Raw genomic sequence first — 131,710 nt, 5'->3', positions numbered from 1 at the left:
TTTTAAAATTTCAAAATTCTCAATAAAATCCACCATCTCGAACAGTTTCAAAATTCCCAATTCAAATCCCACCATCTTTCAGTGTTTCTAAGTTCCCAAACAAAATCCATCATCTTCCACTCCCAGCCCCAGATATTCTTTGCTTCCACCGTCCAGGCCTTTTCCTTGACAATCCCAAAGGTTAGTAATTGTGAGCCTTTGCTTTGTTTTTATTTTTTTATTTAATGTGAACCAATGGCTTATTAAATCTTGCATTGTCTTATTCAGAAGTTACAGCTGGAGATTAATTGTATAAGCATGTCAACTAGTACTAATGAAGTTCAACTGATCCGGATGTACTCATGTGGACAATATATGCATTTAAAAACGTCAAGAACAGAGAAGAACCCAAATCATCAATTTTGGAAATGCTTAGATGGAAAACAAGTCGTATAGAATTGTGAATGTGTTGAATTGTCATTTGTTTTTACTTATAAATTAATTAAATTTTCATTTGGTTTTCATTTTATAAATTCAATTAACACGGGAAAAATGATGTGGTAAATTCATTTAGACAAAAGAAGGAGAGCTTAAGGTTGACAAAATGGATATACTTATCGGTGAAATTCATTGTTTGTCCTAGTAAGTGGAGAAATCTAATAATATTCTTGAAGCAATTCAGAAAAATACTAAAAGGAGCCACCAATATGACCTTAAGACTGTTATAGTTGTGGTAATTTTATTATTTCATTTATTTAAAATGTTTGGCTATTGACCAAGTGACAATATATGTGTGTGTTGGTAAACTAATTATGTACTAAATTCTGCTATGTCCTTGTTAAGAAGCAAATGTATCACAAAAAAATTTGACTTATGTTGTTGAACTATGCAATATGACTTCATTAATTAAATGGCATTTTTCTATTTATTGTCGATTCTAAATGAATCATATAAAATGGTACTAATGGATACACTTGGTAAAGTTCAGTGCAACTACAAAGCAATTGTTCAACTTCTATGGGGTCCACCAGGACAAAGGGATTGTCTAGCACAATGGAGGGGGCAAGTTACTCATTCAAGATGGCTTAACATTTTGCTACTCATTCAAATATACTAATTTTAGCAAGTCGAAGTAAAACATCAAAATGTTTTTTCCTCTTTTTTTTCCATTGAAAGACTAAAGCCAATGTCTGAGGTAGATTGACTGTTTAGTTAATGTTGCACGCTATATTGGTAAATTTTACATTTAAAACGTGCAATACAATGGCTTAACATCTTGTCATGCATTCAACTTTACTCGTTTAGCACAATAAATCTTGTCTAAGTTAAATGTAAATATGTTGTGTCTAACCATCAATGGTGGTAAATTTTTTGAATGAGTTTAGACAAAATAATGATAAAGGTTTTGAAACAAAAGTTATAAGATAATTTAAAAAAAAAATCAAAATTCACAAACTTGAACCAAAGCCATACATGTAAAAGCGTCTGCGTATTACATTTTTTATTTAAATTTTGTCTTATTGTTATTCTTCACTATTGTAATTTCCATTGATACTTGTAAATTTTCTAATGATTTTACACAAAATAATCACAAATAATGTTAAACAAAATATACAAAATCAATAAAAAAAATAAAATAATGAACAAAATTAAAACGTCAAAAAGTACACCAACGCCGACGCTGTTTATAAATAATAGCGTCGGCTATTTTCGACTATGTTATTTTAAGTGTTTTTTTTCTTGTTATCCTTCATTATTGAAATTTTCATTGATACTTATCAATGTTTTACAAAAATCATTAACAAACCATAAAATTTACAAAAGTTCTTAAGATTAAATCAATCAGCAAAGCCGTGTTTTTGACATGTAAAGCTTACCCCTTGTTTTTATTACTTGTTTATGAATTTTATCTTTCACCACTCTAATTTCCATTGATCTTGTAAATTGTTTGAATGATTTTAGACAAAATAATGACAGAGGATTCTAAACAAAATCAAAAAAATCATTAGAAAGAAAATAAGTTACAAAGAAAATGAAGAAATTAAAAAATGGACCATCGCCGACGCTACGGAAACAAACAAGCGTTGGCTTTAGAACAAAAAGTTTCTTGTTATATGTCAATGTTGTAATTTCGATGATCTTGTTAAATTGCAACATGATTTTAGACAAAAAAAAAAAAAAAAAAAGACATATAATTGTAAACAAAATATAGAAAATTGTTAAAAAAATATAATCAAACAAATAAAAAAATCGAAATGTACACCAACGCCGATCCTATTTAGATATGGTAGCATCGGTGTTTGTATCTGTTTTTTTTTTTTTTTTTAAGTACCTTTTTTCTTGTTATCCTTCACTACTATTGAAATTTCCATTTATGCTTGTAAATTTTTTAAATGATTTTAGACAAGATATTGACTAAGGTTTTATTGCAAAAATCGTTAACAAAACTTCAAATTTACAAAAATTTCTAAGATTAAATCAATCAAAAAATCCGAATCTAGATCAAACTTTGCACTGATTATGGACAAAATAATTACTGAGGAATTTAGACAAACTTTTCAAAATCCTGCAAAAAATAAAGCAAGAATATAAAGAGATGTTATGATAATTTAGTGGACCAATGACAACAATACATTGAAGCTTCATCGTCGTCTTTTGTATAAATGCCGACGCTAGATCAATGACCACTCATCGGCTTAAGGCCACAACATTAGGATAATTTATTGACTGTATTGCCTTTGTAATTTTGTTTGCTTCTTGTAAGTTATTACACCGATTTTGGACAAAATAATTACTAAGGAATCTAAACAAACTTTGCAAAATCCTAGGCCAATGACCACTCATCGGCTTATAGCCACAACATTAGGATAATTTCTTGATTGTATTGCCTTTGTAATTTCGTTTGCTTCTTGTAAGTTTTTGCACTGATTTTGGACAAAATAATTACTGAGAAATTTAAACAAACTTTGCAAAATCCTATAAAAAATAAAGCAAGAACAAAAAGAAATGATACCTTTATCAGGGGACGAACACCGACGCTATGATTTCTACATCGTCGTCTTATGAGTAAATGCCGACGCGAGTTCAACGACCACTCGTCAGCTTACGGCCACAACATTAGGATAATTTATTTGACTTTATTGCCTTTGTAATTTCGTTTGCTTTAGTAAGTTTTTGCACCGATTTTGGACAAAATAGTAACTGAATAATTGAAACAAACTTTGCAAAATCATGTAAAAAATAAAGCTAGAACAAGAACATGTGTTATATTAACTAGGAGACCAACGCCGACGCTATGGTTTCTCTTCCTGGTCATCTTATATGTAAACGCCGATACTAGTTCAAAGACCAATTGTCAACCACAACATTAGGATAATTTATTGACTATATTGTCTTTGTGATTTCGTTTGCTCCATAACATTAGGATAATTTATTGACTGTATTACCTTTATGATTTCGTTTGCTTCTTGTAAGTGTTTGTACCGATTTTGGTCAAAATAATTACTGAGGAATTCAATCAAACTTTGCAAAATCATGTAAAAAATAAAGCTAGAACAAAAAGATATGTTATGTTTATTAGGGGACTAACACCAATGCTACGTTGACGACTACTCGTCATCTTGTGAAATGACGCCGACGCTATACCAATGACTACTCGTCGGCTTACGTCCATAAAAATAGAATAATTTATTGCCTGTATTACCTTTGTGATTTCGTTTGCTTCTTGTAAGTTTTTGTATCAATTTTGGTCAAAATAATTACTAAGAAATTCAAACAAACTTTGCAAAATCATGTTAAGAATAAAGCAGGAAGAAAAAGATATGTTATGTTTATTGGGGGACCAACGCCGACGCTACCTTTTCTCTACATCGTCATCGTATGTGTCAACGCCGACGCTAGTTCAATGACCAATCGTCGGCTTACAGGCACAAAATTAGGATAATTTATTGACTGTATTGCCTTTATGATTTCGTTTGCTTCTTGTAAGTTTTTCTACCAATTTTGGTCAAAATAATTATTGAGAAATTCAAACAAACTTTGCAAAATCATGTAAAGAATAAAGCTAGAAAAAAAAGATATGTTATGTTTATTAGGGGACCAACGCCGACGCTACGTTTTCTTTACATCGTCGTCTTATATGTCAACGCCAACGCTAGTTCAATGACCACTCATCGGCTTACGTCCACAACATTAGGATAATTTATTGACTGTATTGCCTTTGTAATTTCGTTTGGTTCTTGGAAGTTGTTTCACAGATTTTGGATAAAATAATTACTAAGAAATTCAAACAAACGTTGCAATATCATGTAAAGAGTAAAGCTAGAACAAAAAGATGATGTGTTACATTTATTTAGGGGACCAACATCGACACTACGTGTGCGTTTCATCATCGTCTTATTTTTCAACCCCGACGCTAGCTAAACGACCACTCCTCGGCTTACGACACAACATTAGGATAATTTATTGACTGTATTGCCTTTGTAATTTCGTTTGGTTCTTGTAAGTTATTTCACTGATTTTGGACAAAATAATTACAGAGGTATTTGAACAAACTTTACAAAATCATGTAAAAAATAAACCAAGAACAAAAGAAATGATATGTTTATTAGCGGACAAATGCCGACACTAGTTCAACGACCACTAGTTGTCTTACGGCCACAAATTCAGGATAATTTTATGGCTGTTTTGCCTTTGTAATTTGGTTTAATGCGTGTAAATTTCTCAACTGATTTTGGTTAAAATAAGTGCACATAAATTTAAACAAAACTTTCAATCTCATTTATAAAATGCGAAATTTGTAAAATAATTCAAAATGCTTTTATGTGGAACAAAGCCGACGTGAAGGTAAATCTTGCACGTCGGTGTATATACACGCGGACGCTACGTTAACAAGTCCACGTCGTTTTAATATGGAACAAATGTAAGCAAATCATCCAAAAAACAACAAACTTTGATAGAGATTAGAAAACTTACAAAATACTAAAATCGTTGCTGTTGACTTGTACCCGGGTCGGCTTAGTTCTCGTCATTTATATATATATTTTTTGTGTCATCCTGCACCATTGTAATTAACATTGATGTTGTAAAAGTTGTAAAATTTTCTAATGAATTATTGTAGACAAATTTATATCAAAGGAATTTAAACAAAAGTAAGAAAATCATTAAAAAGTACAAATTGTCCAAGAAAATTGACAAATTTTAAAAACAGTAAAGCCCATGCTGTTGACATGAACCGATGTCGGCGTAGGCTTTAGTTTTTTAATTTTTTTTTCCTGTTTATCCTTTACCGTTATAATTGCCATTGATGCTTGTAATTATTCAAATGAATTGTTTAAGACAAAATTATAACAAAGGAATTTAAATTTTAAATGACAAAAGCCAACGCTATTTACATGTACTAGCGTCGGTGTAGGCATCCTTTTTGTTCTTTTGTATCATTAACAAATTTTAAAAGAAAATTGAAAAACTTAAAAAATATCAAATCCAATGGTGTTCACATATGAATTTGTCGGCGTATGCCTCATTGATGCATGTAGTTAATCGGTTGTATAGGACAAACTTATAACAAAAGAATTTAAACAAAAGTAAGAAAATCATTAAGAAAACGAAAGTTTAAAAGAGAATAGAAAAACTTTAAAAATACCACAGTCGTCATCGTTGGCTTGTACCAGTGTCGGCTTAGATCTCGTTTTTTAAATTTTTTTCCTTTTTATGCTTCACTGTTGTCATTACCATTGATTCTTGTAATTATTCGAATGAATTGTTTAAGACAAAATTATAACAAAGGAATTTTAACAATAGTAAGAAAATAATTATAAAAAAAAATGATTTTGTAAACAAAAAATACGAAAACCCGTACAATACATAAATACAAGATATTGTTGACAAAAGCTACAAAATCATTATTGAATAAATTAATAATAAGTACCAAAGAATGAACAAAATTCACAAAAGCCAATGAGGCCACCAAGTAGAAATTGTCATGAGTTTGAAATAGCTTTTATCATAGCCGATGCCCATTCAACTCATAATTGGTTGACAACATCTTGTGGCCACTTCACTCCCTCATACTACACATGCGATTAGTTTATTACAAATTGGATACACATGTACAAAACAATTTAATAAAAAAAAATTAATTGCATTGAAGTACAAGAAAATTGGTGGTTCTCACATGTGTGTTTAAATTTTTGGGAGGTATTTGTTCCCTAATGATGTCCCGCATTATCATCATTATGTAGTAACCACATTCCGTACTACCAAGCTACTTATAAGTCTAAGTTTGCAACCATAAATGTTAACGTCATATTATGTAAGAAATACTACATGTGTTTGATAAGTATGTAAACTAACAACAATAATTCTCAATTTAAATCATCCTAATTTACTTGTGTATGGGTTTGCCAGTCAATTTTTTTTGTGGTTACGCTCCTGGTCTCTTTCTTCCATGCAATGAACGCACTATATCAACACATACATTGTAACATTATTATAATATTATGAAATTTTTGTAAATTTCATTACAAATAAATTATTAAAATTAAGTTTCTATTGAACTTACTTGTCGATCATCTTCCTAAAGTTCTTATGGAATTCATTGTTATGAATTGCCAAAGAATAAAAAAACCAAGCTGTTGCGTAGAATGGGTCAACAACCCCTAACATCCAATGATTGCTACAAACCAATAATAAATTATTAATTTATATGTGCATAACTATTAAATTACTTGGCTAACTAATTATTGCAACTTAACACCACATATCCTGAACAGTACGGAAAGAACCATAATTGGTTGCGAATTACAGATCTCCATCTACCCACAATATTTTTTGTTCTAGCATTTGGGTCTGCATAACCAACCGGTGCAGTCAGTGTGGGATGAACAAAGCAAAACTTTCATGCACCATGTGTGGTTTCCAATCCAGTATATAAGTATCTGCCAAAATCATTTGAAGTATGTACAAGTAAATATAAAATTTGATATTGATAATTATAATTGATTGAATTGAAATTTTATACACTCTAGGCCATGAATGTAGTTTTGTTACCTAATGTAGAACAATATACACTCTGTAGATATTTCCCGCATGTTACAAAAATCAAGGATGTCAACCTTCACTATGCACAACTGATCTACATCCCCCACACTTCCTTTCTCTATGTCGAACATCCAAATATGATTTATATCCATGGCCTCGATCCGGCTTAGCAACATCCAGATGGGTGGGGTTAAAACTAAAGGATCACCACATTGGTCATCCTCAATATAGGTTTCCTCCCCGGGAGGTACACATGTATCCTCCACCTGTAGTACATGTGTCTTCTCCACATGTGGTGGGTTATAACCATATGAAACTTCATCCACATGTGTCTCCTTCACATGTCTCTCCTCCACATGTGCCTCCTACGCGTGTTTCTCCTCTACAGGTGGTACATATGGTAGGTTGGACATTCCCTATAAATATCAACAGAACATTATTTAAGTACATCAGCACCACCCTACACAGATGAAAGTTATACATGCAAATATCACAAATAATCCCATGAAATTGTACCTCTATATTTGGGATAATGACAAGATTTGAAGGCCATGCAAGTAATGCACATGCCACTTCTCCGACTTGCATATATTTAGACGTCAGAATAGGCAAAAGGGCAAATAGCTGGAACACCTCATCTACAGTGACCTTCAAACGATGCAAACCTAGCATAACACAGTCACATCTATCCGTTCGGAGAGAAGGGATCACAGTGCCACCGTCACATCTGTCCATTGGGAGAGAAGGGACCACAATGCCACATGCTATAATATTATGGACACTGCCTTAGGCAAGTTGGCATTCAACACCCCACGTAACAAATAATGTTACAAATTAATTAGTACATATCTAATTGTACACTTCACATGGATGTGACAATAAAATACACAAGTTCAATAATTTTTAAGCAGTGAAAATAGACGTAGAAAAATTATATATGATTTTGATAAATTTAAAGTTGACTTATTTTTTAGTTACCCAAAAACCTCTAAAATTGTCTTTTGTGGTGGATGGACAGGAGGAGCATCAAGGCCATGATGTGATGGTGTCAGGCGATTGCCAACATCGTCGTCATATATCACATCCTCGTCGTGTGCCTCATTTGATTTGAGGGTAAAACCACATGCATCTACCAATTTATTGAGCTTGTCAACGTTGGGATTCCCTTTGACGGCCTCCCATAGACCGTGGATCATCAACCGTAGGTGCTTAATTTCGTCAGACTTAGCCACTTTTTTGGGAGGTGGCCTATGGATTTCGAAAAAAATTTTAACGATATAATGTTTGCCTCGACCCCTAAGCCGACATTCAGTCTCCTCGGTCCTCAATGCTTGCGTAAGTATATCATCCGGAGGGGAGGACTCAATTTCCCCCTTGTTGGCTTGGTTCCTTAAGCCATCCTACAAGAAAATAATATAATTTCACTGCATGTCAACAATAATAATATGTAGCATTTAGGCATAGGTAATTAATTTCAAACAGTTGTATCATGAATAAAATAACTTACAATCATTTCCACTACACATTCAACATCTTCATTTGCGAAATTTTCCATCCTTTCCCATTCATGATCGAGTCCATAGGTCCTCTCAGCCTATGTAATCTTGGGTGCATCTTTCCTTTTGCTACGAATATTGAAAATAAATATGAATTTCACGTGTGATGAAATTAAATAATACATGAACTTCAAAACTAACATTATTATATTTCATACCATAAGCACTTCCAATCTCGCATATTCCAATGCACCCATTCGATGTGGATACTTGTTTAATTGTCTTCGTTCGGAAATTTTTTTACCTATTTCCTACAAAAAATTGACACACATGCAATATGTTAAATATACCAGTAAAAATTGAAGTGCATTCGGATTTATAAGGATAACTAAACATTAATGGTGGACGAAGACAAAAATACCTGGTAGTCGTCGGTCACCCTCTGACTTACAAAATCATCCCAAACGTCCTAGGTTATAAAATCATATACTTGTGGTCGGTGCTTTGAAACTTCAGGCGTGCCTAAATACGGTCCGACATAGTTTACATACATATCACTCTTGAATCTCCTCCATTTCACAGCACAATCTATGAGAGTTTGATTCTTCAAACTCTTATCTTTATTGGAAAATTTTTGCAAATTACAAATTAACAAACACTTCCAGGTTTCATATACAGATTGAATGAGCAATATAAATTCATAACTAATTTACAAATAAACTTTACATGTATTACCTTTATCTCTTCCCATAGGCTGTTCTTGATGTCTTGAGGCACATCTTTCCACGGACGTATAGAAATTGGTATTGTACTTCTAACCAGCGACCCCTCCAAGTTGTTCATGTGCACAGCTGCATGGTTTATTGCAACTCCAAACTCATTATATTGAGGTGGCTCATCCATCGTAATATGTTCCATCCTTGTAGGTACTCTTCGTTTATGTGATTTGGATGTAGGATTGGGTCTGGCCATTTCAGTCGAGGCTACTCTATCATCATTAGTAGCAGCGAGGCCATTTTCAACACATGGATCCATATCTTAAGTACTGTAGACAATCGGAATGACGATTGTAGAGGCATCAACAAACGGCAACGAGAACGTCAGAAGTAAGCACGTTTCTATTGCGACGACGATAGTAATGGACACGGTACAGATCAGACCGTTGATAGGAAGACGCGTGTAAATCAATTTTAAAAAACAACTATTTAAGAAAGCATAAGGCAACGCCGATCCTCGCTTCTGCTTCCACAATATTACGTACCTTCAAAAAACCTAAATGATGAAGAATGGTCCAAACAAAAATAAATAAATAAATAAATATATCCAATATGAAGAGACGTGGGTTGGTTCTTGAAGCGTCTGATTTTTTGTAAATGCTGTTTAAAATATTTTTGAATAAATACAGGTAACAAGGAATATTAAAATTAAAAATAAAATGAGACATAAGCCGACGATAATACATGTAAATAGCATTGGCGTTGGTCAAATTTTTTGTTTTTCTGTATTTTGTCAATATTTTTAAAGTAATCTACAATATTTTGAAAATTTTATTTGACATCACGTGGGTTTTAAAATCATTAAGGATAAAAAGAAAATTTAAAATTTAAAAAACGTGCCTCTAAGCCAACGCTATAACATGCCAACGGCATTGGCTTTGATATATTTATTTAACATTTATTTAATCTATAATCTTTAGAAAAAGTTATTTAACATCATGTGGGTTTTAAAATGATTAGGATGAAAAGGAATATAAAATATTAAAATACATGGGCCTACGCCGACGTTATAACATGCCAACGGCGTTGGCTTTGTCTAGCTTGCTCTACTTTTGAATGGTTGAATATTTTCATAAATGTCGAATAAATCGCGGACACAGTCCGCAAAAAGATTTGCTCAGAACACGAATATCATGTCCCATCCAATTACACACATCTAAACTAGCCAATCTTGGAACAATGAAAATATCTATGTAATTAATTTTTGACAGAGAAACCTAAATTTTTAAGCAACACATCAATTTCGATCACCAACGTGTGGGACTTGCTATTAACAATCACATACGATCTTAACTACCGTCGACGCTATGGACATATACCCGCGTCGGCTTTGTACGTTTCTTATTTAATTGTTTTCCTTGTTATCCTTCGCCATTGGAAATTACAATCTTTTAATGTCGTTTACATCATTCCATGTAGATATAAAAACAGCCCCCAAATACAGAACATAGGATTTCATTCTTATCCCATATATGCTATTTACCAGATCATCATTCCTGGGACATATATGCACGTTTGTTTGAGGCATTATAATGTTACAGCTTATATTAAAGTTCATAGAAATTGTTCATAGTTATTTTCATAATAATCCCAACGCTGTTTCTTTTTTTTTTTTGGTGTTATTTTCAATTCGGAATTGGCACCATGAGTTGTCTAAGGAAGTCGAGAAGCCTCCTCGTCGAGGCATCGATTTTGAGAAGTACAAGCACATTCTGATTCTCAGAATAGATTTTAGAACCGAGGATTTCAACAGGTTCGAAGGGATTCTGGTGGGTAGAAACGAGGAGTGATAGCAATAAATAGAGACAATGAACAAGAGTTGTCTGTTATAGGAACAAAGGGATTTTTAGATAAGTTTTGTCTGCTCTCATTGGCACCTTGCAACTCCATGTGCATGTTGACCTTCTATGAAAATCCCTTGCTTACTAGAACAGACAAATCTTCCTTCATTGTCTTTATTTTTCGCTCTCACTCCTCGTTTCTACCCGTCAGAATCCCTTCGACTATGTCGAATTCCTCCAATCTAAAAGCTATTGCGAGAATCATGATGAGCATGTACTTCTCAAAATTGATGCCTCGACGAGGAGGCTTCTCAACTTCCTTAAACACCTCATGGTGCCAATTCCGTAATGAAAATAAGACAAAAGCATACGCTAGTAAATGCACGTAGAGTCGGCTTTGGTTCATGTTGTAATTCCCATTTGTTATCTTTGTAAATAGGGTTCTAATTTTGAAATGAAAATAAGACAAAAGCATACGCTAGTAAATGCACGTAGAGTCGGCTTAGGTGTATGTTGTAATTCCCATTTGTTATCTTTGTAAATAGGGTTCTAATTTTGTTAATGTTTTTGTACACGTTGTGTAAAATGAGCCTAATAAATAACTAAACAAAAGATTTCTTAAATAAATAAATACCGACTGATAAGCAGGAAAGAATATTTCTTAAAGAAAAAAAAATTACATAAATAAATAAAGAAAACAAAAATACCGATGCTACCTAATCCCTACAACGTTGGAAAATGATGGTATATTTCCTGTATGATTTATTTAACATTTGTTTAATCTATAATCTTTAGAAAAAGTTATTTTACATCATATGGGTTTTAAAATTATTAAGGATAAAAAAGAATATAAAATATTAAAATCCATGGGCATATGCCGACGCTATAACATGCCAACGGCGTTAGCTTTGTCTAGCTTGCTTTACTTTTGAATATTTGAATATTTTCCTAAATGTTAAATACTTCATGGACACAGTCAGCGAAAAAATTTGCTCAGAACATGAATATCATATCCCATCCAAGTACATGCTTCTAAACTTGCCAATCTTGGAACATTGAAAATATCTATGTAATTAATTTTTGACCAAGAAACCTAAATTTTTAAGCAACATATCAAGTTTGATCCCCATTGCGTGGGATTTGCTATTAATGATCACATACGATAGTAACTAAAACTGACTCTATGTACATATACTAGCATTGGCTTTGTATGTTATGTTTCTTATTTAATTGTTTTCCTTGTTATCCTTCGCCATTGGAAATTATAATCTTTTAATGTTGTTTAAATCATTCCATCCAGATGTAAAAACAGCCCCCAAAAACATAACATAGGGTTTCATTCTCATCCCATATACGCTATTTACCAGATCATCGTTCCTGGGACAGACATGCATGTTTGTTCATTGTTATTTTCATATGAATTGTTCGTTATTATTTTCATAATAATCCTAACCCTGTTTTGTTTTTTTTTTTTTTAAATGTTTTGTTATTTTCATTCAAGATTTGGCACCATGAGGTGTTTAAGAAAACTGAGAGTCCTCCTCGTCCAGGCATCGATTATGAGAAGTACAAGCTCATCCTGATTCTCGGAACAGATTTTAGAACCAAGGATTTCGATAAGGTTGAAGGGATTCTGGTGGGTAGAGATGAGGAGTGAGAACCAGAAATAGAGACAATGAACGAGAGTTGTCTGTTATAGGAAGAAAGGGATTCTCAGAGAAGTTTTGTTTGCTCTCGTTGGCGCCTTGCAACTTTATCTCCTATGTGACCTTCTCGTTGGCGCCTTCCTTTATTGTCTTTATTTTTTGTTCTCACTCCTTGTCTCTACCCACCAGAATCCCTTAGACCATGTCAAATTCCTCCGTTCTAAAAGCTATTTCGAGAATCATGATGACCTTGTTCTTCTCATAATCGATGCCTGGACGAGGAGGACCCTCAGTTTTCTTAAACACCTCATGGTGCTAAATCCGGAAGGAAAATAAGACAAAAGCAGACGTTAGTAAATGCACGTAGAGTAGGCTTAGGTGCATGTTGTAATTCCCATTTGTTATCTTCGTAAATAGGGTTCTAATTTTGTTAATGTTTTTGTATACGTTGTGTAAAACGAGCCTAATAAATAACTAAAAAAAATATTCTTAAAATAATTTGTAAATAAATACCGTCTGATAAGTAGGAAAGAATATTTCTTAACAAAAAAAAAAACTTACATAAATAAATAAACGTTGAAAAACAAATACTGACGCTACCTAATCCCTACAGCATCGTCTTTAAATTGGTAAATTTTAGAATAATTTGTAATTTTTACTGACTGTGTATATTTTGTATAAAATCCTAGATCATTATGTTGTTCAAATCATCAACATACTTTGCAAGCTAAATGCAACTTACAAGATATAATAAAAATAGGTGTAACCAACGCTATGTCACAACAATAGCGTCGGCGTTAGTTCATGTTTTAATTTATGGATTGTCTGTGTGAATGGAGTTTTATATTTTCAATGCTTTTGTATATGTTGTTTAAAATCCTTTGTAATGATGTTTTCCTGAAATATTAAAAATATTTATGAGATCAATGGAAATTATAATACGGAAGGTTATTGTTTGAATTTTTTTCGAATATTATTATTTCTATATGATTTATTTAACTTGTGTTTAAAATAATTTGTAATTATGTATTCTAAAATCATTAGAAATATGTACTTGACATAACGTTGGCTTTAAAATCATTAACTATAACAAGGAAAATAAAAAGTAATGAGGCATAAACCGACACTATAACATGTCAACCGCATTGGCTTTGCTTTTTTTTCTTTTTTCTATTCATATTTGCTAGGATTTTTTTGTTATTTTCTTTGTCAAGTGACATTTTCGAAAACTGTCTCAATTACTCTGCATAATTGTCAAACAAGTAGAGTTTCTCAAAAATTAACGGTTCAACAATTATGTTATAAATCGTGTGCGTATGGATGGGACAATTTCTTTTCACTTTTGGGGAGATCGATCGGCGAAGAATAGTAAGCGTCATTAATATTGATGGAGTGGACACGTTTTCCATCACAGGGTTTCTTTAATTATTTACATTTGAATATTTAAGTAGGCAATATTTTTCGCGCAAAAATATTTACACTTATTGTGTCAACTCCTCTACTTAATGGTAAATCTAATATTGGAATCAATCGACCAACGAATTGAAGTGTTGGTAGTGTGGCATCCAAATTTCTATAGTCTTAAATTAACATTGATGTTTATCTGATCAACTTTTAAATGTTTGACTAATTTCCAACATTTTGTCTCTCTTGTTAACCCACTCAGCGAAGAGATTCGCTATTGCCAATTTGGGAAAAGTGAATAAATCAATAAATATAAGTAATAAATGTTTGTCAAAAAACCCTAAATGTTTACGCAACATATCAAATTGTATATGACCAAATTGGGTTTTTGAGCAAATTGAGGACACTGGTCAACACTATTATTTTGTGCGTTTTTTGATCCACAATCTTCTCTTTTACTGTGTTTGCTACGTCACTATGTCAACTAATGATACAACCTATATTAAAGTTCATATGAATTGTTCATTGTTACATTTAGAATAATCCTACCGCTGTTTTGTTTTCTTTTTTTATTTTTATTATTTTGGGTTTGGTTATATTTTCATTTTGGAATTGCCACCGATGGGGTTCTTAAGAAAGTCGAGAATCCTCCTCGGCGAGGCATCGATTCTGCGGACAATCTCATCATGATTCTCCGAACAGCTTTGAGAATCGAGGATTTCGAAAGGGTCGAAAGGATTCTGGTGGGTAGAGGCGCGGAGATGAAACCAGAAATAGAGACAATGAATGAAGATTTTTCTGTTACAAAAAGAAAGGGATTTTTAGATAAGGTTCAATAGGAGATGGAGTTGAAAAGCGTGAATGAGAGAGTAGCAAAATTGCCCATATGAACATTACGCGAAGGTTTGTACAGGCATTGGAGCTTTTCAACTCCATCTCCTATTGAACCTAATCTAAAAGTCCATTTCTTTCTGTAACAGATAGATATTCCTTCATTGTCTCTATTTCTGGCTTCATCTCCGCGCCTCTACCCACCTGAATCACTTCGACCCTTTCGAAATCCTCGGTTGTGAAAGCTATTCCGAGAATCATGATGAGCTTGTCCTTCTCAGAATTGATGCCTCAGGAGGAGGATTCTTAACTTTCAAAATGAAAAAATAACAAAAGCCGACCCAACTACATGTCCACCACGTCGCCTTTGGTGCATGTTCTAATTACCATTGAATAAATAAATAAATATGGTTTTAAATTTGTTACAAATTGTGGATATGTTGTGTCAAATCCTTTGTAATTAAGCTTTCTAAACTATTTTAAAAATTTTACATGATCATTGGAACTGACAAATGCAATACAGTAACTATTTTGACTGATAATGTGTGCAAAACCTTACAACCATCAAATAAAATTACAAAGGAAATAAAGTCAATAAATAATCATAATTTTGTCGACGTAAGCCAACGAGTGGTCGTTAATATAGCGTCGGCGTTTCTACCTATGACGATGATGAAGCGTCAACATAGCGTCGACGTTTGTTCCCTAATAAACATAACATATCTTTCTATTCTAGCTTGATTCTTGACATGATTTTACAAAGTTTGTTTGAATTCCTTAGTAATTATTTTGATCAAAATCATTGTAAAAACGTACATGAATCAAATGAAATTACGAAGGCAATAAATTCAATATATTATATAAAGCCGATGCTTGGTCATTTATCTAGCATCGGCATTTATGAGTAAGACGACACTGAAACGAAAACATAACGTCGGTGTTAGTCCCCTAGTAAACGTAACACATCATCTTTTTGTTCTAGCTTAATTGTTTACATGATATTGCAAAGTTTGTTTGAATTCCTCAGTAATTATTTTGACCAAAATCGGTGTAAAAACTTGCAAGAATCATACAAAATTACAAAGGCAATACACTTAATAAATTATCCTAATTTTATGGACGTACGCCGACGAGTGGTCATTGATATAGCATCGGAGTTTATACGTACGATGACGATGAAGCTTTGACATAGCATCGGTGTTTGTTCCCTAATAAACATAACATATCTTTTTGTTCTCACTTGATTCTTTACATGATTTTGCACAGTTTGTTTGAATTCCTCAATAATTATTTTGACCAAAATCCGTGCAAAAATTTATAAGAATCAAACGAAATTATGAAGGCAATAAAAGTCAATAAATTATCGTAACGTTGTGGATGTAAGCCGACGCGTGGTCGTTGACATAGCGTCGATGCTTCTACCTACGACAATGATGAATAGTCAACATAGCATTAGCATGGGTATAAACCGATGTTATAGCATTATGTTCACGTCGATGTTGTTCCACATTATTTTATAACTTTCCCATTTTTCAAATGAGATTGAAGCTTTTGATTAAATTTATATGTACTTATTTTGACCAAAATCAGTCGTGAAATTTAAACGCATCAAATGAAATTACAAAGGCAAGACAGTAAAAAAATTATACTAAATTTGTGTCCCTAAGCCGATGAGTGGTATTTGAAGTAGCGTTGCATTGACAGATAAGATGACGATGAGTAGTCAACGTATCATCGGCGTTGGTCCCTCAACAAAAATAATATTTCTTTTTGTTCTTTCTTTATTTTTTACAGGATTTTACAAAGTTTGTTTAAATTCCTCGTAAATATTTTGTCTAAAATCGGCTCAAAAACTTACAAGTATCAAACAAAATTACAATGTTGAGTGGAAAGAAGAAATAAAAAAATATTTGCATGTAATTATATTGTCTAAAATATATTTGGGGTACAAAGCCGACGCATTTACAAGTCAATAGCGTTGACATAGTCCTCTTAAATATCGAAAAAATTGTTATAATACTTGGTATTTGAAGGCTAAGACAACGGCACCAAATTAAGGAAACAATTATTTCCGCGTCAGTTTTGCAGGCTGGTAGTCCACACGCAGGGGTCATCCCTTAAGCTGCTCATGTGGCCCTGCATAACAAAATGTTAAAGACTATAAGGACTACTTTCGAATAAGCATCAATGACAAGATATTTATCAGGTATACAGCAGTTATAACCTAGTTTTATACCTATAGAATTAAAACTGGTCAGCGTCAGATTCAAATTCCAATTCTTGTTGACATATATTCTCTTGTTGTTAGGACCTACATAGAAACCATAATAGTTTGTACGTGATGTGATTGTTCCAATTGCATAAAACCAATAAATAATACAGTTTTTTTGTCTTGCCGATTGTTAAGGACTGGACAGTTTCTTTTTTCGTGCGGTTGGTCAATTTTTCCACATCCATTGCAACGTCGACCTCTATACTTAGCAGCATTTCTTTTCTTCTCTTTCCTCCCTTTTAATCTTCTTCCACATCCCTTTGCTCTCATCTAAGATGGGTCTTTTAGAGTTGTGCATTAACATTACTACCTTTTTTCAAAAATGCCTCCACTCTTTGTGCTACCACCTACGGATTTAAACTGATCAACCAAACTTTGCAGAGCATCATTCACAATTACAGCTGCCTCTTCATTTGACATGATGTTATCAACGAATTCTGAGAAAAGTTTGAACAGTTTACTTCGCCACGTTAACATTGAACCACCTTTTCCAGTTATCTCTAAACCTTCCTTGTCGTATATTATTTGAAATGTTGCAGCTCTAGTCCACCTTTTCATTATATATTGTTTTAGCAGAGGAATATCACCAAAGAGTCACAAAAATGCCAAAATATGTCTACATGGAATCCCTTCACTCTCAAACTTTTTACAGCTACACGATGCATAGTCCAAAACTTTATCATAAGCAATTTCCCAAAACCTTGGAACACCTCCATTTGGACAACTATGGACTGTATACATTTTATGTGTATCATTTTCACTAACAATTTGTGGCATTGTTACTAAGCTATGCCACAACTCATCTTGAAACTTATAAAAAATCTTGCGTGTGTATATCTCAGCCATTTGCTTCTCCATTTCCAATGGCAATTTCAAAATAGGCTTCTCATTAATATCAACATGATCATCACTTAAGTCTTCGTAACATTGATGTGCAAGTGCCCTATTAAATCGAAGTATAAAATCCATCAATAAATTTTTTTTCGAAAAGTACCTCTTGAAAAATGCATAAGAGCTTTCTGCACGTTGGCTACTTGATATTCCAGCTGAAAATACATGATTAACATATGTCGGCACCCGTATTGAATGTAGTTCAAATATTGACTTTAACCATTCATTGTCATGTAGGTTCGCCTTTTCGATGATAGAAGCCCATTTTCTTTCAAACTCTTCCGGACGTTCTGATTCCCAAATGCAATGTTTGAAATCTTTGTAAAAATCCCTGTAAGTAATTGCATTTAAATATATAGAAAACTTCTCAAGTATGTGCCAACTACAATACCTATGGAATGTATTCGGTAAGCTCTAAGCTATAGCCTTTGTCGTTGCAGGATCTTGATTGGTGATAATCATCTTTGGGGTGTTTGCAGGCATGCTCTTCTTTAATAGCTCAAATAACCAAACAAAATATTCAGTTATTTCATCACTTAAGAATGCACATGCAAATATCACTATTTGACCATGATTGTTAACCCCAACCAAAGGTACAAATATCATACCATACCAATTAGTGTTGTAAGTTGTATTAAATACCACTACATCACCAAAACATCCATAAGCTCTTCTACAAACCAAATCAGACCAAAAACAACGCTTCAATTTACATTCATCATCTGCATCTATTTCAAACATAAATGATGGATCCATTTCTTACTCTGTTAAGAAATATTCCTTCAATAGTTCTGCATCTTGTCCCCGCATTTCGTTATGCAACTTAGCTTTGTAGTTATAAATATCCTTTTTCGTACACCCGGTATTCTCTCTACTCCCAGTTTCAAATTCAAAAATACTTATTTGTTGGTGAGTTGGCACGTTTGCTGCTGAAAACTGCTGTGTTAGTGATTTTTTGGCTTTAAAGACATTACGATGTGACCTCAATAAATGTACTTTTTTAAGGCTTCATAACGGATGACTGTGCTCTTCAACAAATACACTAATGACATATTTCTCCATTTTGGATATAACCACGGCTAATGTTGCCTGACAATTATCTCTTGTTATCCCCTGACACCCTTTTTTCTTACCGCCCTTTTTAGAAGATTTTCCTTCTTTATAACAAACGAATTCTTTCCTTATAACTTCATTGGTACCTTTACGTCTCTTACTGGAATTGCTATGAACACTAAATCCCGCCTCTTTTGAATACTTAATGTAAAACTCAAGTACCTCATCTATCGATATAAACTCTTATCCAACCGTTGGTTTTAAGTTTTTCGACACTTGGGGAATGTAAACATCATCAACATCATTAGAGCATGACAGCAGGGATATTTCTGCATCGCCAGCATGATGATTATTTGCTTCATACTATAAATCATTCAAGTTGCCATCTGACATAATAAAATCAACATATGATCATTATTAATTTCCATATAATACATTTCAATCCACTTCCAAATCACACTTACTAACTACTTATAATTTATATAACATGCTATTAATCATTAATGCCATAGGGAAAGGATGGAAGTATAGATTTTACAAAAATGAAGCTCACAGGGAAGGGATGGAAGCAATCATAATTAATAGATGAACATGTATAAAACAGGTGAAACCTTGGCTTCCCACAATCGGAGCTTTCTTTTCTCCTCTGTCCATGTTTCTTTCCCCGTTTTCTTAACCTAAATCGGAAACAAAAAGAAATTCATTAATACACATTGTCAAAATTTAAAAATTTTATCTTTAAATCTAACGAATTATACCTAATGATTATGATACAGGAAACGAAATACTAACCTTTAACCCCGAGTATGGTACCACCGACGGCCATGCGGCGTTCGGAATGCTGGCCGATTCGGAAGGATTTGGGATTTTTGAAATGGTCAAGTCGGCCTCCGGCTACACCGTTTTGGTGAAAAATTTATGATGATGGGTGGGAAATTTTAAACGGCCAAATCTGTGTGAAAATGTGGTGCGCGCGAGGCAGTAAATGAATAGAGGGAATATTAAAGGAATGTAAAATTTTCCGCAATTATTTCTCATGTCTGACAAAAAGTAATCTGAGCCGTTCGCGAGACTCATTGTAATCCGATGGCTGAGCAATTTCCCACATTTTTTTACCGCACTTTTTTCGTCCGGTCGGTCCTGACCATAAAAAGACTATATATATATATATATGCAATTCTAAAAGGGCATTGTCTTTTTCGATCATCTTTTTTGGTGGATAAGGTTATCCTATGCACATAAACGTGACCCACATCCACTTGCCTACATCTGTTTTGTATCATATATTGAGGAATTATTGTATAAAATCTAAATATGTCTAATCTTCACTGGCCTCAACCTCATGCAGGTAGAGAATGAAAGATTAGGTATTAGAATTCTTGATAATTTGTATGTTGTTGCATGTATATAAATATATATTATCTATTTTACAATCATGCTAAGACGGATACATTGCCCATATTATAATGGATATGGTTGTTGAATTACATACTTAATATTTTATTGGATAAATAAATTAATCGGAATTATATACTTTATTGTAGTGTTCATCATAACAAAATTATATATATCTTTCATTCATGTGATGAATGAATATATTATATATATATATATATATATTTCAAGGTTAATTAGAAAATCTTGTATATCCTATGCTTGTTCCCATGGAGAGCAGTTTTAGAGCTTCTAATATAACATGTTAGTTGCTTTCTGATGCCTGCTCAAATATATTCAGCTCTTTCTATTCAACCAAAAAAAAAAAAAAAAGACGAAAACGCTCCCATATGTAATTTATCGGCTCCCCTCTAGCGAGCAAGAGTTGAGTATATATTGTATTTTTTTTTTTTTTTTTTTTTTGGTGCTAAAATTGGGAATTCATTGAAACAAAAAAAATAGACTTAAACAAAATAGCCTAGACACAGGAAACTTCTTCAGGTACATTCTTTTGTGTCAAAATATCTAAAATGACTGGAGGTAACCACACTAGTTCTACAAAACCACAAAAAGATTATGTTGCCGCCCATTTACAAATTGCGTGGGCTAATCTCTTAGCGGACCTATTAGGCCAGACAATTTTTAAATTAACAAAATTAGATAAATTCTATAGAATATCATTTAAACATTTTTCAATAACACAATGAAGTGCATTTCTCTCCCTCTTGTTCACTGCGTTGACTACATTGAGGGCATCAGATTCAATGATGACATTAGCCCACTCCTATAAATTGGCCATCTCCAAAACCTTCCAAATTGCTTCTAATTCATCAACTTTAGGAATTGACGTTCTGGACTTGAAAACATTGATATAGACCACCCTCCCTCTATCATCTCTTGCTATTATTACCAGGTAGCTCCCACTGCTAGTCATTGCTGCATCCGAGTTTATCTTTATGTATCCTGCTGGAGTTTTCTCCCATGTTTGGTTATTCCCTCAGCTCGAATCCTCATGACCATCTAATGCCAATCTCTCTCGCTTCCAGGCTTTGGACAGTTCACATAATCTGTTCTTTATGGTTGTCATTGAAAGGTTCACGTCCCAACTGGTTCCTTCATGGATAGCATTGTTTCTAATCCACCACAAGTGTTCTATAATATGGGCACTCTAGACAAAGAACTCTTCCTGGTCTTCTGCATGAACAGGAAGTGATCCAAATGGGTTAGATCCAAACACCCCATCTGCTCCCATCTGACTCCCCACGGGCTTGCAAACCAAACTCTTTTAGCCATTTCGCAATGGAAGAACAGGTGGATTTCACTCTCAAAACTCTGACATCCATGAATACATTCTACATTATCCACCGCTACACCTCTAGTCAGTAGATTAGACTTCACCGGCAGCCCTGAATTTGCTAATTTCCACAAGAAGAGCTTCATTCTTTCATGAATTAGGCTTTTCCAGAGAACCTTCCGCCAACTTTCAAACATGTCCTCACTCTCCTCTACCAACTTCTAAGCTGATTTAACAGTAAACACTCTAGATTTTGTTTTTGTCCATATCACTCTATCACATAGGTCTTCCTTGGCCCAAAACTTATCTTTGATGGTCTTAACAGACTCTTGGTCGAACAAACTAACCAGCTTCTCACTGTCCCAGTCCCCATTTTCCAGTTTAAGGGAATTGACTGTGTCGAAGGTCTCATGGGACAAAACAAGAGGCTTTGGAAGAAAACCAGGTAAGTTGGGGATCCAAGGATCTTTCCAAAAGTTTACCGAATCCTCTTTCCCTACTTTAAAGCACACACCCTTCACAAGTAAGTTTCTACTCTTTAGGATCCCAGATTAAAGCCAACAATATCTTGATTTCTTCTTGCATTTGAGGAAAGATGAATGTGGAAAATACTTAGCTTTTAATGGCTTGACCCACATTTTACTATCTTCAGTGGTTAAACTCCACCCAATTTTAGCTACCAGGGCTTTATTGAAGCTCCACAGCTTCTTGATCCCAAGACCTCCTGTTGTTTTTGGCTGGCAAACTTTCTTCCAGGCTATTGGAATGAGCCCTCTCGAAACTTAAGTGTTGTTCTTCCAAAGAAAGTTTCTGGCTGATTTTTCCAATTTATCACACCACCATTTTGGCAGCAAGAAAGAGGAAGTAGAATAAACAGGAATCGAGTGTGCCACATGCTTGATGAGAGTCACACTTCTTGATTGCGAAAGGAATTTGGCTTTCCAACCACTGAATTTGGCCTCCACTTTCCTCCTCAGCTCTTTAAAAGTCCCCATTTTGTTCTTCCCCACAAAGAGAGGGAGCCCCAGACGCTTAGTCTTCTTGTTCAATTCCCTCATTCCTGGGCACTTTTTGATGCTAACTTTACTTTTAGCTAAGACATTCCATGAGAAAAAGCATCCTGACTTCTTTCGATTAAACGGCTGTCCTGTCCACTTACAGTAGAGCTGAATACACCTTTGGACATGTCTGACTTCTTCCAAATTGGCTCTATAGAAAATTAAAATGTTATCAGCAAACAGAAGGTGAGAAATCGAAGGAAATACATCGCCAAGCTTCACCCCATTAAATTTCTTATCTTCCTATGGGAGCGTTTTCATTATGTATATGTATATACGTGCGTACGATTCGGAGACCGATATTGTGGAAATGTCTTGTACGTAGCTGATAAGGCAATATTTTAATCAGTTTTAATTTATCACTTTCATTCGAAAATGATGGTGTAATTGAAGTGCAATATTCAAGATTAATTAATGATAGAACTAGTATTTCTTGAAGAATATTCGATGGATAAAATAATTATAAATAGTGGAAATAATTAATTTATAAATTGCAAGCTGATGGAAGACGTACGAATCTATATGGTAGCTAGGTCAATAAAACATTTCCAAACGTGTACAGCTGTGCAACCTAGGCACTCTAGGTGGTATGCTTTATTTGGATTCATCCCATTTCCGGCCCCTAAGCCTGGCTGATGAAGTTCTTTTTCTTCTTTTTTTTCGCTGATTGAACTCGAATACATGAACACGAGGTTGAGAAAGACAGTTCCTCTGGATACTTGTATCTTTATAACAAGCCAAAGAATTTCCACAAAATGAAACTCTTGGAAAATGAGTATATTTTTTTGTGGTAATATCTTGGAAAATGAGTACATAAAGACAAAACCAAGAGAAAAAAACAAAATTATGTAAATTGTAGCTCTCTATTCTTTTTCTTCCATATGTATGTTGCAAGTTGGCATCAATTCAAGCCATGCATATATTCCCCATCCCCAAGTAGCTGAGATCTGTCTCCATTTTCAACATGTCCACGTGTAGGAATAATTTGCTGATATATACATATATGATTCTCTTACTTTAAACAATTTATGGCTGATAAAGATTCTTGTGAGAGATGTAAAGAGATTTCGCAAGGCCCGATCAATCGACCTGATCTAAAGTTTTGCCTGCTGGAACTTAGAGCCATATATAGTAGCTAGCTAGGAGTAATGGAAATCTAAAGAAAGAGATAAAGAGTATTACCTTGGGGAAAAAAATGTCACACATACCACCTATAGGAATTAGGAAGATTTAATTAATAGCTGTGCAGCTACTATGAGCCAATCTCAATAAATAACTGTCTCTTCTACCTCCTTATATATTTTAAGGTGCAGATGACATCCTAACGCTAAGAGGCCCAAGCATTCTACAAGTCACAAAATTAATTCAGGCCGTACCTTTATCTATGCAACATACATGTGCCAAACTTTAATTTACCCTTTGTCACCTTCTATACTCGCATGCATATGTAATAATATATATCCATGCGCTTCATTATGAGAAAAGTACCATATATACATATATATTTCACATACAGCTAGCAAATTCTTCTATTTGGGACTTGGCAAAATCAATGAGAACCATTAATTTTGCTTTCTGTTGCCTAATCACATTTTCCACAATCATTAATTCTGCTATATATATCTATAGATTCAGACATATAGCCCAAATAAACACACATGTATATATATACACACATACATGTACACAAATTAAGCTTCCACAATATACATATATATATATATATATATATATGTGTGTACATATATATATATATATATATATATATACATATCCAACCCACTTTGAAGTGAACGGGTGGCTTCACTTAATGGTTAGGTTTTAACTTTTTCAGATGGAGTTATTAGTAACACACTTTTAGACCGTACAAGTAGTTCTTCAAAGGGAGTGAATGCGATGGGTCCCATACTGCTTTATCTTTCACTTTCCTCACATACATACATATATATATATATATATATATACACACATGAATTTCCATGTACTAAATAAAATTAATTATTTTATGAAATATTTCAGCTTCATTAGAAGAGATCCTTCATTACATATGCATACCAGTTACCGGCCACAACCTAGCTACCAAAGGATTACCAGTACTCGAAATTAACCTGTAATATATAGTACGGAACAGATAATTCACAATTAAACAGATATTGCTATTTTCATAAGATCGAACATTAACAATTTTATTACCATTATTACATAAAAAAAAAAAAAAAAAGCATGGTTAATTGCACATATAATACAATACAAATACAATATTATCGAAGAAAGAGCATAAGGAATAATTAATAGAGAAATTAAAAAAAAAAAAAAAAAAAAGGGCTTACTGGATTTACAATGCAATATAGGAAGGGGATGGACTATTGAGGGAAGTGATACAAAAGAGCAGCGGGAAAAGCACCAGAAATGGATTCCAACATCTGAGGCATAAAAGCATCTTCAAAGCTGCTGCAGCTGGGTTCGTAAAGGGCCGTTGAATTACCTGAACTTTCAGGCAGCTCGTTGCTGCTGCTGTCCGCTACCACTTCAATATCTCTCATCATCATCATCTTGGGAGAATCCTGCACCACATCCCCCACTTCCAGTACTTGATGATCATGCTCGTTCTCGTTGTCTTCGGCGGCTTCTGTTTCTTCTGCTGCTGCTGCAGTTGGTGGCAACTTCAACTTGGATGGGTCTGGAAATTCAGCATCTTGGCCGGTGAGTTCTTGAACCAAGGCCCTGAACTCAGCCGCACTCGTCTTCACCTTCATTGGGTTCGATATGTACACTACTCTCACCGGCTTACTCTTCTTACTTTTCCCATTTTTGCTAGATTTCCTTTGTTGCATACCACTGCTGCTCAGTAGGCTATTGGTTTCCATAATATTTCCGATTGATGGATAAGATCTAACAACAACAAACAACAACAACAACAACAACAACAACAACAAACATATAAATTACTTTTTACTTACTGTATGCACTTTTTTTAATATCAGCTCTCAGATGCAGATGTGAGCCTTTTTAGGGATTTTGAGGCTGCAAAAGGAGGTTTCCTAGAAATGAAGAAATGAAGAAATCTAATAAGAAAGAATGAGATAAAGATAGAAGAAAAGGGAAGGAAAGTTTTGAAGGTAAAAAACCAAACAAGCCCACAACCAAAATAAATAAATAAAAGCGAACGTTATGTTGAGAAAGATTAAGGGTAAATGGAAACTAACAACGAAAAATAATGTAGCACGAATTTCCCAATCTCCCAACCCCCACTCTCTCGCGCGTTTTGCTTTGATTTCTCGTACTAAGCATTAAATGATACATTCGTCTCTTCAACTCGCTGTGGGAGGAGCGTGGAACAAGCCCAACGCCTTGCAAATTGCTTTGCTATCAATATATCAATAATTCCACCACGTGGCCGTCGCCGAATGCCTGGTTAGATGTCCTGACGTCATGCATCCGTGATATTATGACGTCACCCATGGACAGAAACCAAAAAAAAAGTAAACCAACCGGCGCTTACTCGGCTCGGCTGAGTGGTCCTTTTACGCTTCTCTCAGCTGGGTAGTCATCCACTGCGCTTCTACTCCACCATACCATACACTTTTATCTCATATTAGGATGGACACGTGGCATCACTCTAGCCGATCAAGTAAAAAGTATCCAACACCTCCTTCCTACCCCCAGAGCAATTGTAACATAATTAGTTTTTCTTTTCCACATATAAATTGGGAATATTATATGAAGGCAGATCCATATTTAATTTCTTCTTATTGATAATGAGATATATCTCTACCTTGGATATTACTCAATCGTAAAAAAGGTATAATTGTTGAATAACATATATAGATTAGGATTACATTTTCAATACTTGGCCTACTCAACACACATTTTCAACAAATAACAATTTATTTGAAAAAAATATTAATCCATACTAAAAGTAAAAAATTTCTAGATCTTTCAATCAGTTTATCCATAATAATTTAAGCATTATGTACTTCTAATCACAACAACTATTAAGGAGATTTGTGTTAATTTTATACGCAAAACATATGGCTGCATAAGTAAAACCGGATTTTGACTCTTTGCTGATATTACAATGGCACGTGTTTTGACATTTTGTGGAAATTGACAAAAAGCTTAAATGTGTATATACGCAACTAATCGATATTACTTTATCCTTAGCAAACACAATAAATAAATAAATAAACATTATAACCTTATGGGGAAGGATGGAGTGTGACACTTCATATTTTCTTGTCGTGGAGTCTCACTTAATTTTAGACACGCATGAATTAAAATTTTCCAAAAATTAACTAATTAAAATTTTACGAACAATAAATGTTTTACATGTATATTATTTAATGAAGAGATTAATATGTCATTGCAAATGTCTTGAAAAAAAAAAAAAAAAAAAAAAAAAAAAGAAACGATACCATCACCAAAAGACTTTGTGGCTGTGACCTCCCTTAAAGGGTTGTCGTGCGATTAATTAGCTGGCAATCTATTTTGGAAATTTGTATATGTAAACATACTAAGCAAGATAACGACAAAATATGGCTAGATTTTTAGAAGGTATGGAATCAAAAGTTGACATGATTCAATAGACATGACAGGGGCTGTTTTCTTTTAAATTTCGTTTTTGTTGTGTGTGATCTAAAGCCTGTATATGTATAAATATATAATTATATATACATATATATATATATATATATATTTTTATGGATAACCTATAAAACCTTAGTTAACCAGAACCTTAGGTGTTAACGTGTAGTAATATGTATCACATATTAGAATTGGTTATCATGGGGCCTGCTCTATTAAAATATGTTAGATGGAGGTGCATCCCATTGTTTTTATATGTTCACTTTTTAGCCATTCGTCTATTTGTGATGTCTATTATAACAAAACAAGGTGTGTTTGTATTGTGAATATATATACTAATCATATATAGTTCATACGTCTCTCTCTTTTTGACGTACGTTTTTTTACTAGTGTTTATGGAATGCATTATACATGTATATTATCTTCAATCATCGTCAATATTTGTAATATTCTTATTGATTTTTTAGAATATGCTAGCTTGTATTCTCCTAGGAATAGATCTTCCTAAATTAATTTTATAACTTTCATGAATTTAGTTTTTTTTTTTTTTTTTTTTTTGTGGTTGGTAATATTAGTCAAATAAGACTAAGTTTGTGAAATCAAACTACGTGGCTAACCCTACATCTTTATTATAAAACTCTTTCTAAGTCAAACTGATATCTTTTTTTTTAGTAATTAATTTTCCTAGGAAAATATAATAAGATTGGAAATTTGTATTTCGTATACAAAATTCACTGTTAGGAATCTTTTTTCTCTGTATCTAACCAATTAACTTCCTAATTAGAATCCAACTTAGTATATATCTATTTGTCACTTCATTGTGATGATAATGGATCAGTCGTGATAAAATCATTTTGAAATGCGCCGCCTAACAATTAATTGAAACATTTTGGATTATTAATAATTAGAAGTATTTATTTATTATTTCGCACCATATATATTCTTATATATCTTTTACTTCGTTTTGCAATTTCTTGCAACCGTTCATTTTAACTGGCCGGGTTGTTATGTATCAGATACTTTGGAATATTTTTGTAAAGCTAAAGCTAGCTAGCTTTAAGTCTGGAATATTTATATTTATTGTCATTTTTACCTGCTCTCAGAACCCCGCCTAATTGACCATGAGAGAAGTCATATGTAGCCAGTCTTCCAAATTGATCTGGAGGTTGAGTGACATCAGAAAAGCCAAGATTTTGATAATTTTCTGATTTCAAAAATAGGTTTCTGCATCTCAATTCATGTCGCAGAATTTTACACATATATTTCTTGATACACTATATATACACTTATTTTTCAGATTTTAATTGGGTAGTCATTTGACAAATAAAACTAAGAATATATAAATGTGATAAAGGAGAAGAATATGTTATGCAGCGAGAATATAAGAGAGCATGAAGATATATATATATATAGGCATATGAATAAATTAACTGCACGTTTATATTATGTTACTTGCAAGTTGCATTTAATCCCAATTAAAACTACCATTCCTTGTATGTATATATATATATATATATATTTCTCTTTCAAATTTTAGTGGACACATATTTTTGTTGGAATAAAGTAATTTGTTTTTGGCAAGAAAGCAGGACGTAAAGCCGATCGAGTGGCTTAAAGCAATGAGAATAGTAGCAGTTCGAAGAAGCAGACACAGGCACGTACAGCTCAGCTCCCATTGGAAAAAGATCTCATCTCATCTGCCTCAAGTGGAAACAATTAACAGCAATTGAAAAGACAGGTTCATAAAAGGGTGAGCCTCCTAGGGCTTATTTAATGAAACGATGTGATACATTTTGATTCAGAATGATCAAGTTTTCATAAGCTCGGTCAATGAAAGAGTCAATTCAACATTGGTGCAACTTCTGATTGGATTAGTTTACCCAAAAAAAAAAAAAAAGGAATTCTGATTGGATTAGCTCTTGTATATAAAAGTTGTAGTCTTATCGTATATGTATGTATATCCACATCCACTATCCAGGAAACATCAATGTATAGTACTGCATTTAACCAATTATATATATATATATATATATATATATTTTTTTTGTAATAGCATTTAACCAATTCTAATGAATTAATTTGACGTTTTAACAGCATAAATTACTTGAAGAAGGGGAAATAATATTTCACAAACACATGATAATAATTTCATATCTGAACTTTTCTTGATTTTACTATTTAACTTTTTTAACTTTCCAATTTAAATAATTTAAATTTTTGATTTTTTAATTTATTATAATTTAAAATTTTCTAACTTTTGAATAATAAGGATTTAACAGCCGTCTAACCATTAAATTTTAAACTAAAATATGTTAATTTGTAAAATTTTAAAACTATTTTAAAAATCTGCCTTTGTAGTATCTTCTATTTGCAAATTTAACAATCTAACACCAATTTAATGACCTATACCAAATTTTTTATTTTAAAAAAAATAAAGTAGTTAGGTGTAAAATTTTTAAAATAATTTTAATTTTTGCACTTTATTATTTTTTAGTTTAAAAATTAATATGATTTAATATCAATAACATAAGATAACTATCAAACTTTATATTAAAAATTAAATAAGATTCAAATTGCAACAAATTAAAAATTCAAGAATTCTAATTTTAAAGTTGAAAAGCTAAATATTTAAATTATAAAATTTTGAAAATCAAAAGTATCAAATGTGTTAAGTAAATAATATATAGATTACTCTTTTGGGTTAGGTTAACCCCTAATGGGACCAATTGAGAGTTTACCCAATTGCACATCCATTTTCTTTCAAATGAAATTCTAATTTACTGAAAAGTAACATGAGAAAAAAAAACACACACCTGGTGGAACAACTGTACATATACAGAGAGAAGAATATCGGCAAGATATGTATGTATATATACATATATATATAGAAACATAACAAAAGCAAAAAACATGCGTGAAAAACTTGGAAAATTTGTTTATGTATGCATGTATATATATAAAATGTATACGTGGTGGGGGCATGTAGATGATGCAGTGGGGTTAAAAAATGAAGTTTGGAATGAGAAGAGTTGCCAAAAAAAGGCCAAACAAATTAAAAAGTGATGGATATGCAGTGGAGTGGAAGGTAGGGCTTATTAGCCACTTGACTCCTGTGCAGTAATGCACCACTAGGGGCATAAGGCAGCTATGGTATATAGCCAAAATAAAATGGTCCAGTCTCTCAAAAATTAAAACATACTATAATATTGATAATCAATACGAATCGCCTTTGACAGATAGCGACTTCTTCAATTTTAATGTCCTCTCTCTCTCTCTCTCTCTCTCTCTCTCTCTCCATCAGTCGGCAGTCGACACGCCTCTCCTTCTTTTTTCACCATTGTATTTTACTCCATCTTCTTCCAACTACGTAATTTCCTATTTCCATTTTCCACGTTCCATATTCCATATTTTCATTTCCCACTTTCCATTTCTTATACAACCAAAGCCAAATACTTTTATCACCTTGTTTAATTTTTTTTCTATTTAATTTTATTGGCTATGTTAGTTCCTAAATTTTGTTCAGAATAATACTTTAATCCTTAAACCTTTTAAAGCATTTTAGTTCCCAAGCTTCATTTTTTTTTTTTTTGTGCATTTTCATCCTTAAAACTATTTTTAGTTTAATTTTTGATATTTTTGGAATATGCAGTGTACCCATTGTAAGAATAAAACAATAAAATTACAATATCAAACAATTCTACAAAATTTCCTAAATATTGTATTAAATATACCGTACCTTTCAAAAGTGCTAAAAATTAGCCAAAATGTTAAAAAATTAGAAACTAATGTGCAACTATGATTTAATTCAAGAAGTAACAGAGTTAATAATCCTAAAATATATCATTAGTTGGTATAATATTGAAAAGAAAAATACGGGAGAATACTTTAAGAAAATAAGAGGTGCCGCCACTGACTACATTATGCCTGTAAAGTTTAACGTTCATATTAATAAGACAAATTAATGAAGTTTAAATTAATTCAATTCAGAGAAGTTGTTTTTAAAATAATAATATAAAAAGTGAGGGAAACCAATCACGTCACTCTAACTTTTAGTCATATGGCCATAAAATTTGTTTTCAAAGTTAATTAAACAACTTTTATCATAACACCTACATAAAATAATGGTAATAATAACAAAATAATAGCGTGTAGGGATCATTAATGAAACAAACGAAGCATTCATCGTGTGGACGAGTTGTGCTGTAACCAACTGGGATAATTATGTTTTTTAGATATATGTTTTTTTAATTTTCTGTGTTAAGGATTATTAGATGTTTTAAACAAAAAAAAAAAAAAAAGAGGAATTTTACTATATTTTACCAAACGAGATTTTAAAGTACATTTTTCAATAGTTTTACCATTAATCCCGATGAAAACTAAAAATAACAATATAATATGTGCGTAAAACTTATGATTCAAGTTGATAAAGCTTTTGTTAATTAATTATTAGCTAGCTAGCTAGGTCGGCATGCAAAACAAATCAGTAGCTCCTTCCAGATGAACAGTAGTTTTGTCAGGAACATTAGATTTGAGTTTCCTGACTTGTTTCCAAATATAATCTCTAATTGCTGTCGCCGATGATTAAAAAGTAAGCACGTGGTTTTCACATTTTAATAATTATATTACCATGTCGCTAGTGTTTTCTAATGAAGAAGCCAAATGATTTTTTTTTTTTTTTTTTTTTTTTTGTGGGTAAGTGAGATGCCAGATGATTAACGATCAAAAAAGACAAAAAGATATGAAAAAAAAAAAGAAAAAAAAAAAGGTGCCAAATGATTGAACTACCCTTAATATATAATCCATGGAGCATCCTACTTTAATAATTATACCGGCCGTCCTTTCTAGGCTCTCTTGGAGCTCAGTGGTCAGAGCACCACAGCTTATGCCATCCTATTCCAAGCCCAAGGCTATGGTAGTTGGGCTTTTTTCTTCTTTTTATTATTATTATTATTATTCTTATTATTTTTTCTTTTGTGAATGGCAGTTGGGCTCTATGACACTTTGATGTTGAATTCCTTTTTATTGGGCTCGTTTGAGTGGGCTAATAGAGCAAGCATTCGCCGCGAAAGATGTGGATGATTATGATTACATCATAATAAATTCAGACAAAAGCTGACTGATTAACGTCTCAATAATGGAGATTGGGGAGGTAGTTGGCTGCAGGAATATTTTTAATTTGTTAAATGGAAATAATTGTCAAAGCCTATATACAATACGGTAACATACATGGTTTTGTTATAAATCAAGTTATCATAATTAGTACTGCAGTTTGCAGACAGTGTTTGTTTCTATATATATATATATATTTTTTTTTTTCTTTTGGTTGTGTGAGTAGCTATACAAATTCACCCCAAACCCCACCCTGGCTATGACTTGAACCCATGGACTTGTTTTTGTTTGACCGTTCAAATACTTTAACAATTTAATGGAATCAAATTAATTATATAAAAATTTATTTATTTATTTATTTTTTTGGTCAGTTTACTAAATCTAAAATATAAACGAGGGTTAACAATACTTTTGTAATTGAGGATTAAGTTTATCTCTTTAATACCAGTTAAAGTAAATTAGATACAATTTTTGAAAGTGACTTTAACTCATGTCTATCTTGTTGTAGAAACAACCTTATTCAAAGTTTAAGGTATTATTAAGTTTGTTAGGTCAAATGTTTACTTTTTCTAATTTTTGGTTGAAAATTATTGAAATTCTCAAATTATTCAAGAAAATAACTTTTTGCAAATCCCTAATTCACCATGAACTTAAATGTATCTCTCCTTCTTTATCATCAAAACCGGCACCAACCGCAAAAAAAAAAAAAAAAAAACACCAAGTGAATTTATACAAGCCTATGAAATACAACTCTTGTTAAATAATGAAAAGTATTTTTTCTTATTCAGGGGCATTGAATATTAAAAGTCCTTTCCTTCTCACATTTTTCATGCAAAGCCCTTGATCTACTCACTCTTTATGTTGATTTCTTTCCGTATGGGTTTTTCTCTCAGATGAAAAGAATATTTGAAGCACAATGAAGAACACAATTTTCTGTTACTAATTTACCTAGAATGAAATGAAAAGCAAAATAAAGGTATTCAATTGAAACAATTAAAAATATAAGCACCATTTTGAAAGTGGGGGCAAACAAAAGCTTTCCAAGGTATAGTTAACCCTATAAATAACTAATTTCAATTTTATTTTATTTTTTTGGGAAAAAAATAACTACTTCTTTTGAACTTTCAACTTTATATAATTTTTAAATCTATCTGAACCATGGACTTGCTTTGTTACCAGTCAATATACTTGCTTCTGTATATATTTTGATGTCTTCATATAAATTATAGACATTATGGTTTTATATTTAACTTTTCTTATAAATTACATTTCTGTATAAAACTCATCACAAGGACGATCCAGCCAATCCCTAACCACTACCATTATATCAACTATAATAACTAAGATATTATTTGGATAAGGAAAAGCTTAGATATCATTGAGATGATTAAAGTAGTGATAATTATGCTTTTTACTAACCGAATATATATATATATATATATATATATATTTTCAATTATGCTCCGACTTATTATTACCACGTAACATGCCTTACTCTCCTTAACAACATGTGAATTTTCATAATTCTTAATAATTATCCATCCATTTTAAATTATTTGCACAAATGAAAATTATTTTTATAACCTAATAACATATCAAGTATAGAGTTGGAAAATTATTTCATATTACAACTGAAAAAGAAAAATCTCTGCCAGATACACAAAATAGAAGCACTTATGTCTTTCCGCTGAAAACAGATCAGACACTTTCCCTTAACAATTAAAATCAGATAATAAATACATGTCAGCCAAAAAGATAAAAATTATAAAAAGAAAAAAAAAAAACCAGTCTTGATAATGATTAAGCGCGGAATCATTCCCTTTTTTTTTTTTTTTTGTGTGTTTTTTGGGTGGGATTGTTTCTCTGTAAAAAACAAAAAAAAAAAATCATTAACTATCCAATCTTATTTATTTATTTATTTATTTATTTTCCTTTATTTTATTATTATATTTTTGAAATTTTGTAGATGATGATCATTACTCCCATGAAACTCATAAATTGTAACTTTTGAACAGGTGTCACATGTAGACAGATGGGCTTACACAGCATTTCTTGGAGTCCAAGATACCAAGTTTGACTTTTGCTGAGAAAAAAAAAGAAAAAAGAAGAGAGAGAGAGGAGTATAATGGTCATTTCATTTGGTCAAAGTGCCTTCTGATTACTTCCAAACAGGCGGCGCTTAAGTTTTATAGGCTGCCGTTTGGCTCCATATTCACGATAAGATATGCATCCGCCTCCCATTTATCCATGCTTTACGAAAACGGCCCTCCAATTCAACATAATTACAACACTGCCATCCTCCACTCATATTGTTTTGTGGACTCCGTGTGATTTACATAAGTTTGGGGCTTGCTAGGAACCGAAGACTATTGTTTTGCATTTACTTCTAGGTTCTAGGGCCGAATACTATTGTTTTGCATCCAGTTCTAGGTTCTAGGGACTGAATCTTTTACCGTACCTCTGCATCTGATGCATTTCCAGATAAAATTATATTGGGAAAAGCTTTTTAAATTACTAAAGCAGTCCTCCAACTTTTGTGAATCTCACATTTTCCTCCTAATATTCCATATACTCTCACCAACCTACCTAACCCTAAAGAATAGTTGACTTTGAATGCCCTTAATTAGTATTGCTATATAATTATGTTTGTGCCCCACCTCAATTATTTGACCTTTGCAAATTAATGATGAAAAATTATTATTCATCATTTCCAAATTTCATGTCAAGTAAAAAAAAACAAAAGAAATTCATGGGACAAATTATGTCTATACCCCATATGAAATTATCATCAAAACAATTGATGAGAAAAATTCCAATGCATGTTTATGAAATTTGGGTTTATGAAAGATGGAACCATGTTTGAATTCTAGGTTTTTCCATTCTATAGAATAGAATTTCAAAATAATAAATTCATGTTCACATTGAAAAGTAATAATAATAATAATAAAAAAAAGCTCACATTGAAAAGTTAATCATAGGTACTCTTGATGAAGTATTCTGTTGTACTAAAAAATTGTAACGTATTACCATTAGCAAATTCAAAACCATGCATAACTAATATATATATATATATATAATTGACTTTTATAATTTATAACATAATCTAAAAAATGATGATGCATCAGGCAGTTGATAAATTTAATGAAAGTCTAAATATTTGGTTTTAATTATTCTAGTTGATTTTTAATTCAAACAAGAGCACTTTTGGCAATCACCAACTATATGAACCTCTTTTTAACGTTTCTTTTATTACATGTATATAATTTTTAACGTTGAACTGAAAGGCTTTAATATATTATGGTGGTTGTACTTTTTTTCTTATGATTTGGTCAGTGATACTTAAATGGTAGCAAGGAATAACGTGCATATACTATTTTTCAAAAATAAAACGACAAATTCATATATTTTGAATCGCCTGTCAAGCCGTTTGACTTTAGAATTTGACAATAGTTTTCCGTTTATTTCCCCTGCCAAAAAACGATGGTTAAGAGTGTGTATGAAAAGAATAGATGAGAAGGGGGTTTAACAATATTATGGAACACTTGAGGGGAATTTACAATATACACAGAAAATGGTCATATTTGAAAAGTAGAAAAATATAACAAAAGAGAAAACAAATAAATAAATAAATGGTGGGCTTTGAAAATGGAAAAAGTTTCGGAAGAAAAGGACATATGGAGGAGATTGGAATGATCTGAACGTCACGCTTCTTCTACTCTTTTCTCTCACTAGCCCCTTAAAAGAAATTTGTAAACTAAAAAAATTGCTCAAAATTCAAGGTGGGCCTGTTGAAATTTGCAGCCTTAGAGGGTGGAAGAGAGAGAGAGAGAGAGAGAGATTAAATTCGTAGTAAAAAAATAATACATACTAGAGTATACGATCAAAAAGTCAAAAAGATTCAGTATTTATCTTCAAAAGTTTCACGGGTTAGGGTTTTATTGAGCTATTCTATCATTTACAACTTATGGGTTTTGCTCCGTTGGTGGAAAATTCAGTTTTTTGAGCTCTGATTCTTCATCTGCTTATGTTGGATTAGAGTTCGTTTTTGTGGTTTCGTAGTTGAAGAATTTGATTTTGTTTGGTCTTCGTCCCTGTGTCTATGCTTCTTGTGGGTGTACGGACGGGTTTGGTGTTCAAGTGATTTCTCAGATTTCTAAAGGTTCAATTTGGTATTTAACAGTGTTTTTTGATCTGGGTCTGACCCTTTTCATTGTATGTCTCTCTAAAGTTGTAATTTTTTTTTTTAAAAAATTTTCTGCCATTTGTACGGATAGGAGTTGACAAAGTGAAAAGGTTTTGGGTTTTTAAGCTTGAAAAAAGTTGCTCATAGTTTTATAAGTATCGGTTGGTTTCTTGAATTCTTAGAGGTTCTGTTTGGGTGGCTGTGGAATCTGGTGGTGGTGATGATGATGGTGATTCATGGGTAGTAGAACAGTTAAAATTGGTACAGAGGATGGTAAGAGAGTTGTGACCGAGATGCCGAGCTACGTTCCTCCAATATCCAATTCCAATCCAATGTAAATACCCTCTTACACTTCGTTCTAGTTGACGACATCTTATTCTAGTTTTATTACGCTATCATTTTTATTTTATTTTATCTTGTGCAGTTTTATTACAATATCAATTTTTTATCTTTCTCTTTGGATGGTATTTTCATATTTCCTTAATGGCTAGGAACATGGATTTAATGACTGATTTGCTCAGTTTCATCTATCATTATTGTTATCAATATTGTTGTAACGGATTTTGTTTTTCAGTGGCACAGAAGGAAGCACCATTCGTTCTTCTCGAATTTCAGACTTTGGAACTCTTGAGCAATCTCTTGCGTTTCGCATTGAGGATGCTGTTGACATTAGCAGAAGTATGCGAATAAAGTCTCTCTCTTTCTCAGAGTAGACTTGAATATTAGCATTTTTATCGCTTTTATTTTATTTATCACTTTCTGAATTTTCCTGTCCTGTTTCTCTACTTACCATACTGCGTAATGAACTTTTAATCTGAACGTGTTGTTTATATTGCTGCGTATTTTCTTTGATTTTTTTAGCACGTTGCAAGTTTGTACTATACTCTATAAATTACTTAGGGACAAAATGTTGTTTGATTGTTGCTTTGCCTTGGAAATATGAAGTAGTGCAGGCTCAGCTATTAATATGTAGGTTCCTGGTGCCTTGTCTATGATTATTATTTGTAATTACAATGGCACCATATACAGAGAAGCTATATACTTGCATACTTAAAAAGATTTTTAGTCAACTCCTTTCCTTCATTTTAATTTTCATATAGATTATTTTTTTCATTTCTCCATCTGAAGAACCATGGGTTATTTCTTCCATATATGATGATTTAAACCCTGTAAATTCTGTTTTGGGGCATAGTTGCAAAGAGCATAATATCATTTGATATAATATGTACTTGAGTTGGGGCATATTTTCTCTCATTTCTTGTATGGAAACAAGTACTTATTCATCTTTCTCCACTTGATAAATTTCAAATCATCTAGATCCTGTATATAATCAAATTAAGCCAGGTGGCCAGACGCTGGGCAATGAAGTCCAATTTGGCGCTTTAAGTAAGGTAGTTCTTTGCGTTCGCTTCTCCTGTTTTTAGTTTGGTAAAAATAAAGTTAGACTCAGCTTGTTTGTTCCCTGTCTTTCTCTTCTACTGCACACCCTTTGTGGAGTTCAGTCACTGGCATCATCAGATGTAAACCTGTCTGCTGCTATCATGGGGTCTCAGACATTGTCCCTTCCAAAAGAAACACAACCAAATCTGGCTGTATCCGTTGGTCATCGTGAGAATTGGGGTGAATCCAATATGGCGGATGCAAGCCCTAGGACTGACACTTCAACGGATGACACAGATGATAAAAATCAAAGGGTGATTATCTTTTACTTCCAATATACAGTATATGCTGCATCTAAAGTTTATCTCATGAAGACTCTCAAAAATGCTTTTATGATTTATTTTAATTCCTGGCATAAAAAAATGATATAATATTCTTCCATATTCTTTGTAATTACTTGGCTGCTGTTTGATGATGAAATCAATACATTATTTCCTTGTGCAGCTTGAAAGGAATCTATCGACTGCTATCGTACCTTCTGATTCCAGTGACAAGTCAAAAGAAAAATCTGGAGATCAAAAGGTTCCTTTGATTTTAGCTAGTTATTTGGATGTTCAGTAGCATAGCTCTAGATTTTATCTTCTTGATTTAAATTAAATATCTTGCAGACATTACGCAGGCTAGCCCAAAATCGTGAAGCTGCCAGAAAAAGCCGATTACGGAAAAAAGTATGTCATTTTGTGTTATGAATTTTCTCATATCCTTCTTTACAGTGTTATGCTGTAATACTACAGAAGCTGTATCTATGGTGGACAGATAGGTGATATGTTAGGTGCAACTTACTGTCTTTTTATGAGTCTTGTAAAGGGTGGTGGGGATATTTTATTCATGTATTTATTCTTGTTTTGACTGAATTTTTCTTTTTCTCCCTTTTTTCTTTCTTGTCAGGCATATGTACAGCAGCTTGAGAGTAGCCGGCTGAAACTAACCCAGCTTGAGCAAGAACTCCAGCGTGCTCGTCAACAGGTATGGTTTGTTGTTCACTATATATTCAGTTTTTAAAGTTGTTGTTCCTCTGTTTCGGTCTTTGTAGGTCTTTGTTTTTCTAAGTCTTTGTAACATTTGCTTCAGGGAATATTTATTTCAAGTTCAGGGGACCAATCACATTCAATGAGTGGAAATGGTAATTGAACTTTTTACTTTCTGATTGTTTACCATGCCACTGATACATTTAATGACTTCTTTTTTGTTGGTTGTGTGATGTTACATGGAAAGCTAACCATGTGTTGCAGATTTAACAATAAACTTATTTTACAATTGGAATAGATTAAGTATTTGGCACAAGCAACAATACTGAAGCCTGTTAAATGAATGAACTTGGGTATTAATGTGAACAACTGGAGCACAACGAGGTGCTGCTTATCATAATGTCGTATTAATTTCATAGTAAACTGATCAGTTTATATTTTTTCTGTGTAATAAATTGAGGCCATCATTTAGATACTGAAAAGTGACGTGGTGGATTATATAATTTCCTTTGTGTTTTGCTTCTTTGGTGCTAGAGCTTTTTAAGTTTTGTGCTCAACTTAGCAGACATTTAATGCTGAAGAAGTTTAACCAGTTTTTATTTATGTTGATGTTTAGGTGCCTTGGCATTTGATGTTGAATATGCACGCTGGCTTGAGGAGAATAATAGGCAAATAAATGAGTTGAGGGCTGCGGTTAATTCACATGCAGGAGACACTGAACTGCGCACCATAGTTGACAATGTCACTGCACACTTTGATGACATTTTTAGGTTAAAGGGCATTGCAGCAAAAGCTGATGTTTTCCACATTCTGTCAGGGATGTGGAAGACACCAGCAGAGCGGTGTTTCATGTGGATAGGTGGCTTTCGCTCGTCAGAGCTCCTCAAGGTAAGAAGTTACTTTTCTTGGTATTTTTGGTTCCATACGCAGGTATGAGAAAAATATGATAAGAAAGTGTAGTGTCTTTACTCATTTAAAAACTCGGGCTTATTTATGCCCAGTCGGGTGCATATCTGTCTACAAGTTGGATCTACTGATTTAAAGTTATTTGTCTAAAATAAGTTGAGTTTCTATGTTATAAATTCCACTGCTGGGACCAAATTGAACTGTCTATGTACCGTAGGATATTCTAACTGTAAAAGCATGCATTCTGGGAAATTCTATTTAGGCAGTGCCTGTGAAAAATAACCTGGTATTTAAGAGCCACTCTGTTTGCCCTATTTTGGCCTCTGTTTTGTTTTTGTTTTCGAACTAAATTTAAATTGGTGCAGCTTCTGGTGAATCAATTGGAGCCATTAACTGAGCAGCAATTGATGGGAATATACAACTTGCAACAATCATCCCAGCAGGCTGAAGATGCTCTGTCACAAGGAATGGAGGCGTTGCAGCAATCTCTGGCAGAAACCTTGGCCAATGGCTCACCTGGACCATCAGGATCATCTGGGAATGTAGCGAACTATATGGGCCAAATGGCCATGGCTATGGGAAAGCTAGGAACTCTTGAGGGATTCCTTCACCAAGTAATTGCCCTTGAGAGACTTTTTATTAATCTTCCTTTGTTGTTTTCACTATGTTTCCCATTCAATTGTGTAACTTCTTCTCAATCCTTTTGGTTATCATAGCTTATTTACTTATATTTCCATTTGTTAGGCTGATAATCTGCGCCAGCAAACATTGCAACAAATGCATCGTATATTGACAACCCGACAGTCAGCTCGTGCACTCCTTGCAATAAATGATTATTTCTCACGTCTTCGAGCCCTCAGTTCTCTTTGGCTTGCCCGCCCAAGGGAATGAGATTCCCTGGATTCCTTTCTGATGAGCATATTTTGAAGATGGGACTCTTTCTAAATTAAATCATCTTAAATCATCCTTGATTCGTGCTGGATCTATCATGGAATATAGTGATGGTGAACTTCTACTGTTCTTGTACTTTGATTTCTTTAATTACCCAGTTGATGTGCAGTAAGGTCGCGTTTGTTGTTAAAATTGTGGCGTCTGGAAATGTCCATCTGGGAGGTTGTATTTCTTATGGTTAAAACGGTAGTTCCAAATAATCTGATTATGTTAGTTAATAGAACCGAAGAGGAAAATAGGTAGTGTTGTATTGTAGGTTATAGCAATTTGTATACGAAAAAATCAGATTATATTAGAGTGAAATGCTTGAAATATTTTCTTAAGACGTGTACATATTTTTCCGTACTTTAATGCTATTGACCTGCAAGGTTCATAGGTTTGCCAAAGTGTGTGGTTTCTACTTTCTTGGGGTAATAGTGAATACATAACTAGTGATTGATTAGATATTCAAATATATCATAGACTTTACAGACTAAGAGTAACTTCAAAAAAACATTTGGTATATGTGCCCACATCTTATTTTATTGCTACTGATTTGATAGAAAGGATAAGAGACTTGGAACACAAAAAGGAAAAAAGAGAGCATAGCTTAGAAACAAAGGATTCGACGCTAATTTGTTAGGTCATAGGCACATGGTTGCAAGCGTGGCACAACGCCTGCCACCAGTGGGTCAGCTCTCTGGAGGACCAGGCCGAACTTCTCGTCCATATTAAGTTGAGTGCCACCTGGGAGGTGCCACTCAAATGCGTGCACGAGTGTGTCCAAGATGCACTCAACGAGTGCAATTCCCATTCGTATGCCAGCACACATTCTTCTTCCAGATCCAAATGGTATCAGTTCGAATTCATTCCCCCAAGGTTCTATTATTCTTGCTCCCTTATTATTATTATTCTCTTCTTCTATCAAAAACCTCACAGGTTTGAACTGCAGCGGATCATCCCACACATCAGGGTCGCGTCCGATGGCCCATACATTAACCAACAGCCTCGTGTTTTTGGGTATGTGGTATCCCTCCACCTCACAAGCCTCTTGTGAGACCCTTGGGAGGTTCAGCGGCAGTGGTGGGTGCATCCGAAATGTTTCCTTGCATACTGCCTGCAGGTATGGCAGCTTTGCTATGTCTGACTCTTCTACCAGCCGCTTCTTTCCGATCACTTGGTCCATTTCTGCATGCAGACGATCCAAAATTTGACGGTTGTTTAACAACTCGGATAGTGCCCACACGATTGTGATCGCTGATGTATCGGTGCTGGCAATAAACAAGTTCTATCCAAATTATTGATCGTACGGTCAAACTTATCAATTCAAGAAAAATTAACAATGATATATGTGCATATATATGAATGAAAAAAAAATATTTATTAAACTATAATCGATCATATATATATATATATATGTAGATTACCTACCAAGAGAAGCGCTTTAATGTTGGTGAAAGTGTGCTTTGAACCATCATCGCACTCCCGGTTCGCCATTACAACATCAATAAAGTCTGGATTTCGGGTTCGAAGATGGGCCGTTTGCTCATGCTCCTCCAACATTTTTGTTAACAAAGCATCAAACTTTTTGTGATGCCGCTTCATTTGACCTTCAGTGCCTTGTATGTCCAGCCATGCAATAGAGGGTATGAAATCCCCAATATTAAACAAACCCGCCAACCTCATTAGCTCAATTATCATATCCTTCATAGAGTTGCCCTCTGATCCTTGCTTTCCAAACACACGGCGGTTCAAACTCTTTTGAGTGATCATGTTTGCCATGGCACAAAATACCATTTCCATCACTGCTATGGGTTGACCTTGCTGGCCCATTTTGTGCATCTCTTGCACCATTTGCCGAACCTCCATGGCCCTTGTTGGACTCCAATCTTTGAAAGATGTTGCCCCCAGCATGTGCAGGTTACTCAACTTCTTCAGCAACTTCCACCGTGTCCCAGATTCCATGGCCGTCACAGAATCTTGCCCACCATAGGTGATGTATTTTGCATTGGCAGTCAATGGACGATTAGAGAAGTTTTCGTCCAAAGTTTTCAAAAAAGCTCGAGCTGAATTCGGCTTGGACACCACGACCATACCACAAGTACCCATCTTTAAAAACATGATAGGTCCATATTTTTCGGCCATTTGGGCCAGTGAAACATGGGGCATGCTCCCTACAAGCGGCAAGCAACCGATAACCGGCCACCCTTTTGGACCTGGAGGCAACTTCTGTTTCTGATTGGATGTCAAGAAAACCGACCGAAAGAGAATGTGAGTGATTATAAAGAAGATGGTCGCATAGACCAGAGCTTGAAGATGCAACATGTTTAGCAACATGTTTAACTTAGAACACTTGCTATGATCTATAAAATTGTGAAGGTGGTGTTTTTATATAATAATTAAGCTTCTTTAATTAAGACCATTTGATTAAGGATACCGGAATTGAAGGTCAGTGAAGGCCTTATTTAATAATGAATGCAAAAAAAAATTATATATCTATATATATGTAATAATGCATAATTAATAATCACAATTGGAGCCGAAGAAAAGGTAAGTGGTTTTGAAATATTCATGTGCCCGGCTGCAAACATCGCACGGAGAATTTTTTTGGTTTTTGGGTAAAATGTAGGGCATTCTGTATGTCAACCTGCATTATTGTCTGTCACTTGATCGTGTCGATCGTGCCTCTTACTTGATCTCTGCTTGCATCTGTTCGAGTAACACACACAGCCGGTGAGTTCTCTTTCGTTCTTCCATCCATTCTTTACCTTCTTCTACTTCGATTTGCAAAAATTATGGCCGATTCTTACACCTACCGTCACAAACCAGCATCATTGATGCTGATTCTTCCTCTTCTTCTTCTTCTTCTTCTTTTCCTTCATCTTCTGCTCTTCTTCTTCGTTTTTGAAAGTGATTTGTTATCTTTGCTTTGCGAAAACAGAGGCTTTGTTATATTTATTCATGTGATTTGTATCTGTAAAATTAGGGTTTTGATATGCAAAATTAGGGCTTCGATTTGTGGGGAAGAGGGCAAAATTTGGAAGGTCTATAGCACTTGATTAAGGACATTCACCTGAGATTACTGCGAATTTGGAAGGTAAACTCTTCATTGTTTTTTTCCGCTCGAATTTTTTTGAAGTTTTTGAGTAAGCCCTAACTTCTGTACAAAAACCTCTATGCTGGACTTGGATTTTTCTGCTTTCTGAATTGTTATGTTTTCTTGTTTACTCTTGGAGGTGTGCATTTTATTTTTATCGTCTCTTTTAGGTTCTTAGAAATTTGGAGACCTTGGTTTTGGATTGTATGGGAAGCAAATGAAAGTCAGTATCTTATATATTTTTTGGAAGCAAAACTCTGTGGATTTCCTTAACTAGTTTGGGAAATCAAGTGTTCGACTAGATGCCAATGAGACAGAGAGCAGAACATTGGATTAGAACATAAATCAAGATTATACAATTTTAAATTTATTTGCTGTTAACAGGTTAACCAATTTTAAAGATAATCCATCTTCTTTCAGTAAAGAAATATGTTAAATCATAAACAGAAAATAAAACAAAATTTTCCTCCATTTTAGATGTCCCGAGAATGTGCTTTTAAGGATCCTAGGAACCATTTTCCCATAAAGATATGAATACTGGTGTGTGTATGTTTTGGTTGTGTTTGGAAGGTTTAGTATGAATTTCTGTTTGCTATAAAAGAAAATAAATTCTATTTGAGGAAGTCGAAAATCTTTTTGGGGTTTTCTTTTTTAGGATTTGTAGGTGGTTGTTAGGAGTTTGGAGACATCGGTTTGGATTGTTCGGAAAGCAATTGGAAGTTGGTATCTTTTATGCTTTTTGGAAGGTCAAATTTGTGGATTTCCTTAACTAGTTTGGGAATTTGCTGTGTTTATTTCTTTAAATGGAGAAAATTGTTGTCATGCGTAAAGTGATCCAATCCATAGTTGCTCAAGTTTTTGTTGTATATCTATGACAAATGAAAATGGTACATTAGGCAGTTACTTCACTTGTATCCTTTTTTTATTGAATGGTGATTTGCAACAATAAGAACTTTGCTTTACAATTTTTCCATCATGGTACAACTACCTGCGTTTTCTTTAAACAATAAATACATCAGATCTGGTTGCTCAATTGCTGAAACCCAGGTCTGAGAATTCCTTTAAACCATTCAACCGAAGTTTTTGGAATCCTTGTTAGGTTATTCTTGAAGTCCACATAGTAGAGTCCAAACCAAACAGTGTAGCCTAAGTTCCTTTCCCAGTCATGCAGCAATGACCACACGAAATAACCAGAACATCACACTAGTCTTCCCTGTCGCATTCATTTACTAATTTGTTAGAAGCTATAATTTGGTTTTCATGGTAATGTTGTAAATTAATCTGCTAGAAATGAATTTTGTATGAATATTGGGATTGGGATTAAATTTTGAAAAGTGCAACAAACCACTCATCATTTTCTGTAATTATCACTGCATGGTTGTCATTTCTGTGTGATGCTTTGCTATTTAGGCTTGTAATCAAGGTAAATATACTTGGAGTGTATCTAGTAGTTTCTGTTTTTTATTATTATATTTCATAATAAATAAAAACTACAAGCCATCTGTTTTTTTTTTTTTAACCTTTTTGTTGCATTTTCCTTTCCTGCCGTGATGTGTCATCTGCTGATGGAGTTTATGTTCTGTTGTCATGTATGATGGAAAAGCCCTCTGGTTACTGTTCTGCTTGCAGTTTCTAGCAAGGCCTCTGCTTACTGTCCGTATCTCCCATTGTAGTTCTTGTTAAGAAATAATTTTATGGGTTGGTTTGGCTGTGCATTTTATCAGAAAATTGCGTGTTTTGTTCGGATGACTGATTGCCTGCTGTATGTGGGCGAGTTGTGAAACTAATTATCCATGTATTTGCTATACTAAGCAATAAATAAAAGTATTTGGATCCATTGGTAGTCAAGCAGTTGGGAGTTAACTTATTTTATTTTCTTTTTGGCATTATTAACCAACTGCTATAAGCAAATTTTGGGAAGCTAGTGTTCACAAGATTGTCATGTTACGTAGGTTACTCCTTTTTCAGAATCAATGTCTTCCAATATAATTATCATGGTAGTAGAATAAAAGTCATCAAACTTTTAAATAAGAATATTTCTATACATATCGAGTATGTGAATTTTTAAAAAGCATAATTGCAATATCTTTAACCAGTTGATACAGTTTTCAGTAAATAAGTATTGAGACCAAGTCTTTCAATGTTATCACAAAATAAATCATAATCAGACAACATGTAAACAAGTTTTTAATAAAATAATGTTGACTCTTTTTTTATTTGTAGTTAATTGTTATTTATGATTTACCATATTATAATTTTATTTTAATTGGTTTTGCAAACCATTTATTAACGTAATTTATGGGTGTAAAAAAACAAATACAATTGTCATAGAAATATCATTAATTATTTTTATTTTTAATTAATTGTTACTTATAAAATATTATGTTATAATTTAATTTTAAAATTATATATTAATATAATTTATGGGTGTAAAAAAATTTAAATTTTATATGTAAATATAAATATATAAATTTACAATTTTAATTAAATATAATATTTTTTATTCTAATTATAAATATAATTTTAAATATTTGATTTTAAAAAAATTAAAAAAAATTATAAAATAGTTTAATCTAGGTCGATCCTACATTAAACATGGAATAATTTGTTCACCGTTCAAGCCGAAATTATGTCAAATATAAAATTGCAGTATTTTATCTGTTTGATTCTGCTCGATCCGGACTTATCCTCTTTGATTGAAGCCAATCCAAAGCTATTCTGCTTATCAAACGCTACCAGGACGCAGGAAACCAGAGCCCCACATGGAAAGTAGAGGCAAGCGTTTATAAATCAACACTGAAGCCCCACAGGCGTCCCTTTGGGACATCCAATAAAATTGGAATGATAGAGAGAAGATTAGCATGGCCCTTCACAAGGATGGCACGCATAAATCGAAAAATGATCCAATTTTTTTTTTTTCTTCAATTGCGCCCCCACTCTATCCATGCGCTTTTACCGTTATGTCCTCAAAACTCTGTCCAGCACTCCAGTCCTATTGGCTGCCCTAGTCCTACCGTCCTTGTCTGTTATCTAGGCTTTTTTTTTTTTTTTTTTTTTTTTTTTTTTTTGGGTTTTCCCAGTGGCTTGGTATGCTAAATTGTTGAACGAAGAAGCGCGATCATTGGATAGACTCTCTGCTGTGAGCTTCCGGCAAGCGAGCCAGCCATAAACCCTCGAGGATAAAGAACTTACCATTGTTGAGTTCTTTCGCAACTTGGTCTTGGTGAACCCTCCAAGCCATCTCTTTGCCCACTTGGGCCGTACACGTCTCCATTATTGTTGAATGGTAAGCAATTTTGCCTGAAATCTTGATAAATGATTGTTTCCTCAATTGAATTTATTCGTATGCTTACTTGCTGGTTTGATTTTTTGGGTAAGAAGAGCTTATTATCAATCAATGGCTCGGTGCTCATTACTTGTAAGCTTTTTCGTCTTTATCCATGGTTGCATAATGCAAGCATATTTGAAATTTGAAATTTGGTTTAGGGAGTCTTGAGGACATGACTCTCAATAGAGCAAAGGGAATGATAATTGGAAATTAGTACTACTTGGAATGGCTCTGAGTTTGAAAGTGGAACCCTCTTTTTTTTTTTTCCTTAAATCTTTAATAATTTCTCAATTCTGTGGCTCTGATTGATTCCAGATCTGAAGTTTCTATAAATAAAGGAAGATGCCACATAGAACTCGACCAATGACTGCACTCTTGGTGTTCACTGGGCTTAATGTGATATTAGTTTCTACCATTACTCCAGTATATGATTTTGTGTGCTTCCATCCGTACTGGGAAAGAAGGGTAACTTAGTTTTTTTGAAATTATACTTCTCGATATTATAGGATTATGCATATCTTGATTTGACAAAACATTCTTTTTTTTTTTTTTTTTTTTTTTTTTTTTTTCATTTGTGACTTCGTGCCTACCAACATGCTGTTTGTTTATTTGTCTTTTGTACAGAGAGAACAGCGTCGGCAAGAACGTGAAGCTGCTTCAGCTAGGAATTCTGGATGGAGGTAGATTGATAGAATGGTCTACGAGTTCAAATCTAAGTATCTAATGAGGCTGCGGTATTTGTTTAACCCTTGGAAATCATAAAAAATGACAGACCAGAAGCTATTATTAGAAAGCCATTGCAACACCTACTTATTTTATATGCAATATGGATTTCTTTCTTTGGAATATATGTGATTAAATATTCTTTTTCGTTAAGTAACTTGAATTAATTTGCGAGTGTACAAGTATGGTTGAATTTGGATGAGGAAGTGCTTTATTCTCTCTGCTCTGGCCATCTGTCTTTTGTTACTTGAAGAATGGACTTGGTATAAATTTGTGCCTACATTTACATAAAGCATGGTACACGCACACAGCGAGGAGATCCAAGTAATAGACAATGTGAGCATTTTACCCCTTTTCCTTTCCGTGTCTGGTAGATTTTGATAGGCATACACATAAGGTCTTTGTGACATTTGAATGAATGGGCCAAATTGGTGGACTTTTTTCAGAGAAAGCTGGTTGTGGTAACTGGTGGGTTATTTGTCTTTCAAGAATGGCATATTTGGTGTTGTCCTTGTGGAAGGGATAACAATGCTTTAGGTTGTTGAACTTTCTACTGTTGGGTCCTATAAATAAGATCATTGCGTCTCCCTGTTCTGTGCTCTGCAAGCAAAGTAATTGAAAAAAGTCTCAATAATGATACTAATTGCTCAATAACACCGAATCACAGCATGTGCACCTGGTGAGGTGGTAGTGATTGATTGTATCCATGTTCTTAATCCCCTTGCATTATTTTATACTGAATGTATCTACATTCACCATAACCAACATTGATGGCAATGGATGGTCGATAAATATTTTTGTTTATTTTTGGCCTTACGAACACTCAAAAACAGTTTTCTCACTATATATTAAGCTGTCATTTTTAATGGGCCTTTGCCAAACTTGAGTACTTTGCTTTCAATCTATTGTTTTGCTTTACAGCATCAACTGCCTCTTTGTGTCCCTCTCGGTGGCAACTGGAGCAATATGAGAAAATTTTGGATATGGCTTTTAGAAAATGGTTTGTACTAAAATCCGTATTAGTTTGGTCGGCATCAAGATAAGTTAGTAATTGACTTGAAACCTCATCATGTACTTTCTGGTTTTGGTTTCAATGGCTTTTAAAGGCAACGTTACTAATGAACAACCCTTCAAGCCCCCTCCTATTATTTTGACAAAATCATTAAATATTTCTAAATAAAATTTGAAAATAACCATCTCAATAGGTTTTGATTCTGTGAATATCTCAATAGGCATTTATGCCACGTGTCCAAAATAGAGATATTTTGTCTTAATGAAAGGCAAATCATTAGGATGAGATGCCAATTATGGACGCATGTGTGGGATGGGTGCGTGTTTTGAGCTTTACCAAAGAATCCTATCTCTATTTAAAATACTAATAAAATCGCGTGGACCCTGGCAATTTTTTTCTTTTTTGATAAAGTATTTTAAGTCACAAATAATATATATACATATATATATATATATATTAAAGAACAAAATCAGCTTTTATTTTTAAAACCAAACTGTAAATTATTTTATATTTAATAATTTTTAATTTAATCAAAACATGATACATACAGAATTGGTGTCACTTATCCACAATTATTTACACCTGATAGAATTAAAATAGACAAAAAATGATAATAATAATTAAAAACCGGAGTTTAGTTGGAAGAAACACTACCTGAACCATGCATACATAAAATACTTTTTGTTGTTAGATAAAGGGTTCCTCATGTGCTCCCTAACTCTAAGCTTTCCCCGACTCGCATGTGCGTTTGTTACTCATCAGACCCTTGTTTCTTCTTTGCTTTCCCCTGCTTTCATTTGCTTTTTCTCTCCGCATCCTCTGTGGCTCTCCTACTTCGCCACTAACATCCTTAATTATTTAACAAGTTCCATAACCATCTATCTCATCACACACACGCGTAACAATCCTAGTCTGTTAGTATATATCTACCGTGCATTTTCGTCCATCAGACATTCACGAATGTGGTTTCCATTTCTCTGTCTGGTTTAGAAATTTTTGATAGATTTTGCAAAATCACATCCCTTCCTTCACTCTCAACAACAATGACTGCCATGATGTTGGACCCCCTTCTCTTATTATTTATTTATTTTTTTTTTCCACAAATAAATGTTTTAAAAATAAATTTTGTATAAATAACCACTGCAATGATAAAAATGTAGGTGTTGTTTGGTATACCACTTTAATTTTGACTGTTGGAATTTTTAGACCAAAAAACAAAAAACAGATGGAGAGAAAAGAGAGGATGAGAGCTTGTAAGTAACATGGGGTCCAGCAGAGAGGATCTAACCGTAACATGGGGTCCTTCTCTCTTCCGCATATAATGCGTTTGATTGGTTCCCATCCGTGATGCACTTTTGTGGTATATGTGAAAGTCCCACTTCTTATAAGTCTGTATTTTCTTTAATGAGTACTGATTTTTTTGTTTTCTTTTTTTGCCTTTTTAACTGTTATGATTCTACATTTTTTTTTTTTCTTAAATGATTCTACATGTTGTTATGTGATAGATATGGATACATGTGAGTTTGTATGTATGCAGCTAATAAAATTCAAACTAGAAAATTTATTAAATTTGATTAGCAATTCATCCAATAATAGTCAAGTGGTAAAATTCTTGCTTCTCTATCAGTTAAATTATAAATTTTATAAGAATTTTTCAATTGGGGTTGAGCTTTTTCAATTGAACTATTAATATAGTGATTATTATTATTTTTTTTATTTTTATTAATTATTATTAGTTGATTTTGAAAACCGATATGTCCAATACTCCCACAAGTCAATGAAGTGAGTATTATTTGAAATGCCTCTAAAGTAACACTAAAGGATGATTTAGATGAGAATATATTATTTAAATAATGAATCATGGGGTGAATCATTAATTTGACTAAACAATTCCGGATTAGTGTTAAAAGTCATACATGAATTGTTATCTTTTCCAACAAAAAGTGAAAAAGAAGAATAATTATCACACGCTCGAAACCAAAAATGCACAGGATTAGACAACAACCGCACACCATATCGAACATTTTTATTGTATCTTGTCTTCAAAAACTGCTTTAGAATTTCCTGTATCAACACCGCTCAACTTTTTCATGATTTTCTTCTTTAATTATATTATGTTACATTAGTTTCATAAGGAATGCAGTTAATGTTCTTATCTTTTAAATTAATATATCTTTATTTTTTTAATGGAAAAAATTTTAATACTAAGAGCAGCTAAAAATAAAATATAATATATATATAAATAAATAAATAAAGTTTAAGAGTTAAGAATAAGAAGTATAAATGCACCGTTTTTTTTTTTTTTTTTTTTTTGGTGTACAAGTATAAATGCACAGTTGATTCATAATAAAAATATTAAAAGGTTGGAGGGGGATTGGTGAAAAAAAAAAAAAAGAAAGTTAATTAATTTTAATTAATAGGAATAATTGCATGGCGATGCCGCCTCTATCTCTCTTACATTTAAACCCCCGCCTAAACCTCCAGCTTAATCCAACTCCATGTATAAATCTCCCAGTCTTAACCTCCTTATCTCTCTCTCTCTCTCTCTCTCTTCCCAAAATTAATACACACACACATTCTCTCTCTCTCTCTCTCTCTCTCTCACATTCTCACCCACAGACAGAGTTTCTCTCTCTAACTCACTTTTCTCTGTTCCTGGAATTTGGGGCTCTTTGGTTGTTGAAGCAGAGTTGGCACCTGGAGATCTTCTCCTTCAAATGGCGAACAGCTTCCACATTAGCAACGGAGAAGCCGAGCTTCCCAAGCCGCCATCGGCCTCGCTGCTCACCACGTCGGCTTCCTTCAAAGCCCGCAAGAAGCCCATGAGCGCCTCCGCCGGCTCCGGCGCCACTAGTACCTTATCCCGAGCTGGCTCCCAAGTCGATGACATCGTCACCCTCTTGCACGGTTCCGATCCAGTTCGCGTCGAGCTCAACCGCCTCGAGAACGAAGTTCGAGGTGAGTTCCCCATTGTTTGCTCTGTTCGTTTCTTTCACCAGCCATACTTGTTTCCTCGAAAATTTGGAAGATTTTCTGAATGGAAAATCATGTGCTGTATGGTACGGTTTTTATCTCTTTCCATATTTGCACTTTTTAGTTGAAATTTCTGATTTTTTTTCTTCTTGTTTAATTAAATTAACCATTTGTCTCATTTATGAATTATGCATAGTTTTTATCTTTGAGATTCATATTCCGAACAATTTTGGTTGCATTAATCTTATATGGTTTATAAAGTAATTCACTTGGGGAGTACGAATGGGATTATGGTTGGTTGATGGAATTGGGTAAGTATTATTCCATGCGTGCAGCTGAACTATAACGCAGAATAAAATCAATTGCTCATATGAAATCTTCCCCCTACCAAGAAGGAAAAAGACGAAGAAATTATAATAACAAAAATACATAAAAGAAAAAAAGATAAAAAAATTTTCTACCCTCCACCTGGTTAAGAACCACTACGAAGTTTAATTTGGGCTAGAAAATATTTTGTCAAAGGGTGGCAGGGCATAACACGTCCATGCTTGCTAAGAACATGTCTTTTTCAGTTTTCAGTTTAGAGCTGCAAGAAATCATTTTAATTTTTTAAAAAGTTTTGAAGGTTGTAAATATGAGCACAGTTTTCTCTTTACATTATAATGCTAAGTTTTTTTATTTGGACAAGCATTAAATTGCTTAACTTTTGAAAGTTTTCAATATTGTTAATTCTTTGGTGTTTAAGGTCTTAAAATTTTGGTTTTCTCACTATTTGTACTGTTATAGTTGTGTAATACATTGTCTTGGAATAATTCTCTGTTAACTAAAAGGAATACCCAGTATCTGTTTTTGAATCCTTTAGGTGGTTGAAGGAAAGAAAATGCTTGCAGTGTTATTGCTCATGTACAAATGATGTAATTCTGGGATTTGACTAGAGGCTTTCTGTTTTAAATAACAGATAAAGATAGGGAATTGGGTGATGCACTTGCAGAAATAAAGTCGTTGAGGAATTCAGAACGCCTGAAAGAGAAAGCAGTCGAAGAGGTACTTCATAGGTTTGCTTGTAATTCATTATATCAACATATTGTTGTTTTTCTATTCCTGATCTGCATGATAGTTAATTTTAAGTTCCTGAATTTGTTGAAAATAATGCCATATGTTTAACTATCAATTCTGGTTCTGTTGAATGTTTTATTGGACTGTTAACATCAGCTAGATTGTACAACCATGGATCTTTTACTGAAAAATTGATATTTGGACTCATTAATAAATTCAGTTGACGGATGAGCTAAACAAAGTGGATGGAAAACTTAAAGCAACTGAAGCCCTTCTAGAAAGCAAGGTACTATTTTTGTATGCGTTATTTCCCTGATTGTAATTATCATGTTCTATAACCATATATGTGAATTTATTCTACTTATAATAATTAATACATTGTAATTTGCAGAATCTTGAGATTAAAAAAATTATTGATGAGAAAAAAGCTGCTTTGGCTGCACAATTTGCTGCAGAAGCTACACTTAGAAGAGTTCATGCTGCACAGAAAGATGATGAAATGCCTCCCATTGAGGCCATTATCACTCCATTGGAAGCAGAGCTTAAGCTGGCAAGGCAGGAGGTATACTTTCCACTCATATTTGGTCTTTCCTGACATTGCCACTGACGTTTCAAGTAATGCGGTAACCGTTTCTCATCTGCACTATGTTTTGGTTTTCAGGTAGCAAAGTTGCAGGATGACAATAGAGCACTTGATCGGCTAACAAAATCCAAGGAGGCTGCTCTACTTGAGGCAGAGAGAACTGTTGAGATTGCTCTAGTGAAAGCATCCTTGGTTGACGATCTGCAAAATAAGAACCAAGAGCTAATGAAACAGATAGAAATATGCCAGGTTTTAATTTCATATAATTTCCCTTCAAAAACAACATGCATGAAGTATTGGGTATCTCACAGTTGATACAAGTCTCACGACTATCTGCTCTTTTTTCAGGAGGAGAACAAAATCCTTGACAGGATGCATCGACAGAAAGTTGCTGAGGTTGAAAAGCTAACTCAAACTGTTCGTGAGCTTGAAGAGGCTGTTTTGGCTGGTGGGGCTGCTGCCAATGCTGTGCGTGATTTCCAGAGAAAAGTGCAAGAGATGAATGTAATGACTGTAATTTGAAGCTCCTTTAATCAAAATCATTTTGTCTAACTGTGTCATGCAGCTTGCTCTAACCTCAAAAGCTTATGCAGGAGGAGAAAAAAACTTTGGAACGAGAGGTGGCTCGTGCAAAGGTTTCAGCAAATCGTGTTGCCACTGTAGTTGCGAATGAGTGGAAAGATGGCAATGACAAAGTGATGCCTGTAAAGCAATGGCTTGAAGAGAGAAAATTTTTTCAGGCATGTTATCAGTAATTACTGTATTGTTGTGAGAAGATGCTTGTATTTGCTTCAATAGAATGGAAAAATAAAAATAAGAAAAGAACTGTTTAAATTTTCTTATATACTAATTATGTTTCCATAATTTCCCTTTTGCAGGGAGAAATGCAACAGCTTCGAGATAAACTGGCAGTAGCGGAGCGCACTGCCAAGGCAGAAGCCCAATTAAAGGTAACATAGCAATTCTTTATTACTTGTTACTGTTACCTATTTACTACACTCCTTGTAATTGATTATCAATTGATCAGGAAAAATACCAAATGCGATTCAAAGTTTTGGAAGATAGGCTTAAAGCATCTAATGGTAGTTCTCGAACAGCCTCAGAATCTAGAAGCCTAAGCAACGGGCGTTCAAGGCGCCAGTCTCTTGGTGGAGTTGACTCTAGATTGCCCTCCAATGGCCATTCATCCAGGAAAATTGCAAGTCCGCAATTTGGTGCCCAGCGTTCCAGCAGTGCTGTTGCGCTATTAAAGAATTCCAAGATCTCATCTAGATCATTTGATGGTGGTAGTAGAACTCTGGATAGAGATAAACCAACACCAGATGCATTAGGGAAAGACAGTGCACCTAACATTGATAGGGATGACTCCCGAATGGCTGAGAGAATTGCTAAGAATGAGGAGAGTACAGTTGGAACTTCAATAGAGAATTCCAGAACAGAACATGAAGATTATGTTTCAGGAATGCTGTATGACATGTTACAGAAGGAAGTTGTATCTTTGAGGAAAGCTTGCCATGAGAAAGATCAGACCCTTAAGGACAAAGATGATGCAATTGAGGTTGGATAGCATGTTTCTATTTCATATTGTAGCCTTGTCCTACCTCTTATATGGTGCTAATATAATCTGTTGTTTCTAATGTGGAAACAAGTAGATGTTGGCGAAGAAGGTTGACACATTGAACAAAGCAATGGAAGTTGAGGCCAAAAAGATGCGAAGAGAAGTCGCCACCATGGAAAAGGAAGTTGCTGCTATGCGTGTTGGCAAGGACCATGAACAGAGAATGAGGCGCCTTAGTGTTTCTAGAACAGCTGTAAATAGTTCTCATTCACTTTCTGCGAGGTAAAAAATTGTGCATAATTGAACTTTTTAACGATCTATATATAATGCACTACTATTACAGTCTGCATTTTATGATGAGGATTAAAGAGTCTTGTGTTTCCCACTGAAGGCAAAAATTCTTTGAAATAATTCATTTCAATAAGAAATGCATGGTGCGGTATGCACCATCTTGAGTCAATATTTAGTTGTGAGCTATTTCCGCTGAAGAACCATTTGTTTATGACTAATAATTTCTCTCTCTTATTTCTATTTTTACTTTTTCCAGGAATGCAAGAAAGTCATAGGTCATTTTTGTCTGGCTGTGACACAAGGACAAGACAAGGGCAGCATTTTTCACTCTTGGGCTCTACGATCAACATGGCCGGCTAAAGGTCAAGGCCACTAAGGCCTGTGCCTAATGCCCCACAAAAAGAATGAGCAAATGTAAAAATATCATGTTAAATATATGATACTTATATATATATATATATATATATATATATGTATGTATTTGTCTCTATATAACATTTTATCTGTTGTATAAAATATATTCTTTTTCTTGAAAATATAAAAGTTTTGGGGTGCATCCAGTGACATTTCATGAAAAAACACTTTGTATTTTACAAATTAAACATTTATTGTTTATAAGATTAATTTTGTTAAAAATAATAAAAAATTAATTAAAAATGGCTGTTGATTTTAAAAATGAGTTATGATGTTTGAAGTGCATGCCACACAAAATTTTATAAAAAAGAAAGACATCAAAATCCCAAAATTTTAAAGATTTGTTTCCAAGAGTTTAAGTACAACTTTATATATGATATATAATTTTTATTTTTAATTGGAAAAAAACAATAAATCTCGCATAAAAACCAACATGATTTGTGACAATAAGTACTAGTCTATCAGAGTTGAATGAAAAATATTCATGCATTTGCATCATCGTTAAGACAAGTGTGATCATTTTATCAAATTTGGTTGTTGGGTGAAAAATATTCGCACAAACTATGATATGGATAATTCAGCTAGAATATTGTCTAACAACACCAACTATAAATTACATTTCATTTAAAGAACAACATTTTCTGTAAGAATAAATCCTTATTTTAAATTTTTAAAAGGAGTGGAGGGAAGGAGCAAAGGAACATTTGGCCGTCCCTCTACTAGGGTTTAAGAAAAAAGGGACAAAAAATAAAATAAAAAAAGACAAAAAAAAAAAAGGTAAAAAAAGAAAAAGAGAAAAAGAAAGATTAGTAAAAAATTCAATTGCAAATTTAAAGACCAGAAAATATAGGAAGAAAATCAGAGAGAAGTAAAAAGAGAAATGGCGCTTCTTTCTCTTCTCAGAACTCCTCGTGCCACCCTTCCTTATCTTCGTTTCATGGCATTTCGCTCTCAATATTGCTCTCCCCTCTACTCGCACTTCCATTTTTCTTCTTCTTCGTCTTCTTTTGCTTGTCCTTCCCTCTACATCAAACCACCCAGGTACACATCTCCCTACCTTTAATCAGTTTCTGCTTATTCTGCGTTTGCTTCTCTAGAAAACCCAGAGAGAGAAAATGAAGAATCAAAAGATGACTACAACTCTGATAATCAGGTTTTTTCTGGTGATACAGAACCACAGGTTTTCGGTTGAGGAAGGATTCCAGTTGCTTTTTGCTTCGAAATGTGGTTGCTCCTCCGAGGGCTTTCATGTCATCCAGCACTGAAACTGCCACCTCCAAAGCTTATGGGTCGGACCAAATTCAGGTAAATGTTGTTGGGTTGGAGAGAAAACGGGAGAAAAATGGTGTTGGAAATTTATAATTGCGGTTGCTCACAAATCAATACTAATAGAAAATTGGGATATTTTGGGCTTATGAAGTAAGTTGCCATTCTGTTAAAGGTGCTGCCTTTCTATCATATTTAGGTACTGGAAGGACTGGACCCTGTTAGAAAAAGGCCAGGAATGTATATTGGGAGCACAGGAGCTCGTGGTTTGCATCACTTGGTATCAATTTTGCTCTTTTAATTTTGCAGACTGCTTCAGTTATATGCTTTTGCTGGGTTCATATCTAACAAAAGTAAACTAAATTTCTGAGGTTGCTGTTCGTGCTTCTTTAGGTCTACGAAATATTGGATAATGCTGTTGATGAGGCTCAAGCTGGTTTTGCTTCAAAGATTGAGGTTGTGTTACTAGCAGACGATTCTGTGAGCATCACTGACAATGGCCGTGGGGTATGGTTTATCTTCTATCCTAAAGAGGCTGCTGACAGCAATATATTTCTTTGTTATATGTTTGCTGAGAGAAAGGAGAACATCAACATCCTTGGATCTTACAGACCAAGTTCAAGAAGGAATTTTTAATTTTAAAACTTTAATTTGGTTATGCCTTTATGTCACATGGTGCATATTTCTAAGCTCTCTGATATTACTGAATACATGTTGTGCAGTAGTTGATATTTCCAGAGTTGTTAAACAATGTTCCTATCAAGTTTTGGATATGATACATGTAGTTCAATAGTTCAAGAAAATTATTTTTAATTATATTCTGTTTAAGAGTGGAGCTGTTTATGCTAGATTTTGATGTCTTTTGCTAAGATTTTTCTCTGTTATTGCCACTTGCAGATTCCTATTGATATGCACCCCGTGACCAAGAAATCTGCACTGGAGACTGTATTGACGGTAGTATTAAGGCAATTTTTAAAATTTTTTTTTCCATTTTGCATATTTTTTATTACTTTGCAGATCGTGAATGCAATTAACTTGAGCAGGTTTTACATGCTGGTGGAAAGTTTGGTGGTTCCAGCAGTGGCTACAGTGTGTCTGGTGGATTACATGGTGTAGGATTATCTGTCGTTAATGCCTTGTCTGAGGTGTGCAGTGGTCTCTGTCTCTGTCTCTGTCTCTGTCTCTGAAACATATATAAAAAGCATTAGTGAAATGAATGGCTCATGGTGCTTGAGTGGTGAAGAATAATTAGGTGGTAGTGATGGTTTCATGAACCTTCTAATATAAATATAATTAATTGTCATGGAATTCTTTGAACTGAAAGGGACTCCAGGGTGATCTCATATTAGCAGCTTCATGTAGTTTTTTACCTTTTCTTATTTTTTTATTTATTTTTTATTTTTTTATAATTAGCAGCCTGAATTTTCTCTTAATGATGAGGCAGATGTATGAATATTTTCCATTCTGATTGGGTTTTTGTAATTTATTATGTGTTGTTTTATTTATGTTTAGCAGTCTTCAGCTCAGCTGATAGGTGTCATACATGCTTTGTAGGCTTTAGAAGTTACAGTTTGGCGTGATGGACTGGAATACCAGCAAAAATATTCTCGTGGGAAGCCTGTGACAACATTAACATCTCATGCACTTCCAGTTGAATTGAAAGATCAGCAAGGAACACGAATTAGATTTTGGCCTGACAAAGAAGGTTTTCATTTACCCTTCAGGCTCATAATGCCTTATGATCAATTTGTTGTTTAATCTCATTTGTTTGATTAGTATATTTGGAAATCTACAAATACTTTTCTTGCCTTTCAACTTTTTGTGCAGTATTTACAACTGCTATTCAGTTTGACTACAACACAATAGCTGGACGAATAAGGGAGTTAGCATTTCTAAACCCAATGGTACGTCTCTTTGTATTCATACCAATTATTTATCTATTGTTTTTCTTTCCTTATATCTATATCTCCCTTAATATATGATATTGTTTCTCTTTCATAGTTCAAGTGAACTGTTCATCTAATATATGATATTGTTTCTCTTTCATACTCCAAGTGAACTGTTCATCATTTTTATTTTTAGTATGCTGGTTGAATACTGAGGATCTTACACCATACTATTTCCTGTGACTTGACCTTTGAACTTGTTTCTATGTACTTTATAGCTTACTGTTTCCTATTGCTTGATTTTTGCAGCTTACCATCACTCTTAGGAAAGAAGATAGTGATCCAGAAAAGATTCAGTTTAATGAATACTTTTATGCTGGGGGGTTGATTGAATATGTGAAATGGCTAAATACTGATAAGGTATACTGGACATTTTTACCTTGCATCAAGGTCTATGATTGATACAACGTTCTAATAAAAACTAATGTCATTTTTTGTCTGTCATTTTATTTGTATACATGTGATATAGTGTGGCGATTAATATTTCACGATTTGGCATTTCCATTATTGTATAAAGATTATTGACTAACAGTTCTCTGTTCCAGAAACCACTCCATGATGTTGTGGGTTTCAGAAAAGAAATAGATGGAATCACTATCGATGTGGCTCTCCAATGGTAATCCAGTTAGTCTGTTAGTGATATGCATTTTGAAACATATTTCTCAAAAGAAAATTTGTTTTTTTCTGCATCATCTGATTTAACTGGTGTTATTCATCCTTTGCTGTGAATGTACAGAGTTTACTTGATATGATGCTATGCATATGGTTGGTAACAATTCCTTGTTTTACTTGTGTAACATGATTTGGTTCTTTTAATCGCTACTAGGTGTTCAGATGCATATTCTGATACAATGTTGGGATATGCTAATAGTATACGCACTATTGATGGTGGCACACATATAGAAGGAATTAAGGCTTCACTAACAAGAACTCTCAATAACCTTGGAAAAAAATCAAAGATTATCAAGGTGCGTCTGTGTAGGTTACTCTGTTCTTTCTGTTACTGATTGAATCTAGTAACTAATAAGTAATTCATAAAATTCCAAAGTTACTTATTTGGTTTTGGTAAAATTAGTAATCAAAGTATTTTATTGGCTTTCCTTTATAAAAGTGGACCGTATCTTTTAATAACAACAGAACGTGGATGAAAGTAAATCTAAAATTCACTAATATAAAGCATCTTTATTTTTTTCAGGAAAAGGATATCACTTTAAGTGGTGAACATGTAAGAGAGGGATTAACGTGTGTCATTTCTGTCAAGGTTCCAAATCCAGAGTTTGAAGGCCAGACAAAGGTCTGCTAGTTTATCACTATTTTAGTCTGTGATGTGGATTTACCTATGTTGTTACTGTAGACAAATGAAGTGATGTTGTACTGCTAAATGCTCATCCTTACTTAACTAGTGGTTGTTTTTGTTGCTAAAGACAAGGTTGGGAAATCCAGAGGTGAGGAAGGTGGTTGATCAATCTGTTCAAGAATATCTTACAGAATACTGGGAGTTGCATCCAGATGTACTTGATTCAATCCTTTCTAAGGCACTAAATGCTCTCAAGGTAACCGCCTTTTAGTTCATATTGTTCTGTACAACTCTTTTCGTGCTTGATCAAATTGTTGTACTTTGAAAATTCTATAAGTCCATTGCCAGCATATGTTTAACCCAAGACCTGTTTCTCATGTATGATATTTCCCTCTGTAGGCAGCTTTAGCAGCAAAAAGAGCAAGAGAACTAGTGAGACAAAAGAGTGTTTTGCGTTCGTCATCTCTTCCGGGAAAACTAGCTGATTGCACATCAACAAATCCTGAAGAATCTGGTAAGCTTAACATTCTTAGCATGTATATTACAAGGCATTTGGACCAATTTGGCACTACAATTTCAAGAATTTTACAAATTCTTCTTCATTAATCTGTGCCTGTAGAAATCTTTATAGTTGAAGGAGATTCAGCTGGTGGAAGCGCAAAGCAAGGTCGTGATAGGCGCTTCCAGGTAAAACTTTGACTTCTGATTCTGGTGATTGTTGTTTGGCAATGTTAGTATTTCCCATGAATGTGGGTTTTGCCTTGCATTTTGTTTTTGCAATAGCTCTTAAAGATTTGGGGGTTTTGTAATTAAAGTATACAAGATGGTTGTAAGTTATTAATTACTAAATTTATTTTTCTTTATTCAGGCTATTCTTCCTCTCAGGGGTAAAATTCTGAACGTTGAAAGGAAGGATGAAGCAGCGATGTACAAAAATGAAGAGATTCAAAATTTAATTCTTGGTCTTGGACTTGGAGTAAAGGTTGAACCAATTTTTATTTATTTTTACTACTAAAATCTGTCCTTGAAGAATTTTCTAACTGCTTAGTTATGGTAATTTGTTTTATCACCTTGGTTCAGGGGGAAGATTTTAAAAAGGAGGCTTTGCGTTATCATAAGATCATAATCTTGACAGATGCTGATGTAGATGGGGCTCACATCAGAACACTGCTATTGACATTTTTCTTCAGATATCAAGTAGGGAATGATTTTATGAACTTTTGTTATTTTGAATTAGAAAAGAAAAAAGAAAGGAAAATAAAAGAAAGAGTGTGTAATACCAGTATTTGTCATGTACAATTTATTATCCGTTTGATGCAGCAGTTCTTGCTTGCAGAAAGCATTATTTGATGAAGGCTGCATATATGTTGGCGTCCCACCTCTTTACAAGGTTTGCCTATAATTATAATAGACCAGAAAGCATCATTTGTGAATAATTAAAGCTAAGTCCATTACTTTTTCCTCATATGATCAGGTTGAGAGGGGGAAGCAAGTATACTATTGCTATGATGATCCTGAACTTAGGGAACTTCAGAGTTCCTTTCCTGCAAATGCATCATACAACATTCAGAGGTTCAAAGGTTAGACATGTGTGTCTAAGTCAAGGATGAATTTTACTGTGGGGCAAATATGTTATTTCCTTGCAGGTCCTAGTGCTCACCTTACATTCAACAGTCTGTTTCCACATTAGAAATTCTTCTTTTTTTTTTTTTTTTTTTTTTTTTTTTTTTTGTGGTAAACGGATTTTTCCATTATAACTAGGTTTTAATACAACAGTCTAATGTATTGTTGGGCTGCTGATATTTGCTACGTGAGTGATAAAACATTTAATTTCAGCTCTCCTTCTCTGACCGCCAAAAGGGATAAAAAAAAAAAAAGAAAAAAAAAAGGCTAACATAAAGAGGAGGGCACAATTTAAAGTTTGTTATCTGTGATTACAATGCAGGTTTGGGTGAAATGATGCCTGCACAATTATGGGAGACAACTATGGATCCAGAGCGAAGGCTGCTCAAGCAATTGGTAGTAGAAGATGCAGCAGAAGCAAATATTGTTTTTTCCTCTCTTATGGGTGCACGGGTAAGTGGATAAATCATAATATATGGCTTAGTCGTTGTGTGAATTGCTATAAAAAAAGAAGCAAAGTAGCTGTTTATAGCTTCTTCTTAAGCTAGGTCTCGGTTAATAAACCTTATAGAAACATATTGTTCTGACGAGGATTGTGCAGGATAGTTTTTATCTTTACCTTGGGTTATCATGTGATTATGAAAACCAAGAGAGTTTGGTATTTTATTGTGTCATTATACATGTACGTACATCTCTTTTTTTTTTAACAACATAATGATTCTGCTATTCTAAGAATAGGATATATATACAAAATGACTCTTCTGGCTTTGTATTTTAGGTTGATGTCCGGAAAGAACTCATACAGAATTCTGCGAGCAAGATAAACCTGGATCAGTTGGATATCTAGAGGAGATATATTATATGTTAACCGTGGGAGGAAAGTTTTGGTACTGTATACAGCCATACACATACGTTTGCAGGACCTCTTGCTTGCATATTTCAGTGGTAAAGCAGAGGCTTTTCCTGGGGGAAGGATATTAAGATTAAGAGCAAGCTGTTCATATGTATTGAAGCTGTTAGATTTTTTAACTTGAATTTTTTCATTTTTGCTCTAGATTTAGAGAATATGAGGTCAATCTCAATGTACGTTTCATCTGTGTTAGTTATTTTTTTATGGTATAGCCCAATTTTTATTTTACTTTTTTCAAATTTATGAAAATCTGTAGTTGTAAAATGAACATAAAGATTAACAGATTTTTATATCTATTCAAAAAACGTTTAGGATCAATCATCTTCCAAATATATTTTTAACACTAAATTGTTAGTACTTTCGTTTTTTGTTCTAGTAATTAGAGATATAGATATTTATAAAAAACTTGGTAAAATCTCGTGATAAATATAGAAAGCATTGGAAACTTAATATTGTCCGAGGTCTTTATCAAATAAGTTGCGTGGTCCTAATACGAAAAAAAAAAAAATCTTTGTATTGAACACGTGGATGACGTTAGACATGGACACTTGGTCTAGCCAAAATATAGATATATATATATATATATATGTTTTTGAAGGAGAAGAGAGAGAATATTCTGTGACTATCCGAATCCGTTTGGTACAAATTCCGAGAAAGAGAGACAAGTGTGTACGGTTTTGGCGCATTGCTCTCTGTTGTAGTCTGTCTGGGGAGGAAGAAAACGGTTGACTTTACCGATTGCCAACCTCCCTCCAGTTCCACCCAAAAGTATCCCCTCATCTCTCTGTTCCTCAGCCTCAGCAAAACTTGTTCGACGACAGTTTCTTCGGCTCTCGTTGCTGTAATTCAAGCAATGCCCATTTCCTATCTCATTTCCATGCATGCAATTTTATGCATACTCAATCCTCTTTCTCTCTCTCTCTCTCTCTCTCTCTCTCTCTCTCTCTCTCTCTCTCTCTCGTCCTGTAAGCTTATTTCTCATTTCCTCTTTTATTATGTGTTTTTTTATTTAAGTATCTGCATTCTCTCAGGTAAAATGCTCTTTGATGGGGTGCTGTTTTCTTCTTTTATTCATTTTATACGTTTTGGAACTCGCAATGTTTTTTAAACTTGATTTGAAGTGTGGTTAGATATATTTTAGTTTCATTTTTATTTTTATTATCATTAGATCTATTCTGTACAATGATCCATCAAAGCATATCTCTCGAGTATTATGACAAGGAAACATGCTATATATATGGCAACATGAAATTATATGTAATTAGAATGCAGAATGACTAGCCGTAAGATTTTGAAAGAAAAATGAATTTTTTCAACAGGAAGAAGAAATCAAGTTGATTTTTCAACCGTCCTCTTGGAGTTGCTGCTTTTTCTTAAAGAATGTTTAGATCTCTCAAGTTTTCTAGAAAGGTTTCTCCAACAGTGGAGCCAGCTTTAACAAATACAGCAGGATAACCAATCGGAGCTTCTACTCTAGCTCCATAACCCTGTTTCCTAAATTGTTCTCCGGTCCATATATGCTGCCACGCACACTTATCCCCAACTGGGAAATAGGCCTTAACATCATTCTTGCCTTTGTCGAGGACTGGCACTACTAATATCTCTGTACCAATCAAGAATTGTTGGTAACTCAAGCTATGCACATGTTCATCATCCGGGTAGTGCAGAAAGAGGTGGCGGCAAACGGGTAAGCCCCTTTGAGAAGCTTCCTGTATGGCAAAGAGGAGGCTGTTAGATTTTCCTTTGAAGATGTACTATATGGCAGTCATACATGAATTTGCGGCATTACCTTTACAAGTTGGATTCTGTAGAATTTCCATGCTTTGTAGACTTTAGCAAAGCGTGCAAAATGTGACAAAGTTCGGTCATTTGAGTAGAATTGGCTGTTGCAGGTTGGTTTGTTTCCCTGCTTGCAAAAGAAAATTTGGTTTAAACCGATGAGATCTTACGTTTTAATCTTTAGGTAAGAAATATTGTTGCCCCTTGTTATGGCTATCTAGCATTTGTGTCGAACCTATGAGAGATGATTAACTTCAAGCCAAATATGAAACAAAAGAAAAAGGTAATTAAATAATGATGTATGGTAAATTACTTGAGTTTGGAGGTGAATGTTTTAATTCTTTATGTCAAAGAGGATAATAATGAAACTGACAAGAAAGATTCATGTTGATATATTTCAGGTGCTGGATTATAACTTACTTCGTGTGTCCGGAAAACAGTGGTGAAAGCGTTTAGCTCCATCCATCGCAAGAGCAGCTCTTCACTTCTTTGATATTTGATGAAAGGCAAGTTTACTGTACAATATCCTCCAGTATCACTATGGTTAAAAGCATAACCAGAAAGTCCACTGCTGAGTAGACCAATAACAGCACTCTTTATACCATCATTGGCCTGCCAGCTTACCATCTGGTCTCCTTCCCAGAATAGCATCCCCCATTTGGGACTATCTCTGAAACCGGCCCTCATGAAAAAGACCAGGGCCTCTTCTGGGTCTTCTTTATTCTTACCCACGCGCTTACTTTTCCATTCCTCTACAAACTCTCTGTTTATTTGTGCCCAGAGTTCTGGATATCTGTTATGGGCTGAAATAGGATCTTCACCTGAAATGATGAGTTCATAAGTTATGATGCATCTCAGTCTATGTGTTATAATTTACCGTGACCTTATGATAACTCTTTCAAGAATTAAGTTGGTATTTAAACCTGAATAGAGGATGGCATCAACAGGCAAGCTTTCACCAAAATCAGCCATCCATCCTCTGACACCATCATCCACCATTTCTTGTAAAACCTGTTTGAACCAACTTGTAGCACCTGGATGTGTCAAATCCAGCATTCCCACATCAAAAGCTGTATTAGGAACCATATAGGGTCCTCCATACTTGTCTTTCACTAATATGCCCAAATTTTTTGCTTCCTCAAAGAGGTTTCTCCTCCTGTTTTGCTTCTCATCAGTCTGTGGAATCAAATATAAGCTCTCAAAACACAAAACAAAGTAGTCTTAAAACAAAGTAGTATTTTTCTATTCCAGTCATAGATCAGAATTTTGCTTTATTAAGAGATCATAAATGCTATGTTCTTGAAATAAAGGCGACTTTACCCTTCCTAGTTTATGCAGTGCACTCTTTTTGGTTGCCCGTTAGTTGTTGCAAGAATTGTATATAATGTAATTATAGAGGAAATGCGCAGGGAAGAAAAGAAGTTACCGGTGCTAAACAAGGATTGCAGTATGTCATCACTTTAATATGCTGAGAGCTAAGATCTTTGAGTAGTTGTTGCCATCCTGAATACGTGATTGTATCCACTTCCCAATTCCACCATAGTTGTGATCCAATCATTGTCTTCCTCTGCCCTACCCAATCCTATATGCATGTTACAAAAACCAAATTCCATACTTATAAAGTGTGTAAGTAGTACAAAGAATCGGAAGGACAAAAACTAGACTCTTAAGCTCCCATAAATTTGGAGGCAAAATTTTGTTGAAAAGTTGAAATAAGCATTTGTACATAGACATATAACCATATATATTTAAGGTAAGAGGATGAGGATTACCTGCAACCAGAATGCTGATATGGGGACATTATATGAACCGAGCTCATTCCAAATATGGCGTACAGTTTCTGTGCCACCCTGCATTCCAACAATGGCACCGGATATTATCCATTCAGGAAGCTGAGGAGGTCTTCCAATAGATTCGGTGAAGCATTCAATGATCTCAGAAGGTGAGTTGCCATGCAATATTCGTCCTTGAACTGAATTTCCATGTATCTGCAAGCTCCAGGATAAAGAAAATTTGAAACTGCAAGTTATATAAGATCTTTGAATGAGTACATAATGTACTAGAAGAAAAAAAGATGCCATGGATCTTTGCTTCTTTTCCAAACTCCTCAATGTAATTTATTTATTTTTCAAAAATGTAGTTTAATGATACATCTAATACCGTTAAATGTTCTAATATGACATCTTAAATATGATACACTTTCGCTTTCTTTCTTATTGTTCCAAAGCTTAAACTTGTATATAGTCCAAGTACTTACTTTCAGAAAAAATCTTGCTTCACTAATTATTGTTGCTTAAAATAAGATGCTGTTACCTGTATCTGAACTTTATCATCCCTGGTTAGATCAAATATGGAGTAATCATATCCTTCAAGGTAAAGAGACCTCATCTTCGACGTCATATAGAATGGGGAAGGAGCATAAGTTGTTGCCCAATCGCCACCAGCCCTGCAATAGGTAAGGAAAAAACCGAAAAAGAAAAAAGAAAAAAGCATCAAAACTAAAATAACCATTTCAGTGGCTAATTAAAATTCAAGAATTAGCCTTCAAACACCATGCCATACCTATAGCTTATCAAGTTAGCTGCAAAAGTAATCGGTTGATCTCCTCTCCCGATGCCTTGTTCTTGAACAAAAATTGGCACCCTTTTGCCTTTGAAATCCATATGAGAAAACTGCTCTCCAAACCCGTAAAATCTTTCATTTGCTTCACTTGAATAGGTAATGCACACCCTATTGAATTCTTTGGATTCTCGAGCCTTGAGTACCTCTGTTTCTTCCTCCGACGAAGAGGAAATGATGACGAGCCCTTTTCTCCTCGCAAAGAACCAACACCAACCAAGCTTCCGTTTGCGAAAACGGCGTATTCTTCGCCGGAAACCCCTGTAGCGTCCCGGAGTAATTGGAGGAGCTTTTGGGCGCAATTCGAAGTCAGGACGTCCAAGCTTTACTTGAAATCCAATCTGATCGCTGCTTTTCTGATCAAACAGAATCCAATACCTTGCTGAAGCAGAAGCAGAAAGTCCATTTGGCTCGAATGGTATTTCGTTTTCATGAAACCCAGATTTTTGGGACCTCTTCTTTTTCTTCTTGCTACTGAAAAAAATCCAACCTGTAATTAGCACAGTAGGAAATTGGGTACTTTTTAAATCGTCTCTATGATCCTTTCGGAAGTAATACCCAGATGGAGAATTATGATTTTCAGCCTCTAAAAACTCATCAAGTTGATTGATCACCTTTATATCCTGAATGGTCTGATGGTTACAGACCAAATGAACATCTCCATCTTTCACAACAAAAGATCCCCTGCTTTCTTCCACCTCTGTTTCGGCCAATGCTGCTGACACAAAGGCTTGCCCTGGGATGGTAGACCATATAGGTCTCGTGGGCTGAGAAAGATGATAAATTGAGATTGACCCACCAAAGTTGGAGCTCCAAGCGAGCTGAAAATCCTTCCCAATTGAATAGATTTGATGAGATGGCAGAGTTTGGGAATTGAAGAAGAGAGTTCCATGGATCAAAGGGAGGGATGCTGGGTTTGAAGGGAAAGGATTATTGAAGTGTTTATGGTGCTTCTTGGTGATCTTGAGGGTTGTCATTGAAGTAGAAATTGTATTTTTGAATCCAAAAATGAAGTCTTATATTTATGATACTATTTCACATCGAAAGGTGTTAAAGATTCAAATGACATCACGTTGGTATTGGAAAGACTTCTCTTTCAACGTTTTGAATAATAACCTGTCTTTGTGTAGTTTAGATTTGGACATTGGTGTGCCGAGAATTTCAGTGAGAGAGAGAGAGAGAGAGAGAGAGAGAGAGACTAATATGATGCGCCAAAATGGATACGACTTACTCTGGTTGATTAACGGTTATGGTGTCTAAAATGAATTTCTCAACTGTTTTTCACTTTGTTTTAGTTGGTGGTTATTTGAATTGACCAGTATGTCTGGGATTATAGTTATTTGAATTGACCAGTATGTCTGGGATTATACTTTCTAAAGGAAGAAACCCGTGTAACTAAATACCTTATTTGAACCTTAATTTTCAAGTAAGTGGGTGTGTTTAATAAAACAAAGTTCTCAATTTGTCATGAATTTTCAAAGCTTTACTTATATAATCTCAACTCGGTTTCATTCTGTAAATTGAAAGAAATGACTGAGAATTCATTAATTCGAGAGGAGGAATTAAAATTAATGAAGGGAAGGTGTTTAAAACAGTACAAATCATAGCAAACGCAAATACAACCTAGAGACAAAAGTATAGGTGCACCAACGTATGTTGGGCTTTTGAAAGTTAAAACGGAAATGGTCAAGTCCCAATTGAACACCTCTTTTATCTCTGAGTGGTTGAACAAGTCGTTTAACTCCTTTCAGACCTATAAATTCAACGGAATTCTGTGATGAGATTAGCAAAATTTCCTCCTCTTTTTTAAAACAGAAATTTGTTATTGCCTTTGCTGAGGAAAACAAAGCCTAATATTTAGAGAAACTAGGCACTACAATTTTCTTCCATTTTTTTGAGTTTATTTATTTGTCATCTTAACTTTGCTACTTAGCTAGCCTTTTCATTTAGCAGCAGCTATTAATTTACAGCAACAAATGAATGTAGACGATTTTCGTAACTAAATCATTAATCAATAGCTCCAAACAATCTTTGTTCTGATTAATACAAAAGAATAAAAACAAAAAGCAAAAAGTATGGTTGCATGGTTCTTACATATGATCCAGGTCCCTCACTTTTCTTTTACCCCCTCAAAAGTCTCAAGTATAAGTTACATAATTATGATTTAATTGACATTTAATCAGCATGAAATGCTAATAACTAAACAATATATAAGTCCGTCCCCAACTAAATAAGTAAACTCAACAGTATTGATTATGTGTTCGTTTGTTAATTAGTCATGGTAAATTAGTGCATAGCCTGCATATCTATTTGAGCTGATTTTGTCAGTAGCGTTTTCTGTTCACAATAATGTATCTAGTCCAATGTTAGTGTTGTGGGTTTTCTTTGGGATGCACCTGGTCATGAAAATGGACAACATGCTTTTACATTATGCAGGGAGTGAGCGAGTGCTTAGAATGACTCATTTTAAAATTCGTTTTTGTTTTTGCTTTTGCTATATTGATGGATTTCGTCTTTGTCTGTTGAATCACTTCCAGTCTTCCACTATTGAGATCATTTCATGTCGTGTGTAGCTAATGCACCTGCCCACCTTCTCTGATCACATTCAATTTTTTCTTACAAATAAATTGATGTGTTTATATATATATACATATATATAGTCTCATATACATACATGTTGTTTGGAAGTTTTCGTAGAAGAAAGAAGATGGCAAAAATCTGTACACAACAGAACACACATCGCATTTTCATTTCACAATCAGGTATTCAGGTTTTGATGGCAATTAATTGTTGAATGGTAGGTATTCTCCATTGCCTGGCTCATTGTTGGATTGGAAATAAACCTTATTACTTGCTTCTACGCATCATATACATATATATATATATATATATATTAATATACATAATCTGACTTGGATCATATATATATATATATATATATATTAATATATATAATCTGACTTGACTGCTTTCTTTATATTTGTTATATAAAGAAAAAAAAAAAGTGATTTAAAAATAAACTATGTGTTAGAAAAAAATATAAATCAAATAAAAATTCAGAATTAATAGTAATCATAATGGTATCAAAGTTAAAAATTCAAAATTATAAATTTGATATTTTAGGAATAGATAATCTACGACTAACTGTACGCAAAAGCTCTTCCATTGTTCCTTATACTACATGGTTCAAACAGTTTTTCTCTTTTAATTCTTATTAATTTTTGGTTTATCTGAGTAGCTAAGTCGAGTAGTCAATTCCTCTCTAGTCAAATAAAATTAATATAAATTTGTACGGACAACATATATGCATTTGAGCGAATCGATTTTTTTTTTTTTTTTTTTTTTTCATTTGGAATTTGTTGATATAAGAAAGCTCAATTAACGACGACAATATCCAGGCCAGATCACATGTCATCTGATAAAGCCCAATAACTTGGGAAGCTAATAATTAGATTTACGGTGGTTATTTTTCAAAAAAAATTCTAAAAATAAGTCCAGCCCACAAGCTAAGCCATTAGGCCCATGTTTTCTGGACATCTTACTGCCCTATGGAGCCCAAATAGTCACAGTTGATAAGACTTCAACACGACACCAGCTTGCTTGCACTGGCCGCTGAACTGAATGTCTCTCACAAAATTCTGATCTGCCCAAAAATTCCAGGGGACTGGTGGTTATACTACCTACGCGCTGTGTACACCGAGTGCTCGATGAAATTCCTGCTTCTTCAGTTGCAAGATATTAGATTTCTGGGGGTTCGATGGATTCCATAATCTTGAAAGTGGATTTAACTCCAACTCCAATATCATTCTTCTTGCAAAGGTATTTGTCACTGAATAGCAGTTGGTCGACTTTAGTGGCTCATTCTTATGGAAGGAGAAGACTTCCTAAAAACCTTCGTTACCCCCCACGCCGTACTAAGCTTCCTCCAGACCTCGGAGTCAACCTCTTTTTGAAGACCACCAAACCTGTAAATGATCCTACTATGAAAACCCAAGAAGAAGAGGAAGAGGAAGAGGAAGAGGAAGAAGGAGAAGAACAACAACATCAACCTGAAGACAACGACCATGATGATTTCGTTTGGGATTCGGATGAGATCGAAGCTATTACGTCGCTTTTCCAAGGAAGAATACCACAAAAGCCTGGAAAGTTGAACAGAGAGAGACCTCTTCCACTCCCACTTCCCTACAAGCTCAGACCTTTGGGACTTCCCACGTCCAAGAAACGTCCCAAAATACCTTCTTTACCATCAATGCATATGTATAAGAATCCTGCTGCTCTGATTGGTCTAGCCCGGAAAATCAAAAGCCTTCCTGCAGAGGAAGATGTTTCAGTAGTTCTCAACAAGTGGGCGAATTTCCTTCAAAAGGGGTCTCTGTCCATGACGATTCGGGAACTGGGTCATATGGGTCTTCCTGACAGAGCTCTTCAAACGTTTTGTTGGGTTCAGAGACAGCCTCATCTCTTCCCGGATGATCGAACTTTGGCTACTACCATTGAAGTGCTGGCAAGAAACCATGAGCTGAAAATGCCATTCGACTTGGAAAAGTTTGTTGCTTTGGCCAGCCGTAATGTTATTGAAGCAATGGTGAGAGGGTTCGCTAAAGGAGGGAGCTTGAATCTTGCTTGGAAGGTTGTATTGATTGCAAAAGATGGTAAAAGAATGTTGGATCCAAGCGTATATGCTAAATTGATATTGGAGCTTGCGAAGAACCCTGATAAGTATGTGCTTGCGGAGGTATTATTGAATGAGCTAGGAGAAAGGGAAGAGCTAAATTTGAGCCAGCAGGACTGTACGGCTATAATGAAAGTATGTACCAGGCTTGGGAAATTTGAAACTGTGGAGGGTCTTTATAACTGGTTTAAACAGTCTGGGCGAGATCCAAGTGTGGTTATGTACACAACTTTGATCCACAGCCGCTATTTGGTGAAGAAATACAGGGAGGCTTTGGCTGTTGTTTGGGAAATGGAGGCTTCAAATTGTCTCTTTGATCTTCCAGCTTACCGTATGGTGATAAAGCTTTTTGTTGCTTTGAATGATCTCTCAAGGGCTGTCAGATACTTTTCAAGGCTTAAGGAAGCAGGTTTCTCGCCTACTTATGATATATACCGGGACCTGATTAAGATTTACATGGTTTCTGGAAGGCTGGCGAAGTGTAAGGATGTTTACAAGGAGGCAGAGATGGCAGGATTCAAGCTAGATAAAGGGACAATGTCTCAACTGCAGCAACTAGAAAGAGAAAAAAAGTTACATTTATAGTTGTGGATAATTTTTTGTATAGATTATTTGTTCGCTAATCGATTATCTACATGTGATGCTATTTCGTATTGTTCATATATTCATGGGTGTCGGTGTGATACCGTCATGGATGTGTTCCTTTGTTAAATTATTAAGCACTTGATTCTGACCCAGAATTCAATTTTATCTTTATTTTTCATTTTAATTTACTTCTTTACTGAAAAACCTATTATAATTCTATCCTTATATAACCGAAAAGACCAAAACACAAAGGAGAACACCCATTCTTGATGAGTAGGGAGCGAGCGGAAATCTTCCCCAAGTCCCAACAAAGAGATTGCGAATTCTAGTTGGCAGTAAAAATACTCGAGGACGCTTTCACAGAAAAAATTTTAATGAGTCAAACATCAAGGATTATAAAAAAACGCAGGTCATACTGAATTCTTTCACCTTCTATATACTTAAAATACAAAATGACTTCATTCATGAAGGAGGATTGCAACCCAGCTTCAGGATGTCAAAAGAAACCGGTCAGATGATACTTCATGCATGGGAGGGCAACCAACTTGGTTTTAGAGTAAAATTGCGAACTACCCATGACTCAAGCTGAAATGGCCTCTCCAATGGTCACAACAAAAGGTATTTCTTCTCACTAAAATAGCAGTCCAACAAAGCAAGAGAAATATATATATATATATATATATTTAGGAAAGAAGGAGAAAAAAACAAAAAAACAAAAAAAAAAAACCTTAAATTAGCAGAGTTATAGAATCCTCTAGCTTAAAGAGAGGAAATTTTTTCAACATATAAGATTAGCAGTGTAGAAAAGCACAGCATAATAGATCTAGATGCCCAACCTATAAAGTAACTTGAAAAAAATGGAAAAATGATTTAAAAGTAGCCAACTAATCTCAAGAGTAATGAGAAACATTCCTCAATCAAGCAAATCTGATACTGCCGTCTTCTTAAATGCATCAACTTGTCGAAGCTGTTCCAACAAAGATTTATTTGGGAAGATATTATCCGCCTTCATTCTCTCCCTGATCCCATAAGCTGGTGCCTTAGCATTAACATAGGCCTGAACAAGAGTTTGGAACTGACGGAATCGAGCTGTATATCCAGCCAGTCTCATTCTATGAAATGTTTTTTCTGTGTTATGGATATCACCCCTCTTTGCATACTCATCCATAATAACCATATAAGAACTAAACATTGGTTTTATTTGGTTCTGTTGGTATGCCTTCTGCAAGATAGAGTCTGCCTTTTCAACCTCTCCTGCTTCCACATAGAGTTTCACAAGGGCATCCCACGTGAGTGGACCAATTTTGCAACCATTATCTGCCATACGCTTAATAAGATCCTTACCCTTGGCCAGCATCTTATGGTTTGCATACACTTTCAGAAGAACAGAATAGATTTTCGAAGGCAGCCGCTTCTTCCATTTGTTTAATGCCTTGTCAAAAACTTCCTCTGCTTCATCAATTTTATTTAACTTTCCATAAGCCTCAATTGCACCCATGCATTCCTGAAGCTTGGGTTTAGACTCACAAACCTTCCAGACTCTACCCACATCATCAACCTTTCCAAGCTCTGCATAAAGTGGAAGCAAACTACTGCAAGCCCAGCGATTCTCCTTCAAGTCTGCACCTTCCATCTCCTTCAGAACCGCTTCAGCTTTTTCTTTCAGTCCACCATAGGCATAGTACCTGGCCAAGATGGCATTTGTATGGGTGTCTGGTTCAACACCTTCAGCCTTCATTGCCTCCAAAATTTGATCCATCCCTGTAATGTCATTAGATTTTCCTTTTGTATCTATCAGCATTTTATATGTGAAGAGAGATGGCTTGACATTTTCTTTTTCCATCAACAATAGCACATCTGCTATTTTTTTCTTGTCAAGCCTCTTATAGAGAAGAAGCAACTGGTTGCAAGCAAATGCTGTGATTGGAAATTCAAGGTCCTTCATTTTGTTGAACACTTCCTCAGCTTTCTTCACATTGTTGGCTTTGACACAGTTAGCCAACAAGGTTCTATAAATTAACTCACTTCTGAAGAATTTTGGGATCTTATCAACATAGTGCTCTGCCTTTTGTAGGCCACGTACTTTAGCAATCAAGTCTAGGCGTGAAGCATAATCCCTTTCAACAAATTCAAGCCGCTTACTTGCCTCCAGCCACTCTAAGAGCTGCAAAACCAGCAAAGCATGATTGTAAAGTGCCATATTGCTTTTCTTAAGAGTCCTCAATGTGCACAAAATATTGAAATTTAAACTCACATAACTTTCTTTTGTCCTCATATAATTAAGAAAGATATCGATTTGTTGTTCACTTGTTTGTACTAAAGCATTAAAAAAAAAAAAAAAAACTTGTTTGTACTAAAGCATTAAAAAAACAAAAAGGAAAATAAATAAATAAATAAATGAAGCAGCCCATTATGTGAGATATGATCGTTTGAATAAAAGAGAATATCTTACAGCTGATATTATTAACATAACTACCCCATTGTGATTTCACTAAGGGGAAATAGAACATATACTCCAAACAAAAGAAGAACACCTCAAGCAGGATAGAATTAGCTCACCTGCAGTGCCCTCCCATACATCCGAAACTTGCGAAGGTTGAACATGGCCATGGAGATCTCTGCCCGGCTCAACTCGTTTCCTTCCTCAACCCACTTGTCAAGAGCACTCTGGACAGATAAACCTGGAGAAGCCATGATGGCCTTGAAAAGTGCTGAAGCAGTGTTTTTCTTTGGAGATCTTCTCTCACTTGTATCATTCTCAGCATATGATAACTCCAACTCATTTTGAGAAGGTTCAGCATCATCATCAGAGAAATCTGGCTCGGAAATCAATTCATCGTCATTCTCATCCTCTGAATTAGATTGGTGAACTGCATCAGCGCTAGCTGGTGTTTCAAGTTCAGAAAATCCATCTTCCAACTCCTCTTCCTCTCCACTGCTTTTTGTACCAGCTTCAGAAGAAAGGCCACGTCTACACACAAAAAGATTGCCAGAAGCACGCTCTGTTCGGTAAAATCTCTTGAAAGGCACACATCTATCAGATGTCAAATAAGGGGAATCAAAGATGGTAGCTTTGTCTTGTATGTACATAACTGATACATCTGAATCAGCAAAACAAGTGCGAGAAGCTCCTATGCTAAACCCTCGCTTTCTGTGATCACAAAGAAACATCCACATTGAAGATCAGTATATGGCAAATGAAACGAAGGAAGAACGTGATATTTCAATGATCTTGTTAACATACCATATCTAGGATTTTTTCTCCCCGCTAAAAGCATGTATCATTTATGAATAAATATGTTCCTTAAACACTAATTTCTGACCACTGTAACTCTCTGCTATCACTGTAATATTATTCCAGAGTTAAGACAGCTATGATTTTTCTTAAAAAAATTTAATTCATTCCTTAGCAGAAAAAAAAGGTGATGCTGAAATTGATGATCACTCAAAAAGTAAACTATCGAATAAGTAGAAGTAATCCCCAAAAATCTGGAAATACCCAATTTCAGATGAAGATCCCCAAACATCAGACATTTTCTTCTTGTTGTTATGTGTACGAGCAGAGAAACAACCTTCAATCAACTAAGCCAAAAATATATAGAGCAGCTATGATGAGGGATTTTTTTTTTTTTTTTTGTTTTTTTCCGCAGGTACAAGAAACACAAAAATGAAGCACAAAGTATCTATAAAACAGAAAGTCCATAACATTTTTCCAAAAACCCAAAGTCTAGAAAAAATGGAGAGCTAGCAAAAACGTCAAGGGAAAAAAAAAAAAAAAAAAAAAGTGTCCAAAACGATGAAATCCACCAAAACCAATCTCGCACAAAGTCCAAAATTTCGACTTTCAACATTCAACTTAGGCAAAGAAGAAAGTGGAACCCAACATTCAACTAGCTTTTGTCCCCATTTCCACACATTCTCAGTAATTTAAACAGAAAAAGCAAATTAAGCTCCACCAAGAGGAACAGAGAATAGAATATGGATTACCCCAGAGGAACAGAAGCACGACGAAGAGCCCACATGATTAAAAGAAGAAATGAACGACAACCACAAACCCCCCTAGTATCCGAAACGATGGAAGATTGCTGTGCGTGAGTCTATGATCGTCGTTTTGTCTTAGAGCAAAACCCTCCCTCCCTCTTAAACCCTAAAAGATGTAGAAAGACACTGTTTGTGTTTGGCCACGGGGGCGTCGGTCAAAAGACCTTTAAGCCCCCACATATTTACACAATTATTTATATTATATATATATATATATATATATATATAATTACATATAAAAGTTTTTCTACAAAATATGGTTTATTTATTTATTTAGTATGATAATAGAGAGCGGATATTAATTACTCAAATTACGAAAAAATTCAATAATTTCCCTTCTTCTTTTAGATCCTTATAAAACACACGTAGGCGCTTAACCCTTTCTCTCTCTCACAGAAGATTTCCTTGTGCGTTTCTACATCTCTCTGTGCCGCCACTCCAAACCTCCTCTAATACTCTATCGTTGATATTCGCCAACTCTACCCCTCTGTTAGGTTGGTAATCTCATCTGTATTTCTTTTCTTTGTTGTTGTTTTTGGTCCGATCTGAATTTTCTCTTTCACTCTTCTTTGTTCCCTCTTTAAATTTTTGCTGAATTTCTCTCTCATTTTATTTTTGTTCGTATTAGAAAAAGAAAAGGTAAAATTGGGATTCAAAAATTTGATTTTTTGTTGTGGTTCTTGAATGAATTTTGATTTCTGTTGGATGGGTTGCTTTTCATCCTCAAAATTACTTTGAATAATTCTTTGCAATACGAACTCTTTTTTTTTCTTTTTAAGGCCATGACCTTGTCTGTTTGTTTCCCAGCCCAGCATAGTAGTAGCAGCAGCAGCAGCAGCAATGGCGGGAGGGAAAGCGAAGAAAGAGAAGACGAAGGCTAAGGTAGCAGCTCATGCACCTTACCAAGGAGGCTTATCGTTCCACAAGTCGAAAGGACAGCACATTCTGAAGAATCCATTGCTGGTGGATTCCATCGTCCAGAAATCTGGGATAAAGAGCACTGACGTCGTCCTTGAGATCGGTCCCGGCACGGGAAATCTCACCAAAAAGCTTCTAGAAGCTGGAAAGATGGTCATCGCTGTGGAGGTCGATCCTCGTATGGTTCTTGAGTTGCAGAGACGTTTTCAAGGCACCCCTTTATCTAATCGTTTGAAGGTCTTTCAATTTTTATATTCCCTCCGTTTTCTAAATTTATGTTCCTTTAAATTCGATTCTGAATTGTGTTTGGTTGATTGCGCATTTTGCTATCACTATCAGAATTTTTATTGCCTTAGAAATTGTTTATAGCTTTCACCTACTATGACCTACTATGATCATTGGGAAGGAAAGAAGGAGCATTTTTAGTTGCTAGAACTAATTGTTTATAGCAATTAAGCAGTTAAAAAAAGCATTTTTAATTGTTTATAGCATTTTATATGAAGCAAACCACTTTTTGAGAGACATGAATTTAGTGAAAAGGTGGTATTTTTACATGTAATTATGCATATTCTCTCTATATAGGTTGGTCAGGACTGATGGTCTCTCTACTTGTCATTATGACATGTACAGGTTATACAAGGAGATGTTCTAAAAACTGACCTTCCCTATTTCGATATATGTGTGGCTAACATCCCCTATCAAATCTCGTCCCCCCTCACTTTCAAGTTGCTGAATCACCAGCCAGCATTTAGATGTGCCATCATAATGTTCCAGAGGGAATTTGCAATGAGACTGGTTGCTCAGCCTGGTGATAAACTCTACTGTCGTCTTACTGTGAACACCCAACTATTGGCCCGAGTCTCACACCTCCTCAAAGTTGGAAAGAACAATTTCCGACCTCCACCCAAGGTAGATTCATCTGTAGTACGAATTGAACCAAGGAAACCGCGCATAGAGGTGAAACAAAAGGAGTGGGATGGATTTCTGCGTATATGTTTCAACAGGAAGAACAAAATGCTTGGTTCAATTTTTAGGCAGAAGAGTGTTCTTGCTATGCTGGAGAAGAACTACAATACTGTGCAGGCACTAAATCTGGGACAACAAGGTGCGCCGGTGGACGAGGGTAATGGGATGGATATTATGGGACTTGGGGATTCTAATGATGATCTAATGGAGGATATTGATGATGATGGAGTAGATGATGAAATGGAAGTCGAGGATGGTGATGCAGTAGGGGAGGCTTCTGAATTCAAAAACAAGGTTTTGAATGTGTTGAAAGAGGGAGATTTTGAAGAGAAGAGATCCTCCAAGCTCACACTGCAAGAATTCTTATACCTACTTTCTTTGTTCAACAAGGCTGGCATACACTTTTCTTGATTTTTGGACACTTTTCAAGTTTCTCTGGAGTTTTGTTTCCCCACTTAAAACAAAAAGTTATACCCAATTTTGTTAGTTTTGATATTTGAAATTTCTGTAGCTTCTTTTTTTTTTTTTTTTTTTTTTGGCCCTTTTTTGACTTTATTTTTCTCATTGTAAGATTTATGTTTAAATATTAGTTGTAGTTAACATATTTGTTCTTCTCGTAAAGGCCATTCTACCATATCTTCAATCTTTACCTTATACTCTGCATTCTCTTTTAAAAATCTGTCTCTCAAGTATAGGAGATGAATGAGCCAAAAAGTGAAAATTCTTCGCACACAATTACCGTAAGTCGGTTAGAAAGAATCATAGTTTAAAATATTGAAATTTTATGTTAAATTTTTGTAAAATTTTTACTTTTTAAAAAACCTTCCAAATGGAAATGGTATATAAATTTTCTATTATATATCAAAATTTTTGATATTTTTCTATAATTTTTATAAAAAATTTCATCATAATTTTCATATAAAATTCTTCATAATTCAATTTTAAAATATACAATTTTCATAACAAATTTTAAATTTTTATGAAAATTTTATTTTCATAAAAATTTTGAAAATATTTTTTTTTAGGGTTAAATTTTGTTATCAAAATTTTTTACAAATTAATATTATTGATTTTTTTTTTTACATTTTAATTATCTTCCAATAACTAGGCAAATAAACATAAAAAAAATTTGTATTTAACAAATAATATATAAAATTACATTGGATATAAGTCTACATGTTATATTATTAGCGAAAATAAATATTATAAGTTATAAATTTAGCTATCTATTATTATTTTTTTATAATAATAAATTTAATATTTATATAAATATTATAAAGTAGATAAAAATTAAAATGTAGAAAAAAATTTAAATATACGTTGGAAATATATTTTCTACATACTAATATTCAAAATTTCGATATTAATAATATTTGATATGTACAAACTTAATTTTCAAATATTTATATCAATGGTATATTAATAATTATATCTAAAATTATAAAAAAAAAATAGTTTTTGATAATTATCTCTTATATTTTATATTTTAAAATAAAAAATATATAAACAATTTTTAATTATCCATGAATTTTTTATAATATTAAAATAGTATTTATAAAATATAATATAATGATAATAATTGTTGTATAAATTTTAATTAATAAATAATTTTATAAAATATATATATATATATATATATATATATTATTTTATTAATAATAATATATTTTTAATTATTAACCTCTATTATAAATTGATTGATTAAAAAAATATAATATTTATTTAATAAATAAAAAAATTATTTTTTTAATTTCTATTATTTTTATGATATTTCATAATTTTTAATATTTTTGATATTTTTATAGATATTTTTAAAGTTGAAACAACGTATCAACTTGCTACACTAGTTAAAAAAATTATTAACAGTAACAAACCAAAATGAGTTTGGTTTACCTTTTTCTAATACAAGCTTGAAGTCAAAATTTATTCTAAACCTTATTACAACGATGGTTTCTTTTTTTTTTTTTTTCTTAAGAAAAAATAATAATAATTATTATTATTTTATTAGTATTTTTATTATCTATAGTTTTTGTAAAATTTTATTAATCTTTTTTTTTTTGATAAAATAAATTTTATTCACGTTAAAGTTTTTTTTTTTTTTTTGGGAGCAATATTCACATTAAAGTTAAAGGCGCGCATTCTAACCACAGTTTTGGATAATTCTGGATTTTTATGGAATGAAATGCATCATTTTAGACAAGTTTTAAATTTTACATCATAAACTGGCTACTTTAAAAAATAAAAATAATAAATCGAAGAGAATGTTTTTGTGTGATAGATTTTTAGTTTTGGTTTGGAATTTGGGAAGCATTCGGATGTTTGACACGTAGAATGCGCATGGTAAAATATCAACGAGGAGTTTGAGGAACCGAACCGAAGCATAGCGGCAGAGGCAGGGCTCCCAATAGACAGCCAAAGAGGAATTTATGCGAACACCTTGTGTACCGGTGCTCACAACTGGTACGATTCCTACTCACTTCTCCACCTATTTTTTCTTCTTTTACTTCTGAATTCCTACGTTCCTTTCTTGTTCTTTTCTGTTTGTTTCCTAGGAAATTTTTGCAGGAAGCAGACAATAGGTTGACATATTACTGTATCAGGTGGAATTTTTTTTTTTTTTTTTAAATTTTTATTCCTATCTAAAACCCGAAGATCCAGTCTTTCTTAATCTTCTACTGTTAGTTTTACGTTTTCGTTTATTTTCTGTTAGTTATTGAGATTGCGTGGTGGTACAGGTGCGTTTTTGAAACCCTAGATTTGGTGTGTGCTTGTATGCATGTTGATAAAATATAGGAAGACGAAGGAAATGAGTTTTTTTTCTGTCCATTTTTTAGTTTTATTTTTCAACCTTGTTCTCGTTTCTGGTATGATTATTCTTGTAATATTGATTGGCTTTGTTGAGATTGATAATTCGAGAATAAGATGATTACTTGCCTTTAAGTTATGCTCTATGCTTCGTTTGAAATTTCTCGACGTTCAAAGGAATTATCTGTCTTACCAGGACTCCGATGGAAAAATTGACATCGGAATGCTTATTGGGAAATTTTTCAGTGTTTAAATGCTGGCAAAACTACATGTAAAAGCTAGTTTTCCTTTTTTGTCTCCCCCCCCCCTCTCTCTCTCTAAGAGTTATTAATATTGTTAAAATTTGATGTCTTTTGTGTTTGCCGCTGAGGAATACTGAGAAAGTAGAAGCTGTTATATGACTGAAGCAAACTAAATTAAGCCTTAATGATATATATATATATATATATATTTTGTTTTTTTTGGAGTCATTTATGAAGCAGTTGAAGTCAATTAGGTTTAATTGTTTGACAAATTATTCTATTTTGTGCAATTTGATTCTAAATACTAGAGATTGCATTTGTTTCCTCAATTATGTGAGTTTCAATTTATTATTTGCTTTTCCTAATTGAAAATTGAAATGGCTTTTGGGTTTAATTTTACTAATCTTCCATTGTGTTTCTCAGTCTGCCTATGTGAGTGTTTGGTTCTCTAAATTGCTGTAAATGATCTGATGGTATTGCTCTTTTCAGGCTTTTAGTCTGTATGGATTCAAATTTGCAATCTGCGCCCTCAGATAATGCTGATCTCAAGACAGCATTCCGTAAGCCTTCAACTGATGCAGCCAGCAGGAGGTATCGGCGCCATTCTCCAGCTAGTAGATCATCGTCATCTGATGGTTTGTCCTTTTATTAAATTTTTCTTTGAAGCAGTTAAATTGTCCTTTGGTAGCAGCTATCATGGAAAGGTTCAGAGTAAAATTTTTGTAATGTGCCTAAGATTTTAATATTGCAAATAATTATGCAATTTCAAGGATTAATATCTACATGTGTGTGGATTTGGATTACTGTTCTTTTGATCTTTGGTGAGAATATGGTGAGTTGTGACAATGAAAGAGATAATTTAGATGATGGTTTCAAATGGTTATTTTCCCTTACAAGATCTCATAGAGGTGATTTGATTAATTTTTTTTGTTATATATTCTGGTCTTAACGTAGCTTATTTATATCTGCAGGGAGTCCTAAGCGTGAACATAGCTCTAGCCCAAAATTTTCTAGGGAAGATCCTGGAAAAGTCTATGAACATCGACCAAGAAGGAAGGATGATGGGATGGACTCAGACAGGAGTCGCTGTGCCCGAAGTAGTGATTCCTATAGAAATTCTGATAGACCATTCCCCAGGAGTTCCCATGGTTATTCTAGGCATGATGACTACATTAGACATGACAAGCATGCAGATGAGGAAGAAAGAAATTATCAGAGGTTATCTTCACGTTCTGGCCGGGATTCTAGGAGTGGTGCTTATTCTGATCATAGTAGGTCAAGAGACCATCTGCGAAATGTGGACAAATATTCTCGAGATAAATATGATAGTTCAGGGCATAAAAGAGATAAGAATTCATCATCTGAAAGAGCTGGAACTGGCAGGAGACATGCATATTATGAAGAAACTGAAAGGGACGCTCATATGATAGGCATAGATGCTCAAGATGAGAAAAGGGAATATCGTAGGAGTACAGCAGATCACAGAAGTGACCGGATGCTCTCATATGAAGAATCAAAGTCAATGTCCAAAAAAGATGATGGTAAATATCGTGCAAAAGAAGGTTTAAAGAGTGAAATGAAGGAAATGGATGGTGAAAACCATTCCAAAGAAGAGAAAAAGAGATACGATGACCGGGAAACTAACAGGAGCAAGGACCGATATGGTAAGGAACCAGCAGAACATTCTGGAGAGAAATGTGATTTTGGGAGTGAAGATAAAGAATATCCTGCAAAAAGACACAAATTATTTAGCTCAAACAATGATGTTGATAGTGGGAAAAGTGGTACTATTTTCTTTGATTTGTTTTTGGTTATATATATATATATGAACTATTAGTTGTGTTGAATATTTTCTTAAAATTTGTTTTTCAATAGCTTGATAATTATATCATCTCATTAATTATTGTATTAGTTTCGAAGTTCACATCAACGCCTGATGGAAGAGAGACTTGTAGTTCTAAGCAAGCTCAGGATGGTAGAGTGACTGTAGCGCAGGCCCAGGCTAATAATTCAGAGTTTGCTAACGATCTAAATGCTGCGAAAGTTGCAGCAATGAAAGCCGCTGAATTAGGTGAGTTATAACTCTCCCAAAAATTTTGTCTCCATGGGATAATATTGATTCACCACTGCTAGAACCTATCTGACATTTTGTTGTTTGTGGTAATCATGAACCTTCTTCATTTGATATCTCATATAAAGCTGTTTTGCATGTTAAGTCAACAAGAACCTTGTCGGTGCGGGAACGATGACTACTGACCAAAAGAAAAAGTTGCTGTGGGGAAACAAAAAGAGCACAACGGCAGAGGAGGTACATCCTTCGATGTATTTGTTTTTCTTAAACATTGATCCTATAAAGTTAATAATTCCAGTATTCATTGATGTGGAATCAAATATGTAAAATTTAGTATTGCACGGGGGGCTATGAAATAGACCTATTGTAGATGTCAGCATAACACATGGAAAACTAAAAGGAAATACATAATTCTGCTCCGTAAGCAAAAGCCAAAAATAAGTTTATAGCAATATTTGGACGAATTAAATCTTACCATTATGATTATCGTAGATTGGAATTGCAATTATTGTCTTGTTGTAGGTATTAGGTTCTCTATTTTGATAAATGTCCATTATGATTTGACAGTCAGGTCACCATTGGGATGCTGCTCTATTTTCTGATCGAGAACGACAAGAAAAGTTCAATAAACTCATGGTAAATCTCCCTTACATCTATTTCTTGGAAGGTTATATTTTTGTCAGCATGGTTGACGTCAAATATAAGCCTTTTTATGCTTGTTCCTAAGTGACTGGTTTACTTCGTTATAGTTTCTTCACTTACTAACACAATTTTAGAGTCTGAGGTTGCCTTGGTGCCTATGGCCAATTGTAGGGTGTGAAGGGCGAGGTGAAAGCAGAGCACAAACCCGAAGAACAAGGTGGTGGCAACGTTCTCCGAGCCGAGAAGCAGAAAGAAGTACAGTTGGATTTGGAGAAGCAGTACACTGCTGGACTCCGGAGGAGAGATGGTCGTACTGTTGGACTAGGTCTTTAAGCGTCTGCTCTAGAACGCTAGGACAGGGCATGCCCAACTTTATTTATGGACTCCCAATGAAATATGGATACTTTTATGTTTCTTTAAATTTTTTGTGCTTAGCATATGATGATATTAAATATGAGAGTATTGTTAATACAATTTTTATTTTAACCTTTTAAGTTTTTATTTTATGTTAGTTATTATTATAATAATATAAAATGAATTTCCAAAAAAATTATGATTTAATAGGGAATCAAATTATTTCCAAACTATTATTAAATCGTAAAATTTTGTTTTAGTATAATGCTGTGTTTAACTTTCCGGGTTTTTGGAGGTGGGTTATAGTCAAGATTCAAAATTTCATTGATAACCGTTGAAAGTTTAAAATATACAAATTTTTATGCATATAAAAAAAATCAAAAATCAATAAAAATTTATAAAAAATGATGAAAATTATTTTAAAAAATAAAAAATATTATTGAAATTAATAATTTATTTAATAAATTAATTATAAAAATAGTAAATATGTGTTATATTTTTTTAATTAATTTAATTTATAATAAGTTGTAATAATTATAAATAAACTATTATATATTTTTTAATAAATTTAATTTATAAGAAGCTATAATGATTATAAATAAATTATTATTGATAAAAAATAAAATATATATATATATATATATATTTGATAAAATAAATTATTAATTAAGATAAAATAATTATTATAATTACATTATATTTCATAAATATTATTTTAATACTTATGAAATTCTTAACTAATTGAAAATTACTGGTCAATTTTTCGTTTTTTTTTTAAGATGTGAATTGTAAAAAATATTTATTAAAAAATGTATCTCTTTGATAATTTTTTATTATTAATATGTCAACCATAAAAATTTTATATTAAATAAAATTATCTTTAGTGTTTAATATAATATATTCTATTATCTTTTTATTTTTATTTATTTAATATTATTAATTTAAATGCTGTTAATACCAATTATATATAATATTGTATTTCAATATTATTATTTTATGTTATTATTTTTATATAATCAATTATTAATTTATAATTATGAGATTATAAGGAATCTATCTTATACAAAATGTATCGAAAATATATGTATATATATATATATTTATTCAATTTAATTCACTCTATTTTATTTATATCATTAAATATTTGAAAAATAATTAAAAAGAAAAGAAAAAATCACTAAAATTAATTTGTTAAAATAATTTATTAAACATCAATAATATTTATGGATTTTTTTATAATAAAAGTTTTAAAAAAATTCATAGATATTTCAAAATTTTCATAAAAATTTTCAATGGATATTATGAATTTTTTAATTAAATTGTTAAGAATTTGATATGGATATTTTAATGGAAATTTTCATAAAAATTTTATCAAAAGTTTCAATAGATATTATGAAAATTGTATCTATTTTTATTTGAAATCTAGATTTCTTTTTTATCCTTTAAAAAAAATAAAATTTTTAATAAAATTTCAACAAAAATTTTAATATTTAAAACCTTAGTTATAGTCTAGCTCTCATTTGAAAACAGGTCCGCCGAAAGAATTTAAAGGAAACAAAAAGAAAGGAATATTCTATCTAAATTTATTTTATGGTTGTATTAATTTTAATTTAATATTTTAAATTTTAAAAATTATAATTGGTATCTTTTATAAATAGTGTAAATTAAACTATTTCAAAGGATATAAATAAAATAATAAAGAGAAAAATAAAAACTGTTAAAAATTTTTTAAAAAAATAATATTTTTAAAGTTATAAAAATTAGATTGTATTTAAATTAAACAAGTAAATAAAATTAATTAAAAAAAAAGGTGGATGTTACCATTGAGTGCATGAAACAGTGGAAAAAAGCAAGAAGGGCGGTGTACGTGAAAATGGATTTGGATGCGGATGTGATGGAATCTGATGCTTGCTTTCGAGGCCAGAACTTGATTCTCCCAAACAAGAAAAGATACTTTGTACAAGTTCCTACGTCATTTATCTATTTGGATTTTGATATTAAATTCTATAACCTGAATGGGGTATGACTTGAACCCATGGCCTACCTTTCTAGTGCGAAAAAACCTTTTGCTTTCTGTTCCCAGACTTTTAAGAAACGAATTCCCCCCCCAAAAAAAAAAAAAAAAACAAAAAAAACAAAAGGTTTCAACAGTTCATCTCAAGCTATAGAAAATGGGAAATCTTCATTTTAATTTTGTGAGTTGTGGTAAACAAGGTTGGAGCTCAATCCTAGCTGAGGCCTGGGGTGAGAGAATGAAGGTATGTTGGATGATCTGTTTTGTTTTGCGATAGGGGGGCAAAAAAAGCAGCATGTGCAGTGGAATTACATAATTGGTGCAAACTTTGTACATTATTTGATAAGACAATCTTTTCACCTTTGGAATCTTTAACCAAATATAAACCATCATCATCATTGCCTGTGAATTCTGATGGTCCTTTTTTCCCATCTGCAATCAAACAATAATTAATGGCTTGTTTGATCTTTAACCATATATATATATATATATATGCTCTGTCACTTTCCCTTCCTACCAAATTTAACGCATGGTTTATATCCTCATTGTTTCCCATCTAAGAAATAATCCCATAACAGCAAGTAAAATCATCAAAATTAGTTAAAAATTTGTTTTTTGGCTGACCGTAATTTAGCACTCTTTTGTTTGTTTGTTTTGTTCTTTATTTAACTATGGAATTTAAGAAAGGAAAGGAAAAGGAATGGAGATACTGAGTTGATGGACCACCCACAGTCACCTCTGATAGAGTTGAGTTAGATCCAACCAAAACCACACTTAATGAGGATGCAGCTTTTGTTTTGTAAGAGCCAAAAAGACTCCACCTGATCTTAAAGCCTACCCAGTTGTTTCCTATGAGTCCCCTACCATCCTAACACAAATAATTGGGTCCACTCCTTTTGGACCATTTCCCTTTCTTATGATGCTCTGTCTTTCTTTCTCTTTGCTGGACCTCATCACTCACTATGCTACTGCTAACCTTCACATCATATTCATACCTCCATCTACCAAAAATCATATTTTCATACCTCCTCTACTCTTTCCCCTTTCCCTTCCCGTTGCCCCCAATAATGCAATAATATAATATATGTGCATATATATATATATATATATATGTATATATAAATGAAAAGAGAGAGAATTAATAGTGCTCCCATAATTGAGATTACCTGAGGTGGTTGCTCATGACCCAAAAAACTTTGTATCAAGTGAACAAAGATTTGGAGGATAATATCAGATACTCTATCTCTCTTTCATGAACTTCCCCTACACCAAGATTCTGTTACATATATAGCCTTATAGCAGAATCCATCACATTGGTCCAAATCAAACCAAGTGCATATATTAACAAAAGATCATTGCTAATCATTTTGAATATTTTGTCTCCACATCCATTTTGATCTTGGGTATCTCTTGATTCTTTTATAATGATATTTTTAAACTTTCTATAATAAAGCAAATTTGCCTACCCTATCCTAGGTCATAAAACATATCATTTTTTTCTTTTAATCTCTGGTGGTAAGATAAATTAACTCAATGATTATGTTGAAAAATGTATTAAGAATATGATGATGTAATAAAGTTTTAGGTAATAATATATATAACAATATTCGGGGTAAAGATATTCTTAATTTGTCAGTGCCCTGAACACAGGTTGAGGTTTTGATTTTGTGTGGATCCCCATCCCACTCCAATAACTAACCTATAAAAACCTTTATCAGCTCTTTCCAATTGAATTATATACGGTTGGTTCCATGGAGTTTCCTGCCAAGTAACCTTGATTAGTACAAAAAATATAGAGAGATTTATAATTTAAAACGTGAATGACGCAATATAAAAATTTAAAAAAAAAAAATTATTATAATTTGGGATGAATTATTGTGTGTCATAATATTATCTGGAAGAGGTGGAGCAGAGGCTCCTTTAATGTTCTGCTTACTCATCTTTTGGCAAAAAGCTACTTTTGTTGGTTGTGGCTTTTGTTGCTTTGGGCTCTTTTGTTGTTTTGGTTATGAATTTAGGTCGGGGACATGCTAAAACATACCATCAAAATATCTCTAAATCAAATTTTAACCTTTGAAGCTCTAGAGTAAGTTTCATTGCTAAGACTCACCTATCCACTATTTCCTTCAATTATCTGTTTGATGTATTTGAGCTACCTTTTTCAGAACAGTGCAATCACGTGGGCGAATGCAAATTATACAATCCAGAAGTTATAAGGAGAGAAAGAGCGTTAGAATATTTATATGCCAAAAAAGCTTTTGGATGTAAATCGGTTCCAATCCAATAGATTATATATAAGGAACTTAATTACTTTACATATAATATATATATATATATATATATATATATAAAATCTCTAGTAAGTTAAAAAAAAAAAAAAAAAAAAATTTCTTATCCAGAATTATTAGGACAATGCCTATCTATATGTGAATAGATATACGTTTAAAACTTTTAATGCAACAATTTGCATATAGATAAGAATTTTTTTTTGATGAAATATTCAGTACAAAATATCATATATAAGAGAATCCATATAATAATATAATAATATATATATATGCATGTATGTAGGTATGTAAGTAAGAGTTAGCCGTTTGTATTCATAAATAGGGTTTCTTAATTTTGTACATGCTGAGTTTCTTGTTCTCAAACATTTTATATATGATGATGCTCCTTTGTAGGAGTCAAATTAAAAGAAGTAACCAAATGAAAATGAATGTTAACTCGAACCAAATTGGCAGATGCTTCAGCATTATGATCTGCCTCGTAAAACTTTTTAGCCAGCTATAGGTTTCAGAGTAGCTATATATGCTATATGTTATAAATTCTGGCCAATCATAAGTCATTTATGTGTGCTGAGAAAAAAAAGATGAAAAGGAAAAAGAAAAAGGATATCATGAAATTCATGCAAAGATGAGATAAAAATCCATTAAGTAGTGTTGAGGAAGAGGGAGGGTGGAAAGGAAGTGAGAGAATTGCAAAGCATATCCGGAAATTGAACCATACATATCCATTTATCTAAATATTACATATATGCTCCCCACATGCACGTAAATGGTATCCTATAATATTAGAATATCATCATCAGAATCCTCTAAAGCTAATTGCTTAGTGCATGCCCATATGATCACAAACCAAAAGCTCATTTGCTTTATTTAATACTAACATCAATAATAATACATTCAGTAATCAACTATTTTATGGTCTTTAATAAATGTTGAGAACTAACTAAAGCACCATTAAGTTTAGTGTTTAATTTTGATAAGAGAACTGACCTGCGTTTTGGGCCCTCCAATCTCACTTTTCATCGAGTTTTCTAATTGATTTAATGTTTCTGGATTCCCATGAAGTTACAATGACATCGCACCAATCTTGAACCAAATGAATGGCGATTTCTCATCTATATATATATATATATATATATATGCCATGCTGATTGCTGAATCTTACGATTTGGAGAATCAAATAATCAAAAAAAGGGTTTCTACTTTGACTAAGATTCCACTACAAGGCGTCCCCCACCACTTATTCCTCAAAGTTCATATTATTACAACAATAAAACCCGCATTATAATATCCATATTCCTGATTTTGATGTTCTAACCCACAAAATTAAAGTTCTTGGTGAAAGAACAAAAGGACAAAATGTCCTCCTTTCATGGATTGCCTAGCTTCCCAACTCTACAGTAATGGAAAACCACCACGCAGCTGCAACTTAATTAAACAATCAATATATTTATATTAGTAGTAATAATATGTAACCTCTTTTAAATGTGTATACAAGTGTATGTATATACTGGTTTACCCAAAAAAAAAAAAAAGTGCATGTATATATACTTGGATATCAAAAGTGTACTTGTATACTGGTATTAATATGTTGGTTTCCACGTTTCCTCCACTATTACATGGTTATGCATTTTGGAGTACTGTTATTTATTTGTCACCCAATGAGATCATCTATTAGCATGCGAATTATTAATTGCGACAGTTAAACCAGTGAGTTTGTAATATTAGCTAAAAATATAATATGAAAAGTAAATTCTTTATCAATTTACATCTTGCATCACAGAGGGTAATTTGGCATTATATACTTTCCATTTCTTAAGAGGAGCGGCTTAATTAATATTTAATCAAAATTTTAGAAAGTTGGTTATTAATTAGCTCAACTACTAGAAAAAATATGTAAATGAGAAATTATGTGACACCAAAAACCTCCACCAAACCATTTACAGCCATTTACTTTTCAACAGAGAAGTAGGCGACCTATATATACATATATATATATATATATATTCAGAAATTAATGTAGATGACGTAACTATTTATATTAAAAGTCAAAGGGTCTTTCCAGCGTTTACATAATTAATCAAGATTTATATATACCATTTTTATGGAGTGGGCCAAACAAGTTTGAAACTGAATATAGTCTTAAAAAGCTTACCAATAAAAAAAAAAAATTGTATTTTTCTTGCAAAGGATATTCAAAGTTTCTCCAATTGGTAAATTCTCCTAGCTATTACATGATTTTTTTGAAAGATTATGACTGGCGATTCTAACAAAAGCAGGGTGGACACAAGGGCATTTATTGGGTTGCTCAAGTGCTGCAAAATTAAATTCCGCTGAAAAATGGACATTTTGTCCATCCTAGTTAAATCTTTTTTTTTTTTTTTTTTTTGGGTACCCCCCTAAAATTTTCAATGCAGCAAGTCAGAAGCTACAGTCAAGATCAAGCAGAGGCCGACAATCAAAATATACATAATTATTCTGTCTAATCTGGATTTTTTCTTAGTGCTTACAAGACATCATCAAAACTTATCCAAAAGCTCTTAGGACAAGACATCATTGGCAAGAAGGTAGCTACATGGTTGACCTGAGATGCATGCCACATAGTGTAGGCAGGCATAGGGAAAAATGGTGCTTTCGCTAATAATTGGAACCAATATGGTTTGCTTCAGTTCCTACCAAAATGAAGCATAATTTAACAGTGCAAATTGTGTCCTGTATATTATATGAATCCAGAATTATTCTCTTAACAGTTATAAATATATATATATATATATATATCCTTGACATGGAAAAGAGGAAAAAGTAAAAGGAAAAAAGCAAAGTTAAAACAGTTTTAAAATAATGATTAATCCAAAAAGAATCGTTAGGCTCATAGTGGCAGCACAATGTACAGATTAAAAAAAACAAAAGGCCGGGAAGGACATTGGAATCATCATCATAGGTAACAAGGCTAGGCCAAGTTCCATAGGTCATTTTCTATGGTGAGTGAGGACCAATTAAATTAGGAAAAAATTATATTTACAAAACTGACGTCAACAAGTCATGTAAAACGGTCACAATCTCTCTCTTTTAAATGAGGTATGATTTGTCTTGCAATTTCCATGGCTGTGGTATGGAAAAGGTGTTGGAGTTTGGTGGAAGTTAGGCAACGAAACTAATGACTGGTGGGTTTTTATTATGGCATTGTGACAAAATCACGTTGACACTCACCAAAAAGGTATCCTTCACTGCATTAAACACCGCCCCTAAGACCTGTCAGCAATCTCTTAAATATTGTCATTCTCTCTTCTCCTCTTCTTCTTCTTTATAGTTGGAATATATTAAAAAAAAAAAAAAAAAGAGAGAGAGAAAGAGAGAAAAAGGAACGGAAAGGAAAATTATAATGAAGTTCTGGGTGAACTCGGAAATACCCTGTTTGTTTCTTTAATCAGGTAACAAGCTTCTGGTAATAGTAATTATTGGTATGTGCTTCTTTTTTTTCTTTTTTTTTTATTGCTCCAGTTTTTTTTTAATTTATTTTTATAGCAACGTGGAATTGTGAAGTTAATTAACAAATCTTGTTTTCTAATCCACGTAATTTTGGTCCCCTTCTACCTACCATACATTTGTTTTACATGTATTTCATTTTCCATGGATATATTTTTGGGTTTTCATTTCAAACTACCGTTAGATTTTGACAAGTGGATTTCTTAATCTTCATTTATCCATCCAATAATTTGATGGGTTCTCATCATCTAAATCTAAATCTAAGATAAAAAATTTTGTCAGATTTTATTCTTTTTTTTTTTTTTTTTTAAGAACAAAAAAGAAAAGAAAGTTCCTTCATGTGAAATTCTTCTAAATCTTAAGACTGACAGCTGCCCTCCACTGTCCGTATCAGTTTTGGTTCTTTCAGTTTCGTGGGAATTCACTGTATCTGGATGCCATTTGCATATGCTGGTAGCTAGACTCCATGTTAATTTGTTCTACAAATTGAGTATGGTACATTAACTACCAGCAATCAAAACTAGTCGGCTGCTGTGTCGGATATCCCTAGGCCTTCAATTCATAAGATTGTGATAAAGGTCCACCTGGTTGCTCTGTCCATTTTTGCCAATCTAGCAGCCTCTTATCTGCCATTGGTGAATCTTTCTTTATTAAAAACTACAAGGAGAAAACAATTTTTAACACAACTTTCTTTTGCACCACACTTTTCATATAGATGGTTGCATTTTCCACTGCTTCATGTTTGCAGTTCTAATTAAGCTCCTTCTTTCATCATCTTTTCATTTTTGATGTACATGATCTCAAACTGAATATTAGCCCTTTGAAATAAACTTTCACTCAATCCAATGCTTTACTTCTTAATCTCCTGTGTCTCCTTCATTCTTCTTTCCAAGTCCTTCACTCACAAACCAATCAAGTCATCATGGGTGGGTAAGCTAAACTTGTTATCTACTTGGCTGTGGGGGGAAATTTCCAGTTTTCTTGTCTCCTGGTTCCGAAAAAGTAGAATTGTTCTGGCTTCTTTTCGAGTCCCTACATCCCCTCCTCTGAAGAACATGAGTGGTAGTTTGAAAGTGGAGAATGTAGAAGAGAAAGAGAGGATTTCCCTGCTGGATTTGCCTGATTTGACCTTGGAATGCATTTTTGAGCGGCTTTCGCCAGTCGGGTTATGCAGTATGGCTGGGGTTTGCACTTCTTTGAGGGAAAAATGCACAAGTGATCATCTATGGAAGAAACACATGAAGCAGAGGTGGGATGGGGTGCTTGGTGATGCTGCTTATAGAGAATGGCGGTCACATATAGCCTCAAGCAGGAGATTCAGCCTCTCTGACCAAAACAAGAAGAGAGGTCTTTGTGAGTCTCTTTGTAATCTCTGGCCTCTTTCCTGGATTAGAATTAGATCGCCCAAACTAGAAAACAGTAGCAAGGCAAGGAGTAGATTACCGGCTGATTCCATCATGGGTTTGTACCTTTCCCTTGAGAGTGGCAAGTTCTGGTTTCCAGCTCAGGTCTATAATCGAGAGGTAACTATCTAAACTCAACTCACCAGAAAGCAATAACCCTTTTAATTTCTTATATTGCATTAATTGTTTTTGCTAAATATGTGCGAATTCACTGTCACTATGCTACTCCTTCTGGTGTTTGGACAATTCAATGAAAGACATATGCTTTTTGGTTGCAGAATGGTCATGTTGGGTTTATGCTGTCATGCTACGATGCCCTACTTAGCTATGACTCTCAGACTGACACCTTTCAGGCAAGGTATAGAAAAGTGCCATTCCTCAAAATATAACTCCATGACATGAGCTTTTAAAAATCCAGGCTTTGTGCGTTTGTTGTTTAAGCAGAAGATTGTTTGCTCCAACTAATCGCTTTTGGCTCCTTTTATATGAGCCCTTAAAAAAAAAAAAAAAAAAAAAAAAAAACTACTACCTTTTTTCATAATCTTGAATTCTACCAGTTTCAATATTGAAATTCTATACAACTGTGGTCAGTCTTGCAGAATTCTAATTTGCTAACAAATTGTGAGTGTGAGGGGAGAATGAACCTAGATGCTTGATATTTTTGCAGATATTCTCCTCATGCCCGGAGGACAATAGAGGATAACATACAGTGGGATAGGCTTAGAGCACCACCGATTGATACTCCTCCAAATATGCTTCATGAATCTGATTGTTTACATGACTTGAAACCGGGTGATCATATTGAGATTCAGTGGAGAAGAAACAGGGAGTTCCCTTATGGTCTCTTTCTGAATCCCATCTTTCTATATGAATTATGAACAGAGAATATAAATAGCATTTCATCTTATTATTGTTCATGTTTTTCCCTTCAGAAGAATGAAATTTTTATATTCCATTTCTTAAAGATAAGCAACACATTAACCTGGAGTTAAAATGTATTGTAGGTTGGTGGTATGGTGTTGTTGGACACTTGGAATCATGTGATGGAATTGAAAATCGCTGCAGCTGTCATTATAGTGGTAAGAAAGTTATTTAACTCCCTCAAATTCTTGACTTTTTTTTTTTCTTTTTTTTGGTTCATTTTCTCTCTGCAACTAGTTTTGAGTTGCTACCTCTCTTCGCTCCTTATGAGTTGGGCTTTCTCAATGTTTATTCCCAATTCCATTGGACTAGTGAAGATATATAAATGAATTGAGACTGAAGCTTCCTTGCTTTTTCTGATTCTTGAGAAGTTAATTAGCAGTACTTTCTTTTTGATTGTATTTGAGTTCTTGCGGGGTATATTATAAAACTCACAGAGGATTGGGTTGGAGTGGTTGCAGAAATGGTGATATTGGAGTTCAACCAGTACACTCCAGGATCAAGATGGAGAAGAACAATGATAAATAGGAAAGAGCATAGAGAAGAAGGCAATGAGGCAGATGGATTTTATGGAGGCATTCGAAAACTTTACCATCAGGATGAGATTTCAATGTGGAAACGGCGTTGGCCTACCAGAGTCCTGGATTAAAACTTGCATAAAAAATTCCTCATGCTCTGGAAATTAATACCAAGCCCCATCTTTTTTGGTCCATCTCTGCTTGTCATGAACAACAGTTCATTCATATATAATGTACATACAGAGAGAAGAGAAAGAAGTAGGCATTATATATATATATATATATTTATATGCTTCATGTTTCTGTTAGTTTTGCAAGGACACAGGCCCCTTGAAGAGAGAGAGAGAGTGTGTGTGTGTGTGTGTGTGTGTGTGTGTATAACTTGGAATGTACAGTCGACGTAATTCTCTACTTTATTTGACACATAATTTTGTAGTTATTTTCTTCATATTTCTATAAGTAGCTATAGCTTTAGCTTCTTTTTTTTTTTTTTTTTTTTATTAATATTAAATGACCACCTATATATGTATATATTAGCTAATTATGTGGCCCCATTAATCAAACAATGCAAACGTCAGTCACACAACTTTTCTCAATAAACTCGAAATTCTGCCTAAATATTCTCTTGATGGACTTTCCAAATACTACAAAAATTATCATAATCCTCCACAATCACATGCCAGCAGTGTTTTCCATTTACAGAGTGGAGAATCATACATACCCTAAAACGATTTCAGCTTGAATCTTTACATGTCCACATACTATTCCCTTAACTGACTCATTTATATTTGACAAACCAGAGTTCCACCGTATAAGTGACATCATTTTAACTTACTTATTTCTCTTTATGTTTTTCATAGTCTTCTATAGTGGTAGAAATGGAAATAAATATAGTTATAATGCTACTTGTAACAGAAAAAGATAATGGATGGTTATTGGTAGAATTTTAAAAAGATTATGAGTAGTGATGGTAGTGACAATAATATTTAAATTGTTAAATGACATAATGATAGCAATAATGATAGCAATTTTGATAATTGATAAAAATAATAATACGATTGAAGTTTTGATTACAAAAAATATATAAGTTATTGCTACATAAAAAGATCTAGCCTGTGTTTGGTATTTGTTGGCATGTCAATTGGTAAGCTAATGTTAATAATCACTATAATAATAGTTTTGTTAAAAAAATTAATACTATAAGTTTTTGTTTTTTATTTTATTTATACTGCTTAAAATTCATCCCAAATAGAATATCTAGCTAAACTTTTTTTTTTTTTTAAAGAAAAGATATCTATAAAATACTTTGGAACTAATTATTTACCGACATTAGTTTAGTTTAATAATTGACATACCATGATGTAACAACTCCACAGCTTATTAAATCGCTAGAGTTAATAATGTTGTTGAAGAAAATTACAATATTTTTTATTTTTATTTTTATCTTTGTATAATTTTTAAATTCGTCCTTAATAAATTATAAAACTGAAAATTATCCACAAGTATCGTTATTAACATCGCATTAAGAAAATAGTATTAAAAAAAAAAAAAAAAAGGAGGTAAAAAGGAGATAATTTTATTTTATTATTTTTCCTTGGCTCGGTAGATGAAGAACTTATTAGTCTATCCGTTGATCAACTTTTATTTTTTCCGTCAACCATCCGTGTAGAAAAGGAAAACAAAAAAAATAAAACGTAAGGCGCAGACAGAGAGAGTCACAGACCCAGACGGAAACTCTTTTAACCCCCAGAGAAGTTGAGGAAATTACAGAGGCTTTGAAGGTCCTCCCTTCCTTCCTTCCTTCCTTCCTTCTTCCTCTTCCTTTCTTCACTCTGAAGATGAACGGCGGTCCATCTGGTTTCAGTACGTAAAAGTTTCTTTCCTGAATTACCCATCTACTTTTTCCTGTATTTCATTTCGTACCCTTTTTTTTTTTTTTTTTTTTTTTGTTTTTCCTAATCCCATGATCGTCCATGTTTCTTGTTTCTGGTTTCTGTTTCATAGACAATGCTCCTGTTACAAGAACCTTCCTTATTGCTTGCGCTCTGTTCACCGTCTTCTTCGGGATCCAAGGTCGTTCTTCTAAGCTCGGATTGTCGTATCTGGTACTCCTTCTCACTCTTTCTTTTTCGTTTGCAGAAAAAAATAAAAATAAAAATTACATATTTCACTGATTTCTTTCGGTTTTCATTAAGATCCCTGCATTTTTAGATGGAATTGCGAGCAGGTTAGGTTATTTGCCAATAGGAATTTCAAATGCAACTTTTTTTCTTTGGTCTTCTTAGTTTCTTAATTTGTTTTTTGTTGTTTATATTATTCAATGATAATTGTTTAGGCGTCTCACTTCTCTGATTGGATTCTTAAGGCGTCATTTGAATTAAAGTTTTAGTTTACTTCTAAATGTGGGATATCGTTCAAAATTTACTATCATCATTATAAAGCATTTTAACTGAACACTATTGTCATCTCCAAGTGTTATTGGATGTGGATTTTGTGCTCCTGTATTGGGTTGCAGCTTAAATTGGGGTTATAGTGTTAGGTTCGCTGTTTTGGCTCTTTAAATGTGCTTTTGTTAATTGGTGGCTTAAGTTGAGGTTGATTTAAGTGCTTTCTTGTTTAGATTACACCACTCTACGTGTCTTTTATTTAATCATTGTAGCTTGCATTCTAGGGCTTTTTTAGATTTCTATAACACCATATGAGCGTGTCTAAGCTTTCGTCATACTTTAAGCCATCCTTTCTCATAAACTCTAGGCTTCTTAATTCCTTGAAGTGAATATTCTTTCTTTAATGAATAGAGATCTATATTGGCAAGGTTGCCTCTCAGTTTGGTTTGGTTGAGGCCACAAGTTGCTGATTCTAGTTTAGTAGCCTAAATACAAACTTGACTAACATAACAATGGAAAAGTTCAGACTCGCTTTGTTTGGTTTTTATTTTGGAAGTAAACTTATGTTTAGGTGAGAAAATTTTCTTGTACCACTGTACTTAAACGAGTACAAGACAATCCACAATAATGCAACAGGAGCCCTTCAGTGCATTCTTAATTTCTTACACTTTTTTATTTTTCATTTCATTTATTTAACAGGATATTTTTGGGAAGCTTCGCATTTGGAAGTTGATCATGTCTGTTCTTGCCTTTTCGTCTACGCCAGAACTCATATTTGGATTGTATCTGCTATACTACTTCAGGGTCTTTGAGAGACAAATTGGTTCTAACAAGTACTCGGTCAGTAATCATGTAGCTTAAACTATTCATGAATTCTCCTTCGATATTTAAATATCTCTTCTGGATATCTTCCTAATGAATCCAAGGTGTAATTAATTATCTGGTAGTTGTTATGTCATTATTCTTTAAGATACTCTGAATGCTTTCTCATTGAAAAGAAGAGTAAGAGTTTTTTGAAGATGATGTTGATATCTACTGATAGTAAAGTAAATTAAGGAGAAAGAAGAGAAGGAATAAGAGAGTGGAAATGGAAAACCTTAGGCAGGAAAACCTCCTGTTAACTATGATACTCAATTTTAATTTACAAATTTCTCTAATATGAAACAATTTTATGGGATTTAATGCCTCTGACCTCCACTTGTACAAAATCTGGATGTTAATTAGCTTTATAAGAATTCAGTGCTTCCCGCTAGCTATAGTCTAATTTTCTTCTATGCCGGGGATATGCACACTTGACCATGAGTTTAACATAGTGAGGGTCGCATTATTGAATATTCTGCATTTGAATTGTTTTAAGTTCTCTGCTTGTATAAACAAGTTTTATTTTTACTACTTTTTTGTCTGCCTGGTGGACTTTACGAGGCATTCTTCTAATGATCTGTCAATCAAATCCTTGTTAAAGAAAATTTTTTTTTTCTTCTTTTTTTTCTTTTTTAATCCTTCACTTTCTTAATACGTCATTTTGTCAATACCTCCTTCCATTCAACAATATAATAGAGTCGATAAAGATATAACGAACTAACTTTTAATATAGCGTCTTTTGATAAATCATAAGTCTCACCTGGTTTTGCAGGTCTTTATTTTGTTTTCTTTGACAGTTGCATTACTCTTTGAGGTCTTCGCTCTTGCACTCCTTAAAGGTATTCAATACTGATTTTAGTTCAATGTCATACTCTTTTAATTTTGAATTAACTTTCACTAATATATATATATATATATATATATATGTTCACTTTTTTTTTTTTCTTTTCTTTTGTACACTTTCTTTCTTTTCTTTTTTCATTTTTTTTTTTTTTTAATATGTTGTTGTCCTACAAATTAAAATTTAAAAGTTAGCTTATTATATCTGCTTGCTGCACTTATGCGATATGGCAATATCAAAACATCCCATTCTACAAAATGAATCTAAAAACTTTAGCCAAGTTATTGTGGCCTCTTGATAATGGGATGTGGCATTGTGCTTGATTGATATACCATGATAAACTACCTGATGGTCTGAAAGCTAAAGTGATCCATGCTTCTTGTGCTATGTTATGGATTTGTTAATCAATTCTCATTGCTTTCCAATTGTAGAGCTTACTTATATGTGGAATATGGGGTAAAAGTTGTGCATGCTGGAACTTGATTTTGTATACAATAGCCTTTGATGTTTTGTTTTCTGCATTTGTTCTTCCAAAATAATTGTCAAAGAAGATAAGTCTGAAAATCACCTTTTCCTCCTTTTTTTTTTTTTTTTTCCTTCTCTCTCTCTCTCTCTTTGCAGATCCTGCTGCAAACCTTGTCACTTCTGGACCTTATGGTCTTATATTTGCATCATTTGTACCATTTTTCTTTGACATTCCAGTTTCAACACGTTTTCGTGTATTTGGTGTGCGCTTTTCTGACAAGTCCTTCATTTATCTAGCTGGTCTCCAGGTAAGATTGACTAGGATTTATTCATGCTAAACATATGCAATTTATTTATTTGTTTCATTTTATAGCTCTCCCCTTTACAAGCCAATAAAAGCTAATTTTATTTTTTCTCCTTTCAGCTTCTTTTATCATCCTGGAAAAGGTCTATCTTGCCAGGGCTTTGTGGCATCCTTGCTGGTTCCTTGTATCGCCTGAATCTCTTCCGTATTCGCAGGGCAAAGGTTGCATATTATCCAATGGCAATTGTCTAATTAAAATAAATTGTTTTTCGTTTTTTTTTTTTTTTCATTTTTGTTTTTCATTTTTTTCAGAATACGTATTTCAACCTGGTTTTCTCTTGTGATTAAAATAAGTTCAACATTTTACATAGCTCACTATAGATCCAGCTTCTTCCAAGTTATATTACGAAGTTATGCAACATTTTACATAGCTCACTATAGATCCAGCTTCTTCCAAGATATATTATTAAGTTATACCTGGGATTAAATAAATTAAGGATAGACTTAAACACTATAGTTAGATGAGTTGAGTGTAGAGTTAAAATTCTATTTTTTGTCTTTTTCATTTATTTTTAATTATTTTGTTTCAAATGTCTATCTTACAGTTCCCAGAGTTTGTTGCTTCATTCTTTTCACGGCTTTCTTGGCCATCAGTTGGAAATCCACCAGCAGCGCCAACTCGGAATGTTGTGGGTAATGCACCATCATATACAGGTCACCAAGTGGAGGCAAGTATTTTTAATCTGTCATGTACTTCGGGGGCCGTTTGGAATAATACAGGACTGTACTGCATTAAAGTAGTCCTAGTCTTGCATTTCATATGGGCCCTGCATGTGTAGCATTGCAACCCTTGGGTGTAGCAATTCTTAGATTCACATTTTACAAAGGCACTTCTATTATGTGAGATATGAAGGCCAGATTGTCAGGGTCTTAGGGCTGATAGTGTGATGTTAGTGTGAGGATCTGCACGGTTAGCAAGACTAGAAGCAGAATCTAGGAGATAGTAAAAATTGATCTACAAGCATGATTTTTTATCGAACTTTATTTGTGCATTTTATAGCATGGTTAAACAGACGTAAATATTTTTCATTTGACAATGAACATATTAAAGTTTTGTGTCGATATCAAATAGTTTTCCACATTGTTGATTGCCTTGACTAATTTCATACTTGTTGTATGGTCTCAGAGAAATTACCCTTCAATGCCAACTTCCACAGAGCCACCTGAAGACTCGATTGCCACCCTAGTTTCTATGGGTTTTGACCGGAATGCTGCTAGACAGGCACTTGTGCATGCAAGGAATGACGTCAATACGGCCACAAACATCCTTCTTGAATCGCAGTCCCACTGACTCCCTTGAAATTGTCCAGGAAAATGGAACCTATGGTTATTATAAATCTGGAGGCAGAAGTCTTCTATCCATTTCCTATCATGGTGGTCAAACAATTTTGCCAAAGTCGGATGATTGGATTGGTTTGCTTACAAAATCCATCAAGGCATCCGTAATATTGGTCTTTAGGGGTCAATTTGAATACAATTATTCACACACTAATGACTCTAGGAGCTTGTATAATTGTTTAGACCATATGGACAACATGCATATTCTCCTTGAAAGAGAACAGACATGTACAGTTCCAGTTTAACCCATGCATATGGAACACCCCTTCATATTCGGACATGTTATGGTCTGCGGCTGCTCTGAAAGAAGAGCATACCACTTGGAAGAATGCATAAAAAGAAACCTATCTTCGTTTCCTTGCCAAGCTGATAATCCGACGGGTAATCACAATAGGAGAAAGACTGGGCTTCTTAGCGACCAGCATGTAACCTCTCAAGGGAAAAATATATACATATATAAATATAATTTGTATAGCGTAGAGAACCACCAATTCTTGAGCATTTTGAGTCCATCATTATCGAAGCGGGAGACTGACAGAACAAGTATGGCTATGTGGGAGAACCACTCCCAAGTAATACTGTTTGTTTATTGTAGTATCTCATATATGTTCCATGCCAAAAATATTAAAATATAGATAGCCATAATAATGTTCAAACCATCAAATGAACCTGGTTGGACCAGACACACCCAAATCCCTTATACAACAATCTCCAGCTGCAGCTCCTCAAATCCATCATAGATTTAGTAAGAAAACATTTTGAAAATCTTTAACGTCTTGTCTTCCATTAGTGTTGGTTGACTTGGAATAGATATGCCTTGTTGAATGATACAGGAGTATAAATTATATCTAAAAGGAACTTGTGGCTTCTTGGCTGGAGAATTAGATAGCAGCACTATAATTGAGAAATCGGAATCTTAAACAGTGCCGATGTCTACTCGGCCTTTATGAAGTTGAAATGCTGGGGTGATCCAACTTCCGCAACTGCACTGGATGCCTGACCAATTGAAGTAACCCAAGCGAGCTTCACAATGAACACAGGATAACTTGCCCTCCAGTGCACCTTCTTCTACTGGGTGTTGACATAACTACCGATATCAGATTACTTCAAACATATCTATGCCAATAACAATCACATGAACCTTATATGCAAACAGCAAAAGTTACTGACTTTCAAAAAATAAACTAAATCCATATCAGATTCAGTACAAAGTAAGTGCAGACTAGAGTTTGGTTGGCTTGGATCAGTTCAGGCCAATGTAAAGTTGAGCTCTATTCCTGGCAGCTGAACTCCACTAATTTAAGGTCATTACAATCGACTGAAAAAAGAACCTCTACGAATTGTTTGGGTCGAACAGCAGAAAAAAGGGAGAGACAAAGGCTAATAATCCTTAAGGAGTTGGGCTTGAAGTAATATGGCATTGGTGATGCAATCACGGCTCATGCGATTGTATGCATCTGGTATCTACTAGACTACAACATTCAAGTTGAATCATAGCAGAAAGAGATAAAAGTAAGGAATGCGTTAGATTAGTTACCTCCCGTCATCCACCGTAGAGGCTCAACAAAAATGGAAGAACACTCAAACTCATCAGACTTGTTAAATGGGTTGCCACCTCTTCGCTTGTGCCACTCAAAAGATGTTTCACCCTCACCTGGACTGTGATCCACAACATTCTCCTGCAATGCAACTATTCGCCGGCATTTCTTGCAGCGGTACGCTATTGCACGATTACTTCCTACACTTGGTGCTTCTACCTCAGAAGAAAATTCTGTAGGCATCCCAGGATCCGCACCAAATTTAGAACTGTCTATTCTCTCCCCACGATTGTACAACTCTCCTACAAGTATGGCAAAAAATTTTCTTTTTAGTTTATAGATGTGAAACAAAAATTTAGGCAATTTAGGCTGGCTTCCGATTCAACTCATAATAATGGAAGGAAAGGAAAAAAATAATATTGTCCATAATCAATAGACCTTGAGACATATAAAATGAGACACAGGAGGCAGGGCGGGGCAGAGAGAGAGATATGTACCCAAAACTTTCAGGTGAAAGCGCTTATATATGGGGCTAGCATGATCAACCTTGAAGCCCATTTTCTCAAACATCTTTAACTGCAAGAAAAGAAATAAAATTTCAGGGATGGGTTAGATATATTGATATTGGCAGCAAGAACAGGTATCTTCTAAACAAAGTTGATAATGAAGTGCCTTGTTTCACCTGATCTAGAAAACCATCATTTGGGCAAACAAATTCACAGCTTTGCCGCAAAGACTCTATTGCATCTGCAAAGTATAAGCAAAAAGAGAAAAAGAAGAGGCAAAACTAAGATATATAAGCTTGACAAATTTGGGGAAGAAAATCCACTTAATATTGTAAATCTGACAAAAGCTTTACCAAAATTTGCAAAAATAAGAAGAAATAAAAGCTACAGGTATAACCAACGCGTTGACTCACAAATGCTTAAAAAAAAAAACAATGGATGTAATCGGACCTTCTTGAGAGAGATGCTCGGTTCTCATAAGATATGCTGTAATAATAGCTGCACTGCAGAAAATACATTCCAAGAGCTGACTATTAAGTAAATAGGAAAAAAAAACTACTACAACTTAGGCACGTCATTAACAATACCTGCCCTTGGTTAGTAGAAGTCAAGAAGATGTAATGAGAAAACGCTTATTCTATTTATGCAGTTAAAGATACAAGTTAGCTTTCTAAATCCTATAACAGATTGATATCAACAAGAAGTTCAAGAAGTAAATAATAATAATCTGAAGTAAAATTATAATAAAAATATATATAAAAAAATAGAGAATCAGTAAATAAACTGTACCTTCTTGACACACCGGCAAAGCAATGCACTAGAACAGACCCTTCTTTTCTACTTTTATCAATAAAATCCAAGCACACATCCAAATAATCCAACAAATTCTCACTCTCCATATCTCTCAGCGGCACTGCCATCCTCACAAGCTTCAAATCTTTACCTGCATATTCCAACGAGTACAAAAGCTTCCCGGTGAACAATGAAGTACTCGACCCATCTCCTAAATCGTCCTCAGAAGCCGATCCACCTTGGGACCCGCCGACATAAACCTTCTTTATTTCTTTTGTAGGGAAAGTGAGACCACTTCGCCATTCAGAGAAAAACGATATGGACACCGAACTAAGAACCGATAGAATATGCGTTATCTCACTGCTACCGTTTTGGAGAATCTCCGCCGCATCGCCGATGTTGCCAATGAATAGATTCTCTCGTACCAGATACGGCATCACTGAAACAAACCGATCGATAGCTAATTGCGCCAAGACCTAAATTTCAAAAATCACAAGGCTTTTTTAATTAGCTTAACCATCCAGCGACACTAACTCAGCTGGGAAATCCAAAATCAAAATTCGATTTTTTTTTTTTTGTGCGCAATCAATATGAGATCAAAATTACAAAGAACAAAATATAGGTGACTGATAGTTCTTCAGCTTGTAACTTCAAAAAAAAAAAAAAAAAAAAAATGTTCTGCTTGTTTGCTCAGAACTCGGAAGATGTTGTGACAGATAACAGAGTTTCTTGTAAGGATTATAGACACTTTATTGTTCCTCCAATTCTCCCCAATTTCTCAGCAACCAAACAGGGTTTATGAAGTTGAAGAAATCGTACTAAACTCTCACTCTCCGGCATATAATACGGCTTCTCACCCATCAATTTTATAGAGTGAAATAAAAATAAAAATATCACATAATATTGAAACATATAAAAATTGCATTATCACTAAAAAGTTAAAATATTTACCAAGAATTTAAGATACGAAAAAATACATATATATAATAATAATAATAATAATAACCAAAAAAAAAAACAAAATTGATGATTTGAGAACCTGAAAAAATCGGAATATTCCGGCGACGGAAGCCCCGGATCCGTCTCGGTCTTCCTTGAAATAAAAAAGCTTAGCAGCTTCTCCAGCATAAAATAAACAGTGTGCTTATCATACGCGTCCCTCCAGCTGCACGTTCGAGTAACCGCTATAAGCCTATGGGGATGTAGCCACGTGCGGGTCTCCTAAACTGAATCTTGGCTTTCCACGTGTCATGATGAGTCCATGATGAAATAGGGGCCCACCGAATTGCTTTCTGTTTAAGGAGGTGGGGGCCGCTAGTTGAGGTGGAAAAGATCAGGCGCCATCCGTTTGACCTCCAATTGGTGGTGCGGCATATTCCGATATTCGTATGAATTGTCATAATTAATTTAGATATTTCACAACAAAATTATTGTCTATAATTTTTACTTTTGGACTAACAAAGATGCTAATACTAACACGTTCCTTTATACGCTCTTCTATTCTATTTTATTTTATTACAAATCCCTCAAATATCAATTTTTTTTTTATGATATTTTAGATATTAATTTTTTAATAAAATAAATAGTTTCAGTGTTAAAGTATTTTTATTTGTGTCTATAAATCACGAATTCGAATGATAGGAGAGAATAATTTTGGATAATTTATAAATTAGATAGATTATTCAAAAAAAAATATATCAAATTTTTTTTTTTTTTTTTGAATTAGAATTAAGAAAAAAAAAATATATATATATATATATATATCACTTTTTTGCTCAGAGTATAACAGTAATTAGGTACATAGAGAACTAAATATATGGCCTCACAAGTTACAACTAATTTGCTTTGTTGCCATTTAAACTTTGAAGCACTTCCACGATAACTTCTTTTAACGTAGAATGTTTAGTGTCACAGAATGGATAGCATATGTTATTCCTGGTCTGAAGAGAAATAAAATTAAAATGAAGTGAATATTAACCAGTAGAAAAAGTATTAATTCAATACAAGTTTGTGCTTGTTATGGTGGAGTTGCACAGAAAACTTATGCAATCCAGGGTCATATTTCATAAACGGAATGTTGGAGACGTGTAGGTGGAGGGTGGGTGGGTGGGGTAAGAGCTTTTCCATTCCATGGCAATTAATTGAACAGGGAAAAGAAAGGGGGAGAGAGGGGGAGTAGGGAGGAAGAGGCTCTCAAAATGACAGTTGGATTTTGTTGTGCTGTTCAAAGATTATGAAATTGAAAATGATGGGTGATGTGGGTCGCCGTCAACGACAAAAAAACCTAAATTATCGTTATGTCCGATTGTGGAAGCCGTTACATGGCTGTCTTGTCCGCCTCTACCAAAAACAGTCCTACTGGATGACATATGACAGCCCAATAACAACACCCCCACGTACTGCCCCATCCTCTTCTCTCTATAGAAAAAAATTTCCCCATAAATTAAAATAAATATGCAATTTTCTTCATCCTCATGTAAGTGGGAATTGAATAAACTATTGCCAATGTTTCACATTTATAAAGAACATGCTGATATCAGAATGAATTGGAAATCAAGTTAAAAGTTTTTGCAAACGAATGTTAAGATCATGCATATGAATCGGATTCCCAGCAAACAAATAAAATAATGATTTGTTAAGATTGGACCCAGCCGAAAGAATTTTGAGTCCACTAACACGTACCAAAAAACAGGGAAGGAAGGACAAGCACCTGTTCAAAAGTATATAAAGATTGATAGATATAGTCAGTGTATATTTATAGCCTTTCTCAAAAATATTTGCTCAGTTTCGAAAAGAAATTGTTACACAATGCAATGGCTTCTAGCAACAAGCTATTACCAGCTACCATGTAATCAAGGCCCATATAAATCCACAAATTTAAAAGAATTTTACCGCCTTTCTATAATCAAGACTCCCAATACAGATTGATCAAGAAAATAATAGTAATAATAATAATAATAACAAATACGATAACGAACTCATCTATCTTTTAGATAAATATGACAAAGTGATCCGCTCTCAACCCCCTGTTATATAATCTACACCACAATGTACAGCATTCACAAAAAGTATTCAGCCTCTCTTTCCTCAAAATATCGACTACCCAAAACGCAAGCTTTCTTTCCTGCCGCGTAAGGATCTCAATCTCTTGCATTATGTGGGCTTCCAAAGGAACTGTACTGAATTCAGCGCAGTCGTAGAAAATTTGGAAAACTTTTTTATGTAAGTAATATCACCCTTCCTCTTCATCCAAGGTATAGACTGGTTGTTTCCATACCTTGGTGTTCTTTTTTGGATCATCTGTTAGACTCACATCTGTATCAGCTTCCTTGAATGTTTTAATGAATGTTTTGGCACCCATCATGATAAGCCTCTCGACCATGAACAGCTCGTAATTGTTCTCAATCACAGGATCCAGGATCCTACTATAGTTTGATGAATATGCCACTTTGTACCTGCAATTAAGATCCAAGTAAGCTTGCAAAATTACATTGAGTTGCATCACAAATAACCAACTGAAGAAATTCCATCCAACTCATTTAGAGATTCAAACAACTATTCATATGCAATAAAATTTATGAAGTTCTGGTCAATCTCCTGTATATCACTTCCTTTTCGTAGTTTTAGTGGCCATTATAATTCTTTCAAAAACACTATTAATTGATCTACAACTTTCCCAAACCAAAAACCATTTTGATAATGTAAGAGACAAGATGAGCTTTCAGCCCTTCACCTCCAAAGGAAGTTAAAGGGCCCCATTTGTTCCTAACAAATGTTTACCTGACAGAGAGGGGTGAAAAAAATCCTGGAGTCCTCTCGTTTGACGCAATAAAAATGGTTCGTCCAGGTGGGACCCATTTTTCAATCCTTCGAAGAATAAATTCTGCCCTTGTATCCCTGTCCAGATGAGGATGCAGGCTTCTTTCAACCCCAAATCTGTCTTTCCTAGTCTTTATCTTATCACCTCGACGAACATGGATTGCATCATAATCACCAAGAAGTGCCTTAATCTGCTGAGATCATTTTGATCAAAAGATTATATATGCATGCAGTGGAAACGAATAGCTAAAAAGAAAGTAACAAAGAAATGCAACAAGTGCTTTTTATGTTGGTAAACTACCATGTCCAAATATCCATTCTACGACATTGATCACCCTTAAGAGTCGTTCAAGCACAACTATTATGTAAATTAAGGCATCACAAACCCAGACTAGTAAAAGAACTCTAATTGGACAGTCAAACACATATCTAAATGAAATGTATTCACTAATCTTCATCATTAACCTTTTTTGTTACTTCACATCCAACCCCTGACTACATTCCAGTGACAACTCCCAAAACTTAACCTTCAGATCATAAATTAAGACAACATACCAAGTGCAATAGTCAACTTAGCAATTTAGGTCATGCTTGAGGGAATCAACCTGTCTTCGAAACATGGACAGCTCATGAAATATGTAAAAAATATTTGATGTAGTACAAACCTTGTCTGCTGTATCCCTCAGTTTCTTTGCTGCCATAGAGGGGAGGAACGAATACGGCAATGCTATGGCACTACGATTGTTTCGATCCTTGCACTCCATAAACCTAAATGTCCACCATTTAGAATTCCTCAAACAGAAATTACCATGATTAAAAAATATTCACCAATCCATATAGACTTAATCATATAAAATTGAAATGAAATGATATCAAATAATATATTTTATATCACATGTATTAACTATTAAATACAAATTAGGTGAGACTGGAATCTTCCAAAGTCCCAACCAAGTCGGATATATGAACAGTTCCAGAAATTTTTTTTTTTTTTTAACTTTTTTTCCATTTTCAAAAAGAAATAATAATAAATTTGTCAGTTTTGCAAAAGATCTGCAAACTATACATGAAGTTCTGATCTGCATTTGATGAAAACCACTGAAAACCTTTGTTAATGAGAATTGAATGAAATAACAAATATATTTATTCCAAATTAACAAGCAGAGTTTTACCCCTTCAAATTTCCATATTCAAATTCCCCAGCTTATGCAGAGTGCATTGCAAAATTAATCAGTAAATCTACAAACTTATATCCAACTTGAGGTGTAATTACCATGAAAGAGGGCTTGCAGTTCTGTTGATGAGTAGAAGGTTTGCATATTTACTGTTCTCTTTGAGATCATATCGAGTAACTCCTTCTACATGAGCAACTCCTCTAGCTCCCAACTTCATACTTGTTAATAGGACTCGATACCACAGCTTTGAATTGTCTAAAATTACTGGTATAGTGTCAGATATGAGGTCGATATCATACAAAGAATCCAAAGAACAAGAGCTTGGTGCCCACCTATCAAACAAAACAAAACTGGTTGAATATGTTTTCTGCTTGATAAATACATATTCAGCTTAGTAGATGCTAAAGGCACGAGCCAAAACTAATACCTGAACGGGTAAAAATATTAAATTTATGATAAAGTTCAAAACTTGAAAGCAAATTAACACTTTATGGAAGCTCTGATTGACTAATTACCTTTCCTCTGAACTTGCATTATCAGAGTGATGAAGTATCCCTTTCTTATTGTGTATGGGATTAATACACATTCTGGAAGGCATTACAAAAGTTCTGCAAGAAGAAAGAGCAATAAAACACTAAACAAGACTATACGTATGATAATTTACTCAAAAGTAATGCTATTATGAGCATTGGCTTGGTAATTTAATCATAAGCTTTATCAGAAAATAAATATACATCATGAAGAAAAGACCGAGCGATGCATAAATTGAATCTCTGTATTCATAAGTTTCAAGATCGGTGTACCAGAATTCAGTAAATGAGCAAGCATAAAGCATTCAAGATTGGTGGTCATTTCCAAAGCCTATGCAATTGGGATCGAACTAACCCTATCGTTAATGATTCTCTGATATTCCCGCATTTTCTCGGAAAAGACCAGAAAGAAGAAAATTGAAAAAAAAAAAAAAAAAAAAAAAAAAAAAAAGAAGGAAAGTGGAGTACCTCTGAAGAAACATGGCCTCTTCAAGGGCGCACCTGAGGCTGGACTCCTGGTGGCCCAAACCCTCACAGGAATCGCAGTGTTTTCCAGGGCAATCGATTCTGCTACCCCAATACAAGTACTTCTCGTGGCCGGTGAGGCTGTTCTCGTAGCGAGAGTTGAAATTGGGATAGTTTTCAGAGGTGGTCTTCGTAAATGATATGGAGAAGCCATTGGTGGAAATTAGCGACGCAAAGAGGAAGAGAAGCGCAATGGCAGCTATGGAGGCGAGAAGCAAGATAACAGAGGATGATCTGGACTTGGTTCTGAGCTTAGGGTTTCTGTGTAATGCCATTTGAAAGTTGCAGAGTTATTAAACAACAACACGTAGCTGCTGAATAAGTAACAAGGGTGGTCTCATCCGCCACAACAACCAGATCTTGGCAGTTGGCACTCACTCACCCCATCAGCACATGGCCAAAACACACACCCCCGGCCCCAACCCCAAAAGAATAAAAAAAATCAACATAGAGAACGTTCATTATTATTACATTAAATAAATAAATTCCAAAAAATTGTTTCCAAGTTTCATTCTTTCCTCTAAATTAAATCGAAATAATCAAAATTTACCCCAACATTTAACAAATAAAATTTTTTTTATTATTATTTCTTTAAAAATGACCCCTTTTTTTTATAATCAATTTTAAACACATTACAATTAAAAAAAGAGGCAATTTCACTCTAAATTAAAGTTTGAACTATATTATAAGTGATTCTACTAATAAAATAAGCCTATGAATAGATTGATTGTTATCCCTCGCTCACCCATGTATATACTTGATCAGTGGATATATATATACTTATCGAAGAAAGAAGGTTTGGACCTTTTTATGTTACGTAATAATACTTATTTGTAATTGTTTTTGTTATAGAAGGCTTTGCTACATCAAAGACCCAAATACACCAACTAGCCAGCGGGAAAGAAAGCACTGTTTTTGCTTTAAGTTTTTATCTCTAAATCATTTTGACGTGTTTCATTGTCATGTACAAGTTTAGATATAATGTTTATTTGTGCAAACTTAAACGTTGAACCTTTAGATGTTAGCCAGATTGCTACTGTCTATCAGTAAAAGAAAAACCACTGTACTAGTTTTCTGAAGCAGAACTCTGGATGATTTCATTATTAAGAAACTAAGAAGTAGTGGACCAAGTATGGAGGAATGTTAACCCCAAAGAGACGAAAGAGAAAAACAAAACTCACTTTCAGTCAAAAGCTAGGAGTAGTTAATTTTGCTAATCATCCTAAATACAGATTCATCTTCAGCTGCCCTCATCTGTACAATCCTCTACACTTCAACAGCATCACCATTCTTCACAAGGAGGGTGGGGGAGAAGTAAGGCCTTATGTAAGTTTTTAAAATAAATTCAAAAAAAGACAAAAACAAATTCTGACTTTTGGAACATGCTTTGAATTGCCTCCTCTCCATCACCAAGAACTTCTTCTGCCTTGCAGCTACCATCTCTCCTCTGGACCAAACACAAAACACATACTGTGGCTTCTTTTTCAAGTAAATTTCCAATGGAGAATGCATTTTGTCCATTCTTGATAATCTTAGGTCTAAGGAGAGTATGAAGGACGGAAGAAAACAGACTATGTAGTCAGGGCTTCCTTTTCAAGCTTTCTGAAATGTGCGTGATGAAACACCATGTAGAAGTCTAACAAACCCCAAAAAACTTAGCTTTCCATCTGAGTGTCTGATCCAGTCCTGCAGAACTACGTGCACAGGAACTGATGGGCTAAGTCCAAGCTCCTGCAAAAACCAGATTGTAGTAAAAGAATTAGTACAAAAATACACTTCTATCTGTAACATTGATTAACTATTTTCGTATATCTCTATATATATATATGTGTGTGTGTGTGTGTATATATATATATATAGAGAGAGAGAGAGAGAGATAGATGGAATTTGTCTTATACCGATGCAAGTTCCTCAATCATAATTGGTCTGTTTCCCTCCTTTTCAAATATGTCATAAGCACACCTGGCATGTTGCTCCCAGCTCTCCATTCCTTCCAGCTGATGCACACTTATGGCAGCTGCACAGAATTCTTCAAAATCCAACTTTCTGTATTGGATGGAACCAATCTGTTTCATACAATATTAAACAAGAATCTGCAATTAACATAGATATTATTTGTCTTGGCAGTACATTGTAGGAACAAGACTACCAGCTTTGGCAAACAGAAATATAACCATGGCAACATTACCATGTGTACATAATCTATAACCCTTGCATCCTTCATGGCATCAGTAGAGTTTTTCATCACACCCTGCTAATTGGAAAAAAGTTTACTTTATATAGCTCCAAACAATACCAAAATAACAAACTATAAGCTTAAGAAAAGAGCTTACTGTCTTAAAGTTCTGCATAGAAATGAATCCGCTTTTGTTTGGCCCCAATAGTGCAAACTGGTCCCGCAAATATGCTAGCTGTGGTACTGTTAATGTCTTGGCAAGAGCCTGTAACAATGAGAAACCTTTTTTACTCCATTCATCTACTAATTTCAGATCAAGCATCACATGTTCACATCAATAATGTTTTTCATGCAACATGTTATAAATGAGCCATTGACTATCCATATCAATATATTGCCAGACACAAGGGAGATAGACCTTATTGGAAAACATGACAAACAAGAAATAACGGTAGTTAATCAGGATCTAAATAGTACTACTTACCCCTAATGCTGATTTCCGTAGGGAGGAAGAGCATATATAAGCTTTTACAAGCTTGTATACTACCATATCCATTGGTATCTTCACATCATGATAATTGGCTAACCATGGATGACCTAAAACAAAGAAGTTAGTTTTCAGCATTCAAGATCACATATGTTACTGTATACTTCAAAAATCAGCCAAAAAATGAATATCCAACTGTCATGCATTGGAACTGACAAGTAAATGGAAAAATGTCAGGCTGTCTTCTTTCCTATTTCTTGATCATTGATGTATATCATTGCCACGGGTGGAAAAGGTGGAAACAATTAAAAAAACAAGCAGACATGACTTATACATAGTGATTATGTAATACTGGAATGGATAGTTGAATCAGGACCCAGCCAATTAACTGGCTTCAGTTACTTACTCAGAGCCTGAGCAGCGGTTAGTCTCTTCCGGTAATCTTTGTTCAACAACCTCTTTACAAAATCTCTTGCATCAGAAGATAAAGACGGCCAAGGGGCTTCATCAAAGCTTGGATCAGCCTTGAGGACAGCTCGGAAGATTCCAGATTCAGTCCTGGCCCAAAAAGGCCTGCTTCCACATAATAGGATGTAAGCAATTACACCGATACTCCACATGTCTGCTTCTGTCCCATATGACCTGTGTAGAACTTCAGGAGCTACATAATATGCGCTTCCCACAATATCATTCAATCTCTCATCTGCAATAATTTATAATTTTTGTTAGACGGGATCTAACTTTAAAATTAACCAGAGTGGAAAATCTCATATACCAGTCCTAACCTGGCTTTACATAGTCAGAGAGTCCAAAATCAATTGCCTTCAACGTGGAATTTTCATCCTTTGATACAAAAAGAAAATTCTGGAGTAGAAAACAAAACCTCAAAAGTTAGCAAAGGGAGAATGTTTCAGAAAGGAAGCATGACCACATATAGATCAATATTCATAAATAACCAGTAGACTAAAGGCATTTTTCCAGAACAGAAAAGCAGATGACCATGTAGACAAATTGGTTATATGACTTTCATGACAATGGACAGAAGAGGACTGTTCAGGTTTCTAGAGATGCAAAGGTGCAGGGTTTCAAAACCTTACATTTCTCCGAGAGCAATGTAATAATAACATTTCATTAATTATTGACACCCAACCACAAGAAATTAATAGAATGTAACATCTGGAAATCATTGTTACATTTCTTTCCACACTTGAAAAGCAATACACATTTAAAGCAGGCTCTCCAATGAAACCAAATGACAGATCTCCTTGTTGTGGATGTTCAGAATTCTTAAGCTGTAACTATTACAAAGTATTCCAAAGTGACAAAATATCCTTTTTGTTTCACAAGAGACCTTTATATTTGTCCAAATCACAAAACAACAAGTAAAACTGTCAAAGTAAAGGGAATGCAAGCAAAAATTATCCTCATGACATAGTAAAGGATGGGTTATCGCGAAGATGTTAGGAATGCATAACATTGCTAAATTCTGTGAGTGGCATCTAAACCGAATGACTGAAAAAAGAAAAAGCTCATCTTATTATATATATATATATATAGACACATGCCAAGTTGTCAATTTACTGCTGCAAGAAATGTAATTATAAAGAAGTAGAAATACTCTTCTAATCAAATTACCTCGGGCTTGAGATCACGGTGAACTACACCTTGAAGATGACAGAAAGCAACCACATTCAAAATCTGAACCATGACTGCCTTTGCATCTTCTTCTGAATATTTTCCACCCCTAGGAAGCACAAATCATGAGGTTTCTATAAACAAAGCAGTGCATTTTTCCTTTACAGAATTAAAGGAAAAAGGTTCATGAGCATATGGGTACCTTGAAAGTATTCTGTCCAATAGTTCACCTCCTTTGCACAATCTGGAAAACATATGATGCATCAAAATAAATTTCAAAAGTTCAAAATATAACCTACTTAAGTAATTGATTTCAACAAGAAATTGCCAGTCATCCAAGTAGATATTTTATATTCTAATCTATCTGATAATTCAGCCCGCTTCATCTCTATTTTCACATAAAGCATACTAAACTCGTTAGACCGATGCCTTGGCCATGTCAAATCAAATTAAGTTTTTACCATAACTTGAATATTGACATCGGAATTTGGAATCACAATACTCTTGAGTGACTACAGAAACAAGCTTTCAGCTAAGTACAAGATTTCAGTGGTGCTAAAGCTGTTAAGGAATGCCATGAGTGATAAGTACAGCATAACAACCTTCAAACCAAGTTCTTATATAGGCAAACAACAAAAACTAAAAGAAGTCCATGTATCATAGATAATATAGCACTTATGATTGTGGAAAAGCGGAGGGATAATTTGCAAGCTAAGGCGTCAAATGCAACACCAATAGATATAATTTAAGAAAAACAGAGCAATCTAGACATACTCCATCACTGCATAAACATTGTCATCATCTTCATAGGCATCATAGAACTGCACAAGGTTCTTATGTCCTGTTAGGGCACGTAGTATCTTCACTTCTCTTCTTACATCTTCTATAGCAATTGCTGTTGTCATCTGCCAAAAAACAAATTCATGAGAATACAACAAAATATATTCAATGGTTTATTAAAAAACCAAAAATAAAAATCCATGGCCAAAAGGATAAAGATGATTATTTATTGTTCTAAATATCGTACTTCCAATCCCAACTATTAGGAAGAAAAATAGATTTTCTAGATATCATTGTAGGAAAATGACTTTAGCAATATAGAGATAACTACGATGTGTTTTGTCTCATTTGATGTAAGTTATGACTGAGTGTCATTATTATTACCAATTAGAGTTAAGCCAAAACAAACGTTACATCCAATGGTTCCATGAAAATAAAGAAAGCATTGAGCCATATCAACCATGATATCACCAACAATGCATTGTTTCGCTAAACTTAAGCGATCACAAATGCTTTTATGACATCAAATAACATAATCTGTCATGAACCATTTTATGGCACTACTTTTCTTCAGGCATGCCTATTATGACACCATGTTTTATCTGTTTATCAGTCACAAAGTATGACATAAGTAAAACACAATTAAGTTGAGTAAGGGAACTATTAGAAAAAGCAAACAGTAGCAAGAGAGCTGAAAACTTCTAAAAACATGTTTGACTAAAAATTTTAGATGTATATATGTATATATATGCGTGCATGTGTTTTTGTGTGTGTGTGTGTGTGTGTTCCAGCAGGATGTTAAAGTGCAATAGTCCTTAGCAAATTCTTAACATAAAGCACTTGCCATCAATACATGTTAGTTCAAAGAAATCTAAAACTTCCATAAGAACCGGAAGAATCTTCATATATACCTATCAGTTTGAAATAATTAAACAAAGGAAGTAAGTAGTACAAGGAGAGAAGATCACAAAGAAGAAAGTGATAAAAAGTCAGACCTTTGATTTTGGAATAACCTTGACAGCCACATCCTGGCCCTTCAAGTTCCCCTTTTTCCCCTTTGCCGAGCAAGTATAACCAAAATGCCCACGCCCCACCTCTTCACCAAGCTCATAATGGACTAAAAACTGTTTGGAGAATCCGAAGTTCTTATCCAGCCCAACCTCACATTCGCTTCCTTCTGGGATTGAGGCCTCATTGGGCTTAATTGAGCCATGTCTTCGAGCTAGCAATGACCGGATGTGCTTGGCCGGGGATGGAGGAGGGAATGGGCGCTTGAAAATGCGCAAAGGAGTTGAGCTCACACTTGAGTTGGCGGGAGAGTTCTTGAAGAGACTGGGCAGAGGACTGGGACTGTAAAAGGGAAAGTTTGAAGATTTGCTGGTCTGGGAATTCGGTGCAGCCTCGTTTTCATTGTGAATTATGTTGTTTTGCGATTGGGTGTGTGGGTTTTCAATGGGTTTTCCATGACAGAGTCCCATGGAATCAGAAACCCAAAGAGAGAAGCAAAAGGAATTGAAGAATTAAAAATGGAAATCAAAAGCTCAGAAAGTTTGATTGAAAAAAAAAAAATGAAAAGGAAAAGTTTACAAATTTAGAGCATTAGGAGGGAGAAGAGAAAAGGGAGAAGCTAAATTTAAGAACTTGCAGCTGAAGAAATCTTTTTTAGACACAAAAAAATACTCGGCACAGAGAATTATATCAGGAAAAACTCGATTGATCACCAAAAAACTCAGAAAAGATCAGCTCATGAATTCCCAGAAATCCAATTCCAAGGAAATTGTAAAGCAAAACAGAGAAGCCAAGATGGAAAACTAATCTGAGAAACTAGTAAAAAAAGCAATTCAACTTTTTGTGACTAAACAGACAATGCCAAAGACGAGAACCCAAGAAAATTCCATCAAAACAAGGAGCAAATTATAGATGAAGAAGAGAAGGAAATGATGGTAGGTATCAAAAGCAAGGGGGAAAACCAGTAAAAATTCTCCAACAAGGAGGAAAGAATGAGTGGTAAAAAATAAAAATAAAAATAAAAATGAAAATGAAATGAAAACAAAAATAAAGAAGAGAAGGAAAAGTAAGGAAAAGATGCTTAGCAGAGACTGCAAGAAAAGAAACCCAAGAGCCTCCTTTTTTCTACTTTATGTAAGCTTTTCTCTTTTGGTTTTGTGGCAATATCACTTTTATTAAGGGGGAAGAGTCTGTTAGACTGTTAGTCTGTTTGTTCTTCTTTTTCTCTCTAATAAGTAATAATAATAATAATAGAAGTGGGGTTGGGTTTTGGATCCTTCCAGCCTGTCCTTTTTTATCCCAAAAATAAACTAAATATAGATTTATCGCCTTTCCATTTTTTTTATTTTCTTTTTTCTTTTTTTTGGACTTGAGATTTATTTATTTGCATATGTGAACATTGTAATATCAAGTTAAACCAACTATGCAGCTTACATGGTCTCTGTGTTTCTATGAGCTTTTGACCTGCTTTTGTTGGCTTTGGATTGCTCTGTCTTTCATTTTTATTTCCCTTTTTTTCTCAATTTTCTCCTGCCTGCCTTGGGAAATTTGTGGACTCTATGCACACAGTCTCTCTTATATTTAGTTTTCTTTTTTTTTTTTATATGGAACAACTTTCTTTCAAACAAGGTAGAGCTGTTTAGATTAAATTATTGTAGATGGTGGAGATGGTTGCTTTCTAAAGTTTTTATGCTTTGGAGATTACTCAACTAAGGGAGAGAATATATTCCATCTCTCAAAATCTTCGTGATAGAATAGTTGAAGGTGATTTTAGGGTGGATAAAAAGCATTTTTTCTTTTTTTCTTTTTTTTTTTTTTTTTTTTTTTTTTGGTTTTAACAAAAACTGAAGTGATAAGCTTTTATAAGCAATCTTTTGTTCTCATATTGTTTGCAAAAAATTACGAGGGAAATGCAAGTTGAATCTATGGTGCAAAATCTACTCGGATTTCCTTCCATGTAAACCTTTATTTTTTTCTCAACTGTGGGTTTTTTATTGTTTTTGGGGATTCAAAAGAAATTACAGCCACTTTGGTGTCCCTAAATAGGTGTCATCTACAAAAACGCATTAAGAATTATAACTTCATTTTCTTGATCAACAAGGTAATATGACAGTCTCACCTATTGTGGCAATATATATGTATCCCATTGTGCCATAAAAACAATTATGCATCTTGTTTCCATATAATATACTTTGGATTTTAATGTATAGACGGCCTAATAAATTAACTTAGCCATATGTGTTTCATCATATAATTAAAAAGTACATGAGTATGCATGACCTCCAAATGTTAAGTTTCATTGTTTGGTGACCTATGAAGCCTGCAATCTCTTGTTTCTCGTGTTTACATAAATATAACAACATTGTTTAACATATATTCAGCAATATTATGTGGGATATAATATATATATATATATTTATATTTATATGCAAAATTGGTAAGACTTGAATGGGTTGGATGGGGTAGATTAGACTGTATACAAATGGATAAAGCTTAATTAGTACTACATTTGGTGTAGCAATATTTTAGGCATTATTAACGTTGGTTCAGGTTGGCAGCATCATGATAATTATAATACACTCTCTCATCTGGAATCAACCCATTATTACAAAATAGAGACTTCCCCAAATTAAAACTGAAAATTAACCAGATATTTTTGGATATTGCATGTTCTCTCTCTCGCTCGCTCTCAAGGTGATCATCACCTTTATCCTATGCCCAATTTCACATACTAACCAATGATTGGATTTATATTAAATATATATATGTGTATATATTATTATCAATATGGTTTTGATAAACTTTCACATGCTCCTTGCGAAATTCAACCATGCATCTTTGACAGAAAACAATTAAAAACCTCATGAATTTTCTTTTCTTTTTGGAAACCGACATAAAAATTAATATAACAAGTACCATGTACCCAAAAAATGCATTGTCATTTTCTTTCCGAGAAATCTCCATGGAATAGCAGAAAGTTTTTACTAAAATGAAAAACAGAGAAAAAAAAATGGCTTTTGCCGACTTAACTAATAATTAAGACTTTAGCATGGCAATTTATCTTCTGCAATTTTATATAAGAATTTGAGCTTTCCTTCTTCTGCCCTGCTCAATTAGACATACCGAAGTTGACCAGTTTTTGTGAGCCTACGTAATCTGATACTGACAGGGAGGCAAAGATCACAAACAAAAGCCCAAGTTCGTGACAAAATTAATATTATATCCTGCAACTGATCAACTGGCGTTTACTGGTTAATTAATCTTTCTCCCTTGTTCAACTTCTTCCAGTAAGAAGATTTTGGATGCGGTCTAGGTTTATAATAGATTTTTTTTTTTTTTAAATAAATTTTCTTGTATTGTTTTCTTATTGTTACAAATTCAAAGTTTCTTTAAAATGAACTTCAAAAATAGCGTCTATCAGTATTATGGACCAAGGGAAAAGGTGGTATTTTCAAATTGCATGACCAGTGGGGCACTCAGAGGCTTATGTGGCTACCATTAAATGGTTCCCAGACAAATACTTTTAAGATTTTTCTATTCTTTTCCTCCCACTCTAAAAAGTACCATGACCTTGCTTTTGCAGTTGAAAATACCCATCAGATTTTTTATTTATTTATTATTTTTTTTTTGAAGAATATTTTCCAATTTTAATACTTGAAAATATACTTGTGATGTTGCAGAATCCATTTCTTATCCACTTGAAGGAAACTTTAATGTGCAAAATCCTGCATGCTTCTCTGAAAGTGCAAAGATGCATAAAAAGTTTTGTTGTTAAATGAATTTTAGCATGATGATCATTTGAATGCATTAATAAACAACCAATTTATTCGTGTATTTCCTTTTTCTTGAGGGGTTTTAATCTAAGTTGAATTTTGAAGCTTGTGTTTTCGTCAAATCTATTTTTATGGACAAATTATTCAACTCAAACAGTTCGTAGACCATAACTACTTTTCATATATTTACCAAAAAAAAAAAAAACCTCCTTTTCATATACTCTAATTTATACCAATCTATGATAATATTGATTATTTTTTGTTATAAATTTCTCTCCCTTATCCAACTTTCACTCACAATTCAAGTTGCCTAAAATGCCTTGTATTCTTATATTTGCCTAAATTTCAGCTCCAAAATTCTGACAATTGATTTTTTTTTTTTTTTTTTTTTGCCTAATCCCCTGCCCCAAATCAACCAACACACCTCCTACCCCCACCTTCCTTGCCTTGATTTTATTCAGAAAAGAGATTTTTTTTCCCATCTTCATTCAAGTCTACATATGATTTTGTATTCAGTCCAAATTTCAATGCTATTCACCAAAAAAATAAAGTCCAAATTTCAATGCAAGCTGACTTTGGTGATTGAAAGGTTATAACTGATGTATTAATTACGTTTATGCATTTGCAAACCCTTATCTGCTGAATGAAATTTATGAAATAAAACCTTCGGCCGGTCAGTCACCTTAGGTATAAGTCTAAACTAGATAAAGAATTAATTGCATATTGTAGACAAAGCCAGAAATATAATTATTAATTCTAGGAGCTCCTTGAAGCAAGTGAAGTAGTGGAAAAGCTAATGGTTGGTATTGTATGTTTATAAGCCTTAATTATATACACTCTCCAAAGAGAAAAGAAGTAGAGAAGACATGCTTGTCACTCAGAGACAAACACATCTGAAAGAAACCTACTTTATGGCCATTCCTGTACTAATGACAAACTTAGTGATATTAAAATCTATACAACATAGGGGAATTTAAACTACTAGATTTGGGAAGCTCTTCTTTTAGTCCACTAGATAAAGATGATGCACTAAATATAGGGGAAAAGGTTAACAAAGACTACAATGATGCTCCTTTATTGCAGAGTAGTGGAGCTTTGTGCAAGACAAAAATAAATTCTTATTCTTTGATACCCTCTTCTTTACCTCTTTTTTTCTTTTTTTTTCTTTTTGTGAGGGGGGGTGGGCGGACGAGGTGGTATAGAATAAAGCTAATAGTACAGAGAAAATGGTAGAGAATCAAAGTTTTTGTATATTGTCTTTCCACATAGAGAGGGTTTGTGTGTGTTGGTGTGGATTAAAAAATTAGGGTATGAACATGGAAGAACATGGAGTACAGATGTTTCCAAAGGAATTGCTTGACTAAGAAGACACATTTTGGTCAAATGTTTTGTTAGCTCCCATATGAGGAAAAAAGGAGTATCCAATGGCTATCCTTTGCGCTAATCACGATGGATATGCATATATATATATATATATATTTAGCCGCTAAATCTCTGTGTTGTCCTCCACAAAAGTTTGTCTTAAGGTGTTGAAAAGTTTTTATTTTATTATTTATTTTTTTTAAAAGGAGAGTGTGTAATGCCTTGAGAAATGCAAATATTTTTTGTTTTTTGGGTAAGTTTTTGGGCATTACAAAGTGTGACTTATTAGAAGGAGATGAATTGAAGCCTTGGTTTAGAGGAAGAAGAGGAGAGCATTTGAGAAATGTCACTGTTATTTGCACAATGCTAATCTGACTGTAGTCCCCACTTTATCTTGAATATGACATGTTATTGTTAGGTGACCCACCACCACAAAGCCATCCAGTTAATTTTTTTTTTCTTTTATTTTATTATTATTTTTTAAATGGTCAGACCAGTGAGGAAATGAGCGGCTTTTTTTTTTTTTTTTTTTTTTTTTTTTTGTCTTTCTCCTTTTTCATTTGGGACTTGGAGAGGGTTTCATCTTTGGATTTGTACCATTTATGGAACACCACTATGACAATTCATGCTCTCCTCTTCTCTAAGTTTTTACAATATTGTTTTTTTTTTTTTTATCATTAAATTTATTGTCAAAGACTCAATAATATGCAATGGCTTATATACGACAAGTATTAGTTTTATTTGTGAGATTCAATACCATATGAATAACAAAAGTTAATAGTGTATCCGTATAATAATGACAAACAAATATTATGGTTTCATTTTTATTTTATTTTTTAAAAATATTTATATATATATATATATATATTACTTTGAAAGAAAAATAAAACTTTTTGTGTTCTTTTATTGGTGGGGAGCAATCATCTAAAAACAAGTGTTGAAAATCTGGAGGCCCAATTATCTGACACTTTTTTCTTGGCTAAAAGGGTTATGCTTTGGTTGGACTTTCATAGGGATTACAGATTCTCTGGAAACCCTCACAAAGTAAGTGAGTATTACTTGTGTTTTTATTGTATTATAAAAATAAAAGAAAACGGCATAAGCTGCTTGCTTATTCGAAGCATTAAAATGTTTTAAAATCCCTTGGATCCAAACACCACAAACAAGAAATGGAAGGAGACCATTCTACTACTTTTATATTCTGTAAGGATTGAGTATCGTTTACAATATATGATTTCTTCTTTGTCTTCTTTTTCCCTCAAGAAAACCTGCCATGAAAAGAATTATTATTATTTTTCCCATATTATTTGAAAAAATTTTGTTGCTTTTCTTTTTAAAAAAAAAAAAAAAAAAAAAAAACTAAACCATAATAAATTTTGAACCACATCATTCTTTCATCTATAAAAGACTAGAGGTTTTGCAGTTTGCATCACCAAGTCATATATAATCTAGTAGTTTTGGTTTGAGAAAGTAATTTGAAGATATAATATATATACACATTTAGACAAAATTTCATATACTGCTCTAAAATTCATTGACAACACTTATGAGTTTTGGAAAAATATATATATATATATATATATATAATTTACACTTTTTGAAGTTTGAAAAAAATCATTATTTACCACTTTTGAAGTTGATTTTTGAGTAAATTAATTTATGAAAATTCTATTTTAGCCCTTAATTTCAAAATAAATATCAAAAACTTATTTTATGATCTTTTTACATAATTATATATATTAAAAAATGTAATTTATACATCATTTTTAATTATATTTTTTATCATTATATAAATAAAATTGATAGTAAATGATATTTTTTAATGTATAGTTTTATAATGAAATATTTATTTTGACATATAAGTGTAAAATAAACTTTGAATAAATCAAATTTATCAAAAATTAGCTTTGATGATGATAAATGATAATTATTCAAGCCTCATGAGGATAAACGATGATTTTTTAAATTTGGAGATATCAATAAAGTTTATACCAAATTTCAATGATCTAGATGAAATTTTTTCATTCTTTTATTCCAACCTAACAAAGAGAATGACCTTATTATGAAGGTTTTCTTTTCTGCTTTTTTTATTATTTATTTATTTTATGAACCGAACCATGAAGATTAAAAATGATTTTTAAAATTGTAATAAATTATAAATTAGTTTTCATCCCTAAAGGAAAGTTTCCTCTTATGTCAGGCTTAACTCTTCTCCGAAGGAACATAAATAAATAAATAAACAATAAAAACCCCAAATTACAACCAAAGTATGTAAAGACGGAAAGCACATAAACAAAATGAGTGTACACATAGTTATATTCTTGTTTGGCAAACTTAGATTAAAGTTTACTTTAATTTATTAGTACTAGGCCTCTCTCATATTGATTTCACATTTGGGCTTTCCATTTTGGAGTTGGGTCATCGTTTTTGTAGTTGGGTTTTGAAAGTAGTCGGGTAGAGTCCAAAACTTTCTTGGACCTTCTTTTTTTGGGGTCCAACTTTGCGGCTCTCAAGTGGTTTTAAGCAGCTCATGGGAGGGTGATTGAAGAGGCCAAGAATCCAACTAGTACAGTAGTGTGGAGTGAAAATAGAGTCTAAAAAAATTATATGTTTAACGATTAGTTTTCCAAAAAAAATTTAAAAAATAAATTAAAAAAATTAAAATGATGTTTTCTATTTTATGTTTTTTAGTTTTAAAAACTGTTTTCAAATATCACTGGTTAAAACACCTTTATTTTCAAAAAACAAATAAATAAAATTTTATTTTTATTTTTAGAATAATATTTTAAAAACTGAAAACAGAAAACATGGCTAAATAAGATCTTTGGGTCTGTTTGGTCATGTTTTTTATTTTCTGTTTTCGAAACATTGTTTTCAAAATAGAAAATAGAAAACTATTTTCTGCTTTTTAATGAGAACGAGGAGCATTTGTCTATTAATACTTGAAAATAATTTTTAAACTAAAAAACCAAAAATATGTTTGGCTAAACAATTTTTAAATTTTTTTAAAAAAGTTTTCATTTTTTTTACTTTATTTCTTTTTTTTTCTTTGTTTTTACATAAAATGAACTTTTTTGTTTTTTTTTTTTTAACATACGAGTAACCTTATATATCATATATATAGCTATAATATATATATATATATATATATATATTAATGCATTCACATATTAATGAATTATATATATAAAATATATATCAAAGTATAATGTAACATTTATTTTTTGTTGAACTGTTTTTTTTAATTATTATTAATTGGTTAACAATATATATAATATTTACAGCTATATATTTTTTTGGGAATATTTCATCTAAACTTACAGGTTTGCATTAATTTCAATTTAGCCTCTTAGATTTTGAAAGTTACAACTGAGATTATTATAGGGGATATAGATGAAATTATTTTGAAGGGCGTGAATGAAATAATAGGAATTAAAAATGAAGATTGCAATTTCATTAATTAAAAAATTAAATTCTACGTGTCTAACACAATATTTTCAACTATAAACATCCATAAAATCTCATATTAGAATAATAATAAAACTACTAACTTTTATATGTTACCAATATAATCAAGTTATATGTTTAGACCTTCTTGATACTATTGCAGAGGAAAGATAAAAACAAAATAAATAATAAAAAGGAAAAAAAATAAATACAATGGGAGATAAGGGGAAATAAAAAATGGAGATAAAGAAAAAAAAAAGAATAACTTATAGAAAAATAGAAAAACAATGAAAAAGAAAGAGTAAAAATTGAAAAATTAAAAAAATAAAATATGATAGAAATGGAAAATAAGAAAAAAATAATGGAATAAAAGAAAAATGAAAAATTAGGAAAAAGAACAAAATAGAAAAGAGAGAGAGAGAGAGAGAGAGAGAGAGAGTATTTGATAAGGAAAAAGAACAAAATAGAATAATAAATAATTGATATAAGAAATATTTACCCAAAAAAAAACTGATAAAAGAAGTAAGATAAAAGAATAAAAAATAAAAAACTAATAGGTATATAACGAAGAAAAGGAAAATAAAAAATAATTGATGTAAGTTATAAAGGATTAAAAAACAAAAAGAGGAATAGCTTTTTTTAAGTTGTTCTATTAAAAAAAAAAAAAGGAGAGAAAAAGATAAAATAAAAGAATAAGAAAATTTAATTGGATATATTTATCAAGGTATAATATTCTATTTTTCTCTCTCTAAGATATTCAAAAGAATTGAAATAATGTTTTCTCTCTATAACTTTCTCTCTATAAGATAGAGAAACGCAGACTAAAGAAAAATGATAAATAAAACAAATTAAAATATTATATATTTTATTATTTTCAGAATAGATGAAAACATCATTTTATTGTTTTTCAAAATTTTTTTTTTTCATTTGTTTTCTATAACTGTTTTTGAAAACTGATGGCCAAACAGATAATCTTTTGTTTTGAAAATAATTTTCTGTTTTACAGAACAAAAAACTGTTTTAAAAATAGATGGCCAAACAAGCCCTTTGTTTTTTTTATTTTGATTTTTATTTTTTTATTGCTGACATCTGGAAATTTTTGCTTTTGTAATTAGAATTGAAAGCATATAAGGCAGACCAGAGCAAAAATTAAAGATAAAGAGGTTAATTAGGAGTAAAACATTTCAAAATGATGTGATATATGGCATCTTTTTGCGGTGAGCATTGATGTTCGGCAAAAATCACATTGTTGTTTCTTGTCATTGTATATATGTAATCGCATTTAGAAGTTACAAGTAGTGTAGTATTGGCCCCAAAAAAAAAAAAAAAACTAGTTGTGTAGTTTCATGCGAGCAATTGATTCATGTTGACCAAAAATAAAGACTAGTATCTGAGTGGATCATGGATCTCCAGTATGAACTAATGGAATAATCATATTTTGACTATGTATGAGAAATATATTATTCTCTTCACCTATGAACAGTAATTTCACAAACTGTCATTTCAAAAGCTAAAAGTTCAATCCAATGATAAAATTATCAAAAATACATTTTCAAGCCGAGCAGACCTGAATGAAAAGCACTATCTCGTTTAGCTTGGAATATATTGGAATACTTGTCCAAAAAGAAAACATAATTTTTCCACACATGTATATAGATATAATATTTTAATAAACTCCGGATATTAAATACATTTTCTTTTTCTTTTTTTACCAAAAGATTGGCTATTTTGAAATTGGACTCCTTCTATAGAAAGATTGAATATAATTAGTGCATCTGCAATTTATTATAATCAAGATACATATCCTGATGTGATTTTTTTTTTTTCAATTTTTTTTTCCTGGTAAATTATATAAACTGATGTATATACATAAGGAAGTACAATTAAATTGTGATCTGTGATTAAACTACGGTTCCCTACCCCAATGAAAAAACAGATCTGTAATAGGCTTTGGATTCTAAAAACAAATAGAAAGTACGAAAAGAGAAGCTACGAGTTGAACAAGCAGAGGAATATTTAAGGTAGGTCCCAGTGAGCAACAAAGAGATAAAAACTGCTAGAGAAAAGTATATAAATATATATATAATTTTGTTATAAAATGGTAGATGCTTTAGTTATCAAAAGACTTTCCAATCTCATTATATATGTAACCCATTAAATGCATTCAAACACATATAATCGGATGATATAATGGGTCATATATTTGGTGGATTATATATAATTTAATTAAAAAACTTCTCTATATCAAAACTTTGCAAGACTTTTATAGAAAAACTGTATTTATATTTAAATAATAGTTAATTTTTTGGAAACTTAATACGATAAAAACTTCTTAATGATTTATAGGAAAAGACTTTTATGTGGTTCATTTATCCCAATACACATTATCTAAATAATAATAAATCATTTAAATATTTTTTAATTTTATAAAAAAATAAAATCCAAATGTAGAAATAACAACTCAAAAAATATTTATAAAAGCCATTAGTAATTATTATTGATGGATTTAACTCCATTGAAGTTAATTTAAAAATTCCGTAGTTGACAACTAGTATGACATATCGTCCTCAAAAATTTCTCATAAAATGCTTACCAAAATAAATATATATCATGTATATAAGTATATACATGTGCAAAGAAGATAGAAAATTAAGAACATCGGTGTGGGTGGGGGTGGGGTTGGAGTGAGGTGGGAGTAATGATTGATATTCTGGGACTACTGGGAGCATTATTTATTAGTTAGATATATATATGCATAGACATATATATAGAGACAGTAGAGAGTGGAAGGGAGATGTGTAAGAAAGCTGCACTTTTTTTTGGTAATGTGTAAGAAAGCAGCACTAGATAGTAGATACAGAGAGAGAGAGACAGAGAGAGGGGAAAGATGTTCCTTGTATTTGAGTAGCTAGTTTTAGTGTTACATATGTAGCCTCACTATACATTTTATAGTGGATTTGCATGCAATTATTTTATGGAGAGTTTTTCTATTCTATTATCAGCAATATTTTATAAAATATTGATATATATATATATATATATATATGTATGTATACATTTGTTTTTTTTCTTTTTTTGGGGTAAAAAATATACATTTGTATAGTTTAAAAGAGAGTTTGTATACAAGTAGATTGAGCCTCAATGAATTGGATATTATTAGTTAGATAGGGATGAGGATGAGAAAAAATCAATAAATAAAATATGATTATCGATACATATTATGTAATTTAAAAAAAAAAAAAACAAAAAAAAAAAAACAAAAAGAATGAAAAGAAGAAAGAGGGAGTGGGGAGTGGGGAGGTGAAGGTGGGGCCGAGGAGTGGGGATGGTGGGGGACTGGAGTCAGAGAAGGAAGAGCACGTCCCCCAGACAACCTCCACATTAAGCCCCCCACGCTTTCCCACTTACATTTTCGTATTTATTTGGTCATTTTTGGTGAATAAATTTTATGTGTTGCTTTTTGTCAGCCTCACCCTCCTTTTCTGCACGCCTTCTTTGACGTGGCACTCTCAATATCAAACATCATCATTCATACAATTCACATTTCCTTTATTTCCCTTCCCAACCTAATTATTCTTCAAACTCCATATTCTACTTTTTGACTACTTCATATCATATTTAATTAATTAAAACTCATTACTTAATTCTCATTTCACATATTAACTAGCTTCTCTCTCTCTTTTTTTTTATTTATTAAACCACTTTGTATTTACTATCTATATCCAGTTAATATACAAATGAATTATCCTTCTGGTTGTTAATATATAAATGAATTATATGCATCATACATATATATATATATATATATATATTGATACAACGTGATATCTTTCCCTTTTGACTAGAAAAGATAGAGACCTTTTGACTATTGTATTGTGTTTAATCACCCTGCAAGGTGCAATCCAAATCCAACCACAAATAGTGGGAGGCTGTACATGCATCGATCATCAACGATGATGACCAGAATTCAGAAGCTACCCTTTTTTTCTTTCTCATCCAACAAAACTAATTAATTAACATATTATTCTTCACGTCTGCTCTAGACCTCCCAATAACATATTAATATCCAACTCCATCACCAACCCACGAATTTCACTGCCCCTATTGCATACTGTAGCTTACCCTACCACTACTACTTTTACTACTGAAGTCTTAAGTGTGTCTTTTTATATATATATATATATATATATATATATATATATATATATGCAGAAATTCTATGGTGGGGATGGTCCGAATGAGAATCGTAATATTAATGACAGTTTTTTATAGTATTAATGACGGTTTCTTAGAAAATCGTCACCAATACTGTAAAAAACCGTCACCAATACTGTAATCCGCATAAAAACCGTCCGCACTATAGACGGACTGTATGTATATATATGTATAACAAAAACGGATACATTCATAATTTTACAATTCAAAAAACTGCATATATATTACATGACTAATTAGCATTTAATTGAAATTTCAGATCATATATGTATATATAAATCTTCATGTGGCAGTGACTAGCTGCAGGGAATGACATGCATGCACCCTACTGCAGTATACAAGAAAATTGAAATTTAGGAACCACAAAAAATATCGCCAAGTATAAGACTCTATTAAGTACCATTATCGGCAATTCTCAGAGAATGTGAATTATTAATGGAATATTATCTATGCCATTTGAGCAACTATATATATATATATATATATATAAATATCTATATGCATGTGTGTACGTGTTGTGTTGATACTGGTTTCGAACCATAAATAGTACATGATTAATATTCAGGAACGCATAAATAATTTAAATTTCAAGAGTTGGTAGAAGCAATCATATCCAAAAAGATTTAGTTTTGTCAATTTGATAGTCTCCCAAGTTGAATGTTCAAAACTTCAGGGTCGTAAAATGAAAAGTTACAGACATTATTAAAAAAAGCGTACGTACGTACTGATAAGTTGGTGGTTGTTACTGCAAAGTTTTGAAAAAAAAAAAAATTATCAGATTCGAAAGAGCACTTGAAAAAAAAAAAAAAAAAAATTAATGCATACAATTAATGGTTGTTGATTCATGTGAGAATGTTTTCACTTTCTCTCGGAATACTGAAGACTGAAGACTGAAGACTGAAGAGTACTGAAATCTTACTTACTTTTGGTTTTTCTTTTAGTCTTGAGTCATGAGTTATGGAATATTGGAATTGGAAGCACAACCTTCGCTGGTTATTGTGTCTATTCACCCTTTCCATATAAACTAAAATTTTACCGCCATTATAGATAGATAATAATATAAAGAAATCGTTTTATATATTTATATGATCTGAATTCTGAACCAAAATCTATCTAAGCGGAGCCCCCAAAAAGTCCATATCTTTCCTCTCTCACGCTTTCTTCAGAATCAGTGTGTATACGTATGTCATCACTCATCACCATTGATCAGCAGAAACCAAACCCCCCAGTTGTACTGATCACCGTATCAAACAAAAACAATTTTTTAAATGCTTTCTTTTAAAAAAAAAGAAAAAAAAAAGAAAAATTATTGTTATTCTGTAGTGAGCTTAGGAACTCACATACACAGAATCTATACTGCTTTTACAGAACCCATTACATTTTCCTTCTCCATCAATACCATGATCAATATTATATATCAGGTCCAATATATTCTTAAATAGCTAGTTATAAATGTAGATCCTTCAATTCTAGATTTGCTGCCCTGCTTAAATTAAGATTAAAATTACAATGCAAGTGCAACACTAATTAATAACATGGATCTCATGACATGCATGCATAAGATAAATCTTATTATTAATATAAACAATGTTGAAAAAGTTAGCATTAATATTAAATACTAATGAAAAAAGGAGATTTGTTTTTGTTGTTAATTTTCTTGTTTTGGTACGTGTTGATGGGAATGAATTTAGTTTATAAAAACAACCCCGCACACAAAGACACACAAACAGAGTCCAAAGCAGCTTACAAGGGAAACGTCTTCAAATGAAAACGATGAACATACATGCATTAATTAATATGCAATGATATAGAATAATAAGAACAATGATAATAAAGCAGTGCCTATATAGTTGGAATTGGAAGACTACATATATATATATATATAGATATAAAGAAAAAAAGAAAGGGAAAAAAAAAAATGTAGGCCGGAGGAGGTATGTAGCTAGGTAGATGAGAATAATTTGCGGTCTAAGCAGCGTCTGCGTTTAGATCTTTCAGAAGAAGAATTGGAACGTTCAAGTAAAGACTTGAAAGCGTTCTGCAGGAAATGAAGGGATTCGATGCTGTGATGGTCAGGCTTATCGGCAGCCACGATGAGGACGTTGCGGAATCTGCCGCCAAGGGTGGCCATTTCGGATTTGAGAGTCTTGAGATGCAGGGATTTCAGAATCTCGATGAGGTCCGGAATGAGGTCGGAGCGGTCCTCGCAGCA

General features: G+C 33.4%; 18 protein-coding genes, 3 long non-coding RNA genes and 1 other non-coding gene across 48 annotated transcripts in view; 13 read left to right on the top strand and 9 right to left on the bottom strand.

The window, feature by feature from the left end:
- Positions 1-17,532: 17,532 nt before the first annotated feature.
- On the bottom strand, positions 17,533-18,873 carry LOC125419385 (protein FAR1-RELATED SEQUENCE 9-like). The gene is made up of 4 exons (XM_048465140.1): positions 18,731-18,873; positions 18,221-18,448; positions 17,870-18,169; positions 17,533-17,776 (listed from the first exon to the last, which is right to left on the bottom strand). Exons 1-4 carry the CDS (start codon positions 18,871-18,873, stop codon positions 17,533-17,535), a joined length of 915 nt encoding a protein of 304 aa, XP_048321097.1.
- Positions 18,874-24,930: 6,057 nt separating this feature from the next.
- On the bottom strand, positions 24,931-26,119 carry LOC107403959 (uncharacterized). The gene has a single exon (XM_016010886.4). The coding sequence runs from the start codon at positions 25,821-25,823 to the stop codon at positions 25,320-25,322; it is 504 nt and encodes a 167-aa protein (XP_015866372.2). The 5' UTR covers positions 25,824-26,119; the 3' UTR covers positions 24,931-25,319.
- Positions 26,120-28,049: 1,930 nt separating this feature from the next.
- Positions 28,050-29,618, top strand: LOC132800061 (uncharacterized). The gene is made up of 2 exons (XR_009634957.1): positions 28,050-28,760; positions 29,130-29,618. It is a non-coding gene; the product is annotated as an uncharacterized LOC132800061 (long non-coding RNA).
- Positions 29,619-36,420: 6,802 nt separating this feature from the next.
- Positions 36,421-41,420, top strand: LOC107403961 (transcription factor HBP-1b(c38)). 3 transcript variants are annotated; one of them, XM_016010890.4, is made up of 12 exons: positions 36,421-36,808; positions 37,015-37,166; positions 37,407-37,510; positions 38,150-38,223; positions 38,335-38,526; positions 38,717-38,794; positions 38,881-38,940; positions 39,161-39,238; positions 39,344-39,395; positions 39,857-40,128; positions 40,512-40,760; positions 40,891-41,420. In XM_016010890.4, exons 2-12 carry the CDS (start codon positions 37,069-37,071, stop codon positions 41,035-41,037), a joined length of 1,404 nt encoding a protein of 467 aa, XP_015866376.1. In that variant the 5' UTR covers positions 36,421-36,808; positions 37,015-37,068; the 3' UTR covers positions 41,038-41,420. The 3 variants fall into 3 exon arrangements, with proteins under 3 accessions (XP_015866376.1, XP_048322110.1, XP_015866377.1); XM_048466153.2 differs by having other exon boundaries at positions 36,421-37,166; XM_016010891.4 differs by lacking the exons at positions 36,421-36,808; positions 37,015-37,166 and having other exon boundaries at positions 37,407-37,523.
- A 199-nt stretch (positions 41,421-41,619) lies between these two features.
- Positions 41,620-43,428, bottom strand: LOC107403962 (flavonoid 3',5'-hydroxylase 1-like). The gene is made up of 2 exons (XM_060813058.1): positions 42,508-43,428; positions 41,620-42,364 (listed from the first exon to the last, which is right to left on the bottom strand). The coding sequence occupies exons 1-2, from the start codon at positions 43,411-43,413 to the stop codon at positions 41,708-41,710; spliced, it is 1,563 nt and encodes a 520-aa protein (XP_060669041.1). The 5' UTR covers positions 43,414-43,428; the 3' UTR covers positions 41,620-41,707.
- LOC132800088 (uncharacterized) lies at positions 41,788-42,604 on the top strand. The gene is made up of 3 exons (XR_009634992.1): positions 41,788-41,928; positions 42,029-42,199; positions 42,275-42,604. It is a non-coding gene; the product is annotated as an uncharacterized LOC132800088 (long non-coding RNA).
- On the top strand, positions 43,209-49,160 carry LOC107403960 (uncharacterized). Of its 11 annotated transcripts, XM_048466157.2 has the most exons (6): positions 43,462-43,809; positions 44,063-44,173; positions 46,913-47,459; positions 47,555-47,591; positions 47,817-47,966; positions 48,126-48,445. In XM_048466157.2, the coding sequence occupies exons 5-6, from the start codon at positions 47,844-47,846 to the stop codon at positions 48,183-48,185; spliced, it is 183 nt and encodes a 60-aa protein (XP_048322114.1). In that variant the 5' UTR covers positions 43,462-43,809; positions 44,063-44,173; positions 46,913-47,459; positions 47,555-47,591; positions 47,817-47,843; the 3' UTR covers positions 48,186-48,445. The 11 variants fall into 11 exon arrangements, 4 of the variants coding, with proteins under 4 accessions (XP_048322114.1, XP_060669042.1, XP_060669044.1 ...); XR_007238567.2 differs by lacking the exons at positions 46,913-47,459; positions 47,555-47,591 and adding an exon at positions 49,146-49,160 and having other exon boundaries at positions 48,126-48,560; XR_007238566.2 differs by lacking the exons at positions 46,913-47,459; positions 47,555-47,591 and adding an exon at positions 48,671-48,811 and having other exon boundaries at positions 48,126-48,560.
- On the top strand, positions 46,986-47,086 carry LOC125419701 (U6 spliceosomal RNA). The gene has a single exon (XR_007238582.2). It is a non-coding gene; the product is annotated as a U6 spliceosomal RNA (small nuclear RNA).
- A 2,586-nt stretch (positions 49,161-51,746) lies between the features above and the next one.
- LOC107403956 (microtubule-associated protein 70-1) lies at positions 51,747-56,263 on the top strand. Its single transcript, XM_016010884.4, has 11 exons — positions 51,747-52,194; positions 53,168-53,253; positions 53,486-53,551; positions 53,657-53,827; positions 53,927-54,097; positions 54,197-54,352; positions 54,442-54,588; positions 54,727-54,798; positions 54,876-55,406; positions 55,501-55,688; positions 55,954-56,263. The coding sequence occupies exons 1-11, from the start codon at positions 51,954-51,956 to the stop codon at positions 55,970-55,972; spliced, it is 1,848 nt and encodes a 615-aa protein (XP_015866370.2). The 5' UTR covers positions 51,747-51,953; the 3' UTR covers positions 55,973-56,263.
- Positions 56,264-56,916: 653 nt separating this feature from the next.
- Positions 56,917-63,376, top strand: LOC107403951 (DNA gyrase subunit B, chloroplastic/mitochondrial). 3 transcript variants are annotated; one of them, XM_016010878.4, is made up of 21 exons: positions 56,926-57,152; positions 57,284-57,416; positions 57,577-57,657; positions 57,771-57,884; positions 58,275-58,331; positions 58,421-58,522; positions 58,932-59,082; positions 59,205-59,281; positions 59,573-59,683; positions 59,869-59,939; positions 60,150-60,291; positions 60,519-60,617; positions 60,748-60,876; positions 61,020-61,134; positions 61,240-61,307; positions 61,489-61,602; positions 61,701-61,817; positions 61,957-62,010; positions 62,095-62,200; positions 62,566-62,696; positions 63,022-63,376. In XM_016010878.4, the coding sequence occupies exons 1-21, from the start codon at positions 56,992-56,994 to the stop codon at positions 63,088-63,090; spliced, it is 2,202 nt and encodes a 733-aa protein (XP_015866364.1). In that variant the 5' UTR covers positions 56,926-56,991; the 3' UTR covers positions 63,091-63,376. The 3 variants fall into 3 exon arrangements, with proteins under 3 accessions (XP_048321129.1, XP_060668647.1, XP_015866364.1); XM_048465172.2 differs by lacking the exons at positions 62,566-62,696; positions 63,022-63,376 and having other exon boundaries at positions 56,917-57,152; positions 61,944-62,010; XM_060812664.1 differs by lacking the exons at positions 62,566-62,696; positions 63,022-63,376 and having other exon boundaries at positions 56,917-57,152; positions 61,941-62,010.
- A 988-nt stretch (positions 63,377-64,364) lies between these two features.
- LOC107403967 (uncharacterized) lies at positions 64,365-68,836 on the bottom strand. Its single transcript, XM_016010896.4, has 8 exons — positions 67,495-68,836; positions 67,246-67,378; positions 66,705-66,920; positions 66,359-66,514; positions 65,856-66,108; positions 65,353-65,753; positions 64,943-65,059; positions 64,365-64,862 (listed from the first exon to the last, which is right to left on the bottom strand). Exons 1-8 carry the CDS (start codon positions 68,526-68,528, stop codon positions 64,527-64,529), a joined length of 2,646 nt encoding a protein of 881 aa, XP_015866382.3. The 5' UTR covers positions 68,529-68,836; the 3' UTR covers positions 64,365-64,526.
- On the top strand, positions 65,058-65,443 carry LOC112489638 (uncharacterized). The gene is made up of 2 exons (XR_003053924.3): positions 65,058-65,215; positions 65,334-65,443. It is a non-coding gene; the product is annotated as an uncharacterized LOC112489638 (long non-coding RNA).
- Positions 68,837-70,879: 2,043 nt separating the features above from the next.
- Positions 70,880-72,992, top strand: LOC107403950 (pentatricopeptide repeat-containing protein At2g01860). The gene has a single exon (XM_016010876.4). The coding sequence runs from the start codon at positions 71,309-71,311 to the stop codon at positions 72,806-72,808; it is 1,500 nt and encodes a 499-aa protein (XP_015866362.3). The 5' UTR covers positions 70,880-71,308; the 3' UTR covers positions 72,809-72,992.
- A 558-nt stretch (positions 72,993-73,550) lies between these two features.
- LOC107403947 (pentatricopeptide repeat-containing protein At1g80270, mitochondrial) lies at positions 73,551-76,956 on the bottom strand. Its single transcript, XM_016010873.4, has 3 exons — positions 76,796-76,956; positions 75,368-75,959; positions 73,551-74,972 (listed from the first exon to the last, which is right to left on the bottom strand). Exons 1-3 carry the CDS (start codon positions 76,828-76,830, stop codon positions 73,722-73,724), a joined length of 1,878 nt encoding a protein of 625 aa, XP_015866359.3. The 5' UTR covers positions 76,831-76,956; the 3' UTR covers positions 73,551-73,721.
- Positions 76,957-77,182: 226 nt separating this feature from the next.
- Positions 77,183-79,382, top strand: LOC107403955 (ribosomal RNA small subunit methyltransferase). The gene is made up of 3 exons (XM_016010883.4): positions 77,183-77,343; positions 77,657-78,004; positions 78,398-79,382. Exons 2-3 carry the CDS (start codon positions 77,690-77,692, stop codon positions 79,142-79,144), a joined length of 1,062 nt encoding a protein of 353 aa, XP_015866369.2. The 5' UTR covers positions 77,183-77,343; positions 77,657-77,689; the 3' UTR covers positions 79,145-79,382.
- A 1,621-nt stretch (positions 79,383-81,003) lies between these two features.
- LOC107403949 (uncharacterized) lies at positions 81,004-84,997 on the top strand. Of its 6 annotated transcripts, XM_025068457.3 has the most exons (8): positions 81,009-81,193; positions 81,286-81,333; positions 82,270-82,415; positions 82,752-83,564; positions 83,693-83,851; positions 83,997-84,088; positions 84,419-84,487; positions 84,628-84,997. In XM_025068457.3, the coding sequence occupies exons 3-8, from the start codon at positions 82,283-82,285 to the stop codon at positions 84,985-84,987; spliced, it is 1,626 nt and encodes a 541-aa protein (XP_024924225.3). In that variant the 5' UTR covers positions 81,009-81,193; positions 81,286-81,333; positions 82,270-82,282; the 3' UTR covers positions 84,988-84,997. The 6 variants fall into 6 exon arrangements, 4 of the variants coding, with proteins under 4 accessions (XP_024924226.3, XP_024924225.3, XP_024924224.3 ...); XM_025068458.3 differs by lacking the exon at positions 81,286-81,333 and having other exon boundaries at positions 81,004-81,193; positions 82,752-83,444; XR_003053925.3 differs by lacking the exon at positions 81,286-81,333 and having other exon boundaries at positions 81,011-81,193; positions 83,980-84,088; positions 84,665-84,751.
- Positions 84,998-92,435: 7,438 nt separating this feature from the next.
- LOC107403953 (F-box protein At2g32560) lies at positions 92,436-95,963 on the top strand. Of its 3 annotated transcripts, XM_060812992.1 has the most exons (6): positions 92,436-92,577; positions 93,027-94,155; positions 94,314-94,393; positions 94,703-94,875; positions 95,040-95,114; positions 95,394-95,963. In XM_060812992.1, exons 2-6 carry the CDS (start codon positions 93,478-93,480, stop codon positions 95,603-95,605), a joined length of 1,218 nt encoding a protein of 405 aa, XP_060668975.1. In that variant the 5' UTR covers positions 92,436-92,577; positions 93,027-93,477; the 3' UTR covers positions 95,606-95,963. The 3 variants fall into 3 exon arrangements, with proteins under 3 accessions (XP_060668975.1, XP_060668974.1, XP_060668976.1); XM_060812991.1 differs by having other exon boundaries at positions 92,483-94,155; XM_060812993.1 differs by having other exon boundaries at positions 92,487-94,155; positions 95,418-95,963.
- Positions 95,964-97,136: 1,173 nt separating this feature from the next.
- Positions 97,137-102,010, top strand: LOC107403965 (rhomboid-like protein 20). Its single transcript, XM_016010895.4, has 8 exons — positions 97,137-97,337; positions 97,479-97,579; positions 98,561-98,701; positions 99,495-99,561; positions 100,185-100,336; positions 100,453-100,554; positions 100,938-101,060; positions 101,519-102,010. The coding sequence occupies exons 1-8, from the start codon at positions 97,313-97,315 to the stop codon at positions 101,681-101,683; spliced, it is 876 nt and encodes a 291-aa protein (XP_015866381.1). The 5' UTR covers positions 97,137-97,312; the 3' UTR covers positions 101,684-102,010.
- A 326-nt stretch (positions 102,011-102,336) lies between these two features.
- Positions 102,337-105,762, bottom strand: LOC107403964 (uncharacterized). Of its 3 annotated transcripts, none has more exons than XM_016010893.4 (7): positions 105,606-105,762; positions 104,564-105,042; positions 104,225-104,277; positions 103,951-104,015; positions 103,766-103,844; positions 103,268-103,570; positions 102,337-102,801 (listed from the first exon to the last, which is right to left on the bottom strand). In XM_016010893.4, exons 2-7 carry the CDS (start codon positions 105,001-105,003, stop codon positions 102,647-102,649), a joined length of 1,095 nt encoding a protein of 364 aa, XP_015866379.1. In that variant the 5' UTR covers positions 105,004-105,042; positions 105,606-105,762; the 3' UTR covers positions 102,337-102,646. The 3 variants fall into 3 exon arrangements, with proteins under 3 accessions (XP_015866379.1, XP_015866380.1, XP_048321098.1); XM_016010894.4 differs by having other exon boundaries at positions 102,337-102,798; XM_048465141.2 differs by having other exon boundaries at positions 102,715-102,846.
- A 1,670-nt stretch (positions 105,763-107,432) lies between these two features.
- LOC107403954 (uncharacterized) lies at positions 107,433-111,054 on the bottom strand. Of its 3 annotated transcripts, none has more exons than XM_016010881.4 (6): positions 110,559-111,053; positions 110,076-110,168; positions 109,659-109,892; positions 109,051-109,153; positions 108,347-108,579; positions 107,433-108,021 (listed from the first exon to the last, which is right to left on the bottom strand). In XM_016010881.4, the coding sequence occupies exons 1-6, from the start codon at positions 110,888-110,890 to the stop codon at positions 107,799-107,801; spliced, it is 1,218 nt and encodes a 405-aa protein (XP_015866367.1). In that variant the 5' UTR covers positions 110,891-111,053; the 3' UTR covers positions 107,433-107,798. The 3 variants fall into 3 exon arrangements, with proteins under 3 accessions (XP_015866367.1, XP_015866368.1, XP_048320977.1); XM_016010882.4 differs by having other exon boundaries at positions 108,347-108,576; XM_048465020.2 differs by lacking the exon at positions 108,347-108,579 and having other exon boundaries at positions 107,857-108,021; positions 110,559-111,054.
- A 631-nt stretch (positions 111,055-111,685) lies between these two features.
- LOC107403952 (CDPK-related kinase 7) lies at positions 111,686-117,909 on the bottom strand. 2 transcript variants are annotated; one of them, XM_048465018.2, is made up of 11 exons: positions 116,689-117,909; positions 115,688-115,818; positions 115,116-115,157; positions 114,914-115,022; positions 114,064-114,142; positions 113,685-113,981; positions 113,276-113,388; positions 112,949-113,056; positions 112,804-112,869; positions 112,514-112,681; positions 111,686-112,346 (listed from the first exon to the last, which is right to left on the bottom strand). In XM_048465018.2, the coding sequence occupies exons 1-11, from the start codon at positions 117,169-117,171 to the stop codon at positions 112,209-112,211; spliced, it is 1,734 nt and encodes a 577-aa protein (XP_048320975.1). In that variant the 5' UTR covers positions 117,172-117,909; the 3' UTR covers positions 111,686-112,208. The 2 variants fall into 2 exon arrangements, with proteins under 2 accessions (XP_048320975.1, XP_048320976.1); XM_048465019.2 differs by having other exon boundaries at positions 112,804-112,866.
- A 13,369-nt stretch (positions 117,910-131,278) lies between these two features.
- Positions 131,279-131,710, bottom strand: part of LOC107431566 (transcription factor bHLH106) — a 1,989-nt gene continuing 1,557 nt past the window's right edge. The window contains exon 2 of the mRNA XM_016042524.4: positions 131,279-131,710. This exon is cut by the window's right edge and continues 171 nt beyond it. Within this exon, the coding sequence (XP_015898010.1) occupies positions 131,441-131,710 (270 nt within the window). The 3' untranslated portion in view covers positions 131,279-131,440.

Source organism: Ziziphus jujuba, chromosome 11, assembly GCF_031755915.1.
Source record: "Ziziphus jujuba cultivar Dongzao chromosome 11, ASM3175591v1".
Taxonomy (NCBI): domain Eukaryota; kingdom Viridiplantae; phylum Streptophyta; class Magnoliopsida; order Rosales; family Rhamnaceae; genus Ziziphus; species Ziziphus jujuba.
Note: the sequence above shows the minus strand (reverse complement) of the source record. Positions and strands in the feature narration are given on the sequence as shown.

Excerpts from the sequence above, each read along its gene's own strand:
- LOC125419385 (XM_048465140.1), bottom strand. The coding sequence starts at position 18,873 with ATGGATCCATCATTTATGTTTGAAATAGATGCAGATGATGAATGTAAA. Across the intron at positions 18,449-18,730 it reads ACAACTTACAACACTAATTG|GGATTTTTACAAAGATTTCA; the intron begins GTATGGTATGAT and ends AATTACTTACAG. Across the intron at positions 18,170-18,220 it reads TCTTATGCATTTTTCAAGAG|GGCACTTGCACATCAATGTT; the intron begins GTACTTTTCGAA and ends TCGATTTAATAG.
- LOC107403961 (XM_016010890.4), top strand. The coding sequence starts at position 37,069 with ATGGGTAGTAGAACAGTTAAAATTGGTACAGAGGATGGTAAGAGAGTT. Across the intron at positions 37,511-38,149 it reads TGCTGTTGACATTAGCAGAA|ATCCTGTATATAATCAAATT; the intron begins GTATGCGAATAA and ends CAAATCATCTAG. Across the intron at positions 38,795-38,880 it reads AAAAATCTGGAGATCAAAAG|ACATTACGCAGGCTAGCCCA; the intron begins GTTCCTTTGATT and ends AATATCTTGCAG.
- LOC107403947 (XM_016010873.4), bottom strand. The coding sequence starts at position 76,830 with ATGTGGGCTCTTCGTCGTGCTTCTGTTCCTCTGGG. Across the intron at positions 75,960-76,795 it reads CGTGCTTCTGTTCCTCTGGG|AAAGCGAGGGTTTAGCATAG; the intron begins GTAATCCATATT and ends TTGTGATCACAG. Across the intron at positions 74,973-75,367 it reads TGTATGGGAGGGCACTGCAG|CTCTTAGAGTGGCTGGAGGC; the intron begins GTGAGCTAATTC and ends CTGGTTTTGCAG.
- LOC107403967 (XM_016010896.4), bottom strand. The coding sequence starts at position 68,528 with ATGACAACCCTCAAGATCACCAAGAAGCACCATAAACACTTCAATAAT. Across the intron at positions 65,754-65,855 it reads TGATGCCATCCTCTATTCAG|GTGAAGATCCTATTTCAGCC; the intron begins GTTTAAATACCA and ends TCATCATTTCAG. Across the intron at positions 64,863-64,942 it reads ACAGAATCCAACTTGTAAAG|GAAGCTTCTCAAAGGGGCTT; the intron begins GTAATGCCGCAA and ends TTTGCCATACAG.
- LOC107403956 (XM_016010884.4), top strand. The coding sequence starts at position 51,954 with ATGGCGAACAGCTTCCACATTAGCAACGGAGAAGCCGAGCTTCCCAAG. Across the intron at positions 53,254-53,485 it reads AAGAGAAAGCAGTCGAAGAG|TTGACGGATGAGCTAAACAA; the intron begins GTACTTCATAGG and ends TAATAAATTCAG. Across the intron at positions 54,799-54,875 it reads AGGCAGAAGCCCAATTAAAG|GAAAAATACCAAATGCGATT; the intron begins GTAACATAGCAA and ends TCAATTGATCAG.
- LOC107403959 (XM_016010886.4), bottom strand. The coding sequence starts at position 25,823 with ATGGAAACCAATAGCCTACTGAGCAGCAGTGGTATGCAACAAAGGAAA.
- LOC107403965 (XM_016010895.4), top strand. The coding sequence starts at position 97,313 with ATGAACGGCGGTCCATCTGGTTTCA. Across the intron at positions 97,580-98,560 it reads AGCTCGGATTGTCGTATCTG|GATATTTTTGGGAAGCTTCG; the intron begins GTACTCCTTCTC and ends TTTATTTAACAG. Across the intron at positions 100,337-100,452 it reads TTTATCTAGCTGGTCTCCAG|CTTCTTTTATCATCCTGGAA; the intron begins GTAAGATTGACT and ends TTCTCCTTTCAG.
- LOC107403950 (XM_016010876.4), top strand. The coding sequence starts at position 71,309 with ATGGATTCCATAATCTTGAAAGTGGATTTAACTCCAACTCCAATATCA.
- LOC107403960 (XM_060813061.1), top strand. The coding sequence starts at position 47,844 with ATGCCACATAGAACTCGACCAATGACTGCACTCTTGGTGTTCACTGGG. Across the intron at positions 47,967-48,125 it reads ATCCGTACTGGGAAAGAAGG|AGAGAACAGCGTCGGCAAGA; the intron begins GTAACTTAGTTT and ends TCTTTTGTACAG.
- LOC107403953 (XM_060812992.1), top strand. The coding sequence starts at position 93,478 with ATGCTTTACTTCTTAATCTCCTGTGTCTCCTTCATTCTTCTTTCCAAG. Across the intron at positions 94,156-94,313 it reads CTCAGGTCTATAATCGAGAG|AATGGTCATGTTGGGTTTAT; the intron begins GTAACTATCTAA and ends TTTTGGTTGCAG. Across the intron at positions 95,115-95,393 it reads CTGCAGCTGTCATTATAGTG|AGGATTGGGTTGGAGTGGTT; the intron begins GTAAGAAAGTTA and ends TAAAACTCACAG.
- LOC107403954 (XM_016010881.4), bottom strand. The coding sequence starts at position 110,890 with ATGGCATTACACAGAAACCCTAAGCTCAGAACCAAGTCCAGATCATCC. Across the intron at positions 110,169-110,558 it reads GAGGCCATGTTTCTTCAGAG|AACTTTTGTAATGCCTTCCA; the intron begins GTACTCCACTTT and ends TTCTTCTTGCAG. Across the intron at positions 109,893-110,075 it reads AATGCAAGTTCAGAGGAAAG|GTGGGCACCAAGCTCTTGTT; the intron begins GTAATTAGTCAA and ends TTTGTTTGATAG.
- LOC107403952 (XM_048465018.2), bottom strand. The coding sequence starts at position 117,171 with ATGGGACTCTGTCATGGAAAACCCATTGAAAACCCACACACCCAATCG. Across the intron at positions 112,682-112,803 it reads TTATAGATTATGTACACATG|ATTGGTTCCATCCAATACAG; the intron begins GTAATGTTGCCA and ends TGTATGAAACAG. Across the intron at positions 112,347-112,513 it reads TGATTGAGGAACTTGCATCG|GAGCTTGGACTTAGCCCATC; the intron begins GTATAAGACAAA and ends TGGTTTTTGCAG.
- LOC107403949 (XM_025068457.3), top strand. The coding sequence starts at position 82,283 with ATGGATTCAAATTTGCAATCTGCGCCCTCAGATAATGCTGATCTCAAG. Across the intron at positions 83,565-83,692 it reads TGTTGATAGTGGGAAAAGTG|TTTCGAAGTTCACATCAACG; the intron begins GTACTATTTTCT and ends TTATTGTATTAG. Across the intron at positions 84,488-84,627 it reads AAAAGTTCAATAAACTCATG|AGTCTGAGGTTGCCTTGGTG; the intron begins GTAAATCTCCCT and ends ACACAATTTTAG.
- LOC107403964 (XM_016010893.4), bottom strand. The coding sequence starts at position 105,003 with ATGCCGTATCTGGTACGAGAGAATCTATTCATTGGCAACATCGGCGAT. Across the intron at positions 104,278-104,563 it reads TTTGCCGGTGTGTCAAGAAG|TGCAGCTATTATTACAGCAT; the intron begins GTACAGTTTATT and ends TATTTTCTGCAG. Across the intron at positions 102,802-103,267 it reads TCTACGGTGGATGACGGGAG|TAGAAGAAGGTGCACTGGAG; the intron begins GTAACTAATCTA and ends GTCAACACCCAG.
- LOC107403951 (XM_016010878.4), top strand. The coding sequence starts at position 56,992 with ATGGCGCTTCTTTCTCTTCTCAGAACTCCTCGTGCCACCCTTCCTTAT. Across the intron at positions 58,523-58,931 it reads TCGTTAATGCCTTGTCTGAG|GCTTTAGAAGTTACAGTTTG; the intron begins GTGTGCAGTGGT and ends CATGCTTTGTAG. Across the intron at positions 59,684-59,868 it reads AATGGCTAAATACTGATAAG|AAACCACTCCATGATGTTGT; the intron begins GTATACTGGACA and ends TCTCTGTTCCAG.
- LOC107403962 (XM_060813058.1), bottom strand. The coding sequence starts at position 43,413 with ATGTTGCTAAACATGTTGCATCTTCAAGCTCTGGTCTATGCGACCATC. Across the intron at positions 42,365-42,507 it reads ACATTAAAGCGCTTCTCTTG|AACTTGTTTATTGCCAGCAC; the intron begins GTAGGTAATCTA and ends TAATTTGGATAG.
- LOC107403955 (XM_016010883.4), top strand. The coding sequence starts at position 77,690 with ATGGCGGGAGGGAAAGCGAAGAAAGAGAAGACGAAGGCTAAGGTAGCA. Across the intron at positions 78,005-78,397 it reads CTTTATCTAATCGTTTGAAG|GTTATACAAGGAGATGTTCT; the intron begins GTCTTTCAATTT and ends TGACATGTACAG.